This window comes from Cryptomeria japonica, chromosome 9, assembly GCF_030272615.1.
Source record: "Cryptomeria japonica chromosome 9, Sugi_1.0, whole genome shotgun sequence".
Classification (NCBI taxonomy): Eukaryota; Viridiplantae; Streptophyta; class Pinopsida; order Cupressales; family Cupressaceae; genus Cryptomeria; species Cryptomeria japonica.
Window position 1 is genome coordinate 8,483,089 of NC_081413.1, and position 144,179 is coordinate 8,627,267.

Sequence of the window (144,179 nt, forward strand, 5' to 3'; positions counted from 1 at the left end):
CTTGCTTGAGCCTTTCTTGCAGTTCAAGGTTCAAGTTCAAGCGCGGTATGTGGTATAACAGCTTTGGTTTTAATAAGGCGCTAAAGGTCTTGGTAGTCATAGTTCATTGAACTTGAACCATGAACCTTTCTAGTAGTTCAAGGTTCAAGGTTCAACATGTTAAAGGAAGTCTTGTGTAAGTCATGTTTTATAATGGGTAAGCTTAGGCATGTTCATGTGTGTTGCACTAATGCTATTTTGAACTTGAACCTTTGAACTCCTTTTCAAAGGGTTCAAGGTTCAAGGTTCAAAGTTCAAGGTTCAAAGTTTGAAGATTGATGACGTTGGAGATAAAGTGAACAAGTGTCAACATATAGGGAATATTTTGGATTTAAAAGATGAACCTCGAGAAAATGAATTGTGATGAAAATTCATACTAGGGAATAATCATTCCAAGTAATCATTTCAAGTAAAGGATATGGAGGAGAAAAGACTTATTATTAATAAACTGTCAGAATTTAATCTTTTCAGCATGATTTGGCACAGATGAGTATGCAGTTTTCAAATCATGACGAATCATGTGACCGATATTTTAGACCAGTCCCTAAGATCTATTTTATTTAAAACAAGCTACTTGCCTTTATTATTTGCCCAATTTGGTAAGTAGAAGATTAGCGCAGGCGACATTTCTTTCTTTTGACTCTGTGAATTCTTAGTTCTGCATGAAAGGTGAGCTCAAGTTCTTTCTCTTTTCTTGTTGGTTTTCATAAATTGAAAGTGTTATTTGATACTTTAGTTGGTTTAGTCAATTCTTCCTGCTGTGCATTTTCTGATTGTAAAGCTAAAATGAGACCGAAAGTACCTCAAATAGACCAGAAGTCTTTGTTAGTTAGTTCCCTACATGACGTAGGAGATACTTTTCTCTCGTCAGTAGACTTAGAGGAATTCCATGAAAGAGTGTGAAATTTTGCTGGTTCCCCTTTGATGCAAAAAATTTTAGATAGTGGGTTGGTAGAAGCTGCAACATTTCCTTGAGCTGTGTCATGTCCAGAAATAGTTTTGGAATGTATGAGCAGATATTATCTTGTAGAGAGGTGTATAAGAGATGCAGAGGGTAAGGTTTTGCTTACAATTAGTCAGGAGGTTATTTCCACCGTAATGAAAATACTAGAGAAGGAGCAATATGAGGACTGGATGGTATGCAAGTCGCAAGGACTTTTCTCTGAGAAGAAGTCATGTTATAGGAGTGTCATTGCAAGAAATTGGTTACTGAAATTTCAAAAGGGAGGTTCTAGACTACCAAGCCCATTAACCCGAAAGCATCTGATTCAGGAAGTAAGGGATATAGTCATTTAATTACATAGAATGTAGGGAAATCAAATATCCTTTTATTTGGAGGATTGGATATATTTCTTTATTCAAGTCATTTTGTGTGAAAAGAGATACATAGATTGGGCAGAGTTAATTGCAGAAAGAATGCATGAGGGTTTAAGTTGTTTTGGTAACAAAAATTTTCATATGTCCTCTTACCTCATATATTGTTTAGCCTACACCTGTCAATGGGCAGGTCTATATCATGAAACTTGGCAGAATGATATGAGGATATATGAATATTACCCGCATTTGCAACAACATAGGGTCACTGAAAATTATTACAAGTTCATAATATTTTCCTTGGCAGGTTAGTATTTGAGTTGAAAGGAGATATTCATAAGAGATTAACTGAGGAAGCTATGTAGTTTATAAACATATATGGCAACTTCTATATTCAGTTCTCCAAGTTCACTTGTTTGAGGGTTGATGATTTTGAAGGAGAACCCTACAAATTGCCGAGATATGTCTTTGATAGGCAAGTGTTAATTGAAGTTTGTAGGCAACTTGCTCATATAGATAAGAAATATGGGGAAGAACACCAAACAAGGGTTTCTTTTCCCATTGAACTCACATATTACACTTGTAATAGTGTTTCAGATGCTTTGAATTTGGAAATAGAGTTCAAAAGGTTCAACTTTTAGTTGTATTTTCCCCGCACTGAGTTTGATATTAAGGGATTTGCAATGAAACACTTTACATTCATGGAGAATTTTTGGCATTTACCCTATCTAGAAGACTTTTGGGCAGATTGTGTGGATGAGTATGAAGTTCAAAGAAGAGCTCACTGAAGACTCATAGTGCAACAAATTAGGGATTATGGTCTAAAGATAAACACTGCAAATATTGTTGATGATGAAAATGATTGCTTGATTCCCAATTTGTTGATGATAGGCAGCAAGGAGTAATATCAAAGATTGACTAGAAAAAAGATGAGGAAGAACAGATTCAAAGGACATTCTTGGTCATTCGAAGAACAGAAAAGTGGCTTAAAAAGCGAAGACTGAGCAAAATCTCAAGGAAAGATTCAACCTCACCCACTGAGATCCTGGTATCTAATTCTCTTGTCCCATCTTGTGCTATAGGTTCACAGAAATAGGGAAAAGGAGGATAGAGAGCAAAGACAGTGCAAATCAAAGAGGAGACAACTTCTGTCAGAATCACTCACTCTAGAACAAGGGGCAAAAGACAATCTTTGCTTGTTGATACTGTGGTAGTTGACCTTGAGATGGATACCAACTCAATTGATCTGAACAAAGAACAAAAAGCCCTGGTTGATGAGGGTAATAATCAACATGAGTAGGAAGCGTTAAATTTAGTTACTACGATGGTAGTAAGGGATGGAAAGGAAACTAGAACTGATGCAGATAAGTCTCAAGTTCCTTTAGAACCAGTATGGATAGAAAACATGTTAAGAAACAAGAAGAAAAACATTGTTCCAACCTCAATTCCAGTAGAGGACATGGTTATTAAATACTTGGGCAAAACTCCTAAAGTGAAGAAGTCAAAAACTATGTCAAAAATTGATTTTGATGCAGATGGTGGGAACTGGATCGCAGAGATAGCATGTCCATTAATAGATGAAAAGACAAAAAACCCTACAACTAAGGACTTTGCTGTTGAAAAGATAAATATTGGAACTACTTCGTGAGATACAAATGTTCTTCATCTTGAGGCTTCAACAAAGAAGATCATAACCAGGACCTGGAAAGATGAGAAATATAAGCATTAGATGAAAGAAATGTTACGAAGGATGGCAGAGTATATTGAGTAAATGAATGATCCGAACCCTCAACCTTTGTCACAGATTCCAATGTCCTTTGCAAATCAGAAGACTCTGGAACAAATACAAAAATGCAGGTTGATCACAGAAACTGTGATGGAGTGCTTAGAAAGAATTCTGAAGTCTGGTGTAGAATACTTTGTTAATTTAAGTAGAGTATATGATGGGGTGATACAAGTGATGAAGGAGTTGGATGTCAAAATCATCAATTGGAAAAATGAGGAAGATAAATGGGCGTGAAAAGCTACAGAGATGTGAGAAGTGAAGAGTTATGGAGTAGTGAAGTTTCTTGCTGAAAAACCTGTGGCAGACTTGGATGATACTGTTTTTTATGTGTGTCAGAGGAACATTGAATGGAGAAATTCCTTGATAAAATAGGCTTATGAGAACTTCACGAAATTGAATCAACTCATGGAATTAGTTACCTCCATGAGAAGTGAACTCGTGTGCATTGGGATAAAATGTCTAAAAGATGATGGAAGAACCCTTGAGATGATTGAGGTTATAACAAAATCATTTAAAGGCAAAATCAATTATTTGAAAGAAGCTAAGGGTTTAGTTCCGGATGACTTAAGTGTTATTGCTAAGATTGAATCACTCTTGTTTTTATGCATTAGACATCTGGATATTCACTCTGACAAGTTTGTACAGGTTCACAGGGAAAAAGAGATCTAGAAGCAACAAATGGAACACATGGGATTACCTCCTAACACAATCATTCATCACTTTGCCACTGCTCATGGGGATTGGAAGAAAGAAGCAGTTACCAGAACTGCATTGTAATATTTTTCATAGATGATAGGTCCTGTTCACTTGTTAGTTGCAAGATAATTTTTTTTTTCATTTTAATACTGGTTTCACTGACTTTGCATGGCAGAAATTGTTGGCTTTCTATGTTTCCTGTTATAACCATTGGCCAGGTTGTGGCTATATATCTATGTTTTTGACACTCTAGAAAGGTCCGAAAAACTATGATTTTTTGAGAAACAAACAATATCTGTTTATGTTTTGAATTCCTTGGAACTGGAATGACTGATTTATGAATTAAAATGATTATGGTGTGCAGTCTTTGAATCCGTGCGTTTAAAGATTGGCGATCTTTCTTATGAAATCTGCTATGTGCATGATATCATTCTTCTTATCAGTTAATTCTTTGTTTTTTAGAATTAATTGTTATTATTAATGGTTAGGAGATGTATTGTGGATTGAGTTGTGCTGATCCCCCTTGCCCTGTGAGGCATGAGAGAGTATCGATCAGAATCAATACTGGTTTGTATTTGCTTTGCTCTGAATTTATAAAATGAACATGTGTGAGAAACAAAGTCTGTGAGCTCTTATTTAATCTTTAAAATATTCTCTCTATTTTATGTTAATGACATTCCTTTGTGTTGATAGATGAATGCTAAAGCCTTTCTATGCTTTATGGTTAAAAACATCTTCATTTCAAAGATTTTCTGTGTAGAATTCATTGCAAATCATATGAGGAGCTGCCCTCAAATGCAGAGGATGAATTTTGATTAGTTCATCCAACTATTGGTTTATTTGTGTCCTTTCATTAAGGGGCGTACAAAAGTCATATTACTATTTAGAGAAAACAAATATTACAATTTCAAGAAAGGGACAAATCTGTTAACCAGCAATGGGAAATCTACTTGTTATTTTTGTTTTGTTGGTTCAGGAACAATTTGTTGGAATAGTAAAAAGCAACAATCTACCTCTCTTGGATCCACTAAAGCTGAGTAAAAAGGCTACACTAATGCTTCCAAAGAAGCCTTGTGGCTTAGAAGACTACTTGAAGATTTGGGTCTACCTCAATACGAACCCACTCCATTGTATTGTGACAACCAAAGTGCCATTGCCTTGGCTAAAAATCCATTTTTCCATGCAAGGACCAAACATATTGCTCTCCAACACCACTTTATTAGAGAACAAATTGAAGACAAACAAGTTTCACTTATATATTGTAAGGGTGAAGTTCAAGTTGCAGATAAATTATAACAAAGCCACTTTGTAAAGAGAGGTTCCAATTTCATTGTAAAAATATTGGTTTGCAACCCATTGAAGGGTTTGATATAAACTCCCCAAGTAAATCTTAAGGGGGGGTGTTAGAATATTTGATCTTTACTTGGCTTAGGTTTATTTGTATTTAGTCTGAGATATTCCTTTGGAATCCCTACATGTAATTTGTCCTCTTGTACATGTGTGAGGACAAGTTATTTCTTTTATTTTTCTTTATTAAGTAATTTTCGATTTCCTCCTTCAGAGGATGTGGACACATGGCACACAGATTTTATGAATGGTGGCATTCATAGATTTGGGAGTTACTTTGTAACTCCTCTCCTCATCTTTATTTAAGAGATGTCTTCTCTCTCATTTCTTCTTAATGACAATATTTTAAAGAGCTTCTTGCTCCCTCTCTCTCTCTCTCTCTCATTTTAGGCATTGCCTCGTTCATAATAACACAAGGGGTTTTTCTTTGCTTTCCCCCTTTCAAAAGTTCTTGTGCCTCCTTCTCATTTGGGTGATTGCTCCAAGGTTTTTGCATTTCTCTTGGTAACGTTTACTTCATCAATAAACTTACTTGGATTTTGTTTTTCTTTCCTTGCTCTTGTATTTCCTTTCACTCTTGATAAGCTAAGAAACTATGTTAACCCTATGGCTATTGATAATTTGTCAGACCAAACTCCCATTGATAATACTTCTAAGACTAAAAAATCACTTGTTAAGTTTATGGTTAAAGATTTTGAGAATGAAAATATTGTTAATGATAAAATGGACGAGGATCCTGTAAATGATTATTGTAATATAGATTTTAATTCTTTTTTTGTTAATGAACAATCTGACAGTCAGAAATCTCATGATGTCATAGAGAATCTTGACAATGACAATAAGCCCCCTGTTTTTGAATCTCATCCCATTGTTTATGATCTTAATGTTTCCATATTGAGGTTATCAAAGCGGTTCCCATTGTTAGAAATTAGGCCTTTAGTATCTCCCACATTCAACCCACCTCTAATTTTGACCTTACTAGGACTAATCCTCTATTTGAGAACTTTGATGGGGATCGGGTATCCTTAGCCAATGAGCTTTCCATCACTAGGGAGCTTCCATACCAACAACATCTTCCTAAGTCCTTTGACAGTTAAGATGGATATATATTTAGTACTGATGGAGAGGGCCCTTTCATAGAGGTTAGAAGAAAGAGGGGAAGGCCTCTCCTCTCCCAAAAAAGAATAATAACAGAGAGGAGCTTCCCAAGTGATACAACAATTTAAAAACTGCCAAGGACCCCTCTTCTTAATATTTGTTATGGTTTTGAAATTCATCTCTTAGAAAACTAGGGGAATAGAATCCATTGATAGAAAATATTATTTTAGAAGGTTTTTTAACCAACAAAATAATCTGGACATTCTCCTCTTGCAAGAAGTGAAAGCCTCAAAATTTTTGTTATAAGTCAACCTCAAATTCATCTAGAAGGATTCCTTATAGTTCACCACTAATCATGATAAGGGAAGAGGTGGTTATTTTTTTTTTTGGTGAGTAGGAAATGGGCATATAAGGTTGCTGATAGTGGCTTTTCCCCTTGTAACAAAATTGCCTGGGTCAACTTAGAAGTGGAAGGATCTAAGGTGGGCATATGCTCTATCTATGGCCCTAATGATTACAAACATAGGATTGATCTTTGGAAATGGATGACTTGCCTCCCAAACATCCCATGGATACTAGGTGGGGACTTTAACATGATTGAGAATTTAGAGGACAAGAGTGGCAGTCTGAATATGGATTGGAAAAGTGGAGGGAAGTTGTATTAGGATAGGATGAAGTCTAAATTGCATCTCTTTGATTCATTGGCAGGAAAAAAAATGATTATAACAACATTTGGTTCACTTGGTGCAATGACCAACAAGGAACCAAGATAATCTACTCCATATTTGATTGTTTCTATGTCAATTCCTCTACATGTACCTTCAATTAGGACCCTAATGGATGCATTGTCAGAGTAACCCCATTTACTCTCTCTGATCATTATCCTATTATGGCCCATATCTCTATTAACTCTCTTCTAGCCCCTCCTAATAGGAAACCAAATAACTTCATGCTCAACATTAAGATGTTGCAAAATCAAGATATTAAGAATGCTCTGTATATTATCAGACAAATTAATAAGTGGAGCCAACAAAAACCCTTAGCTATTTCTAACTGGAACAAGAATGTTGAAGGTTGGAGAACCCTTTGCCAAACTTTGGGCACCAAACTTGCCAAAGATGGTAGAAGAGATGAAAGAGAGCTTGAACGGACCAACTCCTAACATAGGAAGCCCTTTCTCAGGACGATCCACACAATGCTGATATGTTATTAGAAGTCTTCCATATCCAAGATAAACTAAAAAATATTCAGTATAAGAAAGATCAAGGAGCCAAAGTCAGGGCTGGGATCAATTGGATGCAATTCAGTGATAAAGGCTCCAAATTATTCTTTAGCATGCTCAGGTACAAGGAGTTCAAGTAGAGCATGGATAGAATATAGGATGATGACAAGGAATTGAGTGACATGGAAGATATTAAATAGGCCCTTCTCCTCTATTATGAAAATCTCTTCACTTCAGATTGTGACTCCTCCCTTAACAAGACTGTGCTTGATCAATACAGAGAACTTATCCCTAAAGGGATCACTAATGCAGATGTTGATATTCTTAGTAAACCTATCACCCTTGAGGAGATCATGAAGGCCATTAATAGCATGAGCAATGACAAAGCCCCTAGGCCGAATGGGCTTCTTGCTCAATTCTACAAAGTTAACATAGAGTGAATTGTTTTGGACCTTCTTCAAGTATACTTTGAAGCTATGAGTATTGGGACATTGGGTGCTAAGATTAATAGAGGATTCATCAAGTTGATCCCAAAAGATGGGGATAAGTCCCTCATCAAGAATTGGAGGCCAATTACCCTCCTTAATGTATCCTACAAGATCTTAGCCAAAATTTTGGCTCTCAGGCTAGAAGGAATCCTTCCTCATATAGTTAGCAATACTCAAACATGATTTATCAAAGGAAGGTATATTCTTGAGGACCTGATTACTAGCTAGGAGGCCATGCATTGGGCCAAGGATACCAAACAAAATGCTACTATGTTTCTTATAGACTTTAAAAAAGCTTATGGTTGGGTGGAGTGGGGTTTTCTAATTATGATGTTGGAGTCATTTGGTTTTCCTAAGGATTTTTTCCACATGGTTTCTGTGTTTCTTATGGATGCTTTGGCTCAAGTGGAGATTAATGGGTCTTTGTTCTCAGTCTATATACCTTAGAAGGTCCATCAGGCAAGATTTCCCCTAGCCCCAACCCTTTTTGTGATTGCCTTTGTTGATATCTCTTATCTTCTTAGAGACTCATCCATCTCCCCAAGAATGAAAGGTATTACTTTGCCCAACACTATGGACTTGGTGAATGTCCAGTTTGCAGATGACACTACCTTCTTCCTTCAGTTAGAGGAGGAGAATTTTGCTTCCCTGTTGTGTAAGTTGAAAAACTTCTATAATGCATCCGTGGCCGAGATCTCTGCCCCCAAATCTATACTGTTGGGATGGAATGATCCCACCTGTTGGCTATCCAAAATTGAATTTTAGTGGGGTGGATCCTCCAAACAGGTTAGATATCTAGGTATTCCATTTGCTGTTAAGGTCCCTGTTTGAGAGAAAGGGTGGATTTGGGTAAAGAAAAAGATAGATGGAAAACTTAATAAATGGAATAAATTTTCTCTCCCTAGCAGGAAGGTTTCAAGTTTTCCAGAAGATACTCTCTTCCTACAATTTGTATTATGCTTCAGTATGGATGTTCAACAATTATCAACTTAATGAGATTCATAAGGCTATTAGGAACTTTATTTGGTTTGATGGTAGAGGGAATAAAAAATGACACCTAGTCAGATGGAATTGGTGTTGCCTTGAGAAGAGTATGGGTGGTCTTGGGTTGAAGGAATTGAAGCTTGAAGGTATTGCTCTTGCTGCCAAATGGATATTATCAACAATGGGGCTCTAATTCCTTAGTGTGATCTCATGCAAAATTTCCAGATTCCTTCCTCTAACTAGAGGTCCTATGCTATGATTAGATATGCTTGCCTCAAAGTGGATCTATCTAGGCCATGTGTGTTGAGGGAGGACAAGTTTACCTCGTACACATGGGTGAATGGGTCACCCCTGAGCAATATTAGTGTTAAAATTGTTTATAATTCTTTGTTGTCTAATGATGATCTTATTCTCTATTTGAATTATGTTTGGAACTTATAGTGCAATAATGTTGATTGGCATAAAATCTTTACTTTTCATTGGCACTCTATTATTACTCCTCAGAATAAATGCTTTAAATGGTTGTTTATTCTCCATAGATTGCCTATTAAGGATCTTCAGAGAGATGTCTCTATTTGTAATATCTGCAAAATTCCTAAAGGTATTATATACATTTTCTTCAATCACCTTTTTGCTAAAGAGGTCTGGAATATGTTCAACATTAATTTTGATAAAGGTTTCTCCCACTATGATGTTCATAATGGTTTTATCAAAGGCATGAAGAAAAATGTTAACTATTTCTAGTCTATTTTATCTTGTGAAATTCTTTAGACCATTTGGAAATTTTATAATGAGGCTAAGTTTCAGAATAGGGATAGAGTGCTTGCTTAGTCTCTTAGGAGACTCATCTTTTACAATGTTGGCATGCAGGTTACATTGGTTATGAGACTTACTATGGAGAAATTTGAAAGGTTCATAAAGAAGGGCTCGATGTAGGTCTACCTCTCAGAACTTTCCCATGGATACACTTGGACCAAATTCACCAATGAGCGATCCCCATTCGTGAGTGCACTTGAAGCATGTGTTAAAGAGATTAATGAAGATAGGAAATTGGAACAACAATAGCAAGCCCAAGATAATGTACCAATCCTGGTCCAGGAGTCGAGAAAAACTATTTGGATAGAGGGTCCAATGGGATGGGCCTCTTGGACAAACACTTAAGGATAGTCTTAGAGATGTCCCTCTCAGTTTTGTACTTTTTGTAAATCTCTATTCTTCATATACTGGTTATACTATATTTACATTTATGTACTTTGTTAAATACTCTAGCTTGTAGAATTAATAGGGTGGATAGTTAATTTTGGGACATAGTTATTGATGTATGTTTGACAGTCTGAACTCTTCTGATTGTTCCTTTTTTGTACTCTGTTCAATTTCTCTATACTTAATATGAAAAAAAGAAAATGTTTTTGTATTTTTTTTATACTATCATGACTTCAAGATAATATGTTTGTAGCTTCAAATATAAAACTATAGAGGGTAAATATGAACCTGATAGAGTGCCTTGGATTCCATTAAAAAATGAGGAGGTTGTTATCAGTGGGATCATGCTTACATCATAATAGATGACTTTCTTTTCATTGTTGTAAGAATAGCCCCAAAAATTTTGTATAAAAATTAAAAGACAACCTATCACGACCCCCTCCATGATTGCCACAAAGAACACTACATACATTACTAAGCAGGTGACATGTGAGTGTCTAGCTCCTAGTTCACTTGAGACTCATGTACTGCCATGTAAACATTACCATTTTTTTGACTATTCATTCTTCTTGTAACTCACTCCTCTCCCTCCTTCATTTTTGTAGACTACAATAGCATTTCAAATCACTTTTAATGCACTAGGCATCTCAGATGCGGCATTTTCCTAGGTTTTGCAAGATTGATAGTCAAGGTGAGTAGTGAATTGTTAAAGTTATAAGATTTGCCTATTATAACATATTTGAATATAGTCATGTGCACTTACATTCCAATCCTAATATTTCTATAGATCATGATGCGCTTAGGCATTGACAATGCAATTCTGCTTGTGCCTTGTAGGACATACAATTTGTGTAGCGTTTACCCCTCTTGTATGCTTGGTGCCCAAGGTGAGTAATGAAATGTTAAAGTTATGAAATTTTCCACTTTTAACACATTTTAATATAATCATATGTGAGTCACATTGCAACCTTGACATTTCTAAGCTAGTGCTAATTAAATCCAATTTCTATTTGTCTTACAAGGTGTACATTACATGTGATTTCCAAACCCTTGCAGCCCTGGTTTTCATGTTAAGTAATGAAATGTTAAAGTTCTAAATATAATCATTTGTGTTAATAAATTAATAGAGTCTTTTATGTTTACATTTTCTATTTCTCAGTCACTACATACTTAAACCACTCCTAATACAAGATTCCTAAACTGGCAACCTTATTTAGCAATATGCTTACAAACACTCTTCCAAAGACACAAACATGCTAAAATGATGATATCCAAATAACTTAGAATCCTCTATTGTATCAAGAATAGACATGTTTAAATTAATAATTCAAACATTTTCTAGGTTTTGATGATCCCAAAAATATTCTTTTCATGAAAAAGAACTGAAAAGGGGATCTAGTAAAAAAAAATGATTATGTTGGATCAAATCTTGTCACTACCTCTAGATTTGTACCTGAAAATTATTAGTAGCACACTGTATTAAATGGGTTATTTTTTCACCCACTACTAAGCTCATAATGCCTCCCATGAAATGAAAATACATAACTCTGAGAGAGCACTTCACTTAATTTCTTCTATAGTTTTAGGCTTTGGTGGTATTTATCATGCACTTATTGGAAAGATCAATTTAATCATGCCTATCTCTTGAGGACATAATCTTTGATAAAACACTTGTAATTTAACTTCCTTTTAAATATCCCGTCATTACATTGTTACCATCATTATTTAAATTTTTCATAACCTTTAACAAATCCATTATTCTGTAATCATCCCTCTAGACCACATTTCTTTGACGTTTTTTGTTGAATTTTTTTAAGGCACTTAGTCAAATGGTTCATGAACAAAATCTGTAGTTGGAATGTCTAAAGTATTTTGTCTGAGTAGTTTCAGTTTGGAAAATTAAAGTTTACATCTTAATGAAGTTAATTTTATGACTTAAAAATTAGTTTCTTTTAATGTATGTGTGTGCAGCTCATGGGGCAAAGCAGGTATGTGAACACATATTGTCTTGTCAATTAACTAATTCATAAATTTTAATTCCTAGTTTTCAAATATTATTGTCTCCTACTTTCAGTTTGAGTTCTTCATGTATTGTCTTATGCATTCCCTTTGTGATATCCATATTGTATACACCTAAAAATGGTCTGAAGATAATTAATTAAATAAGCAATTATTTAATTAATCCTCCCCAATTTAATTGAATTCATTAGCAATTTGATTAAATTCCCTAATTCATCTACTTATTAATAAATCGAAGGATTTATTTAATAGGTTTTGTCATGCCTGTGAAGTATATACCTACAGCTACAATACAAAACACTCAATAGATCATTACAAGCATGGTTAGCAAATTTAGAAAAAATAAAGATAAAACCATGGCTAATCGATCTATCGCCTCCTAAGAGATGCGAGTGTGGATTTGCTCTTAGATCTGGAAAAGCAAATTCCAATGACTTGACTACACCTAGATGGAGGATTTAAGATGATAATGATGCATTTAAGCTATAAAAGATAATGATTAAGCTACATGATTCAACAATTATGCTAGAAAATAAGCTAGATCTAAGAATGCAAATTGCCTATAATAAAAATGCTCAAATGATATGCTAAAAGATATTATGCCTATAGTAACATTGTTCAAAATGCAAATGAGATGGGGATCATTATTGCTCCAAAATGGGGTCTATTTATAGGATTTCCAAGGCTAGGGGTGAGGTGGAAGGAATCAATGGTCAAGATTGAGTCTGAAGATATCAATGGTGAAACTGGAGGAGGTTGGAAAAGAGGTTGGATGAAATGGAAAATTTATCATCTCTATGGTCACAAGTGTCAAGAAGCTTTGCTCATGAGAAATCGAGTGTCTAAGGAAAGGGGACATGTGGCCCAAGAATGCCATGTCCCAAGGGGAGAGTATCCACACCATAGGAGGTTAGGATGTGCAAGCTAAGGTAGGTTTAATTAAACCCAAGGTTAGATGGATTGGGTTAGGTTTAGAAGGGGTTAGGTTAGGTGGTTAGAAGTTAGGAGGCATGTGGATAATTTGAATTTAAAATTGAAATAATACTAATCAACTTTCAACAACTCATAAATTGACTTGTTTTAATTAATTAAGGGATTAGAAGAATTAATTGAAGATGGGGGGAGAATTAATTAATCAAAGGGGATTATGAAATGAACCTATTAAATAAATCCTTAGATTTATTAATAAGTAGATGAAAGGGGGAATTTAATCAAATTAGTTAGTGAATTCAATTAAATTAGTAAGGGGGATTAATTAAATAATTTCTTATTTAATTAATTATCTTCAGACCATTGTTAGGTGTATACATTTTGCCCCTCTTTGAAGCGAGGTGCGATAATGCATTGATTCAAAGAATAATCTCATTTTGATGATGATATTGGTTCAATAGGATGCCCCAGCTATTGATTGATAAATTGCAATACGATGATGCCCCCTCGGGAGATCAATTGAGATAATTGACCTGTGGAGTTTTTGGATCTTTGCGAAATTGATATCTCGATTAGAAATGATTTGATTTCTGCAACTGTGGTTGATGAAAGTGTGAGTTCGACAATTATGGTGATGTGGTTCTTGATTATTGATAAAGCTTGATTGGTTAGATTGATAAGATCAAGATTTAGTTTTGTTTTAGGAATGACACCTCTTGTATAAGACAAAGATGATCAAAGCGTTTGGTTTCAGGAACGATATATCCTGTATACGACAAAGATCAGAACATCTGGTTTCAAGAAAGATACATCCTGTATAAGACATGATAGAATCGATTAGGTTAGATTAATAGAATTGATTAGATTGATTAGTTAAAGAACTGATAGTTTATTGATATCAAGTTGCAGGAAAATTCGGATATGCTGATGTTGGTTATGTTGAGAGGGTAGCATAAGATTTTTGCTGGGTGGACAATATCTAGAGAGATATGAATCATCAGTTTGATTGTGTATAAACTTGTGATGATACCTTGATGATTCCTGTGATTTAACCTTGGATAAAAGGAGCATGTGGGATCCCATGCAAGAATGAAATGCAAGCTAAAATGCAAAGCTATGATCAAACCAGTCACTGGATTATTGTGTTTTTGTCATCAATGAGCTTTTGAAATGTGGGAAGTGAGCGCAAACATCGATTGTATAATTAAACCATGACGACTTGAGCATTGCTTTCCTAGATTTTGATATGGCAAGTTAGCACAAGCATCGAGGTATAATTGAACCAAGATGACCTGAGTGTTGCTTGCTTAAAACAAATAATATTAATCATTTCAATACGCAAATCGGAAATGTCTTCGATGATACTCCGATGATCATGTCTTGAGATAAATTTGCACATATTAATGATTAATTTTCAGACATTAGACAAGAAAAATATCATGTTCCTTCCTTGTTCCTCTAGTCGAAGACATCCTGGACTCACTCATAAATCATGATAGCGAAAAAAAAAAGGTTGAACAATCATGTTAAAATCATTATTCACAAGATATTATCCATTGAAAAGTTTGTGATGTGCTTAGATTGACTTTGTGATAGTTTGATGGTTGATAATTTGATCTTGTGTTCAACGTTGGATGTGTCTTAGTTTTTGCTTGTTAAAAAGTTGTCTAATTGTTGTTCTACCTGTTTGATTAAGCTCAAAATGATCAAGAATTTTGCCCCCAGCTAAGTGCAGGATTTTTCCCCAAGCCGAGAAACAAAGTCGTTATGATATACTCAATGATCCAAACCATGGCAAGAGATTAGCTAGGATGCCTGCATATGTACAAAGGCTTCATGATGGATAATGAATGCAAGCAGAAAGATGCATGAACTAATAGATGGAAGAGATATCAAATAGATAGCACATGTTTGCCAGGTTTTCACCATCTATTTTTATTGCACTTTTTCTCATATTTGATTTTTTTTTTGCTTTTTCATTATTTTTTGATTTTTCTGCTTTTTCACTATTTTTGAATTTTTTTGCGTTTTCAGACATTAAATTTCTTCAGATGCATGCTATTGATGGGTTCTTCAAGATGATCTCCATCCTATGTTGATAATTGATATGCTCCTGATCCAAATACTGTTGTGACCACAAACGGACCTAACTAGTTTGGTTCAAACTTTCCTTTCTTTTCTCGATCTACCTGGTTACGTGGATTTTCCTTTAGTACTATTTCTCCAACTTGAAAGATGCATGTTTTGACCTTGTGATTATAATGCCAACACATTATTTGCTGATATACCTTTAAATGATCAAAGGCATTTTGTCTTCATTCAAGGATCAATTCTAACTCTTGTAATCTAGATACTCATTGTTCTTCATCTGGGATGAGACCTTTTAATGATACTCATAGAGAAGGTATCTCTACTTCTATTAGCAGTATTTCTTCTGATCCATAAACAAGAGAGAAAGGTGTGGCACCTGTTGGTGTGTGGATACTAGTATGGTAGGCCCATAAAGGAGGGTTTAATTGAATATGCCAATCTTTGCCAGCATCATTCACTATCTTTTTGAGGATTTTCAGAATAGTTTTGTTTGATTCTTTTGCTTGCCCATTTCCGAGTGGATAGTAGGGTGTGGAGAATCTGTGTTGGATCTTGAATTTCTCACATAGCTCTTGTATATCTTGATTCTTGTATGGTCGCCCATTATCAGTGATAATGGTCATTGGTATTCCATAGTGACAAATGATGTAATTCAAGATAAATGCAAAAATTTGTTTTCTTGTGATGTTTGTGAGAGCTACTACCTCAATCCATTTTGTGAAATATTCTGTAGCTACAATGATGAATTTGTGACCATTAGATGAACAAGGATTTATCTTTCCTACTAGATCAAGACCCCATTGGCAGAAAGGCCAAGATGCTGCTATCTGAAAAGAATCTCATTCCATAGTTGACCAATAATAGCCCAAGCATATGAGTTTTTTCGAAAGGGTAAGACCACTTGAATGAGTGCCACAAATGCTATTATGGAATTCATGTAAGGCCTTCTCAGATTCTTCTTGTTCAAGATATCTTAAGAGAGTACCGTCTAGACCTCATTTAAACAGGGTATCTATGACAAGAGTAAAATGGGAGGACTGGTGAATAAAGTTTCTGTTTTGATTTTTCAATAAGTCGGGAGGTAAGGTGTTATCTTTTAGGTATGTGTAAGTTTGGACATAGCATGAGGAATCATGCCCCACAAGGTGACGGATATACTGGGAATTAGGACAATTATAAGCAGGGTAAAACAACTCTTCCACCAAGAATTCATAACATTGTTGATTTTCCTATGTCTGAAGGAGAGAAGCATGTGTAGCCATGACATTTGCTGCTTTGTTGTCATTCCTTGGAATCTGCTGGAAAATTATTTCTACAAAGTATTTCTTGATATCATCAACCATCTTTTTATAAGGCATCAATTTTTCGTCCATTGTTTGATAATCATCATTGATTTGATTGATGACGAGTTGGGAGTCTCCAAAGACTTGAAGTTGTGTAATGTCCCATTCTATAGCCATTTTGATACCTATTACCAAATATTCATATTCTGCTATGTTGTTGGTGCATGGAAAGCTTAATTTGTATGCTTTTGGGATTGTATGACCTTGTGGTGTGATGAATAGAATTCTTGCTCCTGATCTATGCTGTGTATTTGAACCATCAAAGTATAATTGCCATGTTTTTTGTGGTGACTGTTAGGATATCAGCATCAGGAAACTCAATTTGTAAAGGATGATCATCTTGAAGTGGTGCCTCTGCTAGTTGATCTACAATGACTTGTCCTTTTAGAGCTTTTCTGTCAACATACTCAATAGCAAACTCGCTTAGGATCATGATCCATTTTGCTAGTCATCCTGTTAATGTTGCTTTGCTGAGTAAATACTTCAGAGGATTGATTTTAGCTATTAACTTGATGGAGTGAGATAGTAGATAGTGTCATAATTTTTGAGAAGCAAAAACTACTGCCAAGTATGCTTTTTCTGTTGGTGAATATTTGATCTCATATCCTACTAGTGTTCTGCTGATGTAGTAGATGGCTCATTCTTTTCCTTCATTATCCTGTTGTGCAAGCAAAACTCCTAATGATGCTTCGGTGGTTGATACATAAAGTAACAATGGTTTTCCTAGAATTGGTGATATTAGGACATGTGGTTGTATGAGATATGCCTTGATCTTGTTGAATGTGTCCTCACATTGATGGTCCCACTTGAAATGAACATTTTTATGCAATAGATGAGTAAATGGTTGACATTTATTTGCAAGTAGAGCAATAAATCTTTTGATTGACTGGAGTCTTGCTTGGAGTGATCTGAGTTGACTTATATTCTTGGGAGATGCCATTTCCATGATTTCCTTTACCTTAGTTGGATCCACTTCGATACCTCTAGCTGAAACAATGTATCCCAATAGCTTGCCAAAAGTAACACCAAAAGCACATTTCTTAGGGTTTAGTCGTAGCTTGTATTGTTCTAACCTGTCAAAGATCTTTTCTAGTATCTCTATATGTTCTTCTCTGTTGTATGATTTAGCCAATATGTCATCCACATAGTCTTCCATGAATGTATGCATCATGTCATGAAATATAGTTGTCATAGCTCTTTGATATGTAGCACCCGCGTTCTTTAATCCAAAAGGCATGATGTTCCAGCAGAAAGTATCCCATGGACATGTGAAAGCTGTTTTTTCTTGATCTTTAGGTGCTATTTTGATCTGGTTGTATCAAAAGAAACCATCCATTAGAGAAAACATGGAGTGTCCAGTAGTTAAATCTACAATGATGTCGATGTTAGGCAAAGGAAAATCATCCTTGAGACATGCGTTATTAAGATCTTTGAAGTCTGTGCATATTCTGATACTTTTATCTAGTTTTGAAATATGAACGATGTTGGATACCCATTGAGGATAGGCTACAGGTCTGATGAATCTGACATCCAATAATTTCTTTAGTTATGCTTTGACTAGAAGGGTAATATGAGGATGCATTTTCCTTAACTTATGTTTGACTTGTTTGGCTCCTGGACTAACATTTAAGTGATGCATAATAAGCTCTGGATCTAACCCTGGCATGTCTGCATATGACCAGGTGAAATTGATTTGTCGTCGTTTGAAGAATTCCACATATTGTTGCATTTCTTGCTCAGATAGAGAAGTCACTGGATGAAGAATCTTTGGTTGCTTTGTTGTCCCAATGTTAACTGCCTCTATTGGTTCGATCAAAATGGATGACCTTTCTTGATAGTACTTAGGTAAAGTGTCAAATCTCCCATCTTCTAGTGCCTCGAGGAGTTTTTCACTATTAGATGCATCCTTTATTTTTACTTTTTTTTGATCTAATGTTGCCAAGAAATGGTTTTCAACATTAGAATTGATATTCTTTTCTTTATTTTCCTTTTTGCGACTAGGAGATTTGGCACCCACTTGACTGGAAGATGCATTGCTGAAATTCCTGGTGAAAGTTGTTGTAGGTTCAATTGCATTAAGATATACAGATATGGCATGGTCATTCAGAAAGGTATCAATGGTGGTATGTCCTTCATTTTCCTAATCAATAAGCTCAGGGTGGATTAGAGGTAAGAGGTCTTCAGGTTGGGATGTTTCAAGGGTATCAAGGGTCATGATAGATGTATCAAAGTTTTCAATATGTATGTCAATATCTAGAATGGTACTCTCATTAGAATGACCTTGCATAAGAAACTCCTAATCATCCTTGGTTAAGTCCAAGTCAGACGAATGTGATTCTAATTCAAGTGAACTAGTTCCTGACCTTTGTCCTACATATGTGTGAACTACATCGACTCCTACATCTCCTTCAAAGCAATTTTCTTCAATTGATTCTTCAGAGTGATAGGAATCCCATTCCCATTAATTAGAATTTGTATCACTTGCAGCCTGCAATCTATAGATTTGTTCATATAGTATGTGATTTGTTTCTTCAACTTTTCTTGTTAAATCTTTTCTTCTTTCATATTCAACCTCTTCAAGACTGAGATTGAGTTTTGTCAACTTTTTTATGAGCTCTCCTTGACTTATATTAGCTTCTTTCTTGTTTTGATTGAGATTTAATGCTCCTTGAGAGGTGCTTTTAGTTTGTTTCTCTTGTTGATTTGAAGCTTGCTTCTTTTCCCATTTCATGTTTGCTGGTGTTTGTTGCTTAGTTGATGTTTCTTCTCTTTCAATTGCTAGTTGTTCTTGTCTGTTTTCATATTCCTCTTGTTGTTGACTAAAAGATGTGTCTTCTGGTAAAGTAACTTGTCCATACCCTAAGCCTATTTTGTTTGTAGTCTGCTGAGTGTAAGGTTGGATAGGTTATGAGATACCTTCTTTTCTTTTTCCTATAGGACCTGTTCTAGTGTATCCCATTTTCCTAAGAATGTTAAATCTTTTTCCATACTTTTCTATAGGTATGTGAACATTGTTGATCTTTTATTGAAATTATTCATCCTTGTATAGCTACTATAGCAAATCTTTGCCTTCTATCTCCTCAGATAAGGTTCCAACACTAACAAATGCTCCATCAAATATTAGAAGATTTTTTTACAATTGGTTGTTGTTTAGAGTTTGATGGTTTTCCAAAGGATTTAGGAGAAAGTGGTAATTGTGATATTGAATATTCTTCATTCTGTCGATCTCTTAGCTGCATTTGTTTTTCCATACTTGACAAGATAGAGGCAAATGATTGTTCCTTGGATTGTGTGTTCAAAGATGATGCCTCCCTATTATGAGGAACAATGACTTCTTGAATTGGTTTAAGATTACTACAATACTAAAATGGATTTGAATCTGTTGAGATCATGATTTCTTGCCCACTGTAGGAAAACTTTAAGCACTGATGGTATGTTGATGGAACAACTTGTATGTCATGTATCTAGGGTCTTCCCAAGAGTATGTTGTATGATAAATCTAAGTCTAGAACTTGGCATGCTGTGTCTTTCTGCAAGGGTCCCACTCTGTTGGGTAACATCACAATTCCTTTAGAAGAACGTTCTTCTTCACCATAGGGGTTAATGGTGATCTTTTTTGGGGGATCAATTGCATCTTTTGAATAACCTAGAGCACAGACAAGACTCAAAGAGCAGATGTTTAAGCCAACTCCTCCATCTATTAGGACATGTTTAACTCGCATCTTATGAATGATGACTTCGATATTCAAGGGAGCATTATGGGGATGTTGTAGGGACATGTCATCGTCTTTAGTGAATGATAAGCCATGAGGGGTTGTGAGGTGTCCCACCATGGTTTGGAATTAATCGATATCAAGATCTTTGGACACTATTGTATCTACTAATGCTTGTTCAAAAATTTCTTTGTGTGTAGGTGAAATCTTTAACAGTTCTAAGATGGATATTTGTGCAGGTGTTTTCTGTAATTGCTCCATTAGATTGTATTGTTTGGTAGTGGATGATGTGTTTGTTGTAGGACCCAAAAAAACAACTTTGGCTTTGCTTCTTGTGATAGCATGAGCAAGTTCTTGATTTTTCTTTTCTTTAACTACAATCATGTTTACCACATTATCATATGTATGAGCGTAGTTTACCTTCACTTTAACCTTGCCATTATTTGTTGTTGATGATTCACCTTTCTTATAGTTTGGAAGTGGAGTTTTAAAAGCTGTGTGAGATTCATTTGTTGTATGTCCATCCACAGTTATTACTCCATTATCAATCAAATCTTGGATGACATGTTTCAACTACTGACAACTATCTATGTGATGTCCCTTGTTTCGATGAAAATCGCAATAATGGTTATCATTCCACCAAGGTGGTTTTATTTGAGGTTCATAGTTTATTTCTTTTGGCAAAGTGATCAATTTGTTTGCGATAAGTGTCTTTAGTGCTGACCCAAGGGGTTCACCAATGTTTGTAAATTGCCTTTGAAAGAAATTTTTAATAGTTTCTTTTGGTGATGGTTGTTTTTCCGAGCCGCTGTTGAGTGAGTGGATAAATTAGAAACCAGTTGCTTTGGTTTCACATTGTTGTTATCTAGTATTCCATCGTTGACGACATTTCAATTTATATTCCAAAACTTTGGCTTATCATTGTGGTTGTTTTTATTGGCGTTGTTAGGAGGATGGACTCCTTCTTTGTATATTTTCAACTCACCTTTCTTTATCATGGCTTCCTCCATTCTTATTTCATTATCAATCATTTTTCTGAAACTTTGATTTCCTTGCATTTTTAAGTAATAACTCATTTAATCATTTAATTTGTCAATGAATATGTCCATTTTTTTGTATTCTAGCATTGTACGAGGATACCGCGAAGCTAACCATCTCCGTCATTGTAAAAATGTCATGAAAGGTTCTCCACTTTTTTGTTTGGCATTACATAGGTATAGGTCGATGAGTATGTTGTAAGAGTATTGTGAAACAAAATTATCCACCAACTCTGATAATGATATGATTCCAGGTGCAAACTCCATACTCATTGTGCAAAATTATCGTATATGATCTTGAGGGTCATTACTTCCATCATATTTTTCATATCTAGGAGTTTCAAAACCTATAGGAAATGGTATCATGTTTAGATTTCTATCGACTGGATAAGGACATATTTCTTGAAGTGAGTATCTTCTAACATTTCCTCTCTGCATATCTTAAATTTGTGTTTGCATTGTTTGTGTTTGTTGTGTGAGAGTTGTGATAGGATTATCACCATGATTTGTTCTTGCATAACCATCATTTTGCATTCTAGGAGGATTTGGATCTCTTCTTGTGTCATATCTAGTCCTTTTTGTATCTTCATTGGATTGAATGTTATTCAAAATTTCCACTTCATCTCTTTTGGGAATGTAAGTTTCTTCATTGGTTCTGGTGTTACTAGGAATTGATGTGTCATTCATGTGGAGACCAAAAATATCTTCGTATTGTTCGTTATTAGGGGGAGGGTCACTTTTCTTTTGTGTCAATTTGTTCACATTAAAATCTTGGGGGAGTGTAGCACTGGATTTTGCTAACATTAGAAAATATTTTTCTTTTTCCCCTTCCAATAATTTCTGCATAAACTTATTGAATTGAGGATCTTTTTTTATGTCTTTGATATTTTGTTCTGTTATTTCTCCTTCAACTTGTATTTCATCTTCATGTTCCATGGTTATATTCTCTTCAGTTATTTCCAATGTTTCGATTTTCATCTCTACGATTCTTCATCTTTGAGCTCTGGTTAGAATGGGCATACACGTGTGTTAGATATTGTGCTAGAATTTGATTGTCCAAAAGTTGTTTTGATAAGTGATCAACTGTCAATGTAAATGTGATAGTGCAATATGACACGAAAAGATGATTCAAGTGTTTAAAAGTTTGCAAGTTTTTTGATCTTCGGTTTTGGAGTGCAATGATGATGATTTGATAAGAAGTCAAGTCCAGTAGGAATGATATGTCCTAAGATGTGGGACAAGATTATCTTGACCAAACATTTTAGTTTTGTGATAGAGGATGATAGATCCTAATGAGAAACTATGTTTGAGTGATCAGTTTACCAAATAGGGTGATAATGCACTTTGAGATGTTTAGATCTTGAACTTGTTGAGGGTGAGCACTTGAAAATATTGAGGTGTTTATGTTCTAAAGTCTGATTTCGACGGATGATAACTTGACCAAACTAACAAAGGAGACAATCCAAGCACATAGTGATAGATACCAGGTGTTTATGATTACTGCAAATTGACCAAGCATAAATGACGGATCTGAAAAAGGCATGCAAGACACAGCTCTAGACTGGTAGAAACAGAGACTCATACAACAAACTATACAGCTCCAAATGACAAAAGATACTAAACCATACGACAAACTAGGATTTTCATGTGGAAAAGAATAGGCTCATACGACAAATTTTTTTGAACCATATGACTAAAGATTGATCTCATTTGACAAATGACTAGTTAGTATGACAAACTTTTCTGAACCATACGACAAGATAAATGTTTCATATGACAAATAACAGAACAAAGGTAAATGTGTTTGTTTGGTCAAATTTTGATCAATGAATTCTGATGTTTTGCTTATGTTTTCTAGTTTTAGATGTCTGATTTTTCAATTTAAGGATGAATACACAACAAACACGCAATATGATAAGTGACCACAAGCATGCTAAACCCCAAGGAAGTTGGATGAGAGAGAAAACCTTTGCTTGCAAACTTAGGTACACACCCAATAGCTAATCAGAATATGACCACTAAGTTTCATGCAATGGATTCTCAACACCATATCATCCGACTCCAAACGCTAATGGGTGCATGATATGGCAAGTGTCTTGGGAGAGTTACTATCTCTCTTGCACAAAGATTATCACCCTTTCGGAGGTGAATTGGGTAGCTTCTAATTTAACCGGAACTAGTAAGCAATCCGTTCAGCATGTCGGGGTATAATACTCAATTAAGAGGTATCCCAGCCTTGAAAACCAAGGTTTGCTATACCTGAAGGTATGAAGGAGAGCTATTCCTGAGCACTGTCGTTGACTTAATTTTCATCAAATCACATTTATTTTATAGTGGGTTGGATTACTTAGTGTTAGCCGTTCCCACTAAGGTCATCCCCCTCTCACTGGCCTTAATGGCTAAGAGTTATTGGCTCATTGGGAGGGCAGGCCCGCTAAAGATATGCACTAATGAAAGTAAAAGACGAGTCTAGCTTTCTGATCACCTAAGAAAGAATACTCACCTATCATCAAAAACACAAAATACATGATTGTTCATTCCTTTAGCAAAAGACAATTGTGCCTACAAAAATTTAAGAAATACACAAAGTTTTGTTGAATTCTTTTGGGCAACCTACAAAATAGATCTATTAGTAATCATGATGTGCTTGGTTGAAATAAGTCTTTGGCTAGCGTATCTTTGACAATCATCCTACAAAACTAGTTAGGCTACCAAAAAGCTCATAAACAAACCAGGGTTAGCATTAATAATGATCGGATTAAAATCCAAAAACCTTAAAATGCAGTCTATTTAAGAAAAACAAGAGCAGAAATTCATATGACACGCTTTACTAACTTGTACGACATAACTTTAGATCTCGTGATAATGCAAAAATAGGCTTGTATGATAGAGAAATGATCTTATACGAGTAAAGAAAGGATTATCGTGTCAACTCACAAAGAAGTTCGTATGAGCTAGCAAAGGAGCTCGTACGAGTTTCTAAACCAGACCCATGCATAGATGAATGTTGATGAAGCTTGAGAGGCCAAAAATGATAATTTGAGCCCCATGGTAGGCACCAAAATGTTGTGCCTATGAAGTGTATACCTGCAGCTGCAACACAAAACTCTCAATAGATCATTACAAGCATGGTTAGCAAATTTAGAACAAATAAAGATAAAACCATGGCTAATTGATCTATCACCTCCTAAGAGATGCGAGTGTGGATTTTCTCTCAGACATGGATTTGCAAATTCCAGTGACTTGACTACACCTAGATGGAGGATTCGAGATGATAATGATGCATTTAAGCCAAAAAAGATAATGATTAAGCTACATGATTCAACAATTATGCTAGAAAATAAGCTAGATCTAAGAATGCAAATTGCCTATAATAACAATGCTCAAATGATATGGTAAAAGATATTATGCCTATAGTAACAATGCTCAAAATGCAAATGAGATGGGGATCATAATTGCTCCGAAATGGGGTCTATTTATAGGATTTCTAAGGCTAGGGGTGAGGTGGTCGGAATCAATGGTCAAGACTGAGTCTAAAGATATCAATGGTGAAATTGGAGGAGGTTGGAAAAGAGGTTGGATGAAAGGGAACATTTTTCAACTCTATGGTGACAAGTGTCAAGAAGCTTCTAGAGAGGTTGGATGAAAGGGAACATTTGTCATCTCTATAGTGACAAGTGTCAAGAAGCTTTGCTCATGAGAGGCCAAGTGTCTAAGGAAAGGGGACATGTGGCCCAAGAATGCCATGTGTCTCAAGGGGAGAGTATCCACACCATAGGAGGTTAGGATACAGAGGTTAGGATGTGCAGGCTAAGGTAGGTTTAATTAAACCCAGGGTTAGATGGAATGGGTTAGGTTTAGAAGGGGTTAGGTTAGATGGTTAGAAGTTAGGAGGCATGTGGGTAATTTGAATTTAAAATTCAAATAAAACTAATTAACTTTCAACAACTCATAAATTGATTTGTTTTAATTAGTTAGGGAATTAGAAAAATTAATTGAAGATGGGGGGAGAATTAATTAATTTGAATTAATTAATCAAAGGGGATTATGAAATGAACCTATTAAATAAATCCTTAGATTTATTAATAAGTAGATGAAAGGAGGAATTCAATCAAATTACTTGGTGGATTCAATTAATTTAGGAAGGGGGATTAATTAAATAATTGATTATTTAATTAATTATCTTCAGACCATTTTTAGGTGTATACAGGGTCATTTCAATAGTCCCCTTTGATTAATTCATCCAAATTAATTATTCTGCCCCCCATTTAATTCATTTCTTCTAATCCCCTAATTAATTAAAACAAATCAATTTATGAGTTGAAAATTAATTAGCCTTTTCCTATTATTTGAATTTTTAAATTCAAATAACCCACATGCCTCCTAACTCCTAACCACCCTCTAACCTAACCCATTCCACCTAACCCTGGGTTTAACTAACCTATCCAATCTTGCACATCCTAACCTCCTTATCCTAACCTACTATGGTGTGGATATTCTCCCCTTGAGACACATGGCACTTATGCCACATGTCTCCTCCCTTGGACACTTGCCCTCTTATGAACAAGGCTCCTTGACACTTGTCACCATAGAGATGACAAGTATCCCTCACTCCAACCTCTTCTCCAACCTCCTCCAACTTGACCCTTGATATCTTCAGACTCAATCTTGATTGTTGATTCCTACCACCTCACTCGTGGCCTTGGAAATCCTATAAATGTTGGCATTATGTGAACCGGTATGTGGACATAATGACATTGTATGTTGTCATTGATGTCAATATGTTGAAGAGGTATGAACTAGCATATGTGAGAATCGGTATAACACTGTGAATCAACATTTGTGCCAAAGTGAAGTGGTGTGCTTGTTCAAGGTGAACCGGCATATGGTTATGGGAACTGGCACATGGAAGCATTGTATGACTACCGGTTGGTAGTCTCAACTTCAGGGTTTCCGATTGAAGTGCTTCAAGCCTGTATGGCTCAATTGGTGATCTTTGTGTAATGAGTAAGTAGTATAACAAAGAATAGATCATGTTGCCATGTCAGCCTTGTGCACGTGAAGGATCTTGCATGAAGAAGCCTATCCCTATCTACCTCGAGAATGTGTGAAGTTTGTAAACGGTGAAAACACGTGATGGATTATCAGTCACCATGAAATCAGTGGATAATTAATGATGGAGAATGTCTTGAGATTTATTCAAGATCTACTGCCATTAATACAGTATGATCAACGATCAGGATTGAACTGTTTGAATTCCTTAACCCAATAGGTCTAGGGTTTAGGGTTTATGCTACCAACTTGTCTATTGTCCTATAAGGTCGATGTTGTGATTCTTTTAGAGGTTGTTGGCAAAAGCTATGTGTGATTATCCAAGAGAAGGGATACGAGATCCTTGCCAGACTAGAGGAGAGAAGTGATACCTGCAGAGTGTAAGTGCAGAAGGTGAAGAGGAGCTTAAGCGGATCTGCATTGGCATTGAGTGCTATTACTAGATCATTGTAATACCTATTGATCTCTAACCACCTCAATAGTTGGAAAATCCCCTAACAGGGTAGTCTTAACTGGCTTGCTGTAAATCCATTAATAAGGTAACTCAAAGTTATTGAGATCTGGAAAGCTAGAGAGCTCTGGAAATCCTTTAGCTATTGAGTTCTTGAAATCCTCTAACAAGGTACCCTTAATAGGGTATTGTAGCCATCCCTTAATCAGGCGATCTCTAACAAGATCGGTTCCTAGCAGAACCATTTGTAATGTCTTTAACCAGATAAGGCTTCTAACAGAGCAGACTTCCAAATAGTTCAACAACAAGCTTGTGGGTATTCATCCCCACCATGGTTTTTCCCAGTTGGGTTTCCATGTGAAAAATATGTGTGTCATATGTGATGCTTTTATCTTGTGATGCCTTGTTATTGCCTGTTAAGCATATGATGGTTCTGTGTTTTATGCTTATCAATAAAACATGTTGAACTAGCTATTGTGAAGATATGATGATAGATTACCTATTCATGCATAAGGGTGAAATGGTAGTGTAGTTTTGAGTTGAGTGGAAAACTTAGTGAGTAACCGGTTTATGATTGTTTTAGTTGTTTTGAGTTTTACCAGTTGCACTCTATTTCAAACCAGTGTCACTGTTTGCCAGTCATTTGAAGTGATTGCTGCTGAACTAGTTTAGGTCTATATTTTGTCTGTACTGATTCACCCCCCTCCTCTCAGTACCGGTTTGGTACTATTCATTCATCATTGAGTTATCAATTGTTATCAGAGCATCCTTTAGGTCCTCTATGTTATAAGCTTAACTGCTTGAGGTAAAGATCCCAGACAAATGATGAAGAGGGAAGGTCTAAAGTTTAACAGGGAAAATTTTGGTAAATGGAAAGATAGGATGAAGATATTCATCAGAAGCATGGGTGCTGAACACTAAAGTTATGTTGAGAACGTCTATGTTGTCCCTAGCGGTACTCTTACCAATGACCAAAAAAGAGAGATACAAGAAAATGGGCAAATCATGGAAGCTCTCATTAGTAGTCTATCTAACATTGAGTTTATTGATGTTCAAGACAAGGTAAATCCCAAAGAGGTATGGGATGCTCTTGAAAATATCTATGGTGGTGATGAACATATAAAATAGGCTAAGGAAGAAAGCCTGAGAGGGAAGTTTGAAGATATGCGGATGGTTGAAGGTGAGACCATTCAACAGTATGGAATAAGAATCAAAATAGTTGTTGGAGAAATTAAGAGTGCAAGTGGTAAAATAGAAGACTCCATTGTGGTAAGCAAAGTCCTGAGATCCTTATTGCTAGTCTATGCAATACGGGTTGCTGCTATTCAGGAGCTGAGATCAATAGACAAGATTAAGGTATCCTTGGACTCCATCATAGCAAAGTTGACACCCTATGAGCTAAATAGTTTTGATGGCAGTGTTCAAAAGGCTGAATCAGCTTTCAGAGCTTCTGCTGTACCATCCAGGAAAGGAAAAGAAGCAAGCACTAGTGGTGAACCAAGACAGAGCAGAGTAATGGATGATGAGGAGTTTTTGATGGAATTTGAAGCTCTACTTGCTAGGAAGCTTCCTAAAGGAATTGGTAAGTACAAAGGTAAGCTACCTTTGAAATTCTTTTCTTATAATTGGATAGGACATATTGCTATAAACTGTCCTAATGGCGATATCAAGGACAAACCGAAAAGGTTCAGGAAATTCAAAGGAGGAAATCGGAGAAACTATTTTGTGGCAGTTGATGAAGGTGTCATAGATGAAGAATCAAAGGATGAAGAAAATGAAGATATTGTGTTTGTTGCTATCAAAGAAGATGTGTCAGACAAGAAGGCTCTTGTCTCCCGATTTGATAATTCCAATGAGTGGATCATTGACAGTGGCTGTTCTCACCAGATGACTGGTGACCAGAGCAAGTTTCTATCCTTGGAGGAGTATGATGGTGGTGTGGTTCACTTTGGCAATGATGCACCATGAATGGTCAAAGGCAGAGGGTCCATCTCTTTGAATGGAAAGAGTAGTGCTGACAATGTGTACTGGGTTGATGGTCTCAGACACAACCTTCTAAGTGTTGCGGAGCTGAATGATAGTGGCCTCACTCTGGAATTCAAGAAAGGAGTTTGCAGAATGAAGGGAAAAGATGGTCAATTGGTGGCCACTGGCATGCAGACCAAAGGTAATCTATTTCAATTGAATGCAAAAATAAGCACATGTCTTATGGCCAAATTTGATGATAGCTAGATATGGCATAGGAGACTCTGCCATGTAAACTTTGATAACATTGTAAAGGCTAGCAAGATCAAGGTAGTTAGAGGATTGCTGGTGCTAAGCAAATCAGATAATACCTTGTGCAAAGAATGTCAATTGGGGAAAATGTCTTCCTCAACCTTTAAAGGTAAATCTTTCATTGCTGACAACTTGCTTGATCTTGTGCATACTGATTTGTGTGGTCCTATGAAAACTAGGAGTGTGCAGGGTGATAGGTACTTCATGATTCTCACTGATGACTACTCAAGAATGATGTGGGTCACATTCTTGAAAGACAAGTCTAAAGCCTTTGTAAAGTTTAAAGCTTTCAGAGCATTAGTGGAGAAGGAAAGTGGTAAAAGGATCAAGTGTCTGAGAACTGATCAAGGAGGGGAATTCACTTCCGGTGAATTCAACAAGTATTGTGAATAATTTGGCATCAAGAGACAACTTTCTGCCCCCTAGACCCCAAAACAAAATAGCCTAGCAGAGAGGAATAACCAGACTATGGTTGAAGTAGCTAGAACCATGTTGATTCAAGGAAAGGTAGCTCACACCTTTTGGAGAGAAGCGGTGAGCACTGCAGTCTACACAATGAATCGAGTACTCATCAAGAAAAGTAAGGACAAAACTCCTTATGAGTATTGGACTGGTAAGACACCTATGGCTAGCTACTTTAGGGTATTTGGTAGAAAATGTTACATCAAGAGGAGTGAACATCAGGGAAAATTTGAAGCTAAATGTGATGAGGGAATATTCCTAGGATATTCCACCAAGAGTAAAGCTCTCAAGTGTTACAACAATAGGACTCAGAGAATTATGGAAAGTATCAATGTAAGAGTTGATGAATCCTCTGAGAAAACTAAGGAAACCGACAGTGAGCAAGCTGTAAATGAACCAGTTGCAACCTTCTGGGAATCGGTTGTCAGTCAACCAAGTACCAGTAAAAGTGTTCTTGAACCGGTGAACGCTGATACTGATGAAGATGAGGATGAAGAGGAAAGGAAGAGGAACCAGTCAAGACTATTCCTCGGTATGTCAAGCTGAATCATGATCCTAAGTAGATCATAGGAGATAAGGATGCAGGAATCTTTACAAGAAGAAAGATCAGAGAAAACTCATGTATGATCTTTGAAATTGAGCCTAACCAAGTACCAGTAAAAGTGTTCCTGAACTGGTGAACACTGATATTGATGAAGATGAGGATGAAGAGGAAAAGGAAGAGGAACTAGTCAAGACCATTCCTCGGTATGTCAAGCTGAATCATGATCCTAAGTAGATCATAGGAGATAAGGATGCAGGAATCTTTACAAGAAGAAAGATCAGAGAAAACTCATGTATGATCTTTGAAATTGAGCCTAAATCATTCAAAGAGGCTCATAAAGATGAAGACTGGATCAAGCCAATAGAAGAGGAACTTGACCAGATAGAGAAAAATGGTACATGGTCCTTGGTATCCAGACCAGAGCATAAAAATGTCATTGGCACCAAATGGGTGTTCAGAAACAAGCTGAATGAGGATGGCAGAGTGATTAGGAATAAAGCTAGATTGGTGTGCAAAGGATATGCACAAGAAGAAGGAGAAGACTATGGAGAAACCTTTTCTCTTGTAGCCAGATTGGAAGGAGTTTGTATGCTTCTTGCATATGCAGCTTTTAAAGGCTTCAAAGTATATCAAATGGATGTAAAATCTGCATTCCTAAATGGTGTACTTGAAGAGGAGGTGTATATTGAGCAACCAGATGGGTTTTCCCTATCTGAAGATAGTGACATGGTATGTAGGCTACATAAAGCCTTATATGGTCTAAAGCAAGCACCTAGGGCATGGTATGAGGGCCTACATTCCCATCTTGCGAAGATTGGATTTGAGAGAACAAGTGAAGATAGCAATATCTACTTGAAGTCTGAAGGAGATAAGATCCTAATCTATGAGGTATTTGTTGATGACATTATCTTTGGTGGTGATGACAAGATGAGTCATGAGTTTGCTAATGAGATGAAGGAAGAGTTTGAGATGTCACTCATAGGAGAGATTAAGTTCTTCATTGGACTACAAATTCAACAGATGAAGGATGGAATCTTTATCACTCAGTCCAAATATGCCAAAGAGGTGTTGCAGACCTTTGGCATGGAAGATAGCAAATTGGTTGGTACACCGATGGTGACCAGTTGTAAACTACTCAAAGAGGATGACTCTGTATTGGTTGATGAGAAGGAATACCGATCAATGATTGGTAAGTTGCATTATGTAGTACATAGCAGACCAGATATTGCACATGTAGTTGGCATTACTGCAAGGTTCTAGAAAAGTCCAAGAGAATCCCACTTGGTTGCAGTCAAGTGGATTCTTAGGTATTTGAATGGGATTGCTGACTATGGATTGTGGTATCCATATAGCAAGGACATCAACTTGAAAGTGTTCATAGATGCTGATTGGGCTGGTAATCTAGATGACCGAAAGAGCACAACCGGTGGTGCATTCTTCCTTGGTGGTAGACTGGTCTCATGGATGAGTAAAAATTAGAGTTGTATCTCTTAGTCTACAACAGAAGCAGAGTATGTTGCAGCTTTCATGAACCACACTCAGACAATTTGGATGAAGCATGTACTGAAAGGCTTCAAAGTCCCTGTACATGAACTGGTAAGTATATTCTGTGATAACACAAGTGCTATCAATATTTCAAAGAATCCAGTTTTACATTCTAGAACCAAGCACTTTGAGCTTAAGTATCATTTCTTAAGGGAAAAGGTTCAGAACAAAGAGATTGCACTAGAGCATGTGTCCAGTAAGGAGCAGTTAGTAGACATATTCACCAAGCCTCTTCCAAAGACTATATTTACACACTTAAGAGGTGAATTAGGGGTACTACCCCTTCAAGAGGTGAACTAAAGGTATATTCTCCACATTAGTCATGTATTGCATAGTCAAATCTTTCTTCAGGATTGATGTGTTGAAGGATACTACTCCTTAGGGGGAGTAGCATAATGGAACCGAGAAGCTTGTGCCTCCACTTTGGCATTGTTGTCAAAGGGGGAGAAGATGTAAAGTGGAGATGTAAATCGGAGAGATATCTTTGGTGAAGCAGAGAGATATCTTTGGTGAAGCGGAGAGATATATTTGTATATTGCCATCAATGCCAAAGGGGGAGATTGTTGGCATTATGTGAACCGGTATGTGGACATAATGACATTGTATGTTGTCATTGATGTCAATATGTTAAAGAGGTATGAATTGGCATATGTGAGAACCAGTATAACACTGTGAACCGACATTTGTGCCAAAGTGAAGTGGTGTGCTTGTTCAAGGTGAACCAACATATGGTTATGGGAACTGGCACATGGAAGCGTTGTATGACTACCGATTGGTAGTCTCAACTTCAGGGTTTCTGGTTGAAGTGCTTCAAGCCTGTATGGCTCAACCAGTGATCTTTGTGTAATGAGTAAGCAGTATAACAAAGAACAGATCATGTTGCCACATCAGCCTTGTGCGCGTGAAGGATATTGCATGAAGAAGACTATCCCTATCTACCTCGGGAATGTGCAAAGTTTGTAAATGGTGAAAATGCGTGATGGATTATTAGCCACCATGAAATTGGTGGATAACGAACGATGGAGAATGTCTTGAGATTTATTCAAGATCTGCTACATTTAATATAGTATGATCAACGATCAGGATTGAACTATTTGAATTCCTTAACCCAACAGGTCTAGGGTTTAGGGTTTATGCTACCGACCTGTCTATTGTCCTATAAGGTCGATGTTGTGATTCTTTTAGAGGTTGTTGGCAAAAGTATTGTGTGAGTATCCAAGAGAAGGGATACGAGATCCTTGCCAGACTAGAGGAGAGAAGTGATACTTGCAGAGTGTAAGTGCATAAGGTGAAGAGGAGCTTAAGCGGATCTGCATTGGCATTGAGTGCTGTTACCAGATCATTGTAATACCTGTTGATCTCTAACCACCTCAACAGTTGGAAAATCCCCTAACAGGGTAGCCTTAACTAGCTTGCTGTAAATCCGTTAAAAGGGTAACTCAAAGTTATTGAGATCTAGAAAGCTAGAGAGCTCTGGAAATCCTTTAGCTATTGAGTTCTTGAAATCCTCTAACAAGGTATCCTTAATAGGGTTTAACCCTTAACTGGGTATTGTAGCCATCCCTTAACCGGGTGATCTCTAACAGGATCGGTTCCTAGCAGAACCTTTTGTAATATCTTTAATTGGACAAGGCTTCTAACAGAGCGGACTTCCAAAGAGTTCAACAACAAGCTTGTGGGTATTCATCCCCACCGTGGTTTTTCCCAGTTGGGTTTCCACGTGAAAAATATGTGTGTCATATGTGATGCTTTTATCTTGTGATGCCTTGTTATTGCCTATTAAGCATATGATGGTTTTGTGTTTTATGCCTATCAATAGAACATGTTGAACTAGCTATTGTGAAGATATGATGATAGATTACTTGTTCATGTATAAGGGTGAAATGGTAGTGTAGTTTTGAGTTGAGTGGAAAACTTAGTGAGTAACCGGTTTATGATTGTTTTAGTTGTTCTGAGTTTTACCAGTTGCACTCTGTTTCAAACCGGCATCACTGTTTGCTAGTCATTTGGAGTGATTGCTGCTGAACTGGTTTAGGTCTGTATTTTGTCTATACTGATTCACCCCCCCTCTTAGTATCGGTTTGGTACTATTCATTCATCATTGAGTTATCAATAAATATCTCCCATTTTGGAGCACAAAGGATCCCATCTCATTAGCATTTTAGGCATTGTTACTATAGGCATATCCATTTTAGCATATCATTTAAACATTTTAATTACAAGAAATTGCATCTTAGATCTAGCTTAATTTGATCATTTTCTAGCATAATTGTTGAATCATATAGCATAATCAATCTCCATTCTAGCTTGATTGAATCATCATCTTAACTTAATCATCCATATCATTAGCTTAATTAGACTCTTGGATCAATATAGCATAATCAATCTCATCTAGCTTGCATATCATAATCATTTTAAATCCTCCATCTAGGTGTAGTGAAGTCACTGGGATTTCTTATCTAGATCTGAGAAAAAATCCATACTCGCATCTCTTAGGAGGCGATAGGTCGCTTTGTCATGGTTTATCTTTCATTTAATTTTAGTTTTCTAACCATGGTTGTAATGATCTATTTAGTGTTTGTGTTACAACTGCAGGTACTCTACTTCACACGCATGAAATTTTGGTGCCCATCATGGGGCAGGAAACCTAATTTCTTGGCCTCTCTCATCAGCAAATCTTCAATCTCACGGGTTTCTGGTTAGGCCTACTCCAGAATTTCGTACGAGTACCTTTATATTGCCATACGAGTTTCTTTGTGCACTCGTACGGGTATGTGAGAATACTTGTACATGTTTCTGCTTCTGTGTTTAAAAAAAAAATACATTTTAGGGTTTTTATGCTTCAATTTGGCTATTATTAATGCTAACCCTGGTCTATTTGTGAGTTTTCTAGTAGCCTAACTAGTTTTTGCAGGATGATTGTCGAAGATTACGCTTGCCAAAGCTTCATTTCATCAAAACAACATGACTACTAATGTATCTTTTTTGTAGGTTGCCTAAAGGAGAACTCAACCAAACTTTGTGTCTTCTTTAAGTTTTCTAGGCACACTTATTTTGCTAATGGCAAATGAACATCTTGTTTTCTATGCTTGAGAAGTTGTCTAAAAGGTAGGAGAGTATGATCTTGTCCATTTGGAAAATTAGAAATCCTGACTCTTGAAGCGCTTCTATGTTTGAGATTTGATTACCTTTAGCGGGCTTGTCACAGTGGGAAAAAGTAATCACCCTGTGAGAACAAACAAAGTGAATACAACTAGACCTAAGATTTTCGACTCACTCTAAAAATTAGGCCTCTCAGGATTAAAGTCTCGGAGGATAGGATTATTTGAGTTTTCCCTTTTGAGATCTCTCATATCATACATTTAGTAGGGCCTCATGGTCTCAATCACGCTTGCATAATTACTTCTTATTTCGATACCTTGTTGGGCTATAGGACTCAATCATGCTTGCGCGACCACAAGGGATAATTTCAAATGGAAACCCTTACTATGAACCCTAAGATAGAAGCTACCCGATTCACCTCCAAAAGGGGGATGATCTTTGTGCAAGAGAGATAGTAACTCTCCCAAGACACTTTCCATATCATGCCCCCATTATCATTTGTAGTTGGATAATACGGCATTGAGAATCCATTGTGTGAGACTTAATGGCTGTATTCTGATTAGCTATTGGGTGTGTACCTAAGTTTGCAAGAAAAAGGTTTTCTCTCTTAGCCAACTTCCTTAGGATTTAGCATGCTATGCTTGAGGTCACTTATCATATCACATGTTTGCTATATTTTTATCCCTGGAACAAAAAATCAGACATCTAAAATTGGAAAACAGAATCAAAACATCAAACTTCATTGATAAAAAATCTGTCCAAATAAATTTTTTGTCTTTGTTTTGTCCTCAGTCATACGAGCTTTCTAGTTTGTTGTACGAGAAATCTAGCTTATCGTGGAATTCTTGTGTGAGTCAGTTTAGTAAAATCTTGTTTGTTATCTTTTGTCGTCTGGATCTATGGTAAGGTTTGTACGAGTTTAGGCCTTTGTCGTGCGAGATTCCTAGTTTATCGTATGATTGTGTCTAAATTATCATCTAGGATTGTCTAAACTGTCATATGAATTTATGTCTCTGTCATTCCAGAGCTATCTTCTTTCATGTCTTTTTCAGATCTGTCATGCTTGCTTGGTCAATTTACAATGAGCATAATCACCTGATATCTTTCATTCTGTGCTTAGGTTGTCTTCTTGGTTCGCTTGGTCAAGTTATCTTATGTCAAATCGAATTCTAGAACTAGACACTTCAAGATTTTCAAGTATTCACCTTCAACAAGTTCAAGATCTAACAATCTCAAAATGCATTATCACCTCTTTGATAAACTGATCACCATTCTCTATCATGAAACTACAACATTTGGTCAGGATAAACTTGTCCCACATCGTAGGATATATCATTCCTATTGGACTTGGTTTTATCAAAATCATCATCATTGCACTCCAAAACCAAAGATCGAAAAAATTGCAAACTTTCAAATACTTGAATTATCTTTTCATGTCATATCACTCTATCATATCTAGATTGATAGTTGGTCACTTATTGAAACAACTTTTAGACAATCAAATACTTGCACAATATTCAATACACGTGTATGCTCGTTTTAACTAGAGCGCATAGACGAAAGATCGCAGAAATAGAAACATAAGTATTTCAAATGACTGAAGATTATAGGAACATGGAATGCCAAAGAAAAATACAAGAAGAAGACATAACAGGTCAACATATCAGAGAAATCAATCAAGTCCAAAATCAAAAGCCAACTATGTCAAAACCTGTTAGAAATTAGGATCTAAGGATACTAATCATTATAAACAAGATTATAAGGTAAATGAAATATGAAACATACACGCAAAATGTACAAATTACACAAGATATACAAGGGGAAAACCCTTTCGGGTTAAAAACCCCATAAAGCATCATTTAATTAAAACACTTACAAATATAATCTATAATAAAATAGACATGAACCTGGGGACACTCCTCCAATACTTCCACATGGCCAATAATACCTCATATGCATAGTGATACAACTCACCATAAAGCTCCAAATTCACACACCTCTCAAATGAGAGAGAACCTCCTTAAATATAGGAGGAAGGGTGACTTCACTAGTCACACCTTTTCAATAACCCCCACTCATAAATAATTAATAATCTAATAGTTATCAGATTAAAATTATTTCAAATGGGATATGCTTATAAAGCATATAATATATAAGGTTTTATAACCTTATAATAGAACATTATATATAAATGTTATAAGGATGTGATCCCTAATAACATTATGTTCTAACAAAACCTCACAAGGATTCAATTGCATCTCCAAAGAAAGTTGGCTCTTTTATGCAACTCTTAAAGAGATCCCTAAGGGATTTTGTTGAGGAAGATCAAAATTGCACACCTATGTCTAGTAATGGCTCATCCTCCCATAAGCAAATTGACTCTCCAAAGGCATCTATTCCTACATCTCTTGAAAACTTGCAAGAACCTTCCATAGCATCCTCACCAAACAATGCACCCAAGGATGAAGTTCCCCAAGGGATATCCATGATTGCCATCAAACCTATTTTAGAGGATCATATCCAAAGTCCATCTCCTTCATATCTAAGAATTGATTCCTTGCAACATCCCCATAACTCTCCCTTGCAAATTGAAGTCCTCATTCATAAAACACTTGTTAAACGTGTCCTAATAGATGGGGGAGCTGGCTTAAACATTTGCTCATTAAGTCTTGTCCGTGCTTTAGGTTATTTAGAAGATGCAATTGATCCCCAGAAAAATATCACCATCAAATCATATGATGAAGAAGAGTGTCCCTCTAAAGGAATTGTGATATTACCCATTAGAGTGGGACCTTTGTAGAAAGAAAACATGCCAAGTTCTAGACTTGGACTTATCATACAACATACTCTTGGGAAGATCCTGGATACATGACATACAAGCTGTTCCATCAACATATCACCAGTGCCTAAAATTTCCCTAAAATGAGTAGGAAATCACAATCTCAACAAACTCAAATCCATTACAGTGTTGTAGTAATCTAAAACCAACTCAAGAGGTCATTGTTCCACATAACAGAGAGGTAGAATCTTCAAGCACACAATCCAAGAGAAAATCATTTGCCCAAATTTTTTCAAGCATGGAAAAAAAATGCAGCTAAGAGATCGAGGGAATAGAGAATATTCACTATCATGGGAAAACAGATAAGAGAAAATTAAAATTGAAAGGAATGAAGAAGCAGATGTAGGTGTTGATGTAGCTCATGCGTATGCAGGGAAAACATTAGGAACTAGATCACTTGAATTAGGATCACATTCAGTTGACTTGGAATTAATCGAGGATGATCCAGAGCTACTTGTGCGAGGTCATTCTGATGAGAGTATCATTCTAGACATTGAAATACATATTGAAAGCTCTGACATCTTTATCATGACCCCTAACATTTTTTAAATAGTTTAACCTGAATATCTTTTACCTCTAATCCATCCTGAACTTATGGATTGGGAAAATGAAAGACATACTACTATTGATACTTTTCCTAATGACCATGCCATATTCTTATATATTGATACAATCAAACCCGCAACAACTTTCACCTGGAATTTCGCTAGCGCATCTTCCAATCAAGTGGGTGCCAAATCTCCTAGTCACAAAAGTGAAAATAAAGAAAACAATATCAGGACTTATGCTGAAAACCATTTATTGGCAACATTAGACTAGGAAAAAGTAAAAATAAAGGATGCATCTAATGGTGAAAACCTCCTCAAGGCACTGGAAGATGGGAGATTTGACACTTTACCTAAGTACTATCAAGAAAGGTCATCAATTTTCATCAAATCAACAGAGGTAGTTACCATTGGCATAATTGATCTACATCCCGTAATCTCTCTATTAGAACACGAAGGAAAAACATATTTGGAACTCTTCAAAAGGAGGAAAATCAAAAGATGGTCATATGCAGACATTCTAGGGTTCGATCTAGATCTTATAATACATCACCCAAATACAAATCCAGGAGCAAGCATCAATAATAGAATACAACATGGATCAGGAGAAGACATTCTATTCATCACACCACAAGGTCATATAATTCCAAAAGTGTACAAATTAAGATTTCCATGCACCAATAACATAACAGAATATGAAGCCTTGGTTACAGGTATCAAAATGGCTATAAAATGGAACATTACACAACTTCAAGTCTTCAGAGACTCTCAGCTCGTCATCAATCAAATCAATAATGATTATCAAACAAAAGATGAAAAAATAATGCCTTATAAGAAGATGGTTGATGATGTCAAGAAATACTTTGTCAAAATAACTTTTTAGAAGAGTCCAAGGAATGACAACAAAGCAGCAGACGCAATGGAAACACTTGCTTCTCTATTACAGACACAAGAAAATCAAGAGCGTTACGAATTCTTGGTGGAAGAGTTGTTTTACTCTGCACATAATTATCCTGATTCCCAAACTATTTGTCACCTTGTTGGGCATGATTCTTCCCACTATGGACAAACTTACACATAGCTAAAAGATAATATCCTCCCTCTTGACTTGTCAAAGAACCAAAAGAGAAACTTTATTTGCCAATCTTACCATTATACTCTCATCGCGGATACCCTTTTTAAACGAGATCTAGACGATACTCTTTTAAGATGTCTCAAGCAAGAGGAATTTGAGAAAGCCTTAAATGAAGTCCATAATGACATTTTTGGCACTCATTCAAGTGGTCTTACCCTTTTGAAAAAACTCATACGCTTGGGCTATTTTTGGCCAACTATGGAATGAGATTCTTTTCAGATAGTTAAAACATGGAAAAAATGTCAGATCCATGGAAATTTAATTCATTCACCAACACAAGAACTTCATGCTTTGGAAACATCTTGGCCTTTCTACCAATGGGGTCTTGATCTAGTAGGAAAGATACATCCTCCTTCATCCAATGGTCAGAAATTCATTCTTGTAGCTACAAAATATTTCACAAAATGGATTGAGGCAGTACCTCTCATCAATATCACATGAAAACAAATTGCTGCATTTATCTTGAACTACATCATATGTCACTATGGACTACCCATGACCATTATCACTGATAATGGGCGATCGTTCAAGAATCAGGATCTATAAGAGCTATGTGAGAAATTCAAGATCCAACGCAAATTTTCCACCCCTTGCTATCCAAAAGGGAATGGGCAAGCAGAAGCATCAAACAAAACTATTTTGAAAATCCTCAAAAAGACAGTGAATGATGCTGGAAGAGATTGGCATATTCAATTGAACTCTGCTTTATGGGCCTATCATACCAGTATCCACACACCAACAGGTGTGACAAATTTCTCTCTTGTTTATGGATCAGAAGCAATACTGCCAATAGAAGTATAGATACATTTTCTACGAGTATCATTGAAAGGCCTTATCCCCGATGAAGAACAAAGAGTATCTAGACTACAAGAACCAGAATTGATCCATGAACGAAGACAAAATACCTTTGATCATTTGAAGGTATATCAGCAAAGAATGTGTCGAAGTTATAATCATAAGGTTAAACTGAGAGCATTTCAAGTTGGAGAACTAGTACTAAAGGAAAATCCATGCAACTAGGCAGATCGGGACAAGAAAGGGAAGTTTGAACCAAATTGGTTGGGTCCGTTTGTGGTCACAACAATCTTTGGATCAAGAGCATATCATCTATCAACACATAATGGGGATCAGCTTGAGGAACCCATCAAATAAATCTGAAAAAGTTTTATGTCTCAAAAAGCAGAAAAATAAAAAATAGTGAAAAAGCAGAAAAAATCCCAAAACAGTGAAAAAACAGAACAATAAAAAATAGTGAAAAAGCAAAAAATACACAAACAATGAAAACAGTGAAAAATAAATTAAAAAAATAAAATATGAGAAAAAGTGCAATAAAAAAAGATGGTGAAAACCTGGCAAATAGGCGCTATTTGTCTGCTAGCTCTTCCATCTATTACTTCATGCATCCTTCCACTTGCATTCATTTTCCATTAATGCTATTCATATCTACAAATAAGCCTTTGTACATACACAGACATCACAACTGATTTCTCACCATGGTTTAGATAATTGGGTATATTATAATAAATTTGTTTCTAGGCTTAGGGCAAAATCCTACACCTAGTTGGGGGCAAAATTTTTGATCATTTTGAGCTTCATCAAATAGGTAGAACAGTAGTTAGGTAGCTCTTGTCGAGAAAAACTGAGACACATCCAATGTTGAACATGAGATCAAATTGTCATCCATCAACCTATCACATGTTAGTCTAAGCATGACACACACTTTTCAATGGATGATATCTTTTGCCTAATGATGTTCGCACTTTAATCAGTGATTGTTCAAATTTTATATCTTGATTTTTGTTATCATGATTTCTGAGTGACTCTAGGATGTCTCTGACTAGAGGAACACAAAAGGAACATGATATTTTTGTTGTCTGCTGTTTGTAAACTAATCATTAATATGTGCAAATTTGTCTTAGGACATGATCATCAGAGTATCATCGAAGACATTTTCGATTTGCATATAGAAATGGTTAATACTACCATTTTATGCAAGCAATACTCAAGTCATCTTGGTTCAATTATATCTCGATGCTTGTGCTAACTTGCAATATCAAAATCTAGGAAAGTAGTGCTCAGGTCATCATGGTTTAATTATACCATCAATGTTTGCACTCACTTCCCACATTTAAAAAAATTCAATGATGACAAAATGCAATTACCCAGTGACTGGTCTAATTGTAGCTTTGCATTTCATTTGCATTTACCTTGCATTTCATTCTTGCATGGGATCACAAAAGCTCATCTTATCCAAAGCTGAATCTATCGCAGGAATCATCAATGTATCATCATAGGTGTATACACAATGAAAATTATGACTCATCTCTCTCTAGATATTATCGACCCAACATAAATCTTAAGCTACTCTCTCAAATATGCCAACATCAACATATTTGAATCTTCTTGCAACATGATATCAACAAACTGCCAGTTCTTTATCCAATCAATCTTATCAATTCTATCAATCAATCTCATCTGATATATTCTATCATATCTTATACAGGATGTATCTATCCTAGAACCAGACATTCTAATAAAGTCTTATACATGATATATCATTCCTGAAACTAGACACTTTGATCATATTTGTCTTATACAAGAGGTGTCATTCCTGAAACCAGACTAAATCTTGATCTTATCAATCTAATCAATCTTATCAATTCAATCAAGCTTTATCAATCATCACATCCAAAACCACATCATAGTGATCAAAGAACTTGCACTTTCATCAATCAACATTGCAAAAGTCAAATCATTTCTAATCGGGAAATCAATTTTACAATGATCCAAACACTCCAAAGGTCAATTATCTCAATTGATCTACCAAGGGGGCATCATCATACTGCAATTTATCAATCAATGTCTGGGGCATCATATTGAACCAATATCATCATGAGATTATTCTTTGAGTCAACCCGTCATCACACATCGCTTCAAAGAGGGGCAGAATGTATACACCTAAAAATGGTCTGAAGATAATTAATTAAATAAGCAATTATTTAATTAATTCCCCTTCCCAATTTAATTGAATTCAGTAGCAATTTGACTAAATTCCCTCATTCATCTACTTATTAATAAATCTAAGGATTTATTAAATAGGTTCATTTATATAGTCCCCTTTGATTAATTAATCCAAATTAATTAATCCGTCCCCATTTAAATCATTTCTTCTAATCCCCTAACTAATTAAAATAAATCAATTTATGAGTTTGTTGAAAGTTAATTAGCCTTTTCCTATTATTTGAATTTTAAAATTCAAATTACCCACATCCCTCCTAACTCCTAACCACCCCCTAACCTAACCCATTCCACCTAACCCTATCCAATCTTGCACATCCTAACCTCCTATGGTGTGGATATTCTCCCCTTGAGACACATGGCACTTATGCCACATGTCTCCTCCCTTGGACACTTGACCTCTTATGAGCAAGGCTCCTTGACACTTGTCACTAGAGAGATGACAAGTGTCCCTCCCTCCAACCTCTTCTCCAACCTCCTCCGATTTGACCCTTGATATCTTCAGACTCAATCTTGACCATTGATTCCTGGCACCTCACCTCTGGCCTTGGAAATCTTATAAATATCTCCCATTTTGGAGCACAAAGGATCCCATCTCATTAGCATTTTTGGAATTGTTACTATAGGCATATCCATTTTAGCCTATCATTTAAACATTGTTATTATAGGCAATTTCATCCTAGATCTAGCTTGATTTGATCATTTTTTAGCATAATTGTTGAATCATATAGTATAATCAATCTCTATTCTAGCTTAACTACATCATCATCTTATCTTAATCATGCATATCATTAGCTTAATTATACCCTTGGATCAATATAGCATAATGAATCTCATCTAGCTTGCATATCATAATCTTTTTAAATCCTCCATCTAGGTGTAGTCAAGTCATTGGGATTGCTTATCCAGATCTGAGAGAAAACCCACACTTGCATCTCTTAGGAGGTGATAGGTCACTTTTGTTGGCATTATGTGAACCGACATGAAGACACAATGATATTGTATGTTGTCATTGATGTCAATATGTGACATGGTGAGAACCGGCACATGAGATAGGTAAAAAGAGAGAGGAACCGACATATGTATGAACCGGTTTATATGCCAAAGTAAAGTGGCATATTTGTTCAAGATGAACCGGCATGCAGTTATGGGAACCGACACATGGAAGCATTGTGTTACTACTAGTTGGTAGGTAGTTTCCACTTCAAGATTTTTGGTTGGAGAACCTCAATCCTATGTGACTCAATTGGTGATCTTTGTGTGATGAATTAGTAGTATAATGGAGAACAGATCGTGTTGCCACGTAAGATCTGTGCGCGTGAAGGATCTTGCATGAAGAAGACTATTCCTATCTACCTCAGGAATGTGCGAAGTCTGTCAAATGGTGATAATGCAAGATGGGTTATCAAACAGCATGAAATTGATGGAAAATGGACGATGGAGGATGTCTTGAGATCGATTCAAGATTGTTGCATTTAATGCAGTATGATTCAATGGTCAGGATTGAACCACTTGAATTGCTTAACCTAATAGGTTTAGGGTTTAGGGTTTTTGCTATCGACCTATCTATTTCCTATAAGGTCGATGTTGTGCTTCTTTCTAAGGTTGTTGGCAAAAGTTGTGAGTGTGTATCTAAGGGAAGTGATACATGATTCTTGCTAGACCAAAGGAGAGAAGAGATACCTACAAAGTGAATGTGCAGAAGGAGAAGAGGAGCCCAAACAGATCTACATTAGCATTGAGTGTTGTTATCAGATCATTGTAATTCCTGTTTATCTTTAACCACTTCAATAGTTGTGAAATCCCTTAATAGGGTAGCCTTAACTGGGCTTGATGCAAAATCCCTTAATAGGGTAGTCTTAATACACTTGATTCAAATCCCTTAATAGGGTAACTCGAGGTTAATGAGTTCTGAGAAGCTATAGAGCTCTGGAGATCCTTTAGCTATTGAGTTCTTGAAATCCTCTAACAAGGTAACCCTAACCAGGTTTAACCCTTAACCAGGTGATCCTTAACAGGACTGGTTCCTAGCAGAACCTATTGTAATGTCTTTAACCGGACAAGGCTCCTAATAGAGCGGACTTCAAAAGAGTTCAAAATCAACTTGTGGGTATTCATCCCCACTGTGGTTTTTCTCAGTTGGGTTTCCACATGAAAAATATGTGTGTCATGTGTAATGCTTTTATCTTGTGATGCTTTGTTTTTACCTGTTGAGCATATGATGGTTTCTATGTTTTATGCCTATCTATAAAACATATTGAACTCAGTGTTATGAAGATTTGATGTTAGTTTACCTATTCATGCATGAGAGCATAATGGTACTATAGTATTGAGCTAAGAGGAAAGCTTAGTGAGTGACCAGTTTATGACTGTTTGAGCTATACTGGATGTTACCGGTTGCACTTTGTTTTAACCAGTATCCCTGTTTATTAGTCATCTGGAGTATTTGTTGTCAAACCATTTTTGGACTGTATTTGTGTTTGTACTGATTCACCCCCCCCTCTCAGTACCGGTTTGGTACTAGTGGTTCATCATTGAGTTATCAATTGGTATCAGAATGCCTCTAGGTCCTCTGTGTTGTAAGCTTAACCGCTTGAGGAAAAGATCCTAGTCAAATGATGAAGAGGGAAGGTCCAAAGTTTAACAGGGAAAATTTTGGTATATGGAAAGATGGGATGAAGATATTCATCAGAAGCATGGGTGTTCAACACTAGAGTTATGTTGAAAATGTATATGTTGTTCCTACTAGTACTCTCACGGATGACCAAAAGAGATAGATATAAGAAAATGGGCAAGTCATGGAAGCCCTCATCAGTAGTCTATCTAACATTGAGTTTATTGATGTTCAGGACAAGGCAAATCCCAAAGAGGTATGGGATGCTCTTGAAAATATCTATGGTGGTGATGAGCATGTAAAACAGGCTAAGGAAGAAAGCCTGAGAGAGAAGTTTGAAGACATGTGGTTGGTTGAAGGTGAACCATACAACAGTATGGAATAAGAATCAAAAAGGTTGTTGGAGAAATCAAGAGTGCAGGTGGCAAAATAGAAGATTCCACTGTGGTAAATAAAGTCCTGAGATCCCTATTGCCGGTTTATGAAATAAGGGTTGCTACTATTTAGGAGCTGAGATCAATACATAAGTCTAAAGTATCCTTGGACTCCATCATAGCCAAGTTAATAGCCTATGAGCTAAATAGTTTTGATGGCAGTGTTCAAAAGACTGAATCAGCATTTAAAGCCTCTACTATACCATCCAGAAAAGGTAAAGAGGCTAGCACTAGTGGGGAACCTAGTCAGAGAAGAGAAATGAATGATGAGGAGATTCTGATGGCATTTGAAGCTCTCCTTGCCAGGAAGCTTCCTAAAGGAACCAGTAAATACAAAGGTAAGCTACCTTTGAAATGTTCTTCTTGTAACTGGATAGGACATATTGCTAAAAACTGCCCTAATGGCAATAACAAGGACAAACCAGAAAGGTTTAGGAAATTCAAAGGAGGAAACCAGAGAAACTGGTTTGTGGTAGTTGATGAAGGTGTGACAGATGAGGAATCAAAAGATGAAGAGAATGAAGACATTGTGTTTGTTACTATAGAGGAAGATGTGGCAGACAAGAAGGCTCTTGTCTCCCAGTTTGATAATTCAAATGAGCGAATCATTGACAGTGGTTGTTCTCACCATATGACTGGTGACCAGAGCAAGTTTCTATCCTTGGAGGAGTATGATGGTCGTGTGGTTTGCTTTGGTAATGATGCACCATGCATGGTCAAAGGCAAAGGGTCCATCTCTTTGAATGGAAAGAGAAGTGCTGACAATGTGTACTAGGTTGATGGTCTTAGACACAACCTTCTAAGTGTTGCCTAGCTAAATGACAGTGGCCTCACTCTGCAATTCAAGAATGGAGTTTGCAGAATCAAGGGAAAATATGGTAAATTGGTGGCCACCGACATGCAGACCAAAGGTAACCTATTTCATCTGAATGCAAATGTAAGTACCTATCTTATGGCTAAGCTTGATGATAGTTGGATGTGGCATACGAGACTCTGCCATGTAAACTTTGATAACATTATGAAGGCTAGTAAGATCAAGGCAGTTAGAGGGTTGTCGGTGCTAAACAAACTAGATAATACCTTGTGTAGAGAGTGTCAATTGGGGAAAATGTTTTCCTCAACCTTTAAAGGTAAATCTTTCACTGCTGACAACTTGCTTGATCTTGTGCATACTGATTTGTGTGGTCCTATGAAAACTAGAAGTGTGCAGGGTGATAGGTACTTCATGATCCTCACTGATGACTGCTGAAGAATGATGTAAGTCACATTCTTGAAAGACAAGTTTGAAGCTTTTGGGAAATTCAAAGCTTTCAGAGCATTAGTGGAGAAGGAAAGTGGTAAAAGGATCAAATGTCTCAGAATTGATCAAGGAGGGGAATTCACTTCCGGTGAATTCAACAAGTATTGTGAAGAATTTGGCATCAAGAGATAGGTATCTGGCCCCCATAATCCACAATAGAATGGCCTAGCAGAGAGGAATAACTGGACTATGGTTGAAGCAGCTAGAACCATGTTGATTCAAGGAAAGGTAGCTCACACCTTTTGGAGAGAAGCGGTGAGCACTATAGTCTACACTATGAACTAGGTACTCATCAAGAAAAGTAAGGACAAAACTCCTTATGAGTATTGGATCGGTAAGACACCTATGGTTAGCTACTTTAGGGTATTTGGTAGCAAATGTTACATCAAGAGGAGTGAACACCAGAGAAAATTTGAAGCTAAATATGATGAGGGAATATTTCTAGGATATTCTACCAAGAGTAAAGCTTTCAAGTGCTACAACAATAGGACTCAGAGAATTATGGAAAGTATCAATATAAGAGTTGATGAATCCTCTGAGAAAATTGAGGAAACTGGTAGTGAGCAAGCTGTAAATGAACTAGTTGCAACCTTCTGGGAACCGATTGTTAGTCAACCAAGTACCAGTAACAGTGTTCCTGAACTGATGAATGTTGATACTGATGAAGATGAAGATGAAGAAGAAAAGCAAGAAGAACTAGTTAAGACCATTCCTCGGTATGTCAAGCTGAATCATGATCCCAAGCAGATCATAGGAGATAAGGATGCAAGAATCTTTACAAGAAGAAAGATTAGAGAAAATTCATGTATGATCTCTGAATTTGAGCCTAAATCATTCAAAGAGGCTCATAAAGATGAAGACTAGATCAAGGCAATGGAAGAGGAACTTGACCAGATAGAGAAAAATGGTACATGGTCCTTAGTACCCAGATCAGAGCATAAAAATGTCATTGGCACCAAATGGGTGTTCAGAAACAAGTTGAATGAGGATGGCACAGTGATTATGAATAAAGCCAGATTGGTGTGCAAAGGATATGCTCAAGAAGAAGGAGAAGACTATGGAGAAACCTTTGCTCCTGTAGCTAGATTGGAAGGAGTTCGTATGCTTCTTGCATATGCAACTTTTAAAAGGTTCAAAGTATATCAAATGGATGTAAAATCTACATTCCTAAATGGTGTACTTGAAGAGGAGGTATATATAGAGCAACCAGATGGGTTTTCCATATTTGAAGACAGTGATATGCTGTGTAGGCTACATAAAGCCTTAGATGGTCTAAAGCAAGCACCTAGGGCATAGTATGAGCACCTACATTCCCATCTTGTGAATATTGGATTTGAGAGAACAAGTGAAGATAGCAATATCTACTTGAAGCCTGAAGGAGATCAGATCTTGATCTGTGAGGTTTTTGTTGATGACATTATCTTTGGAGGAGATGACAAGATGAGTAATGAATTTGTTGATGAGATGAAGAAAGAGTTTGAGATGTCACTCATAGGGGAGATTAAGTTCTTCATTGGACTGCAGATCCAATAGATGAAAGATGGAATCTTTATCACTTAGTCCAAATATGTCAAAGAGGTGTTGAAGACCTTTGGCATGGAAGATAGAAAACTGGTTGGTACGCCAATGGTGACCGGTTGCAAATTGACAAAAGAGGACAATTCCGCACTGGTTGATGAGAAGGAATACCGATCAATGATTGGTAAGTTGCATTATGTAGTGCATAGAAGATCAGATATTGCACATGCAGTTGGCATTACTGCAAGGTTCCAGAAGAGTTCTAGAGAATCCCACTTGATTGCAGTCAAGTGGATTCTTAGGTATCTAAAGGGAATAGTTGACTATGGATTGTGGTACCCATACATTAATGATTTCAATCTGAAAGTGTTCACAGATGCTGATTGGGCAGGTAATGTGGATGACCGGAAAAGCACAACTGGTGGTGCATTCTTTCTCGGTGGTAGACTGGTCTCATGGATGAGTAAAATGCAGAGTTGCATCTCTCAGTCTACAGCAGAAGCAGTGTATGTTGCAGCTTTCATGAACTACACTCAGACAATTTGGATGAAGCATGTACTGGAAGGCTTCAAGAACCCGTATCTATACCAGTAAGTATATTCTGTGATAACACAAGTGCTATCAATATATCAAAGAATTCGGTTTTACATTCTAGAACCAAGCATTTTGAGCTTAAGTATTATTTCTTGAGGGAAAAGGTTCAGAATAAGGAGATTGCACTAGAACATGTTTCTAGTAAGGAGTAGTTAGCAGACATATTCACCAAGCCTCTCCCAAACACTACATATGTGCACTTAAGAGGTGAATTAGGGGTATTGCCCCTTCAGGAGGTGAACTAAAAGTGATTGCTCCACATCAGTCAGGTACTGCAAAGTCAATTTTTTGTTGATTGATGTGTTGAAGGATGCTACTCCTCAGGGGGAGCAGCATAATGGAACAGAGATGCTTGTGCCTCCACTTTGGCATTGTTGTCAAAGGGGGAGAAGGAGTGAAGCAAAAAGATATTTGCAGTAAATGGGGGAGAAGATGTGAAGTAGAGAAGATATCTTTGTATATTACCATCAATGCTAAAGGGGGAGATTGTTGGAATTATGTGAACCGGCATGAAGACATAATGATATTGTATGTCGTCATTGATGTCAATATGTGACATGGTGAGAACTGGCACATGAGATAGGTGAAAAGAGAGAGGAACCGACATATGTATGAACCAGTTTATATGCCAAAGTAAAGTGGCATATTTGTTCAAGATGAACCGACATGTAGTTATGGGAACTGACACATGGAAGCATTGTGTTACTACCGGTTGGTAGGTAGTTTCCACTTTAGGATTTCCAGTTGGAGTACCTCAAGCCTGTGTGACTCAATCAGTGATCTTTGTGTGATGAGTTAGTAGTATAATGGAGAACAGATCATGTTGCCACATAAGCTCTGTGCATGTGAAGGATCTTGCATGATGAAGACTATTCCTATCTACCTCTGGAATGTGCGAAGTCTGTCAAACAATGATAATGCGTGATGGGTTATCAGCCGCCATAAAATCGGTGGAAAATGGATGATGGAGAATGTCTTGAGATCGATTCAAGATTGTTGCATTTAATGCAGTATGATTCAATGGTTAGGATTGAACCACTTGAATTGCTTAACCTAACAGGTTTAGGGTTTAGGGTTTTTGCTATCAACCTGTCTGTTTCCTATAAGGTTGATGTTGTGTTTCTTTCTAAGGTTGTTGGAAAAAGTTGTGAGTGTGTATCCAAGGGAAGTGATATGTGATTCTTGCCAGACCAAAGGAGAGAAGAGATACCTACAAAGTGAATGTGCAGAAGGAGAAGAGGAGCCAAAATGGATCTGCATTAGCATTGAGTGTTATTATCAGATCATTGTAATTCCTGTTGATCTTTAACCACTTCAACAGTTGTGAAATCCCTTAACAGGGTAGCCTTAACTGGGCTTGATGCAAAATCCCTTAATAGGGTAGTCTTAACAGGCTTGATTCAAATCCCTTAACAGGGAACTCAAGGTTAATGAGTTCTGAGAAGCTATAGAGCTCTGGAGATCCTTTAGCTATTGAGTTCTTGAAATCCTCTAACAAGGTAACCCTAACTAGGTTTAACCCTTAACCAGGTATTATAGCCATTCCTTAACTGGGTGATCCCTAATAGGATCGGTTCCTAGTAGAACCTATTGTAATGTCTTTAATCGGACAAGGCTCCTAACATAGTGGACTTAAAAAGAATTCAAAAGAAACTTGTGGGTATTCATCCCCACCGTGGTTTTTCCCAGTTGGGTTTCCACATGAAAAATATGTGTGTCATGTGTAATGCTTTTATCTTGTGATGCTTTGTTTTTACCTGTTGAGCATATGATGGTTCTATGTTTTATGCCTGTCTATAAAACATATTGAACTCACTGTTATGAAGATCTGATGTTAGTTTACCTGTTCATGCATGAGAGCGTAATGGTACTATAGTATTGAGCTAAGAGGAAAGCTTAGTGAGTGACTGGTTTATGACTGTTTGAGCTATACTGGATGTTACCGGTTGCACTCTATTTTAACCAGTATCCTTGTTTGTCAGTCATCTGGAGTATTTGCTGTCAAACTAGTTTTGGACTGTATTTGTGTTTGTACTAATTCACCCCCCCCTCTCAGTACTGATTTGGTACTAGTGGTTCATCATTGAGTTATCAACTTTGTCATGGTTTATCTTTCATTTGATTTCAATTTTCTAACCATGCTTGTAATGATCTATTGATTATTTGTGTTGAAGCTGCATGTACCCTACTTCACACGTATGACACATATAATTATAGAATATTAAATTTTTTTCCAATTTTTCCAAAAGTTGTTGCCAAAAATTTCCACAATGTTCTTTTTTGTTATTAGTGTGTGGCTGTTGCACAACAATATAGAGGTCTGTAAGAAAGTTCATGTTTTTGCATGTTGATGATCGCCACTTTTTCTTGGCATACATGGATTATTTTAGGGCTTAGCAATATCAATGGAGTTATAAAGTATGAGAACTACCAAGACACACTATGTTTTATATATATATATATATATATGTATGTATGTATAGCCCTATTTAAAATATAATTGTCTTAAGTATTTTGTGAGTATTTTTTTGTAGAACACAAGATACCACTGAGAGGGGGGGTGAATCAATGGTTATCACTTTTCTTAACCTTTTAATCCTAATTATGTGTACCAATTAGTAGTTCAAACACTAAGTGAATATACCAGTGAGATAGGGGAAAAGATAAGAATGCAAGCACACACAATGACACATCATACAACAGTGGACATACGAGGAAAGCCCAATGTGGGAAAAAAATCGGTGAGAAATGCTGCTAGAGTCTACTACTCCAATCCAGCCTCACAACAAAACAACATTATTACAACATTTAGGGAGCCAACCCAAGGAGAACCAAACCCTACTAATTTAGGGCACCAACCCAAGGAGCACCAAACTAAAGGAACACCAACTCTTACACTGAGCACCAACTTAGTGATATACAATGAAATACAAACTTATTACAATGAAAGCACCTTGTTACAAATGAGTTTTGTAACACCCACTCAACTTCTCTCTACCGGTTCAAATCTCCTCTCCTAGTTCAACCCTTCTCTGATGGATCTCAGTCCTCTCTGTCTGATTTATCTTCTTCTTTGCTTCTACTTTGCTAGATCTCCACTCACACTCTCTCTGCTTTCCTTCACTTTCTGTTGCTACCTTATCGGTTCATCCACTGCCCATTAGATGAACTATCAGACTGTGTAATTGGTTACCAGATATTCTATTTCTTATCTTGTAAACCCCTCTCTTACACTCAGATTGATCACTCTTCTTCTTTTCAACAATCATCTTCTCTTCTCCATCCTCAATCAACAACTTACCGGTTACTCTATTTCTTGCTGGTTAAACACCTCTTACTAGTTGAACCCCTCTTACCGGTTGAACTCCTCTTACCGGTTCTTCTATCAACATTCAGTTGCTTCAATATTTTGCAATGAACTCTCAGACTGATTACCTCTCTGCTTGCACATTCACACTCTCTCTTCACCAACATAATCAACTTCAATCTTCTGTCTGCATATTTATCTTTGAATTTTCCCACCAAAACATAAATTCAACCTTGGTGCGCTAGGGTTTCTTCTACCGACCATGGATCGTATCAGATCCCATTAGATCTTGTATCAAAGATGGACAAATTGTGACAAATCATGCAGCACCACCATTACTTACCCCTTTAGTACATGTTTGCTAAAGTTAGCACCCTGCAACTTGTTTGTTGGCCTTGCCTTTTGGTCAATCACCATAAATGATCTCACGGTTCCCTTCACCAAATCTCATCTGCACCTAGATATCCTCCATCAATTGTTGCATCATAAATGTTAACCTTCCGATCTGCCTTGAGTTGCATCAATCTACACTTGACCCACGATTTTAACAGTCGACATTTAATGTTGAACCAATCACCAACTATTACGACGATGCACAGTTCATTTTCCACCTAGAGTCTACGTAGTGTCTTTGTCGGCATCCAGCTCATCTCAGTCCATTGAGTCAATTTTGGCTCAGTCACCGACCAAATAAACTATCAGTGTTTACCTACCAGTTTATCTTACCTACTAATATACACTAATCGGGTAAATTTCATGCCAACTCTTCTTTGTTATGTCAGTTGGATCACATTATCTCGATTACCAAACTTGCCAATAACAACATGTACCAAGAGTAAGTCATCATACTCATCTCCATCTGATAAGAGATTTTTTCTTTGCGTCTTTGTTCTCTTATAGTTGACCTACTTACCAGTTGATAATACACCTTTCTACATATCGGTAACATCCTTGATGGCTCCTTGCCATCAATTTCCAACCGTTATGAACCAATCTACATCTGCATTTTGGTTGACATCAACATCCCTGTTGATATTAACAATCTGAAGTAGGTCCATGTCTGCAAATGCAAAAACTTTCCTTCTCCTTCATTAGTCAGGTTCTCATCTCAACCAGTTTGTCAAAGTGACAAACTCATCACAACTTACTCTTCCTCTTCTGTCCCAGTAGCTCATCATGCCTTCTCTTCTTGATCTGGTGCATATCTCTCTTTTCACACACCTGAGGCATCTTTATGTTTCACTTTGGTCATCCGGTATGAGCCTTCAATCACCTTCCTTTAACTTCTCTGCCTTATCCCAGAGGGTTATGATATATTCCATGCATGCTATAAGATAAGCTAAGTAATACCACTAACTAATGGGAGTAGATGGACCAATGCACTTAACTTGCCAATCTCTCGGTGAAAATGGATCCTTCTCACCTACCTACCAACAACTAGTGGGAACCATCTCCAGTTGACATTACATTTCTCTCTTTGCTTTTGGTATTGCACTCATATGACTCTCCTGGAATTGAGAAGATACATCTTCAACTAGACATGTGAGCTGGTAGACTGCTCATTTATCTTCCTTGGTATCTTGAGGCAACACAATTTTTGTCAGTCTTCTCTTCATCCTAAAATAGCATCTTCATCCAATGGGAGTCTTGCTGAATGTCATCAATCAAACTGTATACTAGTTGCACGTCCTTCTTCATTAGTTCAACCTTTCTTTCTTACCAGTCACATGCTTACCGGTTGGTAACAACACACTGACAACACATCACTCACCAGTTGACATTCATTACTCACCGATTGACAAGCTACACTAGTAACATTCTATACCGGTTGGCATCAATGACAATAATACCGGTTGACATCAATGACAACACAATCCCAACAATCTCCCCCTTTGACAACAATGACAAAGGGGATAGACAAAAATTTCTACTAGTTACTTCTCCTCCTTTGACCATTGTACTCCGCATCCTCTCATCTAGCAACACTTGAGATAGAGGGATCAGATGCCAACTGATACTAATTGAATATACCAATCTAATACTGATTTGATACCTGTGATACCATTGTGAAAGGTGTGTTAGTGAATTTGACTTAGCTACGGTCAAATTGCATGTTCTCCCCCTTTGGTATGGAGGAAGTTATTCTAACACCAATTTGCTGACACTGACACTGATACCAATCTTATATTCTCCCCCTATGCTAGTAACTCTCCCTCTTTGTCAAATCTTCCCCTTTGACATACGGGTTGAGAACTTCTTTCCCTTATTGTTCACAATCGGTTGAGTATGTTTTCTCCCTTATTGCAGGTGACTCTCCCTAAACCATAGATCTCAGGTCTTCATTGCTTGTCTATTCCTAAACCGAGGCTCCAATCTGCACCTTATACCGCTAGAGGTGAGCATACATGATCTACATATGGCCTTCCACTTCCATGATATCCATCACATCTTTGTGACATAATCTTACATGACCACAATATTAAGACTCATCAACATTATGTCAACTACCAAACCGGTTGGCCCATAATGATGCATGCACACGAGGTTGACTACTGGACCAACACATTTTCCATTCAGGACGTTCCAATGTCACCTAATACATAACTTTCTCAATCCAAGCCACAAGAGCCAATGTAGTGATCCCAGAGTACATTGAATCATGTAATCTGCAATTTTGGTTAACCCTATACTAGACCAACATCTCCACCATAACACTTTATCCACCAAACTCCATCTTCCTGAGTCAAAAGCCTCTGCTACCAATTTTTGTCCATTGACACTAGCAATAGTAATCCATCTCACATATGTAGATGTGTAGCCAAGGAACTAACTACACACACTGCCATTTTATCTTTTCCCTTATGCCAATAATAACTTGTCCTAACATTTGTCCTTTTCAAAATTGGGGATGAATGATATAATCAATATGTAGCTCCCTCTAAAGTCCCGCATCTCCTTTAAGCCTGAGGAGATATCACCTATGCATTAAATGCACAATGCCTACCCATTGTCATTTTCTCTTGCTTCTTTCTCCATACTTGCTTGATCTCACTCCTTTTCTCATTTGCAGTCTTTTGAGTAGTGTTGATTTTGTTCTGCTGATTGACCCTTGCTTTACAAGATTTTGCAGTATGTCCGAAAACATTGATGTAGTAGCATACTATATGCATGCCAACTGGATGATCATAGAGTCTTCCATTAACCTGATCTTCTCCTCTTCTACTAGTCATGCTATTGTAGTCAGCTACCAGAATCAATGGATTTCTTGATCTTGTAGGAACATTCCTCCTTTTGTTCCATGCAGGTCTTTGATTCTCATATGCTCTATAACTTCTTCCATACTAAGCATAACTGTTACATCGACTGCCATATGACTAAAATTTCTTCTTCCTGCATTCATGGCTTCTATGGTCAAATCCATTACCTTGATAATAGATAGGATTTCCATTTCTTGGAATAGCTAAATAATTCTTGTTAGCATAAACAAGAAAGGGCATATGAAAGTTTCTACATTTTTAAGTCTTATGCTCATATGCATTACATATTTGACAAACTAAATTGCTATTCCTAGGATAAGCACATTGTCTATTCCTATACCCCTTTTTACATTCAATTTTCTTATGACCATAATATTTGCATGAAAAAGAGTAACCAAAGAAGGAGGGTTTACAACTTACAAATTTATTTTGCCAAGCATGAGTTGATCTTGCCGATTTGTTTTCTCCTTTTCTACTTCTTTGAGGATTTAACTTGAGTTGTCCAGTCTCTACAGACCTTTCATTTGATCCCATCCTTTTCCACACTTGTCTTGTCTTGCAGGTAGGAGCATTTATTTGTCTTCTACCGAGAGGAGGTCTACCAGGCTATTTCTTTATGTCCTTGTTTCTGATGAAGCCATCTTCTATCATCTTTCCTTTCCCTTTTGGATCAACATTATTCTTTTTTTCTTCAGCAATCTTCATCTTCATATTTTCACCGATTGTAGTTAGGTCTATCTTCCTTCTTGGAGCATTTCTGACAGTGAAGGTATGTCCTTTGTTATTTCCACTTGAGGAGATAAACTGAATTTCTTTGTTGTAGACAACCTTGCTTGTGGAGCACTTGCTGGCATCAAATCCTAATCTCTGGTGTCCTTGGAGTTTTTTTGTTTATTCAACATTTTATCCAAGGCTTCAGTGCTACCATCATACCAGATCCTCACCTTGAGCTCATCCATACACTTCTTGTCTTTTTTGAGATTCTCCATTTCACCTTTTTGCTTCTGACACTCTTTATCTTTTGTCTCCATTTCTATCTCTAACTCCTCACATCTTCTCTTCTTGGCATCAAAGACTAATTTTAATTCATTAGTCATTCCTTTGGTTTCTTCTATTTGAGTTGTCAATATGCAAATATTTTTATTTGACTCTTCAAGACATGTTCTCAAGTGGTTGCATTCTTCATGTACTGATTTTTTGTAATTCTTAAATTCATTCCTAACATTTTTTCAACTCTTACAGGGTACTTACCAGCTCCCATTCAAGATCAAATTGAGCCTCAACTTCTTCTTCATCTTCTTCATCACAGCCAAACACATCTTGCTAGTAGGATAGATTTGCATTGTTAGTTTGAGTCTCTTGAGCCATGAGGAGATGAGTTTCCTCTTCATCATTTCTATAACAATTGACTGATCTACCTTTATCATCTGTACATGTGTTTGTTTCGTTGATCATTTTTCTTCCATAATCTGATCTAGCAGTGGTAGGCTCATTCCCATAGAGTTTCTTCAGTCTATCCCATAAGCTCTTTGTAGATTTGCACTTATCCACTTTTGAAGAAACATCATCAGAAAGCACACTAAGTATAACCTTCATTGCTTTAGCATCTTGTGTCTTCTTTCTACTTTAGGATCGGTAGGAGGACTGATATTGTTGGCAAATGCACACTCCAATGAGAAATTGTAGGTGATTGAAGGTTTTTTCATTGATGGCAACCTTGCAATCATATGATACCGACAAGACAAAGATACCAACACCAACACCAATAAACTCTACACTGGCATACAGAACACCGACAGTGAAAGGAAGGATACTGGCACCTTGGCCGACTTCAATTTTGTTGAAAATGTATTTTGTAATTAATTGTAAAATCATTGTAAGCCGACATGGCGAGTTGTAATATGACTCATATATGTATGAGATTATTGTAGATCATTTTGTAAGAGGTAGAGAGAAGAGATGTGATAGGATGCAAAATTATGTAGACCTAATATGCAAATTATTGGTTAAGGGTTTATGTATGTAGCAAAGCTTAAACCGGTACTGAATCTAGCATAGCAGATGTTGATATGAAGCAGTACAAGACATTGGATTTTCATAATCCATTTTTGTAAGTCAGTGTGACTTCATTTTGAGCAGTGAGCTCTAGGCACTTGGCCTTCCTGCATGTGTAGGCCCCTATTGTAAAAGTAATATTCCCTTATTGGCCAGTAAGTGAATATTATGGGTCACAAATCCTACCAAGTTTTTTCCCACACTGGGTTTCCTCATTAAAATATTATGTTATGGTGTGTCTCTTATGTTGTGATTGCTATTCTTATTTGCTGCATTATTTCTGGTTTACTGGTACACAGTTTTAATATGCTTTTCATGTTTTAAGTCAAGTAATTTTCATCACCAGTTCGATACTGATTCCCCCCCTCTCAGTATCTTTGGGAATCCTAACAATTGGTATCAGAGCCTGGTCCTCTATTTTCAAAAGTCTAACAACTTGAGGAAGATCTTGTCACTGGTAGAAATGGAAAACTTGAGAAAGCAATTGGAAACAACTCTTACAGACTATGATGCATAAAAAGTGAAGAATATCAAACTAGAAGATGATCTGAAGGCTGCTCAGGATATTATTCAAGCACTTCAAGAAAATTTTACTATTGCAAGGAACAAGAGAAGAGAACTTTGTGAAAAGATGCAGAATGAGAACGATGAAAAGGAAACTCTTAATGATTTTGGTAAACAAGCTAAGACAAGAAATCAGTACAACAAAGAATGAGATGCAGGATATGACTATGAGATTTTGTAAAGAAATTGAAGACATAAAGAAGAATGAAGAAGACATGGTTAGAAGACTAAATGATGCTAGAAATGAAAACACAAGACTCAGTCATGAAAATGATATGTTGAAGACAGATCTAATGCACACACAAAATAACAGAACTGAACTTATGAGATAGAAAGGAATCCTGGAGAATGAACTGACTGCTGCAAATCAACACAAGGAGAAATTCAAGAAAAGTTCAGAAGAACTTGGTGACATGCTAAAGAATCAAAAACCTAATGGTGATACCAATGGCCTTGACTTTGAAGTTGGTGAAAGCTCCGGTACTGCAAATAATCATGATCATAGCAAACCCTTAAGACAACCTAATTCTTACAAATTTAATGGCAAATGCTTTAACTATAACAAGTATGCTCATAGATAAAATCAATGTAGATCTAGAAATTATCAGAACACTAATACACCCACCGGTCAATGTTCAAAATGCAACAAAGTTGGTCATAATTCAGAAAATTATAGAATGAATCCAACATGTTATGTTTGTGGTAGATTTGGACACTTATCTAATCAATGCAAAACACATACCAACATAGGATATGGGAAACCTATTCAGAAGAACAGTGTGACATGTTATGCCTGTAACAAGATTGGACACATTGCAAAATTTTGTAGAAATAAGGCATCACCGGTAAATACCAAAGGTCCTAGTTTGAAAGGTAAAGAAAAAGTTGAAGAGGTAAAGAAAGAATTATCAAAACAATGGATCAGAAAATCAGATCAAAATGTTGAAGGGAATACCCCTCCATCAACAGAACAGAGTAACACTCCACCGACAGGAGACTCTTCATCTAATTGAAGGAAAATCCTTTGGGGGTTTAGCGACAAAATGAAAAACATGCTATTATTCCCTCGGTTGATGGTGAGAAGCTGAAATTACTTCTATACCAGTAGATGAGTTAAGTTGTGACTTAACCGACAAGAATTAAATGTGGTAGTTTGAGAAAATAACATTATAAAGCAAGTGTTTTGGCTCCTTTTTCATTCACCGAACATTCAAATCTTCAAGAGCACAAAAATTCCCGAGCGAAGGCATTACAAGTGAAGAAGTGAAGAAATCCATCAAATCATTCATCCTTAAGGTAGATTGAGGTATTTATAGCTATGGCATCTTCATCCACTCCTGAATTTATTGCAAACCCTACTATTGTTGAGGTTATTAACGCCCTAGACCCGTTTTCAAACTGGTTCCTGAAATTGCAAAGAAAGATGATAGCATAGGTGCATTTTCTCAAATTCCTAAGGGATTAGTATATGCTGAAGACCCTAGGATGTATATACATTTTCATATAGAGGAATTAGGTGATGATGAAATAAAAAAAATGTATAGCACTGTGATTTGTGATGAATCTAGAAATATCAAGCCAAAACATAAGATAGTGGAAACCCTAGGTTTTACTAAAATCCTTAGTATTCCAGGTTTTCCCAAGGATATCATAAAGATTGTGTTAAGAAGAGTACATGGTTAATTTTTCTAGTTGGACTCAATTCATAAAATCACAAAAGAAGCAGTAAAAGCTGTAACAGGGTTACCTTCCACCTATAACAGACTTGACAAAACAAAGAAGGTCTCAAATGACACAGTGATAAACCTAACCGATGCAACATTCGACAAAAGGTCGTTAAGGGTAAACGATGTAGAAGACATAAATGTCAGATTTATCAGTATGATCTTATGTTATAAGGCTACACATGCAAATAGGTTGAACTCAGTTTCTAGCCTATGTATCAAAAGTGCCTATGATATGGTCAATGATAATGCAAGGATAGATATATGTGAATGGCTCAAAGATGAATTATTAGACAATCTAGGAAAGATTAAGAGAGATAAGAAAGGAACATTCAGATTTGGAAACTTACTTGTTTGTTTGATGCTGTACATAACCAAACAAGTACCTAGTATTGGTGCTAGAGATTTTGGCTTTGACATACCGGTAGGAAAACAATTGTTAGATTTACTAAACAATATGGGAGAGAACCAGGAGAAAAACCTAAATGAGAATTTTCAAGCATTGAAGGCTCGAATGAAAACTAGAGTAAGACTATCACAAGCTATTGTGGATAAATATCAGAAGAAAATCTATTTTGTGATTAAGAAAGATGAAATCTAGATGGAGGCAGTTATCCCTAGAACTATTTGGGTAATTGAAATGGGCTATGAAATAGATGACAACATCATAGAAACTTATGCAAAATCCCTCCTTGAAGCTCCAAAGGAACCAGAAGAGAAAGTGTTTGGTAGCGCAAAAACAATTGAAAGCACAATTCAATCAAGAAAAAGGGTTAAGAAAGTTGAAGCAACTGTAAGAAAAGGAACCCAGCAAGCAAAGGCAATTAAGGAAGATGCGTTGAAACAAATTGGTATAAGTGAAAGTGAGTTGGAAGCACTTCAACTGAAAACTCATCTTTCACCGGTTGGAACTTCTTCTGAGAGTGATATACTGACAGAGTTTAAAAGGGTTGAAAGGAAAAGAAAACCCACACCGACACCCTCACCTACACCAAAAAGAACAAGACAGAAGCAACATGCAATAAGGCCTCTAATAAAGAATTGGCTCCTGAGAAGAAGAAGGTGAAACAAACTATTGCTCCTCTAGACAAACTTATTAATGAAATAACAGAGGATGGTAAGTTAAAAAACATCAACAAACTATACAACACACTATCAGTAGATGACAAGGAAAGCATAGAGAACAATGTAATTTTACACTTAGATATATACAAGAAATTTTAAATGGAAGTTGTTGATGAAATTCCAAATGATCTTTGTAGGAGACTTGAAGCTAGAAGATTAGCCATTGTTGAGGTGGATAAGAAAATTAAGATTGAAAATTTACTCACAGTGCATCTAGTTAACTCACCTGATGAAATAGACAAATTAATTAGTGAGGCATGTAGCACTGATGGCTGGTAGAGTAAATGAAGTCTCCCAAGAAACAACAGATGGATGGGATATATTCTTTGTGGAAAAAGAGAATGAAGAAGAATTAATTAGACCCAAGACTATCAATGTATATAAAAAGGACAAAGATAAGGGGAAAGGTAAAGTAGGTGGACCACCAAGCCTGAAAATAACTAACAATGTGCCCCCACCTCTTTTAGATACTCCACCGGTAGATACTACTGACAATCAACCAGCCACAAAGAGTATGGATACTCTAGTAGAGGATACTAATCCTGAGTCTAAAGTTTTGTACACTGTAAGTATAGATACTCAAGAAGTTAATGTCGTGGTTGACAGAGAAACTATTGAGGATAAGGGGAAAAATTTGACTACTGAGTCACCGGCTGTAGAGGTTGAGATGAACATAGAAAAACCTGCACAAGTAGAGTTACCGACAGAGGATACCACTGAGAAACCGGTAGATACAACCAAAAAACCATCTGAAGAATCGACAAAGGAAAGTTTAGAGGTACAAACTGAGATTACATCTAAGAAACCAGCAGTTGAAAGCTCAAAGAAACCTTTTGATACATATATAGAGAAACCGAAATAGGTACAGGTTGAAGCACAGGTTCAGATAGAGACAGTGCCATCGGCCCAAACTGAAAAGCCCAAATCCCTACTTATAGAAATGCAAACACAGACTGACCTACCAGAGGTTGAATCAAGCAAGGTAATTACCACAACCGGTAGCATGGCTATTGTAAGGACTGTTGGACAAACATCTGGTACTTCTATGGTAGAATTCAAACCTACAAATGTAATAGAGGTCTTGTTAGATTCAATAAAGAAGATCACAAAATGCAATACACAAGCCTATAAGGCTGTAGCGTCGTAAATTGTACGCACTTGCTAGGGTGGTACAATTTCACACCTAGTTTAGCACCCGCCTTGGCGCATTTTGCATTTTGCATTGCATTTCCCCTTTAGCACTTAATTAATTAAATTAATTAGGTCTAAGGCTCTATTTTATCATCTCCCATATCATAAAGTTGGGCCCTTTCATTAAAGTGTGCCCTTTTCATTTTATTCCTCCAATACATCATTTAATCAAAAACCCTAATTAGGTCCTATTTTGAACTTGGGGGCTTGATTTCGGGGGTCAAAACATCTCGAAGTCACCTGTAACTTCGGGATTCTCTCTAAAATCATCATATCCGATGGCCCTGAAAATTTTGGTGAAAAGTTGTCGAGACCATGGCGCTCGGAGTGCACATGGTCCCGGACATTTTTCCCAAAATTTTAGGAGCACAATCCAATCATAAAATAAAGCTTAACCCCAAGAAATTGGTGGGAGATTCAATCTCTAGGTCAGCCAAAAGTTGAAATTACGACCTAGGGTTTCATATATAAGAGCTCTCTTTCTTCATTTGAAAGGATCCGATTTTGGGTTTTTAGGGACCTTATATGCAGCGAAAGAGCAGATCTTTGAAGACTTCAATAACACTCAACATCCATTAATCAAGCATTCATCAATTTCATTCATCCATTTAGGGCTTTGAAGACATTGAAGAGCAATAAGGGATCACCGACTGAAGATTGGCTTGTACCCCTCCCTTGGGGTTGGGTATGATTTCATGTTGTTTTCATGTCTTTGCATAAGCTTCATTATATAATTTGTATTCATGCTTTAGATCACTTTGCATCTTGATTTGGAGCATTTACATTATCATTTACAAGCAATTAGGGTTTACTTTCTAGGTTGCTCTAGTTTGCTTACTTGCATTTTAGGATCTTGCACACACACAAGGTCTGCACACACACTACTTTTACAATACAACTTGGCTATTCATGGAGGTGGAAATCACCAAAGCGGGGGTTTGACTAAGGCAAAACCCTATATAGCCACCCAACACACCTTTTTAGATACAAGTGCAGATTTTAGGATTTAGATGACGCCGCAAGTTGCAGATCCGATAGAAGTAGACAAAAACCGAGCAACACACCAAATTTCAGAGTAAAAGACCAGGACAATGGCATGGGGCACCCTGGTCCTACCAGGATAGGGGCGCTAGGTGCCCTGGTCCCTAGGACAGGGGTGCTGGGCGCCCTGGTCCCTCTGTCAGACAACAACTTTCAGCAAGTTTCTGACAGCTTTTCAGGTTGCAAAACAACAGTTTCAGGGGCAGAATCAGGACAGTGGCGCCCGGGCCCCCGTCTCGAACATTTTCACTCAGATTTTAATACCAGGTATGCATTTGCATTCTTTCCTTGTCCTTGTGTTTACAGCTTTCCATTGTTTAATCTCAATTTTGCAAATCTTGCTATTAGTTCATACTTGCACTTTAGGGTTAGGGATTGAACTTGCATCACTCTATCTATCATTTGCAACAAAGGAATAGAAATCCTAATAGGTAGCCCATGGCTCTCTCTTCCACAAAAAGAAGTTGCCAATTGTGTGATACCTCTAGGCTCTTTCGTATTCCACAAGTGTGTGATTGAAAGTGAGATTAGGGCATATTAGCTTAGTGTCACTTTTTCCCCCACACATTTTGGTGAACCCGACGTGAAATATATTATTGCTTTCTCTTGCATTGCATTTGTTAGATCTAGATCTATATTTAGTGTGTTTCATTTAAGTTGCATTTTCATTAAAAGAAAAAAAGGAAAAAAAAAAGAAAAGAGAAAAAAAAAAGGGGAAAAGAAAGAGTGTGTTTCTTTGTTTCTTTGCATTGTGTGTTTAAGTTTTATGCAATCTTTATTTCAAAATGTCAGATTTTTATTTGCATAGCCAAGATGAATTAGATGAAGCTTTAGATGAGTTTTTGAACCCTAAAGATACCAAACCTTCATTTTACCAAAAACTCATAAACATTGTTACTATGCCATTTCGTTGTGATGAGAAAGATAAGTCGAATGATTCCTCTCAAGGGTACATTCCTATCAGCTCTTCCACTAAATCTAGTAACATGGTTGTTTTCAATGATCCCCTCTATGAAGAGATGTCTCCTTTTGAATCAAAAGATAAACCTTTTAATAGATATGATCATGCTTTGTTGGATGATGCCCTTGATGACTTTGTGTCTCCTAAAAAACACTCCCTTCATGAGGATCCTTTTGTGCAAGAAGATGACATTATCCCTACATTTCCTAGTGATGGCATTTCCTTTTCCAACAAAATTCCCACTAGAGATGATGAATTAATGATAAATGCTTACCCTTCTCCTAAAGTTTTTCTTACCCATAAGCATCCCTTAGAGAAAGAAGATGAAATAATAAGCAATTTCCTTTATTCTCTCTCCCCTAAAGATCATATTGAACATATTTTGAGGAAAGAGGATGAGTTTAACACATCTATTGATGCTCTCCCTCCTAAGGATGAGGAATTAATAAACAATGTTATCTCCTCTCCTGAAATTAACAATACTTCAAACATTCCTTTCAACAACTTCACTATTTGGGATGAACCATTAGAAGAAGGTGTAGATTATTCTCTATCCCATGAGAGAACCCTAGCCAAAGGGGATGAAATCAAGATTGAATACTCCCTTGATAGTTTCTCACCTTCCTTGAATCTCAATTATTCTTCCTCTAAAAATAAAGCATCTCCCTCTCCTCAACTTGGTTCTACTCATAAGGAAACCCTAGTTCAAAGCAATATGGTTAACATCTCTTTCAAAGATCTCCCTCTCAAAAGTGAGACTTTAGAGAGTAATGTTGATCCTTCTCCTAGAGAGTTTATTCCCCATGTAGATCCTTTGATGATAAAGGATGATATGACCTTTCCTAGTATTACTCTTCCTACTAGAACATCAATGCCTATCCCTTGTCTCTCTCCTAAAATTGATTTAATCCGTGATAAGATTTTAGTGCAAGAGAAGACTATCAATAATTCTTCCAATGCTTTTGTTCATTCCTCTAAACCATCCTCAATCAATTTGATACATGTGAATGAAACACCTAACAAACCTCTCTTCACTATCCAAGGTGCTTGTCCTTCTCAAAATTCTCAACCTTTAAATAAGCCTATCTTAGTGGTTCAAGGTGGTTATGCTAATGATTCTTTTTGCACTCCTAAGAAACCTATTATTAATGTGCAAGGAGGTTATTCTTCTAAGAGCCCTTATGAGTATGCTAAGCAACTGACTAGAGAGAGTTATAATGCGGTTGCTCATACCTATAACACAAGAAACAATAGGCAACCTAATCCTCCTCCAGTTATCCCAACTTCACTTCCTCCTTCCCAACCTATTCTTCCTCAAGCTCCACATATTTCACAAGTTCTTGGTAAGGAATATGATCTCATAGAACAAATTAAAACTACTCCGGCAAAGATATCCCTTTGGGATTTGATCCAAACTTCTTCCGCTCATCATGGAATGTTACAAGATGCCTTGAAAGATTTGAATGTTCCTCCACCTGATACATCTAGTAATATAGTGTCTTTGGTTAACTCTGTGGTGAATCCTAAAGCTCAAATTGTGTTTACTCAAGATGAATTGCCTACTAGTGAAATTCAACATCAATATGATCCCTTGATGATTGTGGTTATCATAAATGACACTGCTATAAGACGAACACTAGTAGATAATGGCTCTGGCCTTAATGTGTGTAGCATTAATCTATTGCATAAGATGAATGTGGATACATCCCTTATTGAGCCTGACTCTCATCCCATTCGAGGCTTTGATAATGTGGCTAAGTCTTCATTAGGTATTATCACCTTACCCATCATAGTGGGACCTATTACTTTGCCTACTCCTATCCATGTTATGTCAGGAAATCTAACATACAACTTGTTATTAGGGAGACCTTGGATTCACAGTATGCAAGTTGTCCCCTCTACATTGCATAGACAAGTTAAATTTATTTATAACAATAAGACATATACCTTGATAGGTGATGCTAATTTTAAAGCTTGTTTGCAAACATCTACTTCCAAAGGGAGTTATTCTAAACCTTCCTCTTCTAGTGATGACTCTTTAAACAAAATACCTATGGATGAATCATCACCCTTTGATAATCAGAATTCTTTGGATGAGTCTGAAATTCTTGAAGAAGATTCTTCTCAACTTGAATCTACACATGAAAAGGCTTTTGATCCTGAGAAGATTCTCACAGAAGATGATTGGGGATCTTTAGACTTTAACCCTACTTTTGTAGGAGAATACAGAGTGCCTAAGATTGAGAAGGGAAAATCTAAGGAAGAAACTAAAGAAAAGCCCACTTTGTCTAAGCAATTTAGTAACAACTTTGTGGCTACCTTCGATTCAAATAACTCTTCAACATCTTCCTCTAATACAAATAGCACTGAGACCTATGAGGCATCTTCATCCTTCTCTGATTTAGCATCCCTTTATGGTCGTGGTTTTCACATTTTGGCTAAGAGTGGCTATAGTGGAAATGGTTGTGGCACAAATGAACAAGGAATTAAAGTTCCTTTAGAACATAACATGCATGAATATTCATTTGGACTTGGATATAATCTTTCTAAGACCAACAAAGCATCTAAAAGACCATCTCTCAATGTGAATGCTATATTTAGTAGTGATGATGATCTCACTTCAACTAAATCATCTTCTACTTCTATCAACTCTCATTCCCCTCATAAGGAAATCTTGGCGATGAACAAATCTCTTTATGACTCCCCTCAAATTTGTAATTCCACTTATGAATCTTTATCTCCTATTCATCATAAAGTCCTTTCCCCCAGGGATAAGGCTCTAATAAATTACACTCATCCCTCTTCTAAGATTTCTTGTGACTTTTCCTCTTCAATTTTTATCATTTTATACATGTTTTTGATCTCACTTATAGTTGAGCATTTAGCATGTCATATTCAAATACCTCATTTAATCTATCATGTCTTTAAATAACATTAATGGCTATTATGTTGCTCATCATTATGTGACATTGGTAGCTCATTTACTGGGGGTTCATTGTCATTCATGATGGTACAATTTCAAGTGAAATCATATTTTTGAAGCAACATAATAGCCTAATTTTTTCTATGTTATCTCTTGTTCCTATGGGGACAAGAGTGATTTCATACATCTCTTCTTTTTATGGTTAAAATTTCCCTTTGGGGTAATAATGTGGAAATATTGATCATCTTTTCTTTAGAATCCTCTTTTCCTAGATATGGGAGAAGATGTGTATTCTCTTTCTTATCCTACCCACTTCTTGTGGGGAGCATTTTACATACACCAATGTCTTGCTTGCATGAACTCATGTGAGTATGTAGTACATTCTGCTTATGTCTAAATCTCTCCCTAGAAGATTGTGTAAGTCCTTCTCATTGTCCTTATCCTTGGGAGGCAATGATCTTTCCTTATTTTTATCTAAGGATCCACTTTTTCCTATTTTGTGGATGGTGTGAACTTTATTACTTGATATTATTCCTTGTATGCACTTGTTGTTGTTTGTTCAAGGATTCTCTCTTAACAAGAGGTGTAAGTCCTTGACTACAACCTCTTTTGCACTTGGTAAAATACATCTATAACGAATTCACTCTCCCAATTGGGTTAAAAAGAGCGTCATCCTTCATTAAGAATCACTTTCACCTCGCAAAAGAAGGAAGTATTGCATTCTTATTCTCTTCTTTGTCTCATTCTAGGAGATGTTATATTTGTCTAAGACAATTCCTCTCGGGGATAGGTGTCTTTTGTATAAAGATCTCTTCTCCTCTAAGGATCTCCTTTACACATACTACAAGATATCCCTTTTCAACTATCTTATCCTTGCTTAAAGAGTGCAAAACTCTCTTGCTTGGACCTATGACATTGTTGCATTTTTGGGGTATCTTTTTTTGTGATGAAGGTAGGTATCCTTGTTCTACTTTTCTTATGACATAAACATTACACTTTTTGAGCAATGGGTCATTCTCAGAACCAGAGCACAGACTCTTAGAGCGAGATGTCACGCTTTTGTACTATACATATACAGGTTGTAGCATACTCGGGCATAGACTCCTATGAGGTGCTTCTAACCTCCCTTACACACACATGCATGAGGTTGAGTGGAACTAGCGGCATAAGGCTAGACTTTCTCACTCTCCTCCCTTACATGGATCACCTAGACAGACTCTAGGGGCTAGTTTTCCATGTTCTTTTCCCATGGATCACCTAGACAAGATCTAGGGGCGAGAAGTCCATGTTTTCTCTCTCACTATTCTTCTCATGGATCACCAATGTGTGTATTCATGCTTTTTTCCTTTTTTTTCTTCTCTTTGCATTTTGTTTCCATTTACATCCTTCATCTTGTGTTAGAGAACTCTCAAATCCTCACACTCTTTGTTGTGTTGGAATTGAGATTTAGTCCTCTTTCTTACCAAATGATTCTCCATTAGTTTTTGATCTCATATCAAATCTTCTTGTGAGCATTTGTCATCAATATTCTTTAACAATTCGAAGTGGTAAACATGATACCCTGTTTCAACTCACTAAAATTAGCAAGCCAAAACAGGGGGGGGCATATAGCTACCCTCAAATTTTCATCACCTTCCTTAGTAAGCATTAGGTGATTTTGTGATCTAACATGTGGTTTTGTAGGTTGTGGTTCTTAACTGAGTACTGCAGATACCGCTGGGGGCTTCATCCGACAACTTATGGATATATCCTTTTTCAAATAATGTTTATTTTTCTGTACTTTAGCTTGCATATGCACGTAGTGTTCATATGACCGCTAAAGTGGGGGCTAAATGTAACGTCGTAAATTGTACGCACTTGCTAGGATGGTACAATTTCACACCTAGTTTAGCACCTGCCTTGGCGCATTTTGCATTTTGCATTACATTTCCCCTTTAGCACTTAATTAATTAAATTAATTAGGTCTAAGGTTCTATTTTATCATCTCCCATATCATAAAGTTGGGCCCTTTCATTAAAGTGTGCCCTTTTCATTTTATTCCTCCAATACATCATTTAATCAAAAACCCTAATTAGGTCCTATTTTGAACTTGGGGGCTTGATTTCGGGGGTCAAAACATCTTGAAGTCACCTATAACTTCGGGATTCTCTCTAAAATCATCATATCCGACGGCCCTAAAAATTTGGTGAAAAGTTGTTGGGACCACGGCGCCCGGAGTGCACATGGTCCCGGACATTTTTCCCAAAATTTTAGGAGCACAATCCAATCATAAAATAAAGCTTAACCCCAAGAAATTGGCAGGAGATTCAATCTCTAGGTCAGCCAAAAGTTGAAATTATGACCTAGGGTTTCATATATAAGAGCTCTCTTTCTTCATTTGAAAGGATCCGATTTTGGGTTTTCAGGGACCTTATATGCAGTGAAAGAGTAGATCTTTGAAGACTTCAATAACACTCAACATCCATTAATCAAGCATTCATCAATTTCATTCATCCATTTAGGGCTTTGAAGACATTGAAGAGCAATAAGGGATCACCGACTGAAGATTGGCTTGTACCCCTCCCTTGGGGTTGGGCATGATTTCATGTTGTTTTCATGTCTTTGCATAAGCTTCATTATATCATTTGTATTCATGCTTTAGATCACTTTGCGTCTTTATTTGGAGCATTTACATTATCATTTACAAGCAATTAGGGTTTACTTTCTAGGTTGCTCTAGTTTGCTTACTTGCATTTTAGGATCTTGCACACACACAAGGTCTGCACACACACTACTTTTACAATACAACTTGGCTATTCGTGGAGGTGGAAATCACCAAAGCGGGGGTTTGACTAAGGAAAAACCCTATATAGCCACCCAACACACCTTTTCAGATACAAGTGCAGATTTCGGGATTCAAACGATGCCGCAAGTTGCAGATCCGGCAGAAGTAGACGGAAACTGAGCAACACACCAAATTTCAGAGTAAAAGACCAGGACAGGGGTATGGGGTGCCCTGGTCCTACCAGGACAGGGGCGCTGGGAGCCCTAGTCCCTCTGTCAGACAGCAACTTTCAGCAAGTTTCTGACAGCTTTTCAGGTTGTAAAATAGCAGTTTCAGGGGCAGAATCAGGACAGTGGCGCCCGCACCCCCGTCTCGAACATTTTCACTTAGATTTTAACACCAGGTATGCATTTGCATTCTTGCCTTGTCCTTGTGTTTATAGCTTTCCATTGTTTAATCTCAATTCTGCAAATCTTGCTATTAGTTCATACTTGCACTTTAGGGTTAGGGATTGAACTTGCATCACTCTATCTATCATTTGCAACAAGGAATAGAAATCCTAATAGGTAGCCCGTGGCTCTCTCTTCCACAAAAAGAAGTAGCCAATTGTGTGATACCTCTAGGCTCTTTCATATTCCACAAGTGTGTGATTGAAAGTGAGATTAGGGCATATTAGCTTAGTGTCACTTTTTCCCCCACACAAAGGCTATTGATGATACAATACCAATTCTTAAATTGTTAGCACCAAAGTGCATTGTTGATAATAAGGATTCTTTAGGTCAACTAGACACATTTTCTAAGTTCATCAGCGGCAACATATTGACTGTTGATCAAATACATGAGGATACATTTAAGGAAAGAATGATAAAAGAAAAAGAGAAATTCTTTGAGGATATTGTGAAAAAGCACAAGGAGAAAATGGATACCCTATTACCGGATCTTGGAGAAATAATTCATGACTTCAAGAAACTATACAGAGACACTTGTAAGACAAATATCTTAACAGAAGATCTTGACAAAGAAATCAACAAAGCACAAGATACAATAAACAATATTGTTGACAATCTGATAGGATCATTGGATTCATTTTTGGAGATAGAGAAGAAGATTGAAGAGAAAGAAGAGAAAATCAAGAAACTAGAAAATGACAAATAGGGAATAAAGGATAAAGCAAAGGACTTGAAATGCAGACTTAGTCCAAGACTAGAATACCTTATTTCTTTGAGAAAAGAAATATCTGAGGCTTTGGTTCTCGGACAGAAGACACCGGAAGAGAAAATGCACATACTCACCAGTACAATGTAGAGAGCACAAGAGACACTAAAAGATAGCAAATCATTCAGTAATGGTATAAATTTGATTTTGACAGATATCTTTCAGATTGTAACCCACCAGCTACAAGAAACCAGACAAGACTCCATTGACACTGAATGACAACCTTTGCCATTGATGTCAAAGGGGGAGTAGTGTGATGAGAAAAATGGTCAGAAGAAAGGACATTATCTGCTCAGGGGGAGAATACATTTTAGGCACACAGTTTTGGTAAGACAATTTTGGATATCATTTTTGGACACTTTTGATTTTTCTCATGAGTGTTGCCATCAATGTCAAAGGGGGAGATTGTTGGCAAATGCACACTCCAATGAGAAATTGTAGGTGATTGAAGGTTTTTTCATTGATGGCAACCTTGCAATCATATGATACCGACAAGACAAAGATACTAGCACCGGCACTGACAGACTCTACACCAGCATACAAAACACCGATAGTGAAAGGAAGGATACCGACACCTTGGCCGACTTCAATTTTGTTTAAAATGTATTTTGTAATTAATTGTAAAATCATTGTAAGCCGAAAAGGAAAGTTGTAATATGACTCATATATGTATGAGATCATTGTAGATCATTTTGTAAGAGGTAGAGAGAAGAGATGTGATAGGATGCGAAATTATGCAGACCTAATATGTGAATTATTGGTTAAGGGTTTATGTATGTAGTAGAGCTTAAACTGGTACTGAATCTAGCATAGCAGATACTAATCTGAAGCAGTACAAGACATTGGATTTTCATAATCCATTTTTGTAAGTCAGTGTGACTTCACTTTGAGCAATGAGCTCTAGGCACTTGGCCTTCCTGCATGTGCAGGCCTCTATTGTAAAAGTAATATTCCCTCATTGGCCAGTAAGTGAATATTGTGGGTCACAAATCCCATCGAGGTTTTTCCCACATTGGGTTTCCTTGTTAAAATATTGTGTTATGGTGTGTCCCTTATGTTTTGGTTGTTGTTCTTATTTACTGTATTGTTTTTGGTTTATCGGTACATAGTTTTAATATGCTTTTCATGTTTTAAGTCAAGTAATTTTCATCATCGATTAGATACTGATTCACCCCCCCTCTCAGTATCTTTGGGAATCCTAACAGACAGGACTAGAGAAAGCATTAACAATGAACATCCAAACATCATAGCCTAATGAAGACAGGTAGACTTCCATTCTACAACTCCAAATGGAATAGTTTGACCCATCAAACACTGGAATAGAGATTGAATCATAATTAACCATTGTGTTCTCAAACCAGAATCTACCCAAGCTGGATAAAGCTTATCTAATCGGGAACCTAGGCTCTCATACCAATTGTAGAACGCAAGATACCACTGAGATCAAGGGGGGGGGTGTGAATCGATGGTTATCAATATTCTTAACCTTTTCATCCTAAATATGTGTACCAGTTAGCATTTCAAACACTAAGTGAATATACTGGTGAGATAGGGGAAGAGATTAGAATGCAAGAACACACAATGACACATCACACAACACTAGATATATAAGGAAAACCTAATGTGGGAAAAACCTCAATGAGAAATGTTGTTGGAGTCTACTGCTCCAATCCAGCCTCACAATTAAACAACATTATTACAATATTTAGGGAACCAACCCAAGGAGCACCAACCCCTACTGATTTAGGGCACCAACCCAAGGAGGACCAACCCCTAACTATTCATGGGCATCAACCCAAAGCAGCACCAACCCTTGCACTAAGCACCAACTTAGTGATATACAATGAAATAAAACTTATTACAATGAAAGTACCTTGTTACAAATGAGATTTGTAACACCTACTCAACCCTTCTCTGTCGGATCTCAGTCCTCTTTGTCTAATTTCTCTTCTTCTCTGCTTCTTCCTTGCTGGATCTCCACTCACACTCTCTCTGCTTTCCTTCACATTCTGCGGCTACCTTACCAGTTCATCCACTACCGATTAGATGAACTATCAAACTATATAACTGGTTACCAGTTACTCTATGCATTACCAATTAAACCCCTCTCTTACACTCTGATTGATCACTCTTATACTTTTCAACAATCACCTTCTCTTCTCCATCCTCAATCAACAGCTTACCCATTACTTTGTTTCTTGCTGGTTAAATATGTCTTACCAGTTCTTCTATCAACATTCATTCGCTTTAGTATTATGTGATGAGCTCTCAGATTGATTACCTCTCTTCTTGCACATTCACACTCTCTCTTCACCAACATCATCAAATTCAAACTTTTGTCTACATATTTATCTTGAGTTTTCTCACCAAAACATAAATTCAACCTTGGCATGCTAGGGTTTCTTATACCAACCATGAACTGTATCACATCCAATTAGATCTTGTATCAGAGATGGATAGCTTGTGACAAATCACAAAACATCACCATTACTTATCCTTTTAGTAAACTGTTGCTAACCTTGGCAACCTGCAACCTATTTGTCGGCCTTGCTTTTTGGTCAATCACCATAATGTTGGCAATTGACACTCTACTGGTTGGTTTCATTATGTTGTCATTGATGGCAACATGATTTTGGGTTCCAACTTCATATGGTGTATCGACAGGCACTTCATAGACTCTACACCGACACTTACAGGATAGAAGATTTCTTTGGTCATCAGCAATGCAGGCCGACATGGTATGGTAAAGGTCATCGGTATTGAAGGCCAACACATCTTGGATCCGGCATCGAAAACTTGTTTTAATGCTTATTGATTTATGTTATATGACCAACATGCAAATATGATATTGTATATATCCTTGTGAGCCGACATAAGGCATAAATTTGTATAGGGTATATGGGGAGATTGATTAGAACATTTTGGGAAAGGAGAAGGATAGACATGCAGAATGGATATATGGATGTGATGTAATGTGAATTATATCAGAGAGACTATGTATGTGAGGAACTCATTGTAAGGGTTATTCCGGTACTGAGGTTTAGGGTTTTAATCAAAATAGACAGAGCTTAAACCAAAATTGTATTCTGGCATAGGAGATTCTATATTAAGCAGTTCACTCTTCTCTGGATTGTTATCTGGAATTGTATGTAGTTAGTGAGGCTCCTATTGTGATGAGTAGTGTGCTCTAGGCTGTAAGCCTTCTTGCAAGTGCAAGCCCATCATATATTGTAATATCTCTTCATATGGCTAGTGAATTGATATTGTGGGTCACAAATCCCACTGTGGTTTTTCGTCTTTGAGGGTTTCCACATATAAATCTATGTGTTATGGTTCTCATTTATGTGTTTGGCTTATTGGTTGTATTATTCTTTCAATTCTGTTTATACTGGTATACTGGTTGGTGTATGAATGTTTTGTTAAGGCTAAAATCTACTTTTTCGGTATAACACTGATTCACAACCCCCCCCCTCTCAGTGTTATTGGTTTCCAACAATTGGTATCAGAGCCTTGTGCCTAGGAGGAAGTTTAACAGCTTGAGGAAGATCTTGAAACTGAAATATTGAATATGGCTTTGGAGAAGCAGCTTGAGATAGCACTTGAAGATTATGATGCTAAAAGATTGAAGAACTTAAAGCTACAAGATGACTTGAATTCTACCAAAGAATTTATTCTTGTGCTACAAGAGAGACTATCATCTGTTAAAGATAGGAGGAAGGAACTTTTGCAAAATCAGGATGATGAAGAGAAAAATGCACTTAAGGAGCAATGACATAAATTGAGTCAAGAGAACATGGTTATGAAAAATTAAATGAAAACTATGACTATGAGGATGTCTAAGGATATTGAGGATAAAAAAAAAGAAAGAAAATCTTGTTGTATCCCTGAAGAAAAAATTTGACGAATGTGGTAGGTTGGTACAATCCCAGAGCAATGAGCAAGAGATTGAGAGACAAATATCAATACTAAGAGATGACTTAACTTCTATAAGTGAGTACAAAGAAATAATCAAGATCAACACAACACATCTTGATGAGTTACTGAAGAGACAGAGGCATATTGGAGATTCTAGTGGACTTGGATTTGAGCAAGGACAGAGTTCCTATATTGCTAATGAAGATCAAAACCATAAGGCATTGGTAAGGTAATTCAATGCTCATAAATTCAATGGTAGATGTTTTATTTGCAATACATTTGGTCACATGGCTAGGAAATGTAGAAACATAGAAAATCAGAACCCAGATTTTTCTCTCGACAAATGTTCTAAATGTAATAAAATTGGTCATAAGACAAAAGATTGCAGAAGGAATCTAAAATGCTATGCTTGTAAAAAATTTGGACATATGGCTAATCAGTGCAGGTCAAGCAATTTCACTAGTTTTAGCAAGGCAATTCAAAAGGACAATGTTACATGTTATGCATGCAATAAAGTTGGACATATTGTTAAGTTTTGTAGAAGCAGAAATCCACTGGTTGGCAATGGAGGATCAAATGATAAAGGCAAAAGCAAGGTTAGTGAAATTAGACAAGATCATACTCAGAGATGGGTTAGAAAGACTGAAGAGCAATCATTAGATGGGACTATCCCAGTTACCTATCTAGCAGAAGAGGCTACTCCTACACCGATAATGAGCTCATCTGGTAACTAAGGCAGATGTCTTAGGGGTAGGAAAATTTCATGGAAGATGATGCATATGCCCTTGGAGAAGATTCTAGAAGATGTTCTCGATATTGGAAAGGATTATCCAACATTGATATGTTCAGAGTGAGATCCGGTATCATTCACCGACAGTCATTTATGTCAACAAAAAATTAGGGTTTTCTCGATGGATAAAAGGTCGATTACACTTCATTGTTAATCATCCAACATTCATAGTGATTCAAAGCAACTTAGTGCAATCAGAAGCTATTCAGAGGTGATCAAATTTCTTCTTGAGCGATCACACCAACATCTGGAAGGTTTTGCTAGAGGTTTTCATTGATAACATTCTAAAGGTATTTTTATTGAATCATGGAATCAGGATCATCTTCTGCTCCTATTTTCATTGCAAATCCAACTGTAGGAGAAGTTAAGGACTACCCCAGGGCAATTTTCAAATGGTATCCACATGTGGCTACCAGGGAAGATTCAATTGGAGTGTTTTGTTGCATCCCGAAGGGAGTGGTATCTGTGGAAGATGTTAGGGCCTATATTCATTATCATATAGAGGACTTAGGCAGTTCAGAGATCAAGGGGATGTATATGAATGAACTTATGGGAGAATCTAGTAAGATCAAACCAACATATAAACACATTGAAGATCTAGCATTTACTGATATTCTAGATATTTCAAAGTTTAAGGATGAGATTGTCATATATGTACTGAGTAGAGTACACGGGGAATTCATATGGCTGGATCGACCCTACAAAATCACTAAGGAAGCCATCCAGGCAATTACTGGTTTTCCATTAGTAGGGAAACATCCAGATAAGAAAGTATCAAATGAATTCATAATGAAGATCACCAACGCCACATAGGACAAGAAATTGATGAAGGTGAGCACCATCACCGACAACGATATCAAGTTTGGCAACATGATCATAGGCTACAAGGTAAATCAGTCTACCTAACTAAATTCAGTTTCAAGTTCATGTATTTTGGCCACTAATAGAATGATGAGAGAAAATATCAAGTTAGATCTTTGTGACTGGATGCTTGAGGAGTTATTGATCAATTTAGGGAAGATTAAAGGAGAGAAAAGGGGCACTTTTCGATATGGAAATCTTTTAGTATGCTGAATGTTATAATTTTTGAATGATACTCTTGGTTCTGGAAGGAAGCAATGGGCTTTTGACATTCCAATAGGAAGACAACTAAAGCAATCAATTGCTGCATTGGGAAGTCTTAGAGATGATAAGGTAAGGGGTTACTTCAAGGCTTTTCAAAAATCTATGAGGTCTAGAATAAGAGTACCTGAGCATATAGTAGAGAAATACTCTACCAACATATGTTTCATGGTCAAGAAAGATGAGACCCTCATGGAGGCAGTCAATCCCTGAAAGACTTGGATAGTTGAAATGGGCTATGAGGTGGATGCATTAATTCTTGATGCATATGCAAAAATTCAACTTGATGCAGATATAGATGAAGTAGAAAAACCTTGTGGAATAACACAATAAAAGACTCTTGAGGTTGAAACTGAGTTCAACTGAAAGAAGAGGGAAAAACAAGAAGGTAAGGCAAACAAGTTTGTACAACAAGTTTCAAAGGACATTAAGGCACTTATTGATGTTGTCCCAGAGAAAGGGAGAAAGAGGAAGGATCTGGTAGTTCACATTGAACTTGTGACTGCAAATTCTGAACTTGAAGATGACACACCATTAGCATTCAAAAGATTTGTGAGGAAGAAACTAGAAGAACCTAAGGTGGAAGCAAAGAAACAACCGGTTAGGAAGGTCAGCATCAAATTACCGGCATAGAAACATGAACGTAAGGCCACATCAAAAACTACATCCGGTACTACCAAAAGGAGGAAGAAAAGTGACATTGATTTGGCACTAGAGACTAGTAATGTAACAATTATTCCACCTAAGACTTGTGGTGAAATTGTTGATGAAATTACTAAGGATGGGATGCTGAAAAATGTTAAGACTTATTATGATACATTTGAAGATGATGAACTAAGAGAGGTAGAGGAAGCAATTCTTCTATATTTAGATATCTACAAGAAAGCATTAATTGAAATAGAAAATTAAATACTGACAGAGCTATACAACATGTTAGATGCTAGAAGGTTGTTTGCAATGTAAGAAGACAAACACATTAAGATGCAAGAACTTTTAGCTATATGTGTTGGTATAACTCTAGATGAAATGGAGAAGACAATAGAGGCTTCTAATAGAAAGGATTTTAACAACAAACATAGATTAACTAGCCTGATGTTAGGAAGGATGAATGAGATAATAAAGGAAACACAAAAGGGGAGGATAAATTTTTTGGGAGAGCATAAAGGATTCTTCACTTCATCAGAGACAAAGATTGATACTATAGATACACCGGTTGAAGAGAAAGGTAAAGGAATTATGGGTACTTCACCCTTAGTTTTGAAGAATATCAAGATAGTAGATATTGAGCCACCGGTTAACACAAATATACAAACAAATATTGAGACACCGGTTAATGCTGAAAACATTGTACAAGATACTAACATTGAGGACACTTGTCCTCTGGATACTAATGTACAAGTTGAGGATATTGTTCCTAGAGAGGAACCGATAGTTGCATAGACTGCACCAAGTGGCGAAGCCACTGGTACAATTGAGGAGGCAATAAAAGTTAAATCACTAGAGAAAATAGGGGAATCTGGTAGGGAACCAGTTGCTGGCACATCATTATTGACAATTGACACTTCTCTAGTGGAAAAGAAAAACATCACAGAGATGAGTCCCACATAACTAATGATGATGGATGCTCATAAACTAATGAAGGAAGGAACAACAGACAAAGGGATTATAGATCAATCCATAACTATTTTGCTCAGATTGGTCCTAGAATGTAAGATTGAGAATGAAGCGAGCCCTTCTGACAAAGTTAAGGCTATAACAAAGCACATCTCTAAATATTCTCAATCATTACAACAGATCTCTAACCAGCAAGCACTTGAAAAATTTACTTTGGCTAAGAGAGCCGCTTTTGATCATATCATTGAGAGAGAGAAGAAAAAGATTGAGGAGAAGCCAATTTTGATAGAAAATTATTTGAAACAAGGTACTAACATATACAAGGTATGCTGCAATACAGAGATTCTAACAGTAAAAGTAGATGAAAAGATAAAAGAGATACATGACAAGATTGCTAATATTGCTAACTCTTTTGATGGACTAATTTCACTGACCACATCTATTGATGGACAAATTTTGACTTTGGAGGAGCAAATTTATTCTCTTGAAAAGGAAAGAGATAAGATCATTCAGAGAGCCAGAAGTCTCAGAGGTTTGGTGAGTCCAAGATTGGATTCACTTGGTGTACATAAGAAGGAATGCATGGATATGCTTGGTAAGCCCACATCGATAGATGTCATTGAGAAAGAATCACTTCCATATTTACTGAGTGGACTTGTATCTATCTCTGACACATTCAAAACCGGCTGGGATACTTATGTAGAGTTATTAGAGAAAGCTTACCCAAAAATCTTGAAATTGGTCAAGCTCTGGTAAGACACTTTTTTTGAGGTATTCAGTGTACAGTTATTATTCTTTGACATATTTTTTTGGGGGCATTGATGTCAAAGGGGGAGAAGTATAGATGTGAAAAAGAATGAAGGGTTGCATACATTAGGGGAAGTTACAAAGATTTTTTTGAAATTTTGGTGTATTGGAGCATTTTGCATATTCAACTCCGGGAGAGCAGGGTAGGATGAAACCGACAAGTGAAACAATGACCATTTTTCACATGAGTGTTGCCATAAATACCAAAGGGGGAGATTGTTGGCAATTGAAACTCTATTGTTTGGTTTCATTATGTTGTCATCGATGGCAACATGATTTTGGGTTTCAGCTTCATATGGTGTACAGACAAGCACTTCACAGACTCTACACTGGCACCGATACTGGTATTGGCACCAGCAGGATAGAAGATTTCTTTGGTCACTAGCAATGCAGGTTGACATGGTATGGTAAAGGTCATTGGTATTGAAGGCCGACACATCTTGGATCCGGCATCGGCAACTTCTTTTAATGTTTATTCATTTATGTTATATGGCTGACATGTAAATTTGATATTGTATATATCCTCATAAGCCGACATAAGGCATAAATTTGTATAGGGTATACAGGGGAGATTGATTAGAACATTTTGAAAAAGGAGAAGGATAGACATGAGGAATGGATATATGGATGTGATGTAATACAAAATATATCAGAGAGGCTATGTATGTGAGGAACTCATTGTAAGGGTTATTCTGGTACCGAGGTTTAGGGTTTTAACCGGAACAGACAAAGCTTAAACCGGAACTATATTTTGGCATAGGAGATGCTATATTAAGCTGTTTACACTTCTCTGGATTGTTGTCTGGAATTGTATGTAGTCAATGAGGCTCCTATTGTGATGAGCAATGTGCTCTAGGCTGTAAGCCTTCCTGCAAGTGCAGGCCCATCATTTATTGTAATATCTCTTCATATGGCCAGTTAATTGATATTGTGGGTCACAAATCCCATAGTGGGTTTTCCCCTTAAAGGTTTTCCATGTATAAATATATGTGTTATGGTTTTCATTTATGTGTTTGTATTATTGGTTGCATTACTTCTTTCAATTCTGTTTATACCGGTATACTGGTTGGTGTATGAATGTTTTGTTAAGGCTAATATCTACTTTTCTAGTATAACACTGATTCATCCCCCCCTCTTAGTGTTATTGGTTTCCAACATATAAATGATCTCGTAGTTCCCTTCACCAAATCCGATCTGCACCTAGATATCCTGCATCGATCGTTGCATCATAAATGTCAACCTTCCAATTTGCCTTGAGCCACATCCTTCCGCACTCGACGTGTGACTTTTGTAGTCGATATTTAATGTCGAACTAATCACCAACTACTATGATGATGCATGATTCATTTTCCACCTAGATTCCATGCAGTCTCTTTGTTGGCGTCTAGCTTAGCTCAGTCCACTGAGTCAGTTTAGGCTCAGTCACCGACCAAATACACTACCAGTGTTTACCTACCAGTTTATCTTACCCTACCGGTATACACTAACGAGGTAACCTTCATGCTGACTCTTCTCTGTTCTTGTGGTTGGATCACATTAGCTCGGTCACCAAACTTGCCAATCACAACATGTACCAAGAGTGAGTCATCATGCTCATCTCCATCCAATAACAACTTTTCGCTTTGCCTCTTTTCTTGCTTACAGTTGATCTAATTAATGGTCAATAATACATCTGCTTGCATATTGGTAACATCCTTGATGACTCCATGCCATCAATCTCCAACTGTTATGCACCAATCTACATCTGCATTTCAGTTGACATCAACATCCCTGTTGATATCAGCAATCCAGAGTAGGTCTATGTCTATAGATGCAAAACCCGTCCTTCTCCTTCATCAACCAGGTTCTTATCTCAACCGGTTTGTCAAAGTGACAAACTCATCACAACTTACTCTTCCTCTTCTGTCTCGGTACCTCATCATGCCTTCTCTTGTTGATCCAATGCATATCTTTCTTTTCACATGCCTGAGGCATCTTTATGTTTCACTTTGGTCATCCGGTATGAGTCTTCAATTACTTGTCTTTAACTTCTTTGTCTTATCCCAGAGGGTTATGATGTATTCCATACATGTTGTATAACCACTAACTAGTGGGAGTAGATGGACTGATGCACTTAGCTTGCCAATCTCGCGATGAAAATGGATCTTTGTCACCTATCGACCAACAATTGGTGGGAGCCGGTTGACATTACATTGCTCTCTCTGCTTCTATTATTGCACTCATATGACTCTCTTGGAATTGAGAAGATACATCTTCAACCAGACATGTGACCCAGTAGACTGCCCATTTGTCTTCCTTGCTATCTTGAGGCAACACGATTTTTGTTAGTCTTCTCTTCATCCTATGATAGCATCTTCATCTGGTGGGAGTCTTGCTGAATGTCATCAATCAAACTGCATACCAGTTGCCTGCCCTTCTTCATTAGTTCAACCTTGCTTTCTTACCGGTCACATGCTTACCGATTGGCAACAACACACTGCCAACACAGTACTCACGGGTTGACATTCATTACTCATCAGTTGACAATCTATACCGGTAACATGCTATATCAGTTGACATCAATGACAACAATACCGGTTGACATCAATGACAACACAATGTCAACATTTTTTTTTGGCTAAATCAGCTTTTTCATATCATAATGTTTTACTTGTAATCTTGATGTTTCTTCAGTTGTTTTTGATTTGGCTGAAAAGTGTAGACTGTCTGGGATTTGATTCATGCATCAAGAGGGCACAATTTTCACTAGCATTTTTGTAAACTATAATAATTATGTCTAATGCTTTGCACTCTAATTTTAATCTTGATAATTTTTCCATCATTAAGAAAACTCTTAATCAAATTAAAGGAGGTATCACTTCGCCTCATTATATTAAAAGAAATGTATATTGTTCATATTTAAAATAAAATTATCCTTGCTTCATGTCAGATTGATTCAAATGTCAAAAGCTCACTAGTTTTACCCTTGTTAGTTTTGCAGGTTTTTAAATGCAAAATCTCAAAGCCATCAAGCAGAACAAAATGAAGTTGACTCAACAAAATGCAAATGCCATACTAAGCATGGTCAAATGAAATTAGATGAATCTCTAAAAGTTTATATTTTGTCACTTCTACCTGATCTCTAAAAAACATTAAATGTATAAAATATTTCACAGCCTTGTCTTACAATTTGTAAGCTAAACATCAATTAAGATATATGAATTGAAGCATATTACTTGCTCTTATCTATACTATTCTGCTAGTTTGTTCTAAAAAGACTATGCCATGCAAGCCAAAACGATATTGTGTATCATGATCTTGTTTTGTTTCTTTAATGTGAACCAGGCACAAAATTGCACAATACAAAGTTTGCAGATCCATTTCTTATATTTGTGAATGCATCTATATATTTTTGGGCATTTACCACTGTATTATGCTTCGTAATCCTAGTCAACATGGGCGATGCAACCTTTCTTTCAATCTTGTTCAAATTAACATAAAATAGATTTCAACATTGAATATGTCTTTGAACTTTGCATCACACTCCCACCAATACCTACAATTGCAACTATAAACATACCTTTGTTACAAGTCTCAATTTCTTTGCAAATGGCAGGGACTCCAGTTGCAATGCAGCCGTTGTTTCTTATATGAATTGCTTTTGGTTTTACATGAATGTCATGTAGCTTTTTTCTTTTTAATTTTAGTTCAATGTGATAATTCATTTCTACTACCATAAGAAAAGTTAAAGGTGCTTTTCTTGTCTCCTATTTCACTTTTTGTTTGGTTTACGTTTACAGGCATGCATTTGTACTTTCCTTCATCAAATAATGCTTACATATGCATGGATATGCTGTATTTTTAAGTTTACACCTCAGCTATCATTCTTACAGTGAGCATTTCTAGCAGGTGGTGTTTGCCAATATGCTGGTCAATATTTGGTGAACAGGAGAATGCAACGGTTTCTGTCCACAGAAGTTGAGAAACCAAAGCCAAATCCTATAGGTTGAGACTTTCTGCTACATCATCTCTCTTTATTGATTTCTTTTACTCCTCATTGTCGTAAAACGAATAATATACATAAAGAGGATTATGATGACTAGACTATTGGTGCTTAACTTATTCTTAGCCATCTGTGCTTCCAATTCAATTAAATAGAGCATGAAGATTCAAATGGATTCCTTTCTAAATCGCCATATTAACATTGTTAGGAGAAAGCTTCAGAAAAATTGTGCAAAAATATTTTTAATATTTTTTACTAAAAGTATAGTTTCTAACTTTCTGGTATATATTTTTTTTTGTAGAAATTAAAAATCAAACTTGATTGGATATCATGAAATATTCTTTTTGGGATATTAAAGTTCCAAATGGAACAGTACAAATTATATTATAGCGGTAGTGCTACCAACCTGTGGGTCTAAATCTAGTTCATGTAGTGGAGAGAAAAGACTAGGCAACATTATAAGAGGCTAGTAACTAAATTAGAGAGAATAAGATGACTGATTGAGAGGAAGAACAAGGGAATAAGTGGAAGGCTTATTTGCGAAGGTATGAACAAATGACACAATTGCTCATTCAAGTGCTTTAGAATATGAATAATACAAATTGTTCCCTCAGGCCTTTCAAACTAATGGACGAGAAGGTGGTTATTCAAATCATTCAGGGACAAAAAAAAAATAATAGAACTCCACTTGGATTGCTACACAAAATAACACAACCCACGTTCTTATCTAGAGTTGAGCAGGAACAGGAAGAGGAAGACCAAATATGGAAGAAAATGACTTTGACGAATGCATAGATGCATACTCAAGAATTGATCCAGATAGAAAAAGACAGATTCCATAATTTATACAATTTAATAATGCAAGATCGAGGAATATTTTAAGAAAAGAATAAAAGAGCGAAAAAGAACATTTAGAACCATAATTTTTTAAGTAATTATTGTGTAAATAGTCTAAATTTTACTACAGAGTGGATGCTATTTGTTTTCCTACATAATGCTATCTTTAGTTATAAATGACTCTTCTAACTTTTTGAATGTTGTTAGTTGTATAGAAGTTGTACAAGAGTTGAACCAGAAAATTATCGAATCACTGGATTCTAAAAAGTTACCTCCAAATATCCTGCGAGATTCATTTCTAGAAAGGTGTAAGAACACTGAAGATGTGAAGTTGGCATTTGAGGTCTTGGAGAAGTTTCAGATTTTTGTAGTATACAAATCCTTGTGTAGTTTTAAAATTGTTGTTATCTTTTCACCAATTTACATGCTATGTAAAATTTTGTACCCAAGCATGTAAAATTGGATCAGAATCCAACACATATAGCTGGATAACTTGTTCCTGAAACTTGTTTCGGATGCAGAAAACAACAGACCTATGTCAGTATGCAAACTGGACAAAATAGATTACTAGAGTAGTTGCTTCTGCACGCATTCGTGGAAAAACTCCAGAAATTGGTATTGAACGGATGAGCCTGTAATTCTGTTGTTGGCAGCAATGGAAAAGCTCCATAAAATTTGTGTCTCCAAAGAGTTCATGTTTCTGATTGCCTTAATTGTTTGTAATCATATGGTGCTTAAGTTTTAAGTGACAGGGTTAGTGTTTGAATAAAACGAGTTGAAAAAAGTACCTTGAGATAATTTTTTTTACATGATTAAGGACTCTTTGCAGACAAATGTTTATGGACTCACGCCAGATATTGGTGCTGCCCATATTCTTCTGGTAGCAGAGGTTTCTCACTAAGGATCATTTAATTGAATTTCTAGGATTTATTTATTTCTTAGTTCTTTATAATTTGCTATCCCATGAAAATGATGTTAAATTTCTGAAACTTTATTCAAGAGAGAAAAAGAACATTGCTCTCACGAACAAAATTCTAGACACCATGAAAAAGAATTTCTTGAAAGCACACCCAAAAACTGCAGATATTGTTCTCAGGGTTGTCTTTCAAGTTTTATTTGCCCTTTTTGTCCTTCTCAGTCTGGAAGTTATTGAGTGCTTTAATTGGATCTTTGGTCATTATTAATAGTTCTAGTTATTGGTTTGAGTGCTAGCTATTGATAGGTTTGGTAACCAATGGGACAACTCTTCAAATTTGTGGCTCGATCAAATTATTGACACTAGACTTTTCTTTGCATCCCATAATCTTTTCATCCTCCTCAAACTGGGAGTTATTAAATGATGGCACTAATTGGCTTTTAGGTCATAATTGTTGGTTCAAGTTATTTGTTAGAATGCCAGCTTTTGATAAGTTTGATAACCAATGATATGATTGTTTTATGCAAGGGCTCAATCTCGCACAATCATACTTTTAGTTCAATCAAGTTCTTGTTTCTGTTGGGATTTCGTTTGCATCTCAGAATCTTTTTGATGAAAGCCCTTGTTCAACATAAATTACCTTAAAAAGAAGTGATCTGTCATGTGAAAATAAAAAGTGTAATTCTGATATCTGTTAAGGATTGTTAGGAGTAGCAACGTTTCTTGACATATATTAGACTTTAAAAGTCTTGATGAGAGTTTATTCTTTCTTGCAGGGACTTGAGATTCGAACTGGTTTCTTGAAGGATGGGAAACCATTCAAACTAAAGGAGGGCCAGGAAATCACATTAACAACAGATTATACCATTAAGGGTGATACTAGCATGATTTCCATGAGCTACCAAAAACTTGCGGTAGATTTGAGGCCTGGTAATACAATTTTATGTGCTGATGGCACAATCACTCTCACAGTGTTTACAACTGATAATACATCGGGCACTGTAAAATGCTGTTGTGAGAATATTGTTGTCCTTGGTGAACAAAAGAATGTTAATCTTCCTGGAGTAGTTGTGGATCTTCCAACACGTATAGAAAAAGATGTTGAGGACATTCTGTAGTGGGGTATACCTAATAAAATTGACATGATTGCTCTTTCCTTTGTTCGCAAGTGTTCGAATCTTGAAAATGCGAGGAAGGTATTAGGAAAACATGCAAATAATACCATGTTGGTGTTAAAGGTATGATCCTAATGGGTTCTGCTTCTTGATATGATTTTAAAAATTTGTAAAATTCAATTGTTTATCAGGGATTAAATATTTGTTTCTTAATTGTTTTCCTTACAGGATGAGAATCAGGAAGGTGTTATCAATTTTGATGAGATTTTGAAGGAGTTAGATGCATTCATGGTTGCTCATGGAGATCTTGGTATGGAGATCCCAGTGGAAAAAACATTTTTGGCACAGAAGATGATGATTTACAAATTCAACCTTCTTGGAAACCCTATAGTTATTGTCATCCAAATGTTGGAATCTATGATTAAGTTTCCTCATCCAACTTGTGTTGAAGCTACAGATGTGGCTAATGTTGTTCTTGAAGGTACTAACTATGTCATGATTAGTGGTGACAGTGCAACAGGGGCATATCTGTTAGGATAACCAATGGACAACTGAGAGGGGGGGTGTTGAATCAGTTGTCAACAAATTATGTGAATTAAAGAACTTAAAACCTTTTATCAGAATATAAGAAAACAGATAGCAGAATAAATGATAAAGCATTAAAACATAATTGAAAACTAAAGAATCAATACCATCCAACCATGACACATAACACCATGATTTGTAAGTGGAAAACCCGGTAAAGGGAAAAACCATGGTTGGAAACCCTACCCACAGTCAGATGATACTTCTGTAGAAAGTATATGATTACAATAGCGACTTGCACATGCAGGTTGGCACACTACCTAGAGCGCACTGCTCATCACAATGGAGTCTCACTGACTACAAAAGAGGTCAACCTCCTCAAAATATTTGGACAATAATCCGGAAAGAAGAACTACCTATGATAACATCAAACATTGCAGACTACAGTTCTGTTTAAGCTCAATACCGGAGGTCTAAAACCTCTTACATAAACCCAACTCGATCACCTATGATCGACCAAATCCTCTGCATAAATGATTATTGCATTATTTTCTCCTTGCCTATGATCTACAATGAGATCATACAAGCCCTGGACCTAAATAATTAGGTCAGCCACCCAAATGACAATTCAATAGATCCATTAAATAATCTTAAAATAAAATCATAAAACATGTCGGCCTAAGGCCAAAAAAACATCATCCAATCAATAAAACATCTTGAAAGTGCATCAAAAGGATCCACCAACACCTTTCATGAAACCAGTCCATAACCTAGATAGCACCGGACCTAAATTAGATCCACACATGCCAAAGCAATGACACCAATCAGTCGAGGAACTAACACAATCACCATCAGCATCTTGAATCCCTTTTAGAAGCCACACCAACACCACTTAGCATTACATCAAAGATCTTCAATAGAGCTCTGCCAGTGAAACCCTTACCGAACCTACAAAGTAGGCTTACTAGAACATAAGATAGCATCTGATCATCAAGTCAATACCAATTGACTGAAACATACTTCAGAAGCATATGAACCATTTATACAAATTTATTCCATCATTCAGATCATACCTGTGACAATCAACTGATAATCTTCCCAATCCAATCCTTCTACTGGAAGCCGATAAACAACCATAACAACTAGTGTTGACATCAATGACAAAATATCAATGCAACACATAATCAATTCCTTCATATTGCCACCAATCTCCCCCTTTGGCATTGATAGAAACACTAGATGTGAAAAACATCCAAGTGCCAATAAATGCCAAACAAGTCTCCCCCTATGGAAGACAACCAAAAATCTCCCAAGAAATGATATTGCAATAAAGGTTTGAACCAAATCTGAATCAAAAGACCAAATACCGCCAAACTCACCGCCACACTCCCCCTAAGGAGTGCAATGAATCTAAAAAATAAATAGCAATATTTTTTCACATATATACCTCCCCCTTTGACAACAATGCCAAAGATATGATATAGATATCAAACAAAATATGAAAACTCAATCTCAAGGCCCTGACTACTCCCCTTGAGTAGTAGCATTATTTCATCAATCTAGAGTAAAAGATATCTCTGATAATGCATATTGGACTGATGCACATCTACATCATTTAAGTCTCTATCGGAGGGGTAGAAACCCCCAACATGTCTCTCAAATGCTCAAATGATTCCCAGGACAAAGGTTTAGTGAAGATGTCTGCTATCTGTTCTTTAGTGTTCACATAAACCAATCTAACTTCTTTTGCTTCCACCATTTCCTTCAAAATGTTATACTTGATTGATATATGCTTAGTCTTGGAGTGAAATAATGGATTCTTTGATATGTCAATAGTTGCAAAGTTATCACAATGTATAACAACCAGATCATTACAACTCACTTGTATATCCTGCAACATCTGCTTCATCCATAGAACTTGAGTGCAATTAGTTGCAGCTGCAACATATTTAGCTTTAATAGTAGATAAAGAAATGCATGACTGCTTCTTGCCAATCCATGAAACCAACTTCTTCCCAAGAAAGAATGCTCCACCAGATGTGCTCTTCCGGTCATCAACATCACCTACCTGATCTGCATCTATATATGCACATAAAGTAAATTCATCATCTTTAGGGTACCATAAACCATATCCAGTTGTTCCTTGCAAATACTGGAATATTCTTTCTATTACACTTTCATGATTTTCTCTTGGATTACTTTGAAATATTGATACAATACTGACTGCATTCATTATATCCGGTCTAGTCCGAGTTAAATATAGAAAACCACCAATCATGGATTTATATCTTGTAGGATTTACTGGAGGGGATACATCTTTAATTGACAATTTTTCACTTGTAACCATAGGAGTACTAACCGGTTTGGAATTTTCCATACTAAATTTCTTCAATAATTCCCTTAGATACTTAGTTTGACAGATAAAGATGCCTTTGTCAGTCTGAGTAATATGCAAACCTAGAAAAAACCTTATTTCTCTAGTCATAAACATTTCAAATTCACTCTTCATATTATCAGAGAATTTCATGCACAATTTTTCTTCACCTCCAAAAATGATATCATCAACAAAATACTTCAATAATTAGAATATCATCGCTAGTGATCTTATAATATATGTTACTGTTAGCATTACCTTCTGTAAAATCAAGCTTCAAAAGATACTTATCCAACCTTGCATATCAAGCTCTAGGAGCCTATTTTAATCCATATAGGGCTTTCCTTAATTTGCAAACCATATTTTTGTCATCTATCAGGAAAAATCCATTAGGTTGCTTAATAAAGACCTCCTCTTCAAGTTCTCCATTAAAAAATACACACTTAACATCCATTTGATAGATCTTGTAGTTCTTATAAGCTGCATAAGCAAGAAATAGTCTAAGATCTTCAATTCTAGCTACCAGTGTAAAAGTTTCACCATAATCAATTCCTTCCTTCTGAGAATATCCTTTGTAGACCAATCTAGCCTTGTTTCTTACAAATTGTCCATCCTCATTCAGTTTGTTTCTAAAAAACCCATTTAGTTCCAATGACATTCTTATTTTCAGATTGGGGAACCAAAGTCCAAGTATTGTTCTTTTCTATTTGATCTAATTCATCTTCCATAGCTTTCATCGAACATTCATCTTTACAAGCTTCAATTACTGATGCTGGTTCAATCTGAGAAATGAAACATACCTCTTGATTTTCCAATCTTCTTCTTGTCATAACTTCCTTGTTTTTGTCTCCAATGATCTAATTTTCAGAATGATTTAGCATTACATACCTTGGTGTTTTCTGATTTCCAGGTTCTCTATGCTACTCTTCAGTTACAGTTGAGTTTTCTGATGATGCCAGGGTAACTAGTTCAACATTCTGTTCTAGTACAGGCATTATTGGATTAGTTATAATCATTTCCATTGCTAGTTCTCTGTCATAAGATTTAGCTTGGTCTTTGTGCTGCTCATCCACTTTCACATTAGTGCCTTCCACAATTCTCTACAATCTTTTGTTATAACATCTATATGCTTTTCTCTTAGTTGAATAACCAAGAAATATTCCTTCATCACATCTAGGGTCAAAATTTCCAATGGAATCATCTCTTTTGATATAACACTTACTTCCAAAGATTCTAAAATACTTAAGAGTAGGGGAATGACCAAACCATAATTCATAAGGTGTCTTGCCAGTATCTCCTTTGATATGAACTCTGTTTAATGTATAAACCACTATACTTATTGCTTCTCTCCAGTAGATATGAGGCAAATTAGCTTCCATCATCGTGGTTCTTGCTACATCCAAAATGCTTATGTTCTTTCTTTCCACAATGCCATTCTGCTGAGGTGTTCAGGGTGCAGATAACTGTCTCCTAATGGTATTTTTCTCACAATAGCTATTGAATTAACTGGATGTGAATTCACCAACTTGATTTGATCTCAAACACCTGATTTTCATCCCCGTCTCTATCTCAACCATAGCTTTAAAGATCTTGAATTTCTTAAAGGATTCATATTTCTCCCTTAGAAAAAAGCAACCCACATCATTCTAGAATAGTCATCAATGATTAACATGAAATATCTATCTCCTTGAGAGTTGCTTATATTAGTAGGACCACATAGGTCAATATGAATCAAATCAAGAATATCATTAGATTTATCAGGTATGCTCTTAAAAGAAGTTCTGATTTGCTTACCCATTTGAGATTCCTTACATACCGAATTATGAGGCTTCACAATCTTAGGTAAATACCTAACTGCCTTAGTTGAATTGATCTTTACAATGCAATCAAAATTTGCATGACACAAACTCTTATGCCATAGCCAAATTTCGTCAATATGTGCAATCAAACATATTTTTTCACTGGAGTTCAAATGAAAGATGTTACCTTTTGTCTGTGTATTGGTTGCTATCTCCAATCCTAATTTGCTAATGATTTGCACTTTCCATCCTTGAATTGTCATTGAAATCCTCTATCTACCAACTGTCCTACACTTAAAAGATTATGCTTCAGACATTCAACATAATAGAAATTTTCAATGTTATGCTTACCATCCAATGAAATGGTTCCTCTTCCTTTGATCATGCATGCTTTGTTATTACCAAATCTGACTTGACCACCATCAAATTCTTGAAGGGTTAGAAATTTTATTTTGTCTCCTTTCATATGATGAGAACATCCACTTTCTATTACCCATTCATCTTTGTCTTCAACTTTTGCTACAAGGGCCTTTTCCTCATTTTTGATAACTGGTTCCGGATCATCTTCCTTCATAGCATAAAATACCCAGTCTCTTCCATTGCTAAATCCACTAGCTGAATCTCTTACTAGTTCTTCCTCCAAGTCATCAGTTACTCCTTCCTCATCGACATAGTAGCATGATTTGTTTTTGTTTCTCCTATACTTATGCTTGATCTGATATTCTGAGTTAGGCTTAAAAGATCTTCTTGCTCTTTCTTCCAATTTTGAATTCCTTTTCGGACATCTAGATGCAAAATGACCTATCTTATTACATGCAAAACATTTGAAAGGAGATTTTCCTTCATACTTACTTCCCATTGGACCTTTAGGTATCCTACTAGAAAACAGGGCTTCAAGTTGCTCAAGCTCTTCATCTTCTTTCCTAATCTCTTCCAATTCCTTTGCATACCAAACTTTCCAATCTTGCTCACCGGTTGATGATGTAGATGCCTTAAATGCAGTATCAATCTTTGTAGCTCTTGGAGGACCAAATTATTCAAGCTCAAAATAAGATATCTTCCTAGCAAGAGTATCTCTATTGACAGAAGAATTCATCGTGGTTCTTAGCTCATTAATTGTTGTTACCTTCATCTTATATGCCAGTGGCAAAACCCTTAATACTTTTGAAACAATGTCTTCCTCACTCAGAGATCCACCACAACACTGAATTCCTAATACAATTTCATTTACCTTTCCATGAATGTAGAAATTCTTTCATCTTCCTCCATCTTAAATTTTTCATATCTTACCTGGTAACATTCAATTTTTGCAATTTTAACAGTGGGATCACCTTTATTTAGTATCCAACTTGTCCCATATAGCTTTTGCCGATGATTTATCCTAAATTCCCATGATCTATTGATCTGATAAGGTGCTTAAGAGGGCTTCTCTAGCTTTGTAGTCATTTTCAATATTCTTTTCCAAGTCTATTGATGTAGGATTGCCAGATGTTGGATCATGAGGAGTGTAACCTTTTTGAGTTATTTCCCAAATTTCCTTTCCAATGCATCTTAAATGAGTCTCCATCTGAATTTTCCATACTCCATAGTTTGTTCCATCAAGCCTAGGGCCATCCTTCCGGTAAATAGTAGTTGAACTATAAGTTGCCATAGGATATTCCTCAAGTGGTAAGGCTTCTGCAAAGAGAGGACTAGGTTATGATACCAATTGTTAGGATAATCGGTGGACAACTGAGAGGGGGGTGAATCATTTATCAATAGATTATGTCATGGATGAAGCACTTCAAACCTTTTACCGGAATAACTGATAAAGCATTAAAGAATAATTGAAAACCAAAGAATCAATACCATGCAACCATAACACATAACACCATGATTTGATGTGGAAAACCTTGTAAAGGGAAAAAACATGGTGGGAAACCCTACCCACAATCAGATGATACTTCTGCATAAAGTATATGATTGCAATAGGGGCCTGCACATGTAGGAAGGCACACTACCTAGAGTGCACTTGTCATCATAATGGAGTCTCACTAACTACAAAAGAGGTCAACCACCTCAAAATATTTGGAGAACAATTCAAAAAGAAGAACTTCCTATGATGTTATCAAGCATGCCAGATTATAGTTCTGGTTAAGCTCAATATTGGAGGTCTAAAACCTCTTACATAAACCCAACTTGATCACCTATGATCGACCAAATCCTCTGCACAAATGATTATTATATTATTCACTCCTTTCCTATGATCTACAATGAGATCATACAAATATTTATACAAGCCCTGAACCTAAACAATTAGGTTGGCCACCCAAATGATAATTCAATAGATCCATTACATAATCCTGAAATAAAATCATAAAATATGCCAGCCTAAGGCCAAACAAACATCATCCAATAAATAAAACATCCCAGAAGAGCATCAAAAGGATCCACCAATATATTTCATGAAACCGGTCCATAACCTAGATAGCACCAGACCTCAATTAGATCCACACATGCCAAAGAAATGACACCAATTAGTCAAGGCACAAACACAATCACCACTAGCATCCTGAATCCCTTTTAGAACCCACACCAACACTACTTAACATTACATCAAAGATCTTCAATAAAGCTCCATCGGTGAAACCCTTACCAGACCTACAAAGAATACTTACTAGAACATAAGATAGCATCTGATCATCAAGTCAATATTGACTGACTGAAACATACTTCAGAAGCATATGAACCATTCATACAGACTTATTCCATCATTCAGATCATACCAGTGATAATCAACTGATAATCTTCCCAATCCATTCCTTCTACGGGAAGCTGGTAAACAACCATAACAGCTAGTGTTGACATCAATGACAAAACATCAATGTAACACATAATCAATTCCTTCATATTGCCAACAATATCCTAAGTTGGTAGTGAAGATCATGTCGCATATATGTATAGAAGTTGAATCCTCATTCAACTATAGTAAACTATTTGGACAGAATGTGCAAGCATAGTAAACTGTCTAGACTATAGTAAACTATTTGGATAGAATGTAAATTATTTGGACAAAATGTGCAAGCATAGATTAGACATACAAACTGTTTGGACAAAAAGTCTCACAAATATTTATTTAGTTTTATCATCAATTCTTCTTTTTAATTTTTATGATCTTTTACAGATACTGAAGAATGAAAAATTACCCTTGTTTGCATAATAAAATAACCATTACTTATATAGTACTTGTATGTGTGTGTTAAAATAATTGCAAAAGGAAATTTTCAAAAATAATTGCAATGAATCTATAGCTAAAACAAAACACTATACTTACTACCAATTAATGGAAACCGATAAATAAAAATAACTAAATATACTACATATGGACGGAAATCAGTGAATAAAAATGACTAAATATGCTACCAATTGACGGAAATTAATGATTACAATGACTTAATAAATGACCGCTAACAACAATCAATGACTGAATAAATGACTAAATAAATGACTAAAGTAATGACTAAATAAATGACTTCCATGATTAAATTAATAACTAAATAAATCACTACCATGACTAAATAAATGACTAGTTAACGACAATTAATGACTAAATTAATGACTAAATCAATGACTAAATTAACGACTAAATCAATGACTAAATCAATAACCAAATCAATGACTAAATCAATTACCAATTTGATCAATCAAAATAACCAATAAATTACTAAAATAGTTTAGTCATAAATTTGGTCGTGTTATAAATGACCAATAATAAACTACTAATGGTCATATGACCTATATTAGTCATTTATATTCAATTTTTAGTAGTTTTTAAAGTCATATATTGTTGTTTTTGTACTAGTGTTTGGTAGGAACTAATCTACCTACCCAAACCAATTTACCTGTTTCTTAACCTATAAACATGGTAGTCCCATGGGGGGTAGTTATTGGACCACTCAATTTGATAGGGCCTTTACATGATCTTCCTAAAGGTTCAGGAAAAATTATACCTAAGTTTAGGGGTGATGGGAAGGTCACACTAGAGGAACACATGCATACATTTTTGGGGGCCTGTTCAATCTTGGGAGTTTAACATGAAGATGTTGTAGTCAAACTTTTTGTGGACTCTTTAATAGAAGCTGCAACAAATTGGTTTTATCATTTGCCTAATGGTACTATCAATAACTGGAATACCTTGAAAATTAAGTTTGAAGAAAGATTAAAAACCACTAAGAATGAGTATGTGTTGGTTTCTCAGTTATCTACCATGAAGAAAGAACTGCATGAGTCTATGCAGGATTTCATAGCAAGATTTAACAAGTTGGTGAGCCAGATTCCAGCCAAAGTAGCACCAAATGGTCATATTTTGAAATTGTTCTTTATCAACAGTTTATCCTCTGATGTTAGTTTTCTCATCAGGAGAAACTTGCAAGCTGACTTAGTAGTAACTCAATGAGAGGCCATTTCAATAAAAGATGACTTGATTACTTCAATAAAATAGAAAAAATAACTACAAACTAGTAAGGCACCAAAAGCTAGTTCTACTGATCCAGTAATTTAAAGATTAGCTAGTGATATTATCACTTTGAAGAGGAAAATGCCTAAAGGTCCTTAACAACCTTTTATCAAGATTTATCAAGATCATCAACATATCCATTAAGTATCACTGGTCCTTCTCAAAGACTAGCCATATAAGGTCCTTCCTCTTCAGAAAAAGGAAATCGGATGGTATGTAATTTTCATCTGACTATTCATCATGATGGTGCATCTTGTCTAGAGATGAGCAGAGCCATACAAATGCTCACCATAGGTAAACAAGAAGTGTATCAAGTTGAAGAACCTGCACCCTCAAGGGATGCAAATGTGAGTTTCCTTGAATATGAGTCTAATGTAGAGGGACAAGATTTGTTCACATAGATAGACAATACGAATTACATGGTACTCACTCGCAGTCATTATGAACACAAGAAGGAATCAAAAGGTAAGTCTAACACTGATAACAATGCCTCTCATCCTAAGTATATCATGACTAGAGGATCTTTCTCTAGTTCCAAGAAGACATAAATGAGCCAAGCTAAGAAGCCTGTTGAGGTACCTTCTATTGCTGTTAGTGATACTTATCCTAATTCCTCTGATATAATTGAATCATGTAAAAATACAAAGATATAAATTACTCAGGCTGTATATCATAGATTATATCCTTCCAAATTGGACTGGCTTGTTAAGTTCATCAGATCTAAGTCTTCAATACAATCTATATCACTGCTCAAGTTATTGAAGATAATCCTTTGATTAATATTGATCCCAATTGTCTCAATTTTTCTCAAGAGTTGAAACCCTCGATACAACAAACCCTTTCGTGAAGTCTGAACCTTTCTATGTGTCTTTGTTCATTGTTGGTTTCAAATTTAGTAATTGTGTGATTGATTCTGAAGCCTCTAATAATGTGATGCCATCCCAAGTAGCTAAGACTTTAGGTTTGACCCTTACCTCCTCGAGTGGAAGATGTTTCTCAATGAATTATTCTTAGGTGCCCATAATAGGTCAAGTTAAAGATGCTCAAGTGGCTTTAGCTTTCCATCCCTCTAAGAGACTCAAGCTTACCATCTTAGTTGCAGACATTCCAACAAGTTATGGAATGCTTTTAAGTCAAAGTTTCTGTAAAGATCTTGGGGGAGAGATTCAGATGGACTAGTCTTATGCTACTATTCCAATAAATGGCAAGAAGGTTAGATTGGAACTTGAGCCAAAGGCCAAATTTACTGTGATGAAATCAGATGATCCTAGGCCAAAAATCTTGTATGTAGAAACTGGTCTTGGTACCTATATGTGTAACTCTTCCGAAGGCATTAGCAATTGTTTAATTTATGATGAATTAAAAGATGAATTGTGGACTATGGAATTTGATTGCAGTTGTTCCTCCTTTGGATTTGGTGCTAGAGTTGTTCTTATTGCTCTAGATGGTTGTGAATTTCATTTGGCTTATAAGTTAGAATTTGAAAACAAAAACAACACTTTTGAATATGAAGCTCTTTTGCTTGGTTTGGCTGCTAGAAAAGAAAGAAGGATTAAACAATTAAGAGTGAAAGGAGATGCTCAACTTGTTGTGAGACAAATCTGAGGCCAATATGCTGTGAAAAATGAGAGACTAAGACATTATCAGAATAGGGTCTGGGATTGTATTGAAGATTTTGAAGCTTTCACAATAGAAGTTGTCCCTAAAATACAAAATACCAGAGCTGATTCACTGTTTGTATTTGCATCACTCTTGTTACCTCATCTTGACTTTAAGGACAAAATATACAACATTGACGTTGTGTGTAGGTCGAATGTCCCATATAATGTTAACCACTAGAAAGTGTTTAACAATGATAATTTTAGGTCTTCAACATGAGTGGGAGTGAGAAAGGTTCTGCGGCTAGGGTTTCTGCAGGAGATGAGTCTATAGGGAAGGAAAATGACGAGGAGGAGGATGGCCAGAAGTTGGGGGAACGTGTTGCCCTCCCTCCTCCTTTCTGGCTCCTTGATGGATGGCCAAAGGTTTAGTTGTCCTCTGTGGAAGACACCCTTTCCTTTGTGAGTGTTTGGTTTGGGAACGGTGGCACTTTTCTCTAGGCTGCCATGTTTCTATGTGTGGATTTTTCCCTTCGGTCTAGTCTCTATGTCGCAGATGTGGGATAAGTCTAATAGAGTGTTTGGTCATATTTTTGGGTTTGGCCCTATTTGGGGTTTGTGTTCAGATGCAGTGGCTGTGATGTTGGATGTCTTCAGGAGTTTAGTTGATGATAGAGAGTTGTTCTCTCTCTTTTGGTAATTCCAGATCTTGCCTTGTCCATTGGGGCTATGGGTTTTTGCCTCTACTCCCAACACAATGAAGATTCTCTCGATAACAGATAGGCCTTGTAGCTGTTGAACTAGTTCTCCATGTTATGCGGAGGCTTGTGGTTTGTGTTGTAGGGGTTCTAGTGTGGTGGCACTTCTTTGGTTTTTTGGTGCTAACCTTGCTCGTGTTGGTGGTGGATGGAGGTTGTGGCTTCGTGTTTGTGGTTTTTGGCTGCCTTCCCCTGTTTTCTGTGGGGTGTTCCCTTACGGGTCTTGGTTGGATGGAAGGTTTTTCTTGGCACTTTTCCATTTGGTTTTGGTGGTGTAGCGTCCTAAAATTGTGACACTTGCAATTTCAACTGCATTTCGGTCTTCACGATGGCGACGCAACACGGAACTTGAATGGAGACCCCGAAACTTGTCCGCGACATCAAAAACTGCATTTTTCCAGTACCTTGGCCTGATCCTCCTTGCACCCTGCTGTCCTGGGAGGTGGGACCATGGTGCCCAGCGCCCTAGTCCTTCAGGACTAGGGCACCTAGCACCCTGGTCCCCCAGGACCATGGCGCCTAGCGCCCTGGTCCCTGGCCCTATTTTGGGCCCGGTCTTTTATGGGGCTTCGGGTCTTTATGTTTGCAAATTAGAAAATAATCTTTCCTGGTCGACCTAAGGTCGGGAAAATCAGTCTATCAGCCCTAATTGACAAGTATATAAACTACATTTTCCTCTCCCATTTGAAAAGATGGAAAAAAGGCAGAAGCGATATTCAAACATTCAAACATTCAAGCATTCAAGCATTCCTTCAAGCAATTGATCATTATAAGTCTCCATTCAAGGCTAAGTGTTGCATTCAAGACAAGGATTCAACCATTGAAGAGGAGATCACATACCACATACAACATACAACATACAACAACATCTATACCTTCGCATGTAAGAATACAAACATTCCTACAACAAGGTACTAGTACTTGTTTTACATTACAATCATTTACATTTACAGCAATTTCTCATTTCTTGGTTAATTCCAAAACCAGGGTTTGACCTAAGGGAAAACCCCTAATCCCTAACCCCCCAATCGTGTTCACTTTTTTGTGTGTAGGTTGCAGGTACGTGGCTGAAATTGAAGATCTGGAATCCTTGTGCAGAGACGAATAGATCCCCCTTCGTTTCGCAGATTTTTCGGAGGACCGTGTGCACTCCGGGCGCCATCGTCCCGTCAACTTTCACTCAAATTTGTAGGACAACACCGTCTCGACATTTTACTGCTAATTCCAGGTCCGCAGCTTCATCCTATATTCCTATCTCTGTTTATAAGTGAATCTTTCTCACTTTTCATGCATTCCTAGCTTAATCCTTCTATCTACATCTTTACAAAAGAGGGTAGCCTTGCTGTTTTAACCCTTGAAACTCATTTAGAATCCAATCTTGCATTATGTGGGATTGGATCTCATGGGTTTCAACTCCTCTTTTGAATGTAAAGTCTCCCCCAAGTGAAAACCGTCAATCCTAGTGACCTCCCTTCTCTCTCCTCGGAGTTGGAGAGGGGAGAGCAACTAGGGTTCGATTTTTCCGCTTTACATTTTGGTGAACCTGACATGAACATCCTTTCTGATTATTCATGCTTAGATCTGAAAATTGGCTTCCTTGATTACATTCCCATGTTTGATCTTTTGCAAATTTTAGAGGTTAATTGCATGAAAACCCTAAATTTTCTTTTTGGTAATTGAGCTTGTGAAATGTTTTATTGTTAATGCTTGTTTCAGATCTACCCTTCTACTGCAAATTATCAATTCATATTTTTGCTTTAATTCTGAAAATTAAGTGGTTAAGTGTCAAAACCCTAATTTTTAAAACCCTCTCGATTCAACCTTTGACTGATAATTTCACTGACCAAAACATTTCCAAATCAGCTGTAACTTTGGATTCCGCAATAAAATCACAATATCTTTCATCCCTGAAAATTTGGAAAAAAGTTGCGAGGATTGTGTGCACCCCAAGCGCCATCGTCCCCGACATTTTTTTCAAAATTTCGGGAGCTAGATCTTACTGTATTTTTCTGCTAAAATCCAGAATTTTGGCTGATTTTATCAATTACAACACTTTCAAAATTAAGGTCAAAGTTGGTCTAGGGATTGCTTGGATTAAGGCTTCTAATCATTAAAAAATTGGTGAAATTGAAATTGTGTGTCAAAATTGTGTTCTTACTGTCCTAAATCTGAAAAGTGTGTTGGCATTCATTCGAAATTTCAGTGCTTTATTCAGATTCTTGCAATTTGTGACTTTTGAAATTAAGTGTTTAAATGCAACAACTTTGATTTCCACTTTCGAAATTGAATTTTGCGTGAAATTGAGTCAACTTTTAAATTTCAAAACTTGCATTGCTTTTAATATTCCCTCTAAGTTCATAAAATTCAAAATTTCAGTTTCCCTCTCTTTTTCAAAATTCAAATTTTGCATTTTTTGACAATCTTGGTAGGGTTCAATTTTGAGATTGCAACTTTAATTTGGCCTATCTACAGATCGTAAAATCACTCAATTTTTTTAGATTAGCTTTAAAATCATCATAACTTTCATCCCTGAAAATTTCAGAAAAAGTTGCGAGGACCGTGTGCACCCCGAGCACCACGGTCCCTGACATTTTTTCTGAAATTTTGGGAGATTGTCGTGATTGCATTTAACAGCCTAAATCTAGGAGATTGGCTGATTTTATTGAAATTTGCTACCTCTAAATTCAAAATCTTCTCTCCCTCTTTAGTTCATGAGTTTTACAACAATAAGCCCTACTTACACTATTCCCGTTAGACGAAGCATTAGAATTAAGCCTTTCCAAGGTTTAATTACTGAGGAGATGGAACCTAATTTGAATAGCCTTTTTAACGAGGACACCGGTAATTCCTCTAATCCTCCTAATGATGAAGAAGCTCTCCATGAGGTTTCTGTAGAACAACTTTCAAAATTGGATAACCAATTTGATGATTTTCAACAATGGATGTCTCAAGAGTATCCCGATAGTCAAGCTCTTTCATTAATTGAGGGTCTAAAACGTATGGTTCAAAGTGATAAGAATGGAATTGATATTTTGCGTGGTATTGCACACATTGTGGATTCGAATGTGATTCCTATGAAGAGTTGTGCTGAAACTTTAGGTTATACACAACCTCCCACTCAAGTTAATCATTCTATTCCGTTGACAACTTCTATTGCTAGCATACCTACCTTTACATCAAACATAATGACTACTTCAATACAAGACGTTCTGCCTATGATCACCAGTCATGGGGGCAATCCTCCCTCTTCAATTAACCCTCTTCCTTCATTCAATCCAACTTCTTCATTCATTCCTTCAATGAGTGTCCCTATTACATCTCCACAAATGAACATGACGCAAGGGGGCAATTCATTTAACCATTCCATTCCTCCTTGTGGTGTTCCTCCTTTCCAATCATCTCCTATGACTAACTATCATAGTGTCCCGCCACCTTACTCTCAATCAATGCCTTCTTTCAATACCATGATACCTCCATCACAATCTAACACGTCTAATATGAATTCTTCGACTGAAGCGACCATTAACAATCTTGCACGAACTGTCTCTTCTTTACAGCAACAAATTGCCTCTATGAATCAATCTAAGTTTAGTGTGCCCACATTTGATGTTGCGAGCCCACTTTCTCTTGACATTGTTCGAGCTATCCCTCCTAAGCATGTTGAAATCCCGCATTTGGAGCTTTATAATGGTAAAGGTGATCCTCTAACACATGTTAAGACTTTTCAAACAATTTGTACCGATTTTGCTTATGACCAAAGGTTGCTTGCAAAACTGTTTACTAGAACATTAAGAGATAAAGCCCTACAATGGTATTTCTTGTTGCCCTCTTATTCTATTACTTCTTTTGAACAACTCGCAAATGCTTTCATTCAACAATTTCAAAACAATATAAGTCCTAAAGTTACTTTGATTGATTTAATGCATTGTAAACAAGGTGTTAAAGAAAAACTGACTGATTTCATTGGTAGATACAAGCATTTGTATGCTCAAATTTCTTTTCCAGTGCCTGACAATGATATTCAAAGAATCTTTATTTCTAATTTACAAAAAGATATTCGAGACAAACTTCTATTTTCTGAGTTTACTTCTTTCCAACAGTTGTGTGCAACTCTTCACAATTATCAACTGACTGTGAGTCAAATGGAACAAGCAAATCCTATGGCTCCGAGTGATAAGGGTGATAGTAGTCAACAACCATTTGGAAAGTTTAAACTGAATAGAGAATCCATCAAATTCAATGAAAACATCATCAACAACAATGTGAATGCAGCATCAGGTGTGCCTCCTATTTCTAAGTTTTTCAAGAAAGAAAGAAAGTTTACTCCTTTGAATGAATCATTGCATAGTATTATGAGTAAGTTATTGGAACAAAATGTGCTTACTCTCCCTCCTGTAAAGCAAATTGATCCTGCAAAGATTAATTCACCCTATTTTGATAACAAATCTTTTTGTCAATTTCATCGTCAGCCTGGGCATGATACTAAAAAATGTTTTTCTTTAAAGGGTAAAATTCAAGATTTGATTGATAATAATACTATCTCTGTTTCTGGAGTGAATGATAAAGGCAACACATCTGTAGCTCCTCCTAACCAAAATCTTCAGATTTTTACTGATCCATTACCTTCTCATACCTCTAATGTGATTGAGACTAATGATTCCTCTCTCTCATCTGATGGTCTTGTGTCTATGACTCCGAATGTGATTAACTTTGTAGAGCAGCAAGAAAACCCTAAAGAACCTTCCATCACATTTGATTCTAGTGAAACTATCAGGGCACTTGATGGTCCTTTATACATAGCTGCAAAAGTCAAGAATACACCTTGCCGTGGAGTGCTTATTGATCCTTCTTGCATGGTTAATGTTATTACTAAGGAATTTCTTTTTACTTTGCAATTGAATCAAGTGATCTATGACAAAACAAATGTGGTTGTGAAATTAGTTGATGCATTTTCTTCTCCTGCAATTGGTTCTATTACATTACCTATTGAGGTCCATAACAAATCCCTTGATGTGAACTTTGCTATTATTCCTTCGTCCGAACAATTTCGTGTGAAGCTAGGCTATCCTTGGCTATCTTCCATGAAAGCTATTGCTTCTCCTATTCATAAATGTTTGAAATTTCCCCATAATGGTGAAATTGTTACTGTCAATCATAGTCTCTTTAAACTAGCTGAAAGAACTTCTAGTGTTCCTATTGATTATTTCTGGCCTAAACAATTCCAATCTCTTCCACCGCGAAGTGATCATCTTTTCAAATCTTATCAAAAGTGGAAAACAGATATGATCCTATCTCTAAGTGAACCTAGAACACCCAAACTTGACATTCCTATCGTTCTTGAGAAGGAAGTTCTTCCTTTGAAAGATAAAACTAATGTCTTTCCTCAAGAAGATTCCCAACCCATCCCTATGGATGCGACTGTGTCTATACCTAATAAACTTTCTAAAAGTAGACCTATACCTCCTCGTCATGATGGACTTGGTCTCCTTCCTAAACCAAATATTCCTCCTTTACATGGAGCAGTTCCTCCTCCTTCCTTTTATAGAGAAAAGAGACCTTCCTCTTCTCCTATTATCCAGCCTAAGAGACCACAACCTAAACACCTAAGTGATAAGGATGAGAACATTCCTCCTCCTCAATCTTCTCCACTTCCTACTAAGACTAGACGAAATCGTTCTGCACATGAACGTCGACGAAAGCGTCGTCTTAGAGCTCAAGCAATTGCCTCTCAAACTTTGCAATCTCCAAAAACACCTTCAACAAGCATTATTCCATCTTCTCCAAAATCTCCTAAACATAAGATGCATGATGATCTTGATCCCATGCGAGTTAAAGATCCTATTTTTATAAATCTTGATGATGATATAGATGAAAATGTTATTCATGATGAAAATGTTACTTCTCTTGCTTCTGATAGTGAATATGAACTTGTTGATATTGATAACCATTTATCTAACGAATTTTCTAAAGCACTTATCCTAGCTCCTAGACAAGAACAACGTGGCTTGGAACATGAACATAGCCCTTGTTTGGATCTTGTGATAGCTCCATCTGCTGTGTTGAATGTTCCTCCTCTAGCATGTTTCCTGCCTTCCCGAAACATTGATCAACAAGATCGGGGGGTAGATGACGTGCTAGACTAGTTTCATTAGCATAGCAGATTCTCTCCTCCTCTCTTTTGTTACTTCTTCTATATGTTCTCCTTATTCTTCTATTTGTTGTCCTTAGTGTTGTCTACTTGAGGATGATGCAAAGCATTGAGATCTCTTTTGGTCTCTCTCATGTTGACTCAAAAGACACATGTGTTCCCTTCTTCTAGGTGACCTTCCTTGATTGGGGAATGAAGAACAATTATGCATACATACATATGATATACATGAATTATCATACAGCATACTGACCCCAAGGAAAGCGAAGGCACCTCGTGATTCATGTTTTGTGTCTATTATCCTTGGGTTTATCTCACACTTGGGGGCTAAATCTTTGTGATAACGTGCTCCTTTCCCTTCTCATTTCTTATGTGTATCACTACCTTAAAGAAATCACCCCCATTGAGGCATGTGCGATCACTTTAACATAGGGGGGCATACACCCCGTTTATCCCTTCGGGATACTTGAAAATTTCTTGGCGAACTTAGCTTTGCCTTGAAAATTTTTGGTATTTCTCTTACATGACTCATAGTGAGGGAACCTTACTACTGACAGTCATGGTTCTCCCTCGTGATCTTCCCTTTTACTTTGTCAATTGAAGTCGTAAGATCCTTAGTCCACTGGGGGCTTGGCGTATCTTGCCTCCTTGACGTGGTGAAAGTCTTTCAATGTTGTTTCCTTGTACTTCACCAGAAGTATGAGCGTACGCTTATACTCCCGCTAAAGTGGGGGCTAAATGTAGCGTCCTAAAATTGCAACACTTGCAATTTCGACTGCATTTCGGTCTTCACGATGGTGACGCAACACAGAACCTAAATGGAGACCCTGAAACTTGTCCGCGACATCAAAAACTGCATTTTTCCAGTACCTTGGCCTGATCCTCCTTGCACCCTGCTGTCCCGGGAGGTGGGACCATGGCGCCTAGCACCCTGGTCCTTCAGGACGAGGGCGCCCAGCACCCTGGTCCCCCAGGACCATGGCGCCCAGTGCCCTGGTCCCTGGCCCTATTTTGGGCCCGGTCTCTTATGGGGCTTCGGGTCTTTATGTTTGCAAATTGGAAAATAATCTTTCCTGGTCGGCCTAAGGTTGGGAAAATCAGTCTATCAGCCCTAATTGACAAGTATATAAACTACATTTTCCTCTCCCATTTGAAAAGATGGAAAAAAGGCCGAAGCGATATTCAAACATTCAAACATTCAAGCATTCAAGCATTCCTTCAAGCAATTGACCATTCTAAGTCTCCATTCAAGGCTAAGTGTTGCATTCAAGACAAGGATTCAACCATTGAAGAGGAGATCACATACCACATACAACATACAACATACAACAACATCTATACCTTTGCATGTAAGAATACAAACATTTCTACAACAAGGTACTAGTACTTGTTTTACATTACATTCATTTACATTTACAGCAATTTCTCATTTCTTGGTTAATTCCAAAACCGGGGTTTGACCTAAGGGCAAACCCCTAATCCCTAACCCCCCAATCGTCTTCGCTTTTCTATGTGTAGGTTGCAAGTACGTGACTGAAATTGAAGATCTGGAATCCTTGTGCAGAGACGAATAGATCCCCCTTCGTTTCGCGGATTTTTCGGAGGACTGTGTGCACTCCGGGCGCCATCGTCCTGTCAACTTTCGCTCAAATTTGCAGGACAGCACCATCTCGACATTTTACTGCTAATTCCAGGTCCGCAGCTTCATCCTATATTCCTATCTCTGTTTATAAGTGAATCTTTCTCACTTTTCATGCATTCCTAGCTTAATCCTTCTATCTACATTCTTTACAAAAGAGGGTAGCCTTGCTGTCTTAACCCTTGAAACTCATTTAGAATCCAATCTTGCATTGTGTGGGATTAGATCTCGTGGGTTTCAACCCGTCTTTTGAATGTAAAGTCTCCCCCAAGTGAAAATCGTCAATCCTAGTGACCTCCCTGTTGGGTCTCAAATCAACAGATTGGATGGGTTCTAAGGAAATGCCAACTCCTATGATCAAACCCTCCAGTTGACTTGGCCAACTTATAGAGTGAACCTATTAGTTACTAACTCCCTCTCTTTAGGCTCTGCAGGACCTAGGCGGGTATACCTATTCACTAAATGTCTCTAATAAACAGTGCTTTTTATAGCAGATATGTTATTCTGTTCTGATGTCTCCTGATCTTGAAATGGCATGAGTTCCTTGAATGGAGATATAGCAGACGAGTTCAAGATTGTTATTTCGCTTTGTGTTTCTTAATTACTCCTGTAGCTGTCAAAATAACTAATTGTGAAAAGAAACGATGAGTATAACTTGAGATTTAAGCCAGTGCCTTCTTCATTGCATGGGTTACAGAGTCATTACAATTTTCTTCAGGACTTATAGTGCGAATCTGTGAGACAGTTTTTTAACTCATCCCTTATGAACCTGTCAGTTACTATTTCTTTCAAAACCAAATAAATGCTTATATTATGTGCTGATTGAGTGAATTTAACCCTACCCTTAAGGGACCAGTCAATTAAGCTTTGCAGGGAACAATTACAATCCGCAAGCAAAACTTTTGTTGCAACATTATAACATAAAGCATAGATTTAATCTTAAGAATATGAATAACCCTATCTTTATCAGATAATATCACAGACGATTGCCAAAGGAAAATGAAATAATCCACAACACATATGCAGGGAAATAATTGATCAAGATTTGTATTCCATTGAAGTTCGTACACAAAGACTTACAGGCTGTTGTTCTTTCGCTCATAATCCTATCTAATAATTATCTCCCTTACATTACAAAAAACATTCTCATATATATATGAGGACGCAAGCTTTTCATGAAGAGACACGACTTTTCAAAATATTAGTCGTCAACTCGAGTGTTTCTAAACTTAAGCAAAAAGAGATTCAAAAGTCCCAAATGATGAATGTAATCATCGTCTTTGAATGTTCTGATTCGAGGCGTTTGCTTTTTTAATTCATCCCCTAGTGTCAGGTACTTAAATATCATCTGGTTGACGGTAGGGGCCATATCCTTACTCCGATCAATTTCTGACAAGGCCCAATCCTTGACGCTGACAAGCTCCTTTCGCAAATCCTCCAAGGTTATTACCTCTCCTTCCTTGTAGACGGAAGGCATTCCAACGGGTCTTTCATCATCTAATTCTTTTAGATCTCTTCTCAGCATATCTTCGAGTTTGACATGATTATCCATATACGCGTTACCCTCAGCCTTTTCTTCTGGCGTCATGGAATCGTTATTGCTTAGCACCCCCTGCAATCGTGTTTTTAACCGCTCATGCTCTGTTAGCGCTTTTATGGTTCCATGGTAAACTATCCAATATGGTTCGACCTGTAAGAGCATGGTGTTAAACCGATGTCCTATGATGTCATTGACCAATTTGTCCATTTTTTGCTGGATATTGTCTGCACATTTATTGGCCTTCTCTGCCTGATATTTCCAGTATAGGGCATCAGAGACGTCATCCAAGCTGCGTCCTGCAGGGTATGAGGTGTATTCGCTGATAGGAGTCCCCGTTTCTAATTGCAATACCTTTGCTTGCAGCTTCTGGTTTTCCTCCTTGGATTTTTCATATAATCCCTTGTATGTAATGTTTTCTCTGACCAGAAACTCTGTCTGGTCCAAGTTCAGTCTTGCAACATCCAGGTTGAGCTTCGCAGTGACCCTAGGATCGGTCTTTCCAACCTGATGAACCATGAGGTGCCCAAAGGTTTCTTCTATATCCACAATGATTGGCCTCTTCCCTTTTGGATATAGTGCCCACTGTAGGAGAGCCTTTTTGTCTGGATCATATCCAGAGCCTAGGAATAGTTTATCTACCTCCTGGGGCAATACCTGCTGATTCAAATCTTGTTTCTTCAAAAAGCCATCAAATAAGAGTGCTGAATTGATATCCCAACCAGAGAAGATGATCACACCGGCCTCTTTTAATAATTTTCTCCCTTTTTCAGGAGTCATATCTTTCATGAGGACATCAATTTCATCCTGTAATCTCTTCATCTGTTCTTCCTCTGGTTTTCCAGCCATGCTTCGTTTGACATGAGCCCCTTTGTATTGATATAGAAATGAGAGGAATTCCCTAGAGGAGGCGAATCCATCATCAGCAATGAAGTCCTCATGCTCAGTCATTCTTATGTCAACAACATCTTTGATGTTGATTTCTCTTGTGTCCATGTTCATTTCTGTTTCGAAACCAGGAGGATAATCCTCTCGAGGAGAATCAGGTGGGATACTACTGGCGGTTGATTTTGGTGACATGTGAGCTAGGGGCTGACTGTCTCTTTCAGTATTAATGAAGCGAAGGAATTGTGAAGGAACTCTGTGCATAATTTCAGCTTCATGTTGAAGCAGCCTTTTAGCTACCTCCAGAGGATCTTGGAGATTCCCAATTAGGTCTCCATCTATCATTCCCCTTGCCCTTTTCCATTTGTAGGCCTCCCAGACTAACTCACTCTTTCCTTTCAAAACTTTGGCCTCCTCTCGCTCAAGGTTCTTAATTAGGTCGTCTGGCATTTTGGCCATATGTATCCCAGCTCTGAGTTTCTGTGAGGCTCTTGCAGCTTTTATATATCCTTCGGGATCAAAATTCTCCCTAGGCTCACCCAGAGTCATGCCATAGTAATTTAATTTATTCTGTAATAAATGATAACTCTTTGAACTTTTGACAATGAAATCAGAGAAAACTAATAGACCTGGAACAATAGATTGTTTACCAAAATCAGTTAAATGTTTAGCACTGGCAATAGACAATTGCCTTATAATCTCCAAGCTAGCCACTCTGTCTGGCACCGTAATTGGAAGCATGTGTGGTTGCCCTTCATATCCAAATACTCTTATCTCCGTGTGATTATCATGGCAATACCAATCACCCCAATTGTGTTCAATCTGTGATTCTGGAGAGAAATCCTTTGGCCTGAGGAACCTCTTAATTTCAGGGGACAAAGTATAATCCCTGCATTGTCCAAAAGCTGCACTGAGAGGTTTCACAAAGTATTCTTGAAAATGCCAATATTGGTTGTTCATAAACCTCTGGTCCCATGCTGATACCCACAACTGAACTGGCTTCTTCAGACCATTCTTATCATAGGACCTGATGCTGAACTCATCTGGCCAGAAGTTAATTTCTTTTCCACAATAAAGAAGAATATGCATTAACATGGAGTATAATGAAAAATGAACATTCACAAGGTCTCCTTTCATTTTTTCCAGCCCATGATTCAAGGTATCCGCAACATAAGTAGCAAAATCAAATGACCTAGGGTCTTTTGATTGAATATCAGCACACAAAACCATAATCCCAACATCCATGAGTGGATGAGCCTCTATGCCTAGTACTTGGGCTGCAGTATAATACGTATATTTGAAATATGGATGGAAGTGGTTGACATCAAATGGCACCTTGTCACTCTTGCCAAACTGAACAAATGACCCACCCACTTTTGGCCTGTGAACAGGTAGCCTCCAAGTCCTGTAGATATTTTCCAAACTAAAGAATTCCTGTGAGAGTTTCTTCATATCGATGCTTTCCTCGACTTCCCAGTCAAGATCAAAAACCATATCAATAGTCTGCTTGTTGATTACTACCAATGTATTCCCTCTGTAATCACATATGGTTTTAGTTCTCGGGTTGTAGCAATTTACCAGAGCTTTCATTAATTCTACGTCTACAAATACATTTGGAACTACTAACTTGCCTAAGTTCCTCTTCCATAGATTACTAATGGGTTCGGGTGCATCCCTTCTTTTGTAACCAAACAAAAATAACTCATGCCCTCTTATCTCAGTCCAAATGTCTCCTAGATTTTCAAATTTGTCCTCTAATCCTTCCTCTTCACTTTTAATCTTCTTGGACCTCACACTAGACGATGGACACTGGTCTAATAAGTCCTGAGTCAAAGCTCTCCCTTCTTTCTTCTGTCTCTTGGGCTTCTCTTCAGGGTTTAACTCTTTTCCTTTCCTACTCCTTTTAGAAGAAGAAGACGAAGGTTCCATAGTTATAGTAAATAAGAGAGACAATACTTACTTGGTAAAATGCTCAACTCTTCTGGTTATCGTTTGCAAATCTCTGCAAGTTCTTCACAGCTTTCAATCTCTTAGCATCGATCTGATTCTTACGAAAATTCACTCAGCTTAACTGTAATTGAATGGGCAACTTGTGTATAGTTAATGTTCTGCATCTGTAACGGCTACTCAAGTGTTTTAAATTTAATTGTAGATGTGACACTTTTCAACTGGGTCTTTAATTCCTTCGCGGGAAGTACAGTCCGCTCAAAGTGCGCGCGTTTCAAATTATCGATGAAACCCTTACCTTCGGCCGAGTGTTTGAATCTTCCATCGAAAGCTCATTTTCTTCGATAATACTGTTTCGGTGAAAAACTTACGTCGAGAAGCCGCTTTTAAGACTCATCGAAATTACTTTTTCATCGATAGTCTCCCTTTTCGACAAGTTGCTCGTGAGTTTCATCGATGCCATACTTTCGATGAGTTTCTTTCTTCGATGAAGGCTTATGAGTGTTCATCGATATCTCCTTTTTCATCGATATCCTTTTTATCGATGAAACAGCTCTTCTTTTGTTCGACGCCACGTTCATCGATGAAACTTGCATTTCGATGAATGTCTCTTGAGTTTCCTCGGTAACGACATTTCTTCGAAATCACCTTTTGCCTTTTCGCCTTTTGCTTTTACCTTTTCGATGAAACATGGGGTATCGATGAGCGGTTTCTTGCGTTCATCGAAGGTAACTTCCTGCCGAAACACCTTTGCTTAGCGCTTTATATGCCCTGTGTCGATGAAAATGCTCTTTCGATGAAACCTCTCCTGCAGTGCTCGACACAGCTTACTGGCCGAAATATCCATTAGTCTTCATGCTTATGGAAACATATAGTATTATTTTTTCATTTTTATTATATTTTTTCTTTTAAAAAATAGTGCTCAACAGCGGCTCTGACTGAGGATGAAGGCATTCTGAACTATGCCTTCAAGAATCCAGAATCTCTGGTTTCGCAGATATGATGGTATTTACAATGGAAACGGATCCTACCCTACTGTACAGGTGATGCGGAGTGCTTCAGGAGAAGAAGTTCTTTAAGAACTGCCCATGTACTGGCAATTCTTGGACCTCCCCTGTCGCATTTTGGAGCAAATAAGAATCCTCCCCCCCTTTGTCTATGATCACATATGGGCCGATCCATAAGGCTTCAAATTTACCATGCTTGCCTTTGTCTTGACTCCTGGCATTCCACATTAAAACCCAGTCTCCTACACAAAATTTCCTGTTAGATGTCCTCTTGTCATACAACCTCTTCATTTGATTTTGAATCCTGATATTTTGCCTTTGAGCTTCTGCCCTGACTTCATCAAGTTCTACTAGCTGCATTATTCTTTCTTGTGATGGATCTTCAACATCTATTTCTTCTTGAATCATAAATCTATGTACAGGTAGAAGATTATCCAAAGGTAGTCTGGCCCTTTTGCCATAAACCAATTCAAATGGAGATTTTCCTGTGGATCTTTTCATAGTTATCCTGTCTGCCCATAATGCAAGATTCAACTTTGAGTCCCATGCTTTTTTGTTCTGCCCCAGCATCTTTTTAATGATCTTCAGGATGTTCTTGTTGCTTGATTCAGCTTGCCCATTCCCCTGGGGGTGATAAGGAGAAGAATGTGATATCTTAATGCCATATTCATCACAAAAATTGTTGAATTCTTCTGATCTAAAAGACATACCATTATCTGAGATGATTCTTGCAGGAACACCAAACCTAGTAATAATGTTCTCCATTAAGAATTTTATCACCACCTTGCTAGTGGCCTGTTTGGTAGGTATTGCCTCCACCCATTTGGTAAAATAATCTGTAGCAACCAATATCCATCTGTGTCCTCCACTGGATTTTTCTGATATTTCCCCTATAAAGTCAATTCCCCACTGTTGGAATGGTTCCTCAGTCAACATTGGTCTCAATGGGAGTGATCCTTGATACTTTGTTTTGCTTGAGAACTTCTGACAAGCTTCGCATTTTCTGACATATCTATAGGAATCATTGAAGACACATGGCCAATAATATCCGGCTCTCAATATTTTATGTGCTGTAGTCTTAGCTGAGAAATGGCCACCACAAACCCCATCATGCATTTCATGAAGAACCTTGTCTGCCTGGTAGTTGTCCAGACACAATAACAATATCCCATCTCTATTTTTCCAGTATAAGTCCCCATTTATAATCACATACCTTGCTGATTTTAACTTCAAAGCTCTCTTCTGACTATCGGTCATAGCATCTGGACACTTTAAGTGCTTAAGGTAATACATGATATCAGTGTACCATGATGTTTTCTCAATACTGAAATTAGCTTCTTCCCATCCAACCTGATTCACATCAGACTCTTCAATTTCAGTTCCTGTCATGAGTTTGGCCAGTCCTTGTCCTTTGATAACCTGTGAAATCTTAAGCTCAATGTTAAATTCTTGTATCTGATTGATCCATTTGCATCTTTTGCCCGTGACCTCAGTTTGTCTGAAGATATCTTTTACTGCTGCATTGGGAACATAAGCAATAACTTCAGCCCCTACTAGGTATGGCCTGAATTGTTTTACTGCTTTGACCAGAGCATAGGCCTGTTTTTCATTTATCTCATATTTTACTTCTGAAGGGCTTAAAGACTTGCTAAAGTATGCAATGGGCTGCTCATATCCCTCTGAATTTTTCTGTAACAACACTGCTGCTATAGTATGACAAGAGGCAAATGAAAATATCATAAATGGTTTGCCAAAATCTGGGGAAATTAGTACTGGTGCCTCAGAAATTGCTCTTTTAATAGCCACAAAGGAATCAATTGCTTCTTCAGTCCAGTCAATTTTTGCCTCTTTCTTCAACATCCTTACTATAGGTTTCACTATGTCTGCGAAATTCAAAATGAACCTTCTCACAAAATTAATTTGTCCCAAAAATGACTGAATGGCTTTGATAGTTCGGGGGATGGGAACCTCATTAATAGCTGCTACCCTTTCAGGGTCAATTCTCACCCCCTCCTTGGATACTATGTGTCCAAGTAGTTTTCCCTCTTCAACACCAAAGTGACATTTCTTGGGATTCAAGGAAATTCCATATTCTAAGGCTCTTTTAAATATCTTCTCAAGGTGTTCACAGTGATCATCAGCTTTCTTCGAGTACGCAGTCAGATCATCTTGGTATACTACCATGATTATGTCAATCAATTCTGCAAAAGCCACATCCATTGCCCTTTGGAAAGTAGCTCCAGTATTGGTCAATCCAAATGGCATTCGTGCATAGACATAAGTGCCCCATGGAGTTGTGAAGGCTGTCTTATATTTTTCAGTTTCTCTAACTTTCACCTGATTGTAACCCGAAAATCCATCCATCATGGACAGCAACTCACACCCTGTTACCTTCTGCAGCATATTATCCATGTTTGGCAATGGATAGTTATCCTTTAAAGATGATATGTTTAAATTCCTAAAATCTACACATAATCTAATATCCCCATTTTTCTTCCTGACTGGTACCAAGTTAGAAACCCAAGTGGAATATCTGCATGGTTCTATTATTCCTGCATCTTTCATCTTTATAATTTCTTCTCTCATTTTTGGTAGCAATGTAGGATTAATTGGTCTCTGTTTTTGCCTAAATGGCTTAGCTTCTGGCTTAAGTGGTATCTCATGTTGAAAGAGATCTTCCCTGTAAGCTTTGAGATCCTCATAAGACCATGCAAACACATGTTTATATCTTTTTAACAAGATTATCAGTTGTTGCCTCATAGTAGGAGTCAATTTTTTTCCAATAAAAACATTCTTGGGGGCTTCTTCATTTCCTAGATTGATTTGTTCAACATCACTTTCTTTAACAGCTGACCCTTTGGTTTCAATTACATCTTGAGCATTAAAAGTTCTCTCTAATGCTACCAGGCCTCTTGGTAATTTATTTGACTTCAGTTGTATAATTTCATGTCCAAATAAGGTCTCCTTACCTTCAGTTTGTTCCACAAAGTCATTGAAATTTATAGCTTGAGCCTGATAATGATCAGCACACTGTAAGAAGTTCAGCAGATCTGCATCATCTTGAAACACTTGCCAATTATACAAGTTGTCGGGAACAGATGGTCTCACTTTCATCTCCACTTCAGATATCCCAGTTAGCGTTATATCATTACCTTTTAGTGCAATATTTGCTAGAAAATCTGCCATGATGTTCTTTGATCTATCTATCCAGGTTATTTGAAAAGCATCAAAAAGCTCCATGGTATCCCATACAGCATTCCTGTATTGTTTCAGTCTTAAATGCTTCGAGGCATATCTCTCCTTTACTTGTGAGACTATTAGTTCTGAATCACCAAAGACACTTATCAACTTGATTCCATGTTTGACTGCTATGTTAAGACCAGTGAGTAGGGCTTCATATTCAGCTATGTTGTTTGTACATTCAAATAACAACTTGAAAGAATACTTGTAAGTTTCTCCTGTAGGTGAAATAAAAAGGATTCCAACCCCACTCCCTTCTTTACTACAAGACCCATCAAAGAACATCTTCCATATCTGACCATCATTTTCAGTTAGACATGACTCAATGGGGATCCACTCTTTAAATTTAGGTTTTGTCAACTGTACCTGGAAGTTGTCCATATCAGTTTGCAAAAAACATACTTGGTTCACTGTTCCTTCCATGTCTTCTATGATATATGTGGACCGAGGCTCCCTGTCAATTTTTATTTCCTGTCCATTTATTGGAATCGTAGCATAAGACAAATCCAGCTGCACATATCCACCAATCATATTCGACCATTGTCTAGACAACAACATTCCATAGTTTGGTGGAACATCTACCACCGTGATATCTGTTTTATATGATGCTTCTGGACAGGCTGCTAATCTGAACTCTACATTCTTCATGATACCAACCACTGGGACTGATCTATTGTCCATGGCATAGCATTTTCCAAAGGTAGTATCAACTTCCAATCCTAATTCTTTCATCACCCCAACAGGCATGACATTTATGGCTGCTCCTGAATCAATCATACAATTCTTTACCCTTTTGTTGTTTATCACCAAAGTGAGGTAAAATGGGTCTACTTGTGTTGGATTTTTAGTTATAGTGGACCCTAAGTATATAACTGGAGCCATTTGTTCATTACTGCCCCCTGTTGGGACTTCTCGTTTCTGTTCATTAACCTTCCCTTCTTGGACACCTGAAATCATTTCCAAAGTTTTTTCCCTATATTCAGGAAACCTCATGATTTCCATTAATGGGACAGAAACTTTTAATTGTGTTAGTGCAGCTGAGATATCAAACGAGGTAGATTGCTGTGATGAAAGAGTTTTTACCGTTTCTTTCTTTTGAACATCAGGACCCTGATTATCATCTTGCTTAGTCTTAGTTGCCTTATTCATTCGCTTAAGTGCTTCATTGTTTTCTTTCATGAAAAGACTAGCAGGTTTACCTTGTTCTGGATTCACCATCCTATTTCTTAAGTCATAAGTCCTCTTTGCTTGTGCAACAGCATAAGCTGTAATTTTTCTTTTCTCTTCTTCAGTAGGGACTCTGAGTTTGACACTTTCATTTTTGCTGGTGGTCACAGGTAAAACAGAGCACTGATCAATATTTATAGAGTCCGACCTTCCTTCTTGACTAAATGACATCATATTAATAGTTGAATCATCCACATGATCTTCATAGCTATCCTCCTCCTCTTGCAACCCTTTTGCTACTGCACACAAAGAGGAAGCGTGTGGCATATTGCAAGCATAGCACCACATGTCATCGTCTTGAGTATAAGTTACTGCTCTTTTTAAAGGATCTGGAATTTGTTGATTGTCTCTGTGGTTCCTTTCTATCGGTTTTCCATCCTTCCATGTAGTGTTATAAGGCATGTCATGTAGTCTAGGTCTCTCAGGACGGTAGTATTGCTGCTTCTCTGTTTTGTTTACTCTTACAGATAAATCTCTCAGGGCATTTAAAACTTTGTCAAGCTTATCTTCATCCCTATTGGCCTTGGGTGCTTTAGGATTGTACAATCTTGCATCCTCTCTTTTTCCAACCTTACCAGCAGCCTTTCTATTGTTCTCTATAACAATGGCATCTTTCATAACATCTCGGAGATCTCTTGGGTTTCTGGTTCTCAACTCATAGTTTGTTTTGCTGTCATAAGCATTGATATAGTACAGAATGCTCACTTCAGGTACTGGTTTCATCCTATTAGGGATTTTGTTCAGAACCCTATTGAATCTTTTGTTAAAGTCAATTACTGATTCATTTTGCTCTTTCTTAATGCTGATGATTTCATGCAAATCAAACTCAGGACTATTATGGTCTCCATATTGTTCCAGGAACATTTCTTTGAATTCTGCAAGATTTCTAATGGATGCATCAGGCAACGTTCTAAACCAGTCTCTCGCATCTTCTATTAACGACTGCATAAACAACCTGATCTTGACATCCTCATATGGCAAACCAAAATCCTCAATTACTGCATCAAATGCTTTGCAATGAGCCTCACCTGAAACTGCATTACTTCCTGTGAACTTTGGTATTGCTGTCCTGATTTCATTTGGGATGGGATATGGATACACCATCATTCCTGAAAAATCAAACTGCCTCATTTGTTCCATATTTATTAGTCCATGCCCTCCATGAGGATTCACAAAGTTCTGGTTCATATTACCATACAAGGGCATTTGGTTTTGATAAGGAGGAGGGTATTGATTCTGGTGTTGATACTGAAACTGATTAGGGGGTGGATGTTGGTTATAAAATTGACCAGGAGGTGGATACTGATTGTGAGGGATGAAGCCTGTATGTGAGTTTTGCTGGACTGGTGGTGCACCTGATTGCACATGATCATCCCTCTTGTTACCAAACAGAGGGTTCTCATAAGCTTTGAAATCATTACTCTTTGTTCTACCCACTCCCTGAGCATATGTTTTCTTGTAGTTGTTTACATCTTTATTAAAGTCATCCTCACCAACATTTATGCCCAACTTGGCACACAGTTCCAAACATTCCTGAGTCCTTCCTGAATCTCTCATTTCAGCAGCTGCCTCCATCATTTGTCTGGTTAAATCTGTAAATCTATCTGCAGGATCTGCCATACCTGATCCTGATGGAGGTGGTGTATATTGTCTGGACCGTGCTTCATGATTTTCAAAACCAGGGGGAATTTGGCATCGCCCCTTTTGAGCTTTATATGCCGCAACCAAATCTTCGTTCATCGGGCTTGAAGTTGCTGTCCTATCTTGTTCTTTTAAGGGCAAGTGTTGGCTGCTTTCATGTTTATACTGGTTGTATCTTTCTCTCATGGAATCATTCATGGGTTCTTTATTTTTGTTCCTTCGTTGAGGGAAATCTAATTGGGATAAAGATTGTCCTTTCGCAACCGATCTTGTCCCGTGCATTGAAATTCTTATTTTAGAGTCGCCACCTCTTGTCTAGAGGACATGAATTGTTTTTATTTCTTCTGAGCTCTTTCCCACAGCAGAGTTTTTTATAATTTTCCCCAGCAGAGTTTTTTATAATTTTCCCCAGCAGAGTCGCCAATCTGTTGGGTCTCAAATCAACAGATTGGATGGGTTCTAAGGAAATGCCAACTCCTATGATCAAACCCTCCAGTTGACTTGGCCAACTTATAGAGTGAACCTATTAGTTACTAACTCTCTCTCTTTAGGCTCTGCAGGACCTAGGCGGGTATACCTATTCACTAAATGTCTCTAATAAACAGTGCTTTTTATAGCAGATATGTTATTCTGTTCTGATGTCTCCTGATCTTGAAATGGCATGAGTTCCTTGAATGGAGATATAGCAGACGAGTTCAAGATTGTTATTTCGCTTTGTGTTTCTTAATTACTCCTGTAGCTGTCAAAATAACTAATTGTGAAAAGAAACGATGAGTATAACTTGAGATTTAAGCCAGTGCCTTCTTCATTGCATGGGTTACAGAGTCATTACAATTTTCTTCAGGACTTATAGTGCGAATCTGTGAGACAGTTTTTTAACTCATCCCTTATGAACCTGTCAGTTACTATTTCTTTCAAAACCAAATAAATGCTTATATTATGTGCTGATTGAGTGAATTTAACCCTACCCTTAAGGGACCAGTCAATTAAGCTTTGCAGGGAACAATTACAATCCGCAAGCAAAACTTTTGTTGCAACATTATAACATAAAGCATAGATTTAATCTTAAGAATATGAATAACCCTATCTTTATCAGATAATATCACAGACGATTGCCAAAGGAAAATGAAATAATCCACAACACATATGCAGGGAAATAATTGATCAAGATTTGTATTCCATTGAAGTTCGTACACAAAGACTTACAGGCTGTTGTTCTTTCGCTCATAATCCTATCTAATAATTATCTCCCTTACATTACAAAAAACATTCTCATATATATATGAGGACGCAAGCTTTTCATGAAGAGACATGACTTTTCAAAATATTAGTCGTCAACTCGAGTGTTTCTAAACTTAAGCAAAAAGAGATTCAAAAGTCCCAAATGATGAATGTAATCATCGTCTTTGAATGTTCTGATTCGAGGCGTTTGCTTTTTTAATTCATCCCCTAGCGTCAGGTACTTAAATATCATCTGGTTGACGGTAGGGGCCATATCCTTACTCCGATCAATTTCTGACAAGGCCCAATCCTTGACGCTGACAAGCTCCTTTCGCAAATCCTCCAAGGTTATTACCTCTCCTTCCTTGTAGACGGAAGGCATTCCAACGGGTCTTTCATCATCTAATTCTTTTAGATCTCTTCTCAGCATATCTTCGAGTTTGACATGATTATCCATATACGCATTACCCTCAGCCTTTTCTTCTGGCGTCATGGAATCGTTATTGCTTAGCACCCCCTGCAATCGTGTTTTTAACCGCTCATGCTCTGTTAGCGCTTTTATGGTTCCATGGTAAACTATCCAATATGGTTCGACCTGTAAGAGCATGGTGTTAAACCGATGTCCTATGATGTCATTGACCAATTTGTCCATTTTTTGCTGGATATTGTCTGCGCATTTATTGGCCTTCTCTGCCTGATATTTCCAGTACAGGGCATCAGAGACGTCATCCAAGCTGCGTCCTGCAGGGTATGAGGTGTATTCGCTGATAGGAGTCCCCGTTTCTAATTGCAATACCTTTGCTTGCAGCTTCTGGTTTTCCTCCTTGGATTTTTCATATAATCCCTTGTATGTAATGTTTTCTTTGACCAGAAACTCTGTCTGGTCCAAGTTCAGTCTTGCAACATCCAGGTTGAGCTTCGCAGTGACCCTAGGATCGGTCTTTCCAACCTGATGAACCATGAGGTGCCCAAAGGTTTCTTCTATATCCACAATGATTGGCCTCTTCCCTTTTGGATATAGTGCCCACTGTAGGAGAGCCTTTTTGTCTGGATCATATCCAGAGCCTAGGAATAGTTTATCTACCTCCTGGGGCAATACCTGCTGATTCAAATCTTGTTTCTTCAAAAAGCCATCAAATAAGAGTGCTGAATTGATATCCCAACCAGAGAAGATGATCACACCGGCCTCTTTTAATAATTTTCTCCCTTTTTCAGGAGTCATATCTTTCATGAGGACATCAATTTCATCCTGTAATCTCTTCATCTGTTCTTCCTCTGGTTTTCCAGCCATGCTTCGTTTGACATGAGCCCCTTTGTATTGATATAGAAATGAGAGGAATTCCCTAGAGGAGGCGAATCCATCATCAGCAATGAAGTCCTCATGCTCAGTCATTCTTATGTCAACAACATCTTTGATGTTGATTTCTCCTGTGTCCATGTTCATTTCTGTTTTGAAACCAGGAGGATAATCCTCTCGAGGAGAATCAGGTGGGATACTACTGGCGGTTGATTTTGGTGACATGTGAGCTAGGGGCTGACTGTCTCTTTCAGTATTAATGAAGCGAAGGAATTGTGAAGGAACTCTGTGCATAATTTCAGCTTCATGTTGAAGCAGCCTTTTAGCTACCTCCAGAGGATCTTGGAGATTCCCAATTAGGTCTCCATCTATCATTCCCCTTGCCCTTTTCCATTTGTAGGCCTCCCAGACTAACTCACTCTTTCCTTTCAAAACTTTGGCCTCCTCTCGCTCAAGGTTCTTAATTAGGTCGTCTGGCATTTTGGCCATATGTATCCCAGCTCTGAGTTTCTGTGAGGCTCTTGCAGCTTTTATATATCCTTCGGGATCAAAATTCTCCCTAGGCTCACCCAGAGTCATGCCATAGTAATTTAATTTATTCTGTAATAAATGATAACTCTTTGAACTTTTGACAATGAAATCAGAGAAAACTAATAGACCTGGAACAATAGATTGTTTACCAAAATCAGTTAAATGTTTAGCACTGGCAATAGACAATTGCCTTATAATCTCCAAGCTAGCCACTCTGTCTGGCACCGTAATTGGAAGCATGTGTGGTTGCCCTTCATATCCAAATACTCTTATCTCCGTGTGATTATCATGGCAATACCAATCACCCCAATTGTGTTCAATCTGTGATTCTGGAGAGAAATCCTTTGGCCTGAGGAACCTCTTAATTTCAGGGGACAAAGTATAATCCCTGCGTTGTCCAAAAGCTGCACTGAGAGGTTTCACAAAGTATTCTTGAAAATGCCAATATTGGTTGTTCATAAACCTCTGGTCCCATGCTGATACCCACAACTGAACTGGCTTCTTCAGACCATTCTTATCATAGGACCTGATGCTGAACTCATCTGGCCAGAAGTTAATTTCTTGTCCACAATAAAGAAGAATATGCATTAACATGGAGTATAATGAAAAATGAACATTCACAAGGTCTCCTTTCATTTTTTCCAGCCCATGATTCAAGGTATCCGCAACATAAGTAGCAAAATCAAATGACCTAGGGTCTTTTGATTGAATATCAGCACACAAAACCATAATCCCAACATCCATGAGTGGATGAGCCTCTATGCCTAGTACTTGGGCTGCAGTATAATACGTATATTTGAAATATGGATGGAAGTGGTTGACATCAAATGGCACCTTGTCACTCTTGCCAAACTGAACAAATGACCCACCCACTTTTGGCCTGTGAACAGGTAGCCTCCAAGTCCTGTAGATATTTTCCAAACTAAAGAATTCCTGTGAGAGTTTCTTCATATCGATGCTTTCCTCGACTTCCCAGTCAAGATCAAAAACCATATCAATAGTCTGCTTGTTGATTACTACTAATGTATTCCCTCTGTAATCACATATGGTTTTAGTTCTCGGGTTGTAGCAATTTACCAGAGCTTTCATTAATTCTACGTCTACAAATACATTTGGAACTACTAACTTGCCTAAGTTCCTCTTCCACAGATTACTAATGGGTTCGGGTGCATCCCTTCTTTTGTAACCAAACAAAAATAACTCATGCCCTCTTATCTCAGTCCAAATGTCTCCTAGATTTTCAAATTTGTCCTCTAATCCTTCCTCTTCACTTTTAATCTTCTTGGACCTCACACTAGACGATGGACACTGGTCTAATAAGTCCTGAGTCAAAGCTCTCCCTTCTTTCTTCTGTCTCTTGGGCTTCTCTTCAGGGTTTAACTCTTTTCCTTTCCTACTCCTTTTAGAAGAAGAAGACGAAGGTTCCATAGTTACAGTAAATAAGAGAGACAATACTTACTTGGTAAAATGCTCAACTCTTCTGGTTATCGTTTGCAAATCTCTGCAAGTTCTTCACAGCTTTCAATCTCTTAGCATCGATCTGATTCTTACGAAAATTCACTCAGCTTAACTGTAATTGAATGGGCAACTTGTGTATAGTTAATGTTCTGCATCTGTAACGGCTACTCAAGTGTTTTAAATTTAATTGCAGATGTGACACTTTTCAACTGGGTCTTTAATTCCTTCGCGGGAAGTACAGTCCGCTCAAAGTGCGCGCGTTTCAAATTATCGATGAAACCCTTACCTTCGACCGAGTGTTTGAATCTTCCATCGAAAGCTCATTTTCTTCGATAATACTGTTTCGGTGAAAAACTTACGTCGAGAAGCCGCTTTTAAGACTCATCGAAATTACTTTTTCATCGATAGTCTCCCTTTTCGACAAGTTGCTCGCGAGTTTCATCGATGCCATACTTTCGATGAGTTTCTTTCTTCGATGAAGGCTTATGAGTGTTCATCGATATCTCCTTTTTCATCGATATCCTTTTTATCGATGAAACAACTCTTCTTTTGTTCGACGCCACGTTCATCGATGAAACTTGCATTTCGATGAATGTCTCTTGAGTTTCCTCGGTAACGACATTTCTTCGAAATCACCTTTTGCCTTTTCGCCTTTTGCTTTTACCTTTTCGATGAAACATGGGGTATCGATGAGCGGTTTCTTGCGTTCATCGAAGGTAACTTCCTGCCGAAACACCTTTGCTTAGCGCTTTATATGCCCTGTGTCGATGAAAACGCTCTTTCGATGAAACCTCTCCTGCAGTGCTCGACACAGCTTACTGGCCGAAATATCCATTAGTCTTCATGCTTATGGAAACATATAGTATTATTTTTTCATTTTTATTATATTTTTTCTTTTAAAAAATAGTGCTCAACACTCCCTTCTCTCTCCTCGGAGTTGGAGAGGGGAGAGCAACTAGGGTTCGATTTTTCCGCTTTACAGGTGGATATGGTTCTAAATAAGTTTTAGGTTTTGTGATCCTCTGTGATCTTTTGCAAGGAGGTTTGGACTTCACAGTGGCAAGTTTAGATTGCTAAGGATTTTTGTGGTGTGTGTTGTGGCTGGAGCTTTGGTGGTTTCAGTGTCTCTATTGTTTTTAGTCTTTTTGCTTCTCTGTTTGGTGATCATGTTATTCCTATTGTCGACCAGAAGGCTGCTAGTAGTTTTTAAGGGTCCTGTCTCGTCTTTATTGGTTTTTGGTTAGGGATCGATTTTGTCAGATATTTGTTTATCCCTCTCTCTCTGTGTTGGGATTGTGTTGCGCTTCAATGGGCTCTTTCTAGCAAGGCTTCTATGGAGGTGACTACCACCCCTATTGAGCTGGGGTTTCCCTTGGTTTCTTTGTTGAGGAAATGGCATATTCGGATCCTATGGCTCTCTTTCTTGTTCCTTATGGAGGTAGGGAGTTCTCCTATTGAGGTGGGGATTTTCTTTTTGAAGGAGGATTAATGTTGCTTTGTGTGGTAATCTCTTAATGGGTGTTGCTCAGATTCTAGTTTGGGGTCTATTTGGCCCTCCCTAATTCCATTCTTCTCTTTGGCTCCTATCGAGGTGGGATCCTCTTCTATTGAGGTGGAGAGGAGTGTTGATAGTGAGAAGGTGTTTCAAAGGGGGAGGCTCCAAAATTGTAGTTGCTGGTAGGATTCTGATGCCATTCCAAATCTATCAATGAAGCTTTGGGGAACCTTGGAAAATTTCCCCCACTTGTTGTACTTGGTTGGCTAAGCTTCAATTGTAGGGTGGTCTAGTTAGCACCCTTTCTTTGTCTTCCTAAATGTTTGTTTTTGGTTTGAAGGTTTTGGGTCCTTTTGAAAACCCATGAAGGTTTAGGGTCCTTTGAAAACCCTTGATTTGGGAGTTGTTCAGCTTTGTTTGGTTGGATTTCTTCCATCTTTTTTCTGTATTTGGGTTAGGGCCCCTTCCTTGATTTTCTTAATAAAAAACAATGATAGGCAAATTATTGATTTTTTGGAGAACACAAATACTTTCTTCCATAACATTTTTGAAGGAAGCAATGAGGAAAGTTCTGATATTCTTGAAGGAGAAGTAAAATCTGAAGGTCATGAGATGAAGGGAGTGATTCAACTGAAAGGAAATAAGATTCATAAGGGGCATGCATCCTTGGAGCATCTAATCTATACATTAAACAAAAGGAATCTAAAATCAAAACAACATTAGCTGGATATGAACAAGCGAATATAGGCACAGAGGAAGAACCAAAGATGGTTTATATATAGGGAAATGTTGTACACCTGAGGAGAAGAAAAACTTAATATTCCTACTCACCAAATATTAAGATATTTTTGCATGGTGTTATGCAAACCTTAAAAAGTTCAAAAATGGAAAAATACAACACCATATTCCTCTCAAGCTAGGAGCTGTCCCTTCTAGGCAAAAGCAATGAACTTCAATCCTAAAATTACAGATGCCATTTTCAAAGAGATTGATAAGATGTTAAAAGCAAGGATAATATATCCTATTCATCATACTACATGGGTGGCTAACATTGTACCTGTCAGGAAGAAGAATGGAGAAATAAGAATCTGTTTAGATTTTCACAGTCTAAATCAAGCCTCCCTCAAGGATAATATATCCTATTCATCATACTACATGGGTGGCTAACATTGTGCATGTCAGGAAGAAGAATGGATAAATAAGAATCTGTGTAGATTTTTAGAATCTAAATCAAGCCTCCCTCGAGGATAATATATCCTTTACCTGTAATGGATCATATTCTGCAAATAGTGTCAGGATTTGAAATGATGTCTATGTTGGATGGCTTCTCTGGATATAATCAGATAGAAGTAGCCTCAGAATATCAATGCAAAACTATCTTTACAACTCCTGTGGGCATCTTTTTTTATAATAGAATGTCTTTTAGCCTCATCAATGTTGGAGCCAGTTTCCAGAGAACAATAGACTTGACTTTTGGTGATTTAAAGAACATCTAAATTTTATAAAGAGTTTAATAAGAATATAAAACAAGAATAATATAATCATATAATAGTAATAATAATATTTAAATATTATCTTGATTAATACATATGTCAGATTCTATTAAATTAAATTAAACTATACATATTAACAAAAAAAAAAAAATGTTTTGAAAAATAGAAGGTCAACCCATGGAGTCACACAAGAATAGTCCGAAAAGCTAAAACAGAGTGAGACGGGCCGAACCTGGAAAACAGAATACCAAATATATAAAATAATAGACAAATAAAATCTTGATGATGATATCTATTAGTATTTTTAGATAAATTTTCAGGATATACTTTTTCGGAGATATTTTGACGATAAGATTGTGTTGAAACTAACATCGCTTTTTCTCCGAAACGTTGCAGCCTGGATATTTTGTTTTGTGATATATGGACCGACCAAATAAAGATAAGGTCAATTTTGACTGGTAGGTATATTTCTCATGCTGATGAATGCTCCATTCTCAAATCTAATCCAGCTGCCTAAGTAAAACTAGTCTCACCTACTAAAATTTGTTTTCATTGTAAATTCGATTAGCAGTTCCCTATGAAAACAATGGAAGAAGTCATTTGCTTGCCATACCAGTAAGACCAATCATAAGTTGTTCTCCATTAGAGGACCTTATTTCAGCTAAGACGTACCATTAGTTCTACTGGCATTAAGCAGCGGTATGTTCCCTTGTTCCTTTTTGTTAATATAGGCTTTAGTGTTTCTGAATTAGATTATGTGAAGTTTTTTTATATCAATGTTCGGGATCACATTCTGTGATTCATCATCAGGATGATAGAGAGCAAATAGAATAGAAAGTTGATGATAGATCATAGTGTTTCTTTCTATTCTGTTTGCTCTCTATCATTCTGATGATGCGATCCAAACATTGATGTAAAAAATCTTCACAAAATCTAATCCAGAAACATTGATTCTTAACATATGAATTGTGAAAACTCAATATCTATTAATGTAGTGTTTTCAGAAGAACTTAAACACTGAGCATCTTTTGTTCTTGGGATATTTATGCTTTTAAGAAGTTAAACACTTTGTAATTTCTATTACCATTTCTTTGAATCAGGGCTCTTGGGATATTTATGCTTTTAAGAAGTTAAACACTTTGTAATTTCTATTACCATTTCTTTGAATCAGGGCTTTATAAGCCTACACGATTTTAAGATGTGCCTTCTTCAAAGAATAGCTCCTCCTTAAGAATTGTGAGCTGTTACCTCTAGTTTTGAGAAGAGCATTTACTTGATCTTATAGTTATATGTGGAATTTTTAATCTTTAAGACTATAAACAGATGGCATGTTCTGTTCCCACTTATTTTTAGGATTCTTTTTATTGAATAATTAAATAGTTATGCAAACATAGCTATGGAAATCTCAGAACTTTTAAGAGCTTAAAACTCTCCAAAGTCTTGCAGCCCCCTGTTAGAAAAAAAAAACTTTAAGGGGGTCTAAACAAAAGCGTCGACTCACAGAAATAGACTTATTATCAGACCCAGTTGCAAGAAGAATAACAATTAGGGTTTCGCTTATTTAACAGGTATCCCAAAGATGGAGGAGAATTCTGAAAGCACAGCTGTGGAAGAAGGGCACACAAGAACAGATTCCTTATCAATTCAGACACCAGCTGAGAAGGTGCCATCTACACTCTCTACACTCTCTAATCTTTCAAAGATTTTGCCCACTGGAATTCTCTTTGTATTTCAGGCCCTTTCTAATTTCATAGCCAGTGATAATACCTGTGGAAATTGGAATAAGATTTTGGTTGTATCTTTCTTGGGCATTCTGGCAATTGCTTCTTTCCTTATGACATTCACGGACTCATTCAAAGATGACTCCACAGGCCAAGTTCATTATGGAATAGCCACCAGAAGTGGTTTAGTCATTATAGGCAGCAGAAAGAATAAAATTAAGCCTCCGATGGAGAATGATTATAAGCTTGAATTTATGGATCTAGTGCACTCAAGTCTGTCAATGCTGGTTTTTGGTGTTTTGGCTCTTACAGACAAAAATGTGGTCAACTGTTTGTATCCCTCGGCTGAAGACAGAATAAACAAGTTACTGCAAGCTCTGCCTCTTATTGTGAGCTCTGTAAGCTGTGCGGTATTCACATTATTTCCTTCCAAAAGGCATGGAATTAGTCACCCGGTTGCACAGAAGTGATCATGTCAAAATTCTATTATAGATATTTTTGTGATCTTTTGAGGTTCATGATATAGTGTCTTGTGAGTATATGCTACTGGTTTTCTACATATAACCATGCCCTTTATAAGAAGGGTAGTTGAGTCAATAATCTACTCTTATAAGGAAAATGGATTCTTTTGGGTCGCTTTTGTAATAATCAATTATTTTCTATGATTTAGTTAACCTCTAAACTAATAAGTGTTAAAGTATCCGAGTTTTAGGTGCATGAGAAAGATAGTGATGTATAAGAAAATAATTGAGTCAACCTCTAAACTAATAAGTGTTGATGTATGCGAGTTTTAGGTGCATGAGAAAATGTATAAAAAAAGTGGTATATGAAATGACAAAAAAAAAAAAAAAAATTATTAATGGTGGATTTGTATATTTGGTGGGTTATGAAGTTTCTGAAGATTTGTGTAATGAGTAATGCAAATGATTCTTTCATGGTGGTTAATTCTTATTCATTTTCTTTAAGTATTATTTTTCAAACATTTTTTTTTCATCATTATCTATTATGGATTTATATTTTCAATCATAATATAAGATAGAGAATATTTTTCAAAGTTAGGTGACACTATTAATTACATTTTGGGTCTGCTAACAATAATGTGTCCCTCTTTTTGGTTAAAGTGGCACATTGATATCAATAATGCTCACCAAATTTTCATTTTCTAACACAAATAGAAACTAAACCATTAAAAGTTTGAAGATGATGTGGCTAATGATTTTTAGAATTATATCTTTAGATTACAAAAATATTTAAAACAAAAATATCAGAAATATTTTTTTATGTTTTTAATGCAACTTTTAATAACTCATTTTTTATCCTTAACAATGTTTTAAAAGGGAAATTAGTTTGGTAAAGAATAATGTTATTTAAAGAAAGGACAAAATATTAAACTTTAAACATGGATCAATAATACCAATATATGGCACACGGATATTTTTTTAATAAATTTTCACTCCATAATTCTTTTATAACTCATTGAAATGAGATTAACTATAATTCAGAGGTTAATCCCACTAAAGAACAAACTTAATGTAGTGTAATAAATTGTTGAGCTTAACAATCTCATCGTAGGTTTGGATCCATTTTGGTAGATATGTGTAACTTATGTGTGATTATGCCCATTTTTTGGATTATTTTTGTAAAACTGGTCCATTCTCCTATTTCTAACCTTTTTTCATGGCTTTTTTTGCTAGGACTAGGACATTTAGTGTCCTTATATAGGTAAAAAAAGCTTAAATTTTGAAGAATGAAAGCAGGCCTCACAAATAATAGGAATTTAGCTTACTTTGTTGGCCTTTCCCAATAAAATATTTTGAAAAGGTGTAAGTTGCATATAAATATAACCCCCTTTCCCATTTCAAAGCCTTGCAAATTCAAATAAGAATCCTAACATCCTAGCAATCAAATCAAGCACAAATTAGTGTTGAAGGAGCAAAGTAGTCAATAATACAAGTCTATTACAACAATCATGATCAATTACATTGTGTTTCGTCATGGTGAAAACATGCACTGATAGCTAAAAAGAATTCACTTCATCAAATCAAGCCTTGTTTTAGATTTCATGAAAGGCTTTCATACTTGAGGTAATATCTTTTCAATTCAATATTTCATTTCTTTTAGCCCCTATCCTTGTAAGGGAACACACTTAGATCTAATCATTAGTTGATGTGGAAGTAGAAAAAATAAAATAAGGTTTGACTCAAGTAAGCTCCTAAATGACACAATACTTGTCCTAGCTTTTCATGTATGGAGGTGTAAATTCAATAATAAAAAAAATATAAAGTATAGGGAAAACATCAATAAACTATGATAACTTTGAATAGATGAAAAGCTCTAGACTAGGGCACTTGGAACCCCTATCCTACCAATTTAAGATGGAGTTCTAGGAGATAGTGGTACAAAAGTTCCCAATTTTCATTTCTTTTCATCTACTACAATTTTAGATACCTTCAAACTAGGGCTCTTAGTACCCTTGTCTGAAATTATTTGCTTTTAATTTTAGATCTAGATTCCTCTTTATATATGTATTTGATATTTTCCTTACGATTTAGTTCTTCATCCCATATCTAATATTAACTATTAATTATAATCATTTTTTCATTATTAACCTAGATCACATACATACATTTCACTATTGCATTCCTTTTATAACAAAGGAAAATTGCTAAATGCCATTTCTCCTTTTATAACTATGGTTAGGCCTATTTTTCCATTTTTATGAATAGTTCATTGAGATGTTTAGTTTGCACTAATTGGCATGGGATCCAATTTTTAATTTTTCACATTGAACATGTCCAAAGTTATTTGGATTGATGCACACATTACATCATTCTACTTTTAAAAGTTTATATATTTCAAATGTTTGAATTTTTTGTCTTTTGTATGGTAGGGTTTCTCAAGGATAGAGTCATATTTAACTATTCTTTTATCCAATTTTGATAAGATCAACAATTATTGTATACGTAATAGACATTATATGTATACCTCCTTAATATAGAGGTAGGATAGACATCTAAAGTTGTGGCTAAATATGATAAGGAAATTCTACATCTGCATCTTATTCTATTCTATTTTGATTTTATATTAGAATATTTGAATTTATTTTTGACATTTTTGTATTATAAACTTGAATCCTAAAAAATTATAAATTTATAAATTCAAATTTTGTTAATCTTCATGAAAACATTTTGCATAATCTAATTCATTAGAACATCATTATAGTAGTTTTATATTGAAAATTTAATTATATTATTATGAAATTCAATGAGTTTATGAAGGATCTTGATTGAAAGATGATCCTTGACGATTTAGTAGTTTAATCAAAGGTGTATGAAAGCATTGGTAATTCCTTATTCTGAATAATACTATAATATAATATTACAAAATAATAGTCCCCTTGTTAATGGGGTCAGGTAGCCTAGGTGGATCAAAATAAATTTTGACGAGGCAACCAAAGGTAATCCAGGACTAGGCGACATGGGCTGTATTGCTAGGGATGAGAATGGTAAGATGATTATTGAAAAAGCCACACCTTTAGGGAAAAATACAAATAACATGGCAGAGTTTAGAGCTTCTCTTCTTGGATTGTAGTTGGGGTTAGAGATTGAAGCTAGGAAAATTCACTTAGAAGGTGACTCTATGATAGCTATTAATGCTATCAAAAGGAATCATAAGCCCAATTGGAAGCTCAATCGCATTGGCTATACTTGATCAAAGAATTAATTTATAAATTTGAATACTTTAAAATAAGCCATATTTTTAGGGAAGCGAATGATTGGGCTGATAGCTTAGCCAAGAGTGCATTTGAGTATGATGTTTTAGTTTGAATGTGATGTCCCTAAATTTTCCCTTATTCTACTAGATGATGAGGAATAATATCAAGATAACAAGAATGTGGCTATAAGGGGTTCAAATTCCTTGCAAATTGGACAAAGATGGAGACCAATGAATACCTAGATTGGATCAAAAACTATGTCTGTCTAGAGGGGCTTGAATGGACCACTCAAGTCAAGGGCATTACTCTAGGGGAGACAGTGGATGAAGAATAGGGACTGCTTCTTGGGTCAGCTGGTGGTCCGCTAGGTTTTTGTTCTGGATGTTTATATGTGGTTCACCTCTTAGGGGTTGTATTTGTCTATTCTAGTTTAGGCTATCGATTGATCCATTTTTTTCTAGGTTGGATCTTTTTGGCTTGGCAGGCCTTTATCTTGGATCCTTTGAGTCTGTTATATTTTGGAATTCTCTTATTTTTCATGTTTTTGTTATGGTCTTTGAGATTTGTTAGAGACCTTTAAACTTTTAATATAATGGGTACTGACTCTTTCTGCTATTTAATTACAAAGAAAAATATTACAAAATAATATCAACAATTTCTTTATATATTATAATATTAATATTATTTAACAATAATATTATTATATTATAATAAAAATAGAATAATGATTTAATTATGGATATGTTGAGATATTACATTAGTTTAAGATAGTTTAGATAATTTATTAAATAAAAAGTTAGTTAGTTAGGGAATTATTCCCATAAGGGAGTTTTGGTAGTTATATGGTAAAAATAATGGCTTTATATAGCCAAAGAACATCAATGTAAGATCCATCCGAAATGAATTAATATATTAAAATTTAGCCTTTCCGTCTTAATATGGTATTAGAGCTATAAACGATTATGGGAGTTGGAAAGCTGCCTATGCATTTGTAATGGCGTAGAGAGAAGGAACATGTCTACGAAAGCCCTTTCTTAGTAACGCCCATTCTAGACGTGTTAACATGCTGCTGAATTTATATGTTACACTACGAGACAAGTTGTGTGTGGACATAACTTGCAGCCTACGTAGTGTCTTTTAGGGGACTTGTCCCTTTGCATAATCTGTGAACATTTGAAAAATGGTGTGTTAGCCGAATTCAACCACTAATGTTTTTTTTTTTTTCTTAAAAATCGCATGGAAGGGACCGTTGTTGTAGTGGGAGACTAGTGAAGATATTCTGAAGGCATTGAAATATTTGGAAAACACCAAATGTTCCAAATGTAGTGTTTTCCTCTGATCGTTGGACGTGCACTTGCTTGATCTAGAGTAAAGCAACAATCAAGTTTGCTTCAGTTTGTAAATGTGTTGAAGGGTCCATGTTAGTTTGTGCAAGAGAAAATATCAAAGAAAAATTTGAGCTTTTGATCGATCAGTTGCTTTGGTGAAAATGGTTCATATTTGTTTGTAGAAGATTTGGCAAAGTATTAAGCCTTTCAAGTTTTTATCTATCTTATTCTATATGATCAAAGCGTGTTTGGTGGTAGTTTCATGGAGGATTCTCTCATTCAAGGCCTCAAAAAGGTGTGAAAATCTATTTAAGCATGTGGATGAGATGAGTAATCTTGAAATTTAGAGCAAGCTTCATATTTATAGTAAGTGATTTGTATTTTTTTTTTTTGAAAGCAAGCCTTAGTAAGTATAGTTATTATTAAAAGGTGACTAGGATTTTAGAGTGATAAGGTTGTTTAAATGGAAAAAATAGTTACTATTGTTAACTTTGAAAGGTATGGCTTTCATATATGGAAAATTAAAATAAAATTATCTTTAATTGAAATATCTTTATGAGATATTGTAAGTGGAATTGTCAAAAATCTACAAAATGCAGATGAAGCAACAAAATGAACAACTAAAGATTGCAGGGCTTGTGCATTGATTGGCCTTGGTTTGTCTGATGCATATTTGCACACATTAATCTATCTAAGACATCAAAGGAAATATGGGATGAGCTTAGTATTTTAATTGGTTCATAGGCTTCAAGTGATAAAATATCCATAAAACAAAAATTGTTTGGGTTGAAGATGAAAGCGAGAGATAATATTGTTCAACACATAAGTACATTCTATTCCCTCCTTAATCAACTTGCAGGTGTAAACTCCAAAGTCACTAATGATGATGCCTTGAGTTAATCCTACTTGGTAGTATGCCTCCAAAATTTTGATCATATTGTTTTCACTTTGAATAAAATTAATCCCATTTTGGTAACTTTGATTTCTTCTTTGATTGATGAAGGAATTAAAGTTTAAAATAGTCATTTAATTATCAAGGAAAGTGCTTTTCTTGCTAAGAAGAAGCCTAACATTTCAGCAAGGAAAGAATTCACATGCTATTATTGTTACAAAATTGGACATGTGCAAATGAATTGTATTTAGCGAGCCAAAGATCTCATTGATGGGAAGTTGAAGAAAAATAAAGATTGTTCCGCCACTGAAGGTGAAAATAATTTTGTGGTTTTGTAGTGCATACAAATAATTCATCTGATGATGATGACTCAACATAGGATGCGAAAATTGATGAAATATTTGTGTTTTAGAGAGTAGAGAAGATCCTATTGGAGGTTGGAGCCAATGGAGGCAGGAGGTCTTTTATCATCCTAAGCTAGATTCTCACTTAGGGATGATTCATTGCATGAGAAGCACCATATTTGTGTCCCTAAAGGGAAGAGGGGGCTTGGTATAATGTTTGTCCCTTCAAGGACAAAGCGGGGGGAATATTCTTTGTGGGTGCATTTGTTCTATTCATAGTTGACCGGTGATTTGTCAGGCACTTGGGGAGACATTAGACAGACTCAGAGGAGATGTGGACTTTAGGAGGAAAGGTGTCTTACATGCACACCTTCGGTAGGTGATTTGTGCAATAGAGGAGGGATTATTTCTAGATAACTTGAGGAGGCACTAGATACACTCAAAGGATATGTGGACTTTTGGAGAAAAGGTGTCTCATTTGCAACACTTGAGTAGGCATTAGACATGCTCGGAGGAGAGGTGGAATTTCAAAAGAAATGTGTCTCATTATGCATGAGGGTGGGAGCACTTTTATGTTCTCTCATTTTGTTTAGATGGTTGTAGGTTCCATAGTTAGAAGATCCATTGATGTAATCAGTTCGGTGTTTCTTGGGTGAGTGGGGAGGATTGGTGAAGGCTCTTCATCAAAGTCTCCACAAGGGTTGGGTTCAAAGCCCTTGCAATTTTCTACTCTTGTTCAAATTAATTTAATAAGTGGGAAATGTTGGCATAATACATTAGTTGTATTATAGTTTAGATAGTTTATTAAATAAAAAGTCAGTTGTTTAGGGAGTTATCCCCGTAAGGGAGTTTCGGTAGTTATATGGGATTTTTTTTTTTTGGTTTATATAGCCAAAGAAAATCAATGTAAGATCCATCTAGAATGAATCAGTATTTTAAGTCTAAGTAGCCTTTCCATCTTAATAAGATACACTTTAATTTTTATTTATATAATTTATATAAGATTATTAAGAAATATTTTATACTTAAAAAAAACCTTAATAATGTCTTACATGTTGAGTTTAAAGATGCTATAAAAAATTATCTATATAAAATACTTTAAGAGATATCCTTATTGAATTAAGAGTTGATCTATGTGAAATTTTAATAGCACATTGACATGTAAATTAACACTTTAATAAAATGAAATAAAGAATAAAATACAAAAATGGCTTAGGGGGTTGAGAGAAATATAGTGGCTAAGTTGAAGGAGAACCAAGATGTCCTAAAGAGAAGAGTCAAATAAATGTCTTTGTTGATCCAAGAGATGGCATTAAAAAATTTGGCCTCCTTGCATGCCATGTATGAGGAAATTGAAAGCATAAAGGCGAAGTGAAAGAGACACATGGAGTCTCCCTCTACAATGATGGATCCCCTCACCTTTGTGGTCAAGGATACCTCAAAGTCAAGAACTATAGCCTCTACAAAAAATACAAACAAAAATATTTTCTTTTTTTAAAATGTTAGTGTTTATAATGAATGGTGCCAAAACGATAATGCGTCTACTCAGTAGGCCATTCCTTCATGTCTTTGGTGGATGGCTGGCTATTTTTTTTTGGTGTTGTCTTTGGTCTTGTTCTGGTTAGGTTTCTAGTTTGTTTTGGTATCCTTTGTTTTCAAGTTGGGTCTACACTCCTCATGCACCCTAGGTAGTTGTTGTTTAGTAGATATGTAATAGTTTGAGCCTATCCCGCTTTAATTAATTAGAACAAAAACAAAAGAGAAAAACATCGATATAAATGAGGAAACTCTTTTAGGTAAAAAACCACACACTTGAAAGTATTGAACCAATGTATTTATCAGAAAGAAATATTAATTTAATTAGATTTAACTGGGAGAGTGTTATTATGAGGATCCGGTTATTATTGAGAGGGGGGTGAATTAGTAATAACATAAATCTGCAAAACTTCACAAACTCTTCAAAAACCAGTACCTATAACAACATAAATATTCCTTAAAACCATTTACTTAAGTGTTCATGCATATAAAGTAATGATATCTAATCAACACATAAATAATTCATCAACCATATAAACACAAATATTTTTTACGTGGAAACCCAAGTGGGAAAAACCATGGTGGGAATTAGCACCCACAAAATATTTGCACTCTTTTGGAATGCGCTTGGTTAAGAGCCTCGCCCACTTAGGAGCTTTACAATATGCCCGGTTCAAAGCAAACCCTATTAGGAGTCATCCGGTGAAGGGATTTCAGCCTTAGCTCTGTTAGGAGCTCTACCCTATTAGGAGTAACCTTTCTAGAGAATTTTAAACTCAAACTAATGAGGCACCCGGTGAAGGGATTTACAAATAAGCCTTGTTAAATTCTACCTGGTTAAGAGATTTTAACTGCTGCAACTGTTAAGGAACAACAGGTAAATGATCCGATCTCAACACTTCGTTACTTGCTATTACAGATCCTTTTTAGCTTAATTCTTCTTCTCACATGTATAATCTTCAACCTGGTTCGACACACTCTTCTTCTCAAATCACCAACACAAAAACTCTTCTCAAACTAGACCTAAATATATTTTTCAACTAGGTCGGCTACATAACCCTAGCAACATTCACAATAAATTGAATTTACATGAAGCATAGAAAAACAGTTCGTTACAATACATTACAGACCATTACAACAAATTTCAAGACAATTTACACTATTGAATGATCACAGCATATCACCACACATCGATTTGAAAAGCAATCAAACCCTTGTCACATTCTGCTAAGAGCTTTTTTGTTTCCCAAGAAATCTATTCCTTGTATGCACTCAATAACCTTCTTATCACTTCACATTGATTTTGACACATCATCACTAACTTATGAACATGATAAGATCCACTGCCAAACCATAAAGCATTACCAGTCAAAGATTTGTCACCGATATACATTCTTCTTCATAGAATTTATGACAGTCAGTCATAACTCACTCAATATGACAAATTTGTTGATGTAGTTCGAATCATAAATTCATACCAATATCATAAACATATGTTCCAAACCGTAACACCTAACTCCTCACCAATTGGTCATATCAGTTGCCTAATCATCGCATTGTTCTTGATAACCTATTAACTTTTTTGTCAACTGATTCTAGTAGATCCACTACTGGTTAGGATTTACCAGTAGGTATAAATGACTTAGATAACTAGAAAAACAAGTTTCCATCAATGACAACACAAACAAAGTCATCAAACAACTTAACATCATCATCTAGCCAATAATCTCTGCCATGACAACATACCGGTTCATCTTCACATCTCATTATCTCATCTCATCATCTCAGTTATGGTCAATGCCAATAATCTCCCCCTTTGGCATTGATGGTAACACTCAAATATCAACATACAACACCAAGAAAAGATGTCAATCATCAAAAGGCCATCATGCGAAACTGTTCTAGTTATGTCTGCTGCACTTGTCTCATCATGCACTTCTCCATCTTTTCTTTACTTCTCCTCCTTTACTGTTCTTCTTCCCTTGTTGCATTTCTTCTCCCCCTTTGACAACAATTCCAAAAGTGCAAAGTGTCATATATTTTGCTACAAATGATTCCTTCATCTCTATTGCTTCTGATTTCTTCATCTCAGCTGGTCCCTCTAAGGAGTAGCCCATCTCTCATCAATCCATAGTGAAAGATCTTCAATAAGTCCACTGGATTGATGCTTCATCAACATCTTAGTTGACCTTAGGTAGGGGTATAACCCCTAACTTACCTCTGAGATATTCAAAGGTAGCCTTAGGCAATGGCTTAGTGAATATGTCTGCTAGCTGCTTCTTGCTAGACACATGTTCCATTTTGACTTGCTTTTCCTGCACCCTTTCTCTCAAAAAATGATATTTCAGTTCAACGTGTTTAGTCCTAGCATGCAATACTAGATTATTTGAAATGTTTATAGCACTTATGCTGTCACAATGTATCACCACCAATTTTTTCATTGTCTCCTTGAATCCTTTTAGGATATGTCTCATCCATATAGCTTGTGTGCAATGCATGGATGCAGCCACATACCCTACTTCTACTGTAGACTGAGAAACACAACTCTATTTCTTACTGGTCCAAAACACCAGTCTTCCTCCTAGAAATAATGTACCACTGGTTATGCTCTTCTAGTCATCTACATTTTCTGCCCAGTCAGAATAAGTGAATACCTATAAAGAGATTTTTCCTTTGTATGGATACCATATTCCATAATCAATAGTCCCTCTAAGATATCTAAATATTCTTTTGACTACCACCATGTGAGTCTCTTTAGGAATCTTCTGAAACATTGCTACAATACCAACTGCATGAGCAATATCTGGTCTACTATGAACAACATAGTGAAATTTACCAATCATAGATCTGTACTTAGTTTCATCTACTAGATCTAAATCATCTTCTTTAGACAATATACAACCTATAACCATAGGGGTTTCAACCGTTTTTGAGTTTTCCATCCCAAAGGTTTTCATACCTCCTTCACATACTTGGACTGACTAATAAAGATACCACCTTCCATCTGATGTACCTGCAAACCAATGAAAAATTTAATCTCACCTATCAGAGACATTTCAAACTCTTTCTTCAATTCTGTTGCAAAATTTAGACTCATGTCATCATCTACTCCAAATATGATATCATCAACAAATACTTCTGTAACTAATATCTTGTTTCCTTCAGTCTTCAAGTAGATATTGTTGTCCTTACTGGTTCTTTGAAATCCAGTATTTATCAGATGTGAATGAAGTCTTTCAAACCATGCCCTTGGTGCTTTCTTTAGCCCATACAAATCTTTATGCAGTTTGCATACCATATCCTTGTCTTCAGTCAATGCAAATCCATTCGGTTGTTCAATATAAACCTCTTCTTCTAGAATCCCATTCAAGAATGCAAATTTCACATCCATCTAGTAAACCTTGAATCCTTTAAAATCTTCAAATGCAAGTAACATTCTAACTCCTTCAAGTCTAGCAACTGCTGCAAAGGTTTCTCCATAATCTTCACCTTCTTCTTGTGCACACCCTTTGCAAACTAGTCTATCCTTGTTTCTAACCACTTCACCATCTTTATTTAGTTTGTTTCTGAACACCCACTTAGTTCCAATCACTTTTTATTAGCTAGTCTAGGGATAAGTAACCAAGTGTTGTTCTTGTCAATTTGATCAAGCTCTTCCTCTATAGCCTTTACCCATTCATCATCCTTGAGAGATTCTCTTACCATCTTTGGTTCAACTGTAGAAATCAAACAAGAACTTTCTCTGATCTTTCTTCTTGTTTGTACTCCAATATTCTTGTTTCCAATTATTTGATTTGCAAAGTGATTCAACTTTACATATCTAGGTATAATAAGTTCTGGTATAGAAGTCTCTTCTTGATCTTGTTCTTCATCTTCATCTTCTATCGGTTGAGCAGTATCCTCCACACTGTTCTGCTCATCATCGATCTAAATCTCCAATTTAATGATCACAATCTTCTATTCTTTAACTACATTAGACTTGCTGGTATCATCAGATTTATCAAAGTATTCATCAATTTTCACATTAATGCTTTCCACAATTTTCTTAGTTCTTTTATTGAAACACTTGAATCTTTGCTCTTGGTTGAGTAACCAAGGAATGTTCCTTCATCACTCTTAGGATCAAATTTACCAGTATAATCATCTCTCCTTATGTAACTCCTACTGCCAAAGACTTTGAAATAACTAACATTAGGAGTATGACCATGCCATAATTCATAAGATATTTTATCATTACCTTTCTTAACCAATACCCAGTTCATTGTGTATACTGTAGTGATAACGGCTTCTCTCCAAAATATTTTAGGTACATCTCCTTGTATCAACATTGTTCTAGCAGCTTCAACAATGGTCCGGTTCCTCCTTTCTACAATTCCATTTTGCTGAGGTGTCCTTGGTGTAGAGAGTTGTCTCTTGATTCCATGCTCATCACAATATTTTACAATTCTGCAGATGTGAATTCTCCACCCCGATCAGATCTCAGACACATTAGATTCTTACCGGTTTCTTTCTCCCCTAAGGCTTTGAATGCCTTGAACTTGAAGAAAGCTTCTAACTTCTCCTTCGAGAATGTAACCCGCATTATTCTTCAGTAATCATCAGTAAATAACACAAGATACCTGTCACCTTGAAAACTCCTAGTCCTCATAGGACCACATAAGACAGTGTGCACCAAATAGAAGATATTCTCAGAAGAAAATGATTTTCTCTTAAAAGAAGAAGTAGTCATCTTACCCAACTAACATTCTTTACAAATCACATTGTTTGGCTTAACTAATTGTGGCATACCTCTAACCATATTTGACTTTATGACCTTAACCACATTATCAAAATTCACATGACAAAATCTTCTATGCCATAACCAACTGTCTTCAACTTTAGCAACCAAACAACTATTAACATTAGTATTTAGATGGAATAAGTTACCTTGTCTATTTACCGGTAGCAATATGTTCTCCTTTGCATCCTAAAATCCTGCACACTCCATTCTTAAAATCAAGATGATAACTTTTATCATTCAACTGACCAACACTCAATGAGTTGTGCTTTAATCCTTCAACCCAATATACATCATCAACATTAATTTTACCATTTAGAGAAATAGAGCCTTTACCTTTTACCAACCATGGTGAATTGTTAGCAAATCTTACTACTCCACCATCAAATTCTTCAAGGGAAATGAACTTGTTCTTATCACTGATCATGTGGTGTGAGCATCCCATTTTAATAACCCATTCATCACTACTATCAATATGAGATACCAAAGCCTTTTTATTAGAAATATCTTCCTTTATAGCTACAAAAACAATCTCCTCATTGTCTTCAACCTCAGATTCTTCATCGGTAACACCTTCATCAACTGCAACATAGCACTGTTTCTTACCTTTTCCTTTTGATCACTGTTAGGACACTTTGCAGCAATATGTCCTATTTTGTTACAAGAGAAACATTTAAGAGTAAGTTTTCCTTTTTACTTACCAGTGCCTATAGGAAGTCTTTTTGCCAGTAAAGCTTCAAATTCCATCAGGTTGCTTTCATCTTTCATTCCTTCATTACCACCGCCATGATGACTTGACCTATACACATCCTTTCCTTTTCTCACTGGTGCATTAGATACAGATACTTTGTAGGTAGATTATTCCTTAGAAACACTATTATCAAAGCTATTTAACTCAAAAGCAGTAAGCTTTCCTATCAAAGAATCAATAGTAACTTTGTCTTTGCTAACTAACCTCAATTATTGAATAGAAGAAACTCTAATAGCATAAGAAGGCAATAGAGTTATTAACATTTTACTCACCAATGTATCTTCTGCAATGGTTACACCAACACTTTTGATTCCATCGACAACCTCTTTTATCCTTTGTCCATATTGTGTGATGTTTTCTCCTTCCATCATCGTCATGTCATCAAACTTACCTATAAGACTTTCATCTTTATCTTTTTGCACATGCTCACCTCCACCATAGATTAATTTGAACTTATCCCAGACTTCATAAGCTGTTTGAAGACCATGAACATCAATCTACTCAAAATTAGAAAGTGTACTTACAATGGCTTCTAGCGCTTGTATATTCTCCAGCTGCTCTTTAAGATTATCTAGAGTCAGTGTATCGGTAGGAGCTATGTAATTATTTTCAACATGCAACCCAAACTGTGCCCCCATTCCTTTGATATAGATCTTCATTCTATTAGTCCATATTCTATAGTTGTCCTTTGTGAATTTAGGACCCTCCTTCTTCATCATCTTCAGATCTTTGCCTCAAGCAATTAGGCTTCTGCACAAAGAGGACCTAATGCTCTGATACCAATTGTTATTATAAGGATCTGGTTATTACTGAGAGGTGGGGAGTGTGAATCAGTAATAACATAAATCTACAAAACTTCACAAACTCTTCAAAAACCAGTACCAGTAACAACTTAAATAATCCTTAAAACCATTTACTTAAGTGTTCATGCATATAAAATAATGATATCAAATCAACACATAAACAATTCATCAACCATATGAACACAAATATTTTTCATGTGGAAACCCAAATGGGAAAAACCACAATAGGAATTAGCACCCACAAAATATTTGACTCTTTTGGAATGTGCCTAGTTAAGAGCCTAGTCCGGTTAGGAGCTTTAAAATATGCCCGGTTAGGAGAAGACCTTGTTAGGAGTCACCCAATGAAGGGATTTCAGCCTTAGCTCTGTTAGGAGCTCTACCGTGTTAGGAGTAGCCTTGGTAGAGAATTTTAAACTCAAACTAATGAGCCACCCAGTGAAGGGATTTATGAATAAGACCCGTTTAAGTCTACCCAATTAAGGGATTTCAACCACTGTAACTGTTAGGGAGCAATAGGTAAATGATTTGATCTCAGCACTTTCTTCTTGCTATTACATATCCTTTTTAGCTCAATTCTGATTCTCACATGAAGACTCTTCAATCTGGTTCGACACACTCTTCTTCTCAAATCACCGACACAAAAACTCTTCTCAAACTAGACCTAAATATATTTTTCAACTAGGTTGGTTACATAACCCTAGCAACATTCAAAATACATTGAATTTACATCAAGCACGACAAAATAGTCCGCCACAATACATTATAGATTATTACAACAAATTTTAAGACAATTTACACTATTGAATGATCACGGCATATCACCGCACATCGATTTGATAAGCAATCAAACCCTTGTCACATTCTACTTAGCGCTTTGTTGTTTCCAAAGAAATTTGTTCCTTGTATGCACTTAATAACCTTCTTTTCACTTCACATGGATTCTAATACATGACCACTAACTTATGCACATGATAAGATCCACCGCCAAACGATAAATCATTAACGGTCAAAGATTTGCTACCGGTATACATCCTTCTTCACAGAATTTATGACAGTCAATCATAACTCACTCAATATGCCAAATGTGCTGATGCAATTCAAATCACAGATTCATACCAATATCACAAATATATTTTCAAAACTGCAACACCTGACTCCTCACCAATCGATCATAATGGCCGCCTGATCATCACACTATTCTTGCTAACCTGTTAACCTTGCTGTCAACTGGTTCCACTAGATCCACTACCAGTTAGGATTTACCAGTAGGTCTAAATGACTTAGATAACAAGAAAAACATGTTTTCCATCAATGACAACACAAACAAACTCATCAAACAACTTAACATCATCATCTAGCCAATAATCTCTGCCATGAGAACATACCGGTTCATCTTCACATCTCATTATCTCATCTCATCATCTCAGTTATGTTCAATGCTAATAAAGAGGCTCAAACTATTACATAGTTGCTAAAGAAAAGAAACCTCAAGGTAAATGTAAAAACTTGTATGATATTTTAGGCTAATTAATTGGTTCCAACTAGAAAGGTTTCAGTCAGAATACTTTTGACTAAAGCAATGTGTCTTATATAAGGCCTGCAAGATTTTAATTGAAACCCAAATTCAAATTTTTTCCTTTGTAGAATTTTGGCTGGTGAAAATTTTTATTATATGTTTTTAACTGGAAGGGTTTTGAGAAAAATAAACACTACAAAAATAGAAGACAAGATTAGACTAGACTAGATGATCATACCAAAAAGAAAACAGTTGCACCCCCAATGAAGACACAAACCAATGGGCTATCTAGTGGGGTGATTCTTAATTTCTAATCCTACTTAATCAATTTCACTTTGTTAGCGAAGGAGATCCTCTTGTTCGAACCTTTACCTAAAGAAATAGTTGGGGACTATAATGTTTCTTTGACTCTTGATACTAATGATGCCATTCTAGTAGTAGGGGATGAATCCAAGTGACATTTATTTTTAGCTTACATTCTATTGATTTATTCTTGAATGGTCTATAGAGCCACAAAGTTCTTCTTTGACATTTTGATGTTTTGAAAAATCATTTCCTCAAGCTTTCTTTTTAGGGATGCCTGGTTGTCCTCTAGAACCTCAATTTCTTTCATCATCTCCTTTCTATCCTCCTTCTTGTCCATCTTCTCATAGATCCACTTCAGTTCCTCTTTCATCCCTTCCCACTTCTCAAGCTTCTCTACTAAATCATTTTCCACCACCTAAACCCTTTGATCCTTATCATCCATTGCCCGACTAGAAGCTCTAGTTAACTTTAGCTAGGGGCACACACCTATTAATTATTTTTTTCCATATTTATTTTCCCTAGAAGCTAATGGATTATAGCTTCCTATTTCTTGTAGTTATCACAAATCTTATTGACCTTATGAATAGAGTTAAGGAAGTCCCATTTCCTTAGTGAGTTCATAAGTGAGGGGGGATGGGAGCCAAATGAGGGGTAGAAGGGGTGGGAAGATTACTAATAGGTTTGTTTGGAGTCCACTCAAACCTATTACACCATGAGGAAGTGGAGTCCTCAAAAAAACATTCTCCTCTTCCTTTGACTCTTCAACAATGCATTAAGTAATGGGAGGCATTGGGGGGTTCTTAATTTTATCTGACCTATTAGGGATAGCCTAGATAAGGGTCCCTTTGGGTTTAGGAGTAGAGGCAATAGCTTTAATTTTTGGCTTATTCAACAACTCAACACATAGAAAGGTACCAAAGGGATTGCTAACCGGCCCACAGTGGGGGTCAAAATATCTTATGTGATCTACATATGCTACACATTTTTTTAAGAATATCATCATAAAAAAATATACAATATGGATAAAATCTTCAAGAAATGATTTGTAAGTAGGACACATCTTCAAAATTCTAATGATGGCACATGTAAGAGTACTGTGAATGAAAATAAGCAACATGAACTAAAATAAAGCATTATCCAACACATGATTCTGATAAATGTAACTACAAAGCAATGTAATCACATGTAAAATATCAAACCAATTATATTTAGGAGTGAAATACACCCAAATCAAATTTAAAAATTAGAAGATGGAAGTATAAGACACATTGGGTTCACCAAAATGTAATGTTGACAAATAGGGTTCACTAACTTGTATGGGCAAACTAGTAAGCTTAGGCCTATTTTCGCTTTAATTATTTTGAGAGGAAAATTGATCCACTTGGCCCAAGGTATTCTTAGGGACAAGGTGAATTGAGTAGTCCCTCATGGGGGGTACTTGAAAGGTGACTCTATAATTTAGGAAGAAGGATGCAAAATAGGGTAAAAAGATGACCTTTTGTGTGCACAAAAAGACAATCAACTAGCAAATTGATTTTGGAATAAGATCCAAAGAGAATATTGTATCCAACCTACTTAATAAATCTCTAAGAAAAACTAGAGGGATCAAGGTGCCCAACTCAACCTACTCTCAGGATTGGGGTACTCTACTCGGCCTGCTTCCAATAGATTTAGCTCCTACAAATTATAGACTGTATATCTCCACTTGCTCGCTTTGTACCTATTTCCATGGGTCCATCACCTATTCCTACACATGGATAAGAGGGAAAATATTGAGTAGAAAGGGGTTTGCCTAGGTCAAACCCTAGTGTTAGAATCAATCTTGAAATTGAATTCAAATATCCTTGAAATTGAATTCAAATGTATTTGAAAGGAAAGCGTGCTGATATGTATCAAAGAATAGATTTGAGAATGAGAATGTCTTAAACTGTGATGATGCAAATTCTTCCTTGAAGATGATCACTAATGGAGTCATGCTATGTGATGCAATACCATGACTCCACAAAAGACCTAAAAGGAAATCATAAAAGACATGCTTGCATGAAGGTTGCCACAATGAATAATATGGTGAAATGAAATGTCTTGAATGCTTGAATTGAATTTCTTCCTTTTTCTATTCTCATGTTCATTCACTTTCTTATTATTCTCTCTTTGCTTCTTCAAAAAGAGGGAGGATGCCTTGGTTATATACCTCTCCCAAGAATTTC

At 36.6% G+C, this 144,179-nt stretch overlaps 1 protein-coding gene and 1 pseudogene across 2 annotated transcripts; both read left to right on the top strand.

The window, feature by feature from the left end:
• Window positions 1-5,788: 5,788 nt before the first annotated feature.
• LOC131067743 (pyruvate kinase, cytosolic isozyme-like) lies at window positions 5,789-93,662 on the top strand (annotated as a pseudogene).
• Window positions 93,663-124,773: 31,111 nt separating this feature from the next.
• LOC131067749 (protein DMP3) lies at window positions 124,774-126,653 on the top strand. Of its 2 annotated transcripts, none has more exons than XM_058002874.2 (2): window positions 124,774-124,979; window positions 125,849-126,653. In XM_058002874.2, the coding sequence occupies exon 2, from the start codon at window positions 125,860-125,862 to the stop codon at window positions 126,469-126,471; it is 612 nt and encodes a 203-aa protein (XP_057858857.1). In that variant the 5' UTR covers window positions 124,774-124,979; window positions 125,849-125,859; the 3' UTR covers window positions 126,472-126,653. The 2 variants fall into 2 exon arrangements, with proteins under 2 accessions (XP_057858857.1, XP_057858859.1); XM_058002876.2 differs by lacking the exon at window positions 124,774-124,979 and adding an exon at window positions 125,366-125,516.
• Window positions 126,654-144,179: the final 17,526 nt, after the last annotated feature.

Coding starts and splice junctions, on each gene's coding strand:
- LOC131067749 (XM_058002874.2), top strand. CDS start 125,860: ATGGAGGAGAATTCTGAAAGCACAGCTGTGGAAGAAGGGCACACAAGA.